The sequence below is a fragment of the Papaver somniferum genome, chromosome 8, assembly GCF_003573695.1.
Source record: "Papaver somniferum cultivar HN1 chromosome 8, ASM357369v1, whole genome shotgun sequence".
Classification (NCBI taxonomy): Eukaryota; Viridiplantae; Streptophyta; class Magnoliopsida; order Ranunculales; family Papaveraceae; genus Papaver; species Papaver somniferum.
Window position 1 is genome coordinate 34,608,130 of NC_039365.1, and position 144,179 is coordinate 34,752,308.

General features: G+C 36.4%; 1 protein-coding gene and 2 pseudogenes across 1 annotated transcript; 1 reads left to right on the forward strand and 2 right to left on the reverse strand.

Annotated features, from left to right (window-relative positions):
* Positions 1-24,652: 24,652 nt before the first annotated feature.
* LOC113305384 lies at positions 24,653-95,548 on the reverse strand (annotated as a pseudogene).
* Positions 65,351-65,450, reverse strand: LOC113307162 (annotated as a pseudogene).
* Positions 95,549-95,741: 193 nt separating the features above from the next.
* Positions 95,742-97,399, forward strand: LOC113305385 (cytochrome P450 76C1-like). The gene is made up of 2 exons (XM_026554432.1): positions 95,742-96,033; positions 97,191-97,399. Exons 1-2 carry the CDS (start codon positions 95,742-95,744, stop codon positions 97,397-97,399), a joined length of 501 nt encoding a protein of 166 aa, XP_026410217.1.
* The last annotated feature ends 46,780 nt before the right edge of the window (positions 97,400-144,179 follow it).

Below are 144,179 nucleotides of genomic sequence, written 5' to 3' on the forward strand. Positions count from 1 at the left end.
TCGGATCGAGTTACAAACAGAGTAGACATAACAGCGTGCGGATTGTTTGGCTAGGGTTGACAAAATTTTCGTATAAAGCCACTGCTTTTGGTAAACATCTGTTCTTTTCCCATCCTGTAGTCAGATAAAATATCATAGAAAAAAATAGAAAACTTTGCCTCATGAAGAACTTGCGGCGGTGCTCTGCATAGGAACACTTTGCCATATACATCTTAGATACATCGTGAGAAGAGAAAAACGTTAGTGGTGGATTTGCGAAGCTGGGGTCTCTTTGTATCGGCGATTTGGATCTGTTTTTATTTAGGATTATTTGCTAGCGTTTGAGGTAGGCGCAACACAATCAAAAACCTTCTTTTATTTAAGTTTCTTTTAATTAATTTTATTTTGTGAGTTTTGATTCATATATGAATGATAATCGATGTTGTGAGTATGATTATGTATGTTGGGCTGCGGTCCATAGATTGTGATTCTTAAAAACAACTATGATGGGATACGAGATATCCTTGGGAACGGTTTTGTTCCCTAAACCCACGTGGGGCTCCCTAGGGCGAGCGGATTTGATGTGATTGATTTGATTGTTCTTATGGATGTGGTGTTTCCATGTATTTGTGATGCTATTAACCATGCTAGTTGTTTTAAAAAGAATTGAAAATGTTTGATAAAATGTTTTGTTGCTTCTTTTCCTACTGGGTGTCACAACTCACGTCGTTTAATGACAAAAAATTCCATATTTAATGGCACCACAAGGAGTTAATGGCGGAAAAGCGTAGAGATCGGTTTTGGTGCTATTATTAGTAGTTTGCATAGGATTTATGATTGGGATTGTAATAAAATATCATCAACTCTTTTAGATGATTTAATTAGTTATTTAATTGGTTATTAAAGCTTTAAATATTATTGGATTAATGTATAACCAAAGAAAACAATGCTTTGCTTAGACTACTCTATTTGATTGAATAATGGAAATTTCTGGATCATGTCAGTTTGACTGTCTATCATAATTATTATATAATACTTTTTTGTCTCATTTTTTTTTTGTTACATGTAAAAATCTCTCAATATGTACATATAAAAATTTCATATTTTTCGGAGTTCCATAAGTATTTCTAAATCAATTTTTTTCACTGTACAAGGATCAGACGTTTTCTGTCAGATTCAATTTTACTGAAGTTGTCTATTTTTTTTAAATATTCTATATCATGATTTAGCCTTTAGAGTCTACTGAAAACTTAAAGATGGTTCTTTTATCTTTTCATAATGATCGACCAAAGAAAATTTGAAGTTGTGAGTGAATTGATATGATTTTTCTAAAACGAATCGTCACTGTTGTACGTTTCTGCAGTACTGGTCAACTACTCGTTTGACTATGGTCAAAAGGTATTTAAGATAAACTAAAAATCCTAGAAATTTTATTACTGGATAGGAGATAAGTTTGGATTCAGAATATATAATTATAATAATTTATGGAATCGTATTGGACTCAGTAAAATTATTTGAGTGACCTGGCGTCAGTTTCTGTTTTATGAATCTTTCTTAAAAACGTAATTATTTTGGATTTAATCTGGAACTTTTAACGGTGAAATTAATTTTTCTGATAAAGTATATTTCTTTAGGGTTCATGTAAATTAAAAATCACGTCAATTTAACGGTTAGATGTTCCGAAAAGAATTTTTATGTATCCGCTGCAACAGAATTTCTGAATTAAACATAATTAAAGATTAAACAAAGATTTAGTCGTTTGGACTTGGGCCAAGCATGGAAGTCAGGGCCTGATATTTAAGGTAGCATTTTGGATTTTTGGTTTTGGATTTGGGTTGAAATCCAGGCCCGAAATTTGGGTTGTTACAGTAGGTCTTGTAGGAGCACCAGTACCTATCTTTTTCTTCATCTGGGAGACATGAAACACATGATGGATCTTGGAAGAAGCAGGAAGGTATAGTTTATAGGCTACTGCATCTATCTTACTCACAATGCAAAAGGGACCATAATATCTTGCTGATAATCTGAAGTTTCTCCTTACTGCCAAGGATAATTGCCTGTAACGTTGGAGCTTTAAATAAACATGATCTCCCACATCAAAAGTCTTGTTAGTCCTCTTCATATCAGTAAGTTTATTTCTCCTTTCCTGAGCCTTGTGCAAAGATTCCTTAAAAATATCCACCATAGCTTTCCTGTTTTGCAGATATTCTTCAACCACTGCCACCGAAGTAGTAAATTCGGGTGGAATGGCCAGATATGGAGGTGCATAACCATACAGAGCTTGGAAGGGAGTCATTTTGATGCTGGTATGATAATTGGTGTTGTACCACCATTCTGCTAGAGGGAGCCAACTTGTCCACTGTTTTGGTTTGTGTCCTGTCATGCACCTAAGTAGCTCTCTACACATGCATCGACTCTCTCTGTCTATCCATCTGTTTGAGGATGATAAGTTGTGCTGAGATGAAGCTTAGTGCCTAAGGCTCTGAATAATTCTTGCCAGAAAGAATTTGTGAAGAATTTATCTCTGTCAGAGACAATTGAAGAAGGCAAGCCATGTAACTTAAAGATGTTTCTTAAGAACTCTTGAGCTATAGTGATGGAAGTGAAAGGGTAATTGAGCGAAATAAAATGGCCAAACCTAGTGAACCTATCCAGAACAACCAAGATGACATCTTTCTTGTTGGATTTGGGTAGGTCTTCAATGAAGTCCATAGTGATATGCTTCCATGCTTGTGTAGGAATAATAAGTGGTTGTAGAAGACCGGTTGGGTGTAAGTCTTGAAGATATGAAGAAGCAAGGAGCTACAACGACAACAATCATCCTTCCACTTGAGGTTAGTGATATTTGACTTGAACCGTTTCATTCCCTAACGTATCTTTCAAGTCATGCATATTGAAAACATAACTGCGAAACATATATGAACTCTAGATAGACATAGTATTAAGGAATACAATACGAGGTTTATTGCTTAACCATTAAACTTTGTAGATAAGACATCACCATAATCATTTGAATGCTATTGTGATTATGTATGGGTATGAGGTGAGGATTTCATCCTAGGGAACAATGTTTACATGTGTTCTAAGGAAGTAAGTTCATAAACTTGTTTGTGGACCAAAAAGGAAATTGCCAGGAGTTATTGGTTTTGTTATTCATTGCGTATCTTATGAACAACCAATATGTGTGATAGAGTATAACCGCTCACAAATTGTTGTGTTCTTGGTAGAACTATTTAAAAATTCCTGACTTTTGTATCGGTATAACTTTTATTAGTAAAACCAATCTTAAGTAATCACCTGTGCTATGATCGGATTATGTCTTCCTTGGGGAAAGGAAACCGATCCTAGTAAGGTAAAGGGAACAGATCCTTGTAAGGGAAAGGGAACCGATCCTAGTAATGAAAAGCGAACCGATCCTTGTAAGGGGTGCAGTACATCAAGGGGAACCGATCCTTGTATGGGATGTATCAAGGTTTATAGCAGAAAGGGGAAACGATTCTGTGGACATGTGCAACACATATAAGTTAGATACCATATATATGTGGGGAACCGATCCTAGTACCTAGTCAACTGAATCCTTGGGAAGCTAGTGTGACTATGCGTAGTACTCACATGGAAGTAGAACCGAAACTTGTTTTGATAGAACCGTAAACCCATGATTGTGATTGAATGTTGGTTTGATCAATCACATAGTTCTTGAAAGTCAGATGAACCAATTCTAAACTTGTTTGAAAGTGTGGAAAATCGGTTTCAAGGTTGTAAGTGTGAAATAGAACTTACAAAGTAAAGACGTCGATAAACTTTGAACACGTGTTGTGAATGTTTATTTCTATAATTGTTCAAAGATATTCCTTAATGGTTAAGGGAAGAGAATCCCAGGATCGAAACATAAGTAAGTTAAGAATCTTTTAATTAAGGTTATTAATTTCACTTTGTAGGGAAATTACAGAATTAGTAATGTGCATTTACTAATTAGATTTTCCGAGAGATTTCGATTGTTATTTTTTGACAGAGCGTTTCCAGGAATTATGGAAACCGAATTTGTGCTTTAATGAATGTCTTGAGAATATTTTCGTTTTTGGAAATTCCTTGGTGTCCAAACTTCCTTGTCTATAAATACACGAAGTTTGCCTTTCTAGCAAACTAATCCTTCGTAACAACAGACTTCCTCTTTTGTCTTTGTTACTGGTGTAGTGATGAGTGCCAAATAATGTATATATTTATCCCTTTTTGTTGGCATTTAACTCATCTTTTGTGCAGTAATTCTACATTTTATCCCATATTCTGTATTTTCATTGTTTTCAAGAATAAATATTTTTCTTACTTAATTTTGCATTTTTAGGTAATAAATAAAGTCTGGATGACTTGCGGAGCGGAAAAGAGTTGAAGAGTAGTGAAAAGCCGGAAGAAATTACGCAAGGAAGCCGCAAAGAATGGTGCGCACAAGTCCAAAAAGCTAGGAATGGGCTCAAGAAGGAAGAATTGTTCTTGAAGAAGATATGGGCTTGGCATACCCAAGGCCCAAAATCCTTACCCAAACCCATTTTCTATATCCATACCCGCCTCCATTCTCAGCCGTTAGATCGGATCCAACTCATCATCCTACGGTCGCTCATTCATAGAGCATCAAAATCTGAAGTCTCTATCAAACACCACAGCGCTTAAATTCCAAGCCTTCAGATTAAATTGTAGTTGAATCCAACGGTCGCTTCTTTGTCTGCGCATCAAATCTCGATACTTCCGCTTAACACTACAGTACCTAACATCATCTAACACCGTTGACTTCGTTGTGTTTCAAGATCCAACGGTTGCATCGATTCATCTCTCATCTCACCGTTAGATCTACCAACCATCTTCGCATCCCGCAGCTCAGAGTCACAGAACATCAAAATTTGATGAAGCCGCTTAACACCCGAGTACCCAATACCTATACCCCATCGCCAAACAGCCCCTTCTTCCCATTCTATCGACCTCCTCCTTCTTCTCCATCCCTCTGCAGAACCACCACCACCTTCTCCACCTGCTCTGACTCCATCACCAACTCCTCTACCACCACCACACCTCCACCATCATCACCCCTACCTTCCTACAACTATTACCCATCTTTATAGCCCCCTAATTCGTCAATTTCTCCCCTGCCGAAACCCTAGGTGAATGGTTGACGAATTAGTGAAGCTAGAAAGAGAAATTGAAGGCATGGGAAGGAGCAGAGAAGGGAGAAGAAGCATGGGTTGAAGACGGACTCGTCTTATCACGTTTGGTAAGCTCGAAAATCAAAACCCTAGTCTACTGTCAATTTGGGGATTTTTTGTGTAGAACCCTAATTGTGCTTGTAACTATAAATAGATACTTTGGGGTGTGAAATTGGCTTATGCCTGGAATATCCGGCGTCCAGGACTTTCATGTTCTGTGTAATTTCAGTTTTCTTTTACAATCTTTTTGTTCACTGTTTCTTCCATTTTTATGCCCTGTTCATGTTTATCTCACTGCTAAGTTAACTGTTAATGTTTATATTTGTTGTTTTCTTTAATTTCATGTCATGTTTATAGCTAGTTGTTTTGTTTAATCCATGTTGTTATAGTCTAATTCTAGGTTTATGTTAGTTTTAATCTCATGTGAATTTCATTTTCAATTTTCCTAGTGCATGTTCCTGTTGATGTTTGTGTTCCATGTAATGTTAATGTACCTGTCATGTGATACATGTGAAGTGATGGAATGTTAGGCTAGAAGCCTTGAAGCATTGTGTTGATTGAGCATTGGGGAGAAACTAGTGTTCACTAGTGACTGTGAGCAAACTAGTTCTCTTCCCACTCTAGTAGTATGCCTAGGCTCACCATTTCACCTTCACCATCTCCCCTGCCCTTGGCTTAGGCCTTGGTTTACTTCCATTGTTCTTGTAGTTTCATTGTACTTTCATATTTACTTCACTGTTACATTGTGTTTACTTTTCCTCATTCCTTCACTGCCACTGTTTTACTTTCACTTGTCCTTCATTTTGTTTGCTATTTTCTCCTGCTGCATTCACTGCCTTGTTGTGCTGCTGCTGTGCACTGCTTTTGCTGCTGCTGTGCACTGCTTCTGCTACTGCAGCTGTCTGCTTCCACTGCCCTGCAACCCTGCTGCTGTGCACTTGCCCTTTGCACTGCTGCATTGCTTTCCTTCCTCTTCCTACTGCTGCTGCAACTGAGCTTGGCTCACAGCAATCCAAAAGCCCAAGCTCAGTTCTCAGTTCAAGACCAAGCCCAGGTTTGAACCAAAAGTTGAAGCCCACTGTCCATTGTTTGTACAAAATGAAGCCCAGTTCATTAAGGCTCAAAGCCCAGTTCATTAAGGCCCAGCCACAGTTTAGGTTAAGGCTCAAAGCCCAATTCAGTCAACTGTGGGCTTAATCCAAAAGCCTGAACTCAATTAAAGGCCCAATCCAATTCAGGCTTAATCAAAAGCCTAATTCAGAGACCAAAGCCCAAGCTCAGTTCATTTCATTGTTAAAAACAAACCCATTAGGCCCAATAGCAATTTAGAAACCCAAAATAGCTACACACTCCAAAACACACCCAGTCTCTGTGGATCGACCCGTACTTGCACGAGCTACAACTGACGACCGTGCACTTGCGGTATTACTGTAGGCCCGTTTTTATTACGCTTAATTTTTCACGCTTCCCCTGGCCCACCAAGTTTTTGGCGCCGCTGCCGGGGATCATTTTGCATTTAAATATAACATCTTTGAGGCCTACCAAGTTTTTGGCGCCGCTGCCGGGGATTGGTGCTGTGTTTTTCTTGTTGTTTTATTAGCTATTTTTGCATTTCACTGCATAGCATTTGCATCTGCATCTGCTTCACTTCATTTGATGTTGGACCTGCTGTTCTGAACCTGTTTTTCCTCTGCTGGGACGCCACCAAGGAAAAGAACCAAAGCCCAACTGGGTTTTTGCAACAATATCAGAGCAGCTGGGCTGTGCTTAAAAGGTAACCCATTTAAGAGAACCCGAATTGTGGGCTTCCAATTTTTTTTATTGTGGGCTTGTAATATTAAAGCCAATTTTTGGGCTTCTCTTATTTTCTGTTGGGTTTGTAATAATTTATTTGTGGGCTTGTTTGTTTAATTTGTGGGCTTGTGTATTTAATTTTTGTGAGCTTGTTTAAATTGGACTTGTATCTTGTATTCTGGGTTTAAACCCAGCTGAGCTTGTGACCGATCACGCTAGTTAACTCGTTAGTGGGCCGAGTACCCAAATTCTAGGCCAAGATTTTGGACTCAGTTTCACCAAACGTTTTCAAACCAGCTGAGCCAAAGCAAACACAAAACCAAAGTGGGCTTGCTCCCATTCAAAAACCAAATTTTATTTTCTTTTAAAAAAAAAAAAAAAAAAAAAAAAAAAAAAAAAAATTCTTTTGCTCCCAATTTTAAAACCAAATTTCTACTTTGCTCCCATTTTTAAACCAAATTTTCTTTTTCAAATATATCCCATCAAAACCAAAATTTTCCCATAAAAAACCAAATTTTTGAAAACCCATTAAAACCAAATAGTGGGCTTTGTGTCTTTTCAATATGGGCCAACCTCGTGCTCTCCATGAATACATGTATCCGTCAATAAAAATTCCATTATCATGTATTGTATTACCTCAAACCAATAACCCTTTTAAAATAAATACAAGCATGATACAAATACTTCCTATATTTCGAGGGTTCGATTCTGAGAACCCCTATACTCATGTAAGAGAGTTTGAACAAATTTGTCGGACTATGCAACCTGATCGTATGTCCGAAGACTTTCTGAAATTGCGTTTGTTTACATTTTCTTTAAAGGAAAGGGCCAAAACATGGTTTTACGGTTTGAGACCACAATCAATCAACACTTGGGACCAACTCACAGATCTATTTTTCAAAAAATTCTTTCCACATCATAGGACCATCGCTATTCGTCAAAGTATCAATTGTTTTGTCCAATTGGATGAGGAAACTGTTTTTCACTATTTTGAACGTTTTAATGATTTGTTGAGCGAATGTCCGCACCATGGATTTGAGAAGTGGAGACTTGTCGTCATCCTCAATGAGGGACTAGACTTTAAATCTCGAACCATGGTTGAGTCTATGTGTAATGGTGAGTTTATTGATAAATCTGTGGATGATGCATGGAATTTTTTAGCCGAGATTGCAGAGAAAACCCATCAATGGGAATCCGTTAGGGAAACAGGAACAACACCACATGATATGAGTCACCCCCATGAATTAGAGTTTTATTCTTGTAATAGCTCCGACCTTAGGATTGAAAATTATCCTACATTGCAAAATCCCTATCATGATGATGATGATGATTATGATGTTATGTTAGAAGAACATGTCTATACTGAAAATGTTATGGAACCTTTGGGTTCAAATACATTAGGCTTCTCTGCCCCGACCTTAATGCATGATATTTCTTCTAGTATTCCATGTGATGTTTCCTCTGATGTGCCGATACACGAGAATAAATCTGTTGATGATGTTGATAATTCTGATTGTGATCTTGTCAATTTGATTGATGATTGTGAGCATGATGTGACATGTGTAGATGAGTTAGGAGATTTTGATTTGATTGATAATGATATGCCTATTCTTCTACCTAAGTCACAATCTGATGGCCTTCCACCCAACCTAGATTTGGTTTGTACCCATATTGTCAAACCGATTTTTCTGAAAATTCCTAATCTAGGATTGGAACTGTATGCTTCCCAAGTCCTTTTGGACTATTTTGCTTCTAAGTATAATATCTTTGAGGAACCACAGTTGGAAATTGCATGTTTTCCCGTCCCTAAAACAGTCCATTATGAGTTAGACCTTTTGAATCCTGAACCCCTAAAATTAAAAGATTTTGTGCTTAAAAGTAAACCTGTTGAACAATTTAGGTTTAGGGGTGATTCATTCGGTTTTTCACTCTCACTCTCATTTCAGTCCAATTTTAGTGTTTTGAAACTTTCTATGTCTCTACACTTTTTCTTTTGGGTTGATCCTCAACTCTTTAGACTTTTGGTGTATGGTGTGAATTTTTGTATATAATCCAGTAGATAAAATTTCTTAAAAACCCTTTTGTTCCTTTTGTATATATTTTGCTAATCCAATATGATCTCGGCTGAAATATGTTGGATTTTTTTTGCCTTGAATAACGGAGTTTTAATTCTGCTTTCGCCGAAATCGGGTATTCTCTCTCCTTTTACTCTACTCAGCATGTCCCTTTCCATATGTTGCATTTTAATTCTTTCCATATTTTGAAACATTGAGGACAATGTTTAGTTTAGGTTTGGGGGTATAGAGTAGATACCATGATAATTTGCCATAATTGAAAAACGAACTCCTTCTTCTTTTGAAAAAAAAATCGAAAAAATTCAAAAAAAAATTAAAAAATGAAAAATCATAAAAAATGGAGCTCATTTACCTTGAAATGTTGACTTTTGTGCAAATATGTAATTATTAGGAGTCTTAGTGTCTAGATATTTAGGCACCCTGATTCTAGCACAATTCACATAGTGATAAGAAATTTGCACGCGCACGATCTACCAATACATGTATGGACTCGATCTTCAAGGTGTTTGATAGGAAGTTACGATTGCCAATCACTTTAGAATACTGAACGAAACTTGACTAGCTTGTTCTTTGGTTGGGATAGAAGGTGGAGGTTACATTAAGAAAGACAACCATCGAATTTAACTGGGTGCATCAAAAAGGGCTACCTCTTGCAAAGTGTCATGTAATCTTTTGTTTCCTTTTGTATATGTATCAAAAGTGTTTCCTTGTTCTGAAAAAAAAAAAAAAAAAAAATCATAAAAATCATAAAAAAAAAAAAAAAATCAAGTATTTATCAATTCCATCATCTCTTGTTCCAAAAATAAAAAGAGAATAGTCAATGTAAATAAGAGTCATGTAAAGAGTCATTTTATTGTTTTTTGTAATAAGCAAGGAGGGTGTATGCCATTGATGTACAACGCGAGTAATTGTGAAATACCTCCAACTCATTCACAATTCTCGTAAAGTCCGGACAGCTAGCTAGATTTCGACCTTGGTTCTTAGCCTGAGAAACTATCTCTTGGTGATTAGTAGTCATAACTTCAGATCTTTCTTTACACATGTGTAGATACACTTTACACTCTTATCGCATGTCTTTTTTTTGTTATCAGTGCTAGGATTGTGCCTTCGATAGCTAGATTGACATCTCCATTTTGCTGTGAGCTTAACTGACTTGCACATGTCACATTTGATGGAATCTGAGCTTACATTTTGACCTAGAACTTTGTAGGTACGTTCTAAGCAAACCTTCACGAGACTTCAACTCGTCCACTAGGGACACTTAGTGGTTTAAAAGGCTTAGTGCATACGCTAAATGCATTCGAGAGACCAGCGACAGTGGTATAGTTAGGATTTCCTTAGTTTTGTTTTACTTGAGGACAAGTAAAATTCAGGTTTGGGGGTATTGATGAGTGCCAAATAATGTATATATTTATCCCTTTTTGTTGGCATTTAACTCATCTTTTGTGCAGTAATTCTACATTTTATCCCATATTCTATATTTTCATTGTTTTCAAGAATAAATATTTTTCTTACTTAATTTTGCATTTTTAGGTAATAAATAAAGTCTGGATGACTTGCGGAGCGGAAAAGAGTTGAAGAGTAGTGAAAAGCCGGAAGAAATTACGCAAGGAAGCCGCAAAGAATGGTGCGCACAAGTCCAAAAAGCTAGGAATGGGCTCAAGAAGGAAGAATTGTTCTTGAAGAAGATATGGGATTGGCATACCCAAGGCCCAAAATCCTTACCCAAACCCATTTTCTATATCCATACCCGCCTCCATTCTCAGCCGTTAGATCGGATCCAACTCATCATCCTACGGTCGCTCATTCATAGAGCATCAAAATCTGAAGTCTCTATCAAACACCACAGCGCTTAAATTCCAAGCCTTCAGATTAAATTGTAGTTGAATCCAACGGTCGCTTCTTTGTCTGCGCATCAAATCTCGATACTTCCGCTTAACACTACAGTACCTAACATCATCTAACACCGTTGACTTCGTTGTGTTTCAAGATCCAACGGTTGCATCGATTCATCTCTCATCTCACCGTTAGATCTACCAACCATCTTCGCATCCCGCAGCTCAGAGTCACAGAACATCAAAATTTGATGAAGCCGCTTAACACCCGAGTACCCAATACCTATACCCCATCGCCAAACAGCCCCTTCTTCCCATTCTATCGACCTCCTCCTTCTTCTCCATCCCTCTGCAGAACCACCACCACCTTCTCCACCTGCTCTGACTCCATCACCAACTCCTCTACCACCACCACACCTCCACCATCATCACCCCTACCTTCCTACAACTATTACCCATCTTTATAGCCCCCTAATTCGTCAATTTCTCCCCTGCCGAAACCCTAGGTGAATGGTTGACGAATTAGTGAAGCTAGAAAGAGAAATTGAAGGCATGGGAAGGAGCAGAGAAGGGAGAAGAAGCATGGGTTGAAGACGGACTCGTCTTATCACGTTTGGTAAGATCGAAAATCAAAACCCTAGTCTACTGTCAATTTGGGGATTTTTTGTGTAGAACCCTAATTGTGCTTGTAACTATAAATAGATACTTTGGGGTGTGAAATTGGCTTATGCCTGGAATAGCCGGCGTCCAGGACTTTCATGTTCTGTGTAATTTCAGTTTTCTTTTACAATCTTTTTGTTCACTGTTTCTTCCATTTTTATGCCCTGTTCATGTTTATCTCACTGCTAAGTTAACTGTTAATGTTTATATTTGCTGTTTTCTTTAATTTCATGTCATGTTTATAGCTAGTTGTTTTGTTTAATCCATGTTGTTATAGTCTAATTCTAGGTTTATGTTAGTTTTAATCTCATGTGAATTTCATTTTCAATTTTCCTAGTGCATGTTCCTGTTGATGTTTGTGTTCCATGTAATGTTAATGTACCTGTCATGTGATACATGTGAAGTGATGGAATGTTAGGCTAGAAGCCTTGAAGCATTGTGTTGATTGAGCATTGGGGAGAAACTAGTGTTCACTAGTGACTGTGAGCAAACTAGTTCTCTTCCCACTCTAGTAGTATGCCTAGGCTCACCATTTCACCTTCACCATCTCCCCTGCCCTTGGCTTAGGCCTTGGTTTACTTCCATTGTTCTTGTAGTTTCATTGTACTTTCATATTTACTTCACTGTTACATTGTGTTTACTTTTCCTCATTCCTTCACTGCCACTGCTTTACTTTCACTTGTCCTTCATTTTGTTTGCTATTTTCTCCTGCTGCATTCACTGCCTTGTTGTGCTGCTGCTGTGCACTGCTTTTGCTGCTGCTGTGCACTGCTTCTGCTACTGCAGCTGTCTGCTTCCACTGCCCTGCAACCCTGCTGCTGTGCACTGCTGCATTGCTTTCCTTCCTCTTCCTACTGCTGCTGCAACTGAGCTTGGCTCACAGCAATCCAAAAGCCCAAGCTCAGTTCTCAGTTCAAAACCAAGCCCAGGTTTGAACCAAAAGTTGAAGCCCACTGTCCATTGTTTGTACAAACTGAAGCCCAGTTCATTAAGGCTCAAAGCCCAGTTCATTAAGGCCCAGCCACAGTTTAGGTTAAGGCTCAAAGCCCAATTCAGTCAACTGTGGGCTTAATCCAAAAGCCTGAACTCAATTAAAGGCCCAATCCAATTCAGGCTTAATCAAAAGCCTAATTCAGAGACCAAAGCCCAAGCTCAGTTCATTTCATTGTTAAAAACAAACCCATTAGGCCCAATAGCAATTTAGAAACCCAAAATAGCTACACACTCCAAAACACACCCAGTCTCTGTGGATCGACCCGTACTTGCACGAGCTACAACTGACGACCGTGCACTTGCGGTATTACTGTAGGCCCGTTTTTATTACGCTTAATTTTTCACGCTTCCCCGGGCCCACCAAGTTTTTGGCGCCGCTGCCGGGGATCATTTTGCATTTAAATATAACATCTTTGAGGCCTACCATGTAACCTCCTATCGGATAGGAGAGTAATCTAGTTAGGTGAAATCTCTTACGGCCGCTCGTTTTAAAGTCTTCTTTGGGATTGAGAAGCTCTAGCGCGACCCGTTGGTGGGAAACTAGATAATTTCGGTTTATCTTTGTTTTCGATTGATTTAATTGACTAACGGTGGTTGAAATCTGATTGCTCCTATTTTGTTTATTCTTGAGAACCTTCTCTTCTGATATGATATTCACACAAACTAGTTCAGAGTTTCGACATGGATCTTAGACTGTTGTTACTTCTAAAGACGATCTTGTGATAATCCATTGTTAACAGACTCCGTTCTGTGCGTGATTGAGCACAAGAGATTCAAGTGATTGTGTGCAGGTTTTTATTGAAGATTTAAGAAGATTTGAGGACAAAGAAGATATTGAAGATCTGACTTGGGTTTTATAATCTTTGATGTGCACAATACTTGTTTGGGTAAAAGAGGATCCAATTAATAATCGGTCTATCCTTTTGGTAGATTGGATTGATTAAGTGAGTAGATCGGCATCAACACGGTTCTTCGGATTAATGGTGTTGTTGTCTTAATCTTAATCGATTACCTTTGGGTGATTGAACATAAGATAGATCTAAACCCGACGAAGGAGTTTATGTTAAGATAAACAAAAGAGCCTTTGTCCGACTCATATCACTTGGTTGAATAGAGTAGATACCAAACATTTCTTGTTCCTTTACTATTTGGAATACGAACCAAAGGGGTTGTTCCAAGTACGTGACTTATTCATAAGTCGGAGGCGTGGGAATACAAACGGAACTAGGTGAACTATAGGGTTAGTTACTTGGGTTTTGCTCGGTCGAACTCGCATGTGTTGCTATCTCAAGCATGTTTTTCAATGTTAGTGATCAAAACTATAAGTCTTGATTTCTAGTCTACTATATCTAAGTCTCGGACTAGGATAGAAAGTGTAGTTGAGCTCAAGGACTTCATGGCGATTCATCATACAAGAATAAGAACTACTCAAGGAACCGGTGGAACTTCTCGACAAAAAGGTATGTGAAGACTTGAACTTATCTGTCACTCAAAAGTCTATCTACTCTATCTCCTACTTCTTGAGACAAAAAGTCGTATGTTATATATAGACTTAGATTATATACATTTGGTATTTAGATACGAGTATACCTCGCCTATCTATATCTCGAAATATGTGTTGGTAAGTGTTTCGCTTCGACGATGTTTATCTTTACCTATTGACGAAAGTCATGATATGTTTCAATCACTTTAAAAATTTCTTTGACGAGAAATGGTGTAACAACTATATAATGTCCTCTAAGAATGTTTCGATGGTTGGAATGAGAGTTTAGATTACATAACCAATGATGGACATAAGTATTGTTGTGGAAACACATATGTGCATAAGTCCTATCCCTTGAACCAAAGTTTGTGAACTTTGTTGATCAAGAGAAACCGTAAGAATGGCTTGTTGCCAAGTCCGCGAACTTCCGAACTTCTCATCCCGAGAAATTCTGCTGGAGTTGAAAAACTTGTTGCGTGAGTACCAATCCGCGAACCGGCAGAAAGTCTTTGCCGAGATTTTCAGCTGGAGTTTGTAAACTCAGTCCGGTTGCTTAAGTCCGCAAACCTAGTGTTCGAACTTAAGAAGGTTATATATCTGAAGATGATTTCTGAACTTAAACTTATAAAGACTAAGGAATGCAATTTTCAAATCGTGGCTATAAAGTTCATGAACCGATTCGAGTGAATCAAATCATCTTTGCTTCAATTGTTTCTTGTGTAGTACATAAGATTTCCTTGCAATTGAACAACTCTCTAACTAGTTCATTTGAGTCATTTGAACTAGTTATGCTGAAGAAGAATATGGTTGGTATGAAATGCTCATATGGCTAACCTTTTGGTTAACTATTGTTGAACCAACAATGTACACGTTTGGGTACGGTTAAGAAACCTAGAAGCGTGCATTTCATTTGTGTATAACAAGCTAAGTTTTCGATTTAACGGTAGAGAAATATTAGCTTGAATCTAAATCAGGTTTTCATCTAACGGTGGATATTGTTTGTTTTGTGACCAAGGCGAAACCCTGATTTATAAGACTATATAAGAGGACATCTAGCAACTCTGCAAAACTAATCCCCACACCTCACGTGTGATACTAGTTTGCGTTCTAGAGTCGTTTCTCCTTTAACCTTTGGTTTTCTTCTTCTAAAACCAGGTTAACGACTTAAAGACTTCATTGGGATTGTGAATCCAGATCAATACTACTTTTATCGTAGTTGTATGATCTGATCTTGCATATTCTATTGTACGAGTAAAATCAGATTGATTGGCTTGAGATTAATATCTCTGATAGGCAAGATATAAAAAGTAGTCACAAACATCTTCGTCTCATTGTTTGTGATTCCGCAACATCTTGTTTCGCTACCATACGATTAAGATTGTTGTGAGGTGGTTGATTTATCTAGGCTGTTCTTCGGGAATATAAGACTGTATTATCAATTGGTTCATGTTCACCTTGATTATTATCAAAAGACGGAACAAAATTTTTAGGGTTTTTCTGTGGGAGACAGATTGATCCTTTGATAGACTTTTCTGTGTGAGACAGATTTGTTTACTGTCAAAGCCTGCGATTTTGGGTCGTACCAACTCTTAGTTGTGGGTGAGATCAGCTAAGGTAATCAAGTGCGCAGGTGTTCAACTACAGTCCAGTACGAAGTTAGCTTGGAGTAGGCTAGTATCTGTAGCGGCTTAATACAGTGTGTGTTCAATCTGGACTAGGTCCCGGGGTTTTTATGCATTTGCGGTTTCCTCGTTAACAAAATTTCTGGTGTCTGTGTTATTTCAGTTTCCGCATTATATTGTTTTATCTTTATAATTGAAATAATACAAGTTGTGCGTTAGATCATCAATTAGAGTAATCCAACCTTTGGTTGTTGATTGTCATTGATTGATCCTTGGATATTGGTCTTTGGTACCATCCAAGTTATTCCTTGTATTTTATTAGTACTCGCAGTTTCTGTTTGAGGAAATCAAATCAAGTATCAATATGATATGTTACTCTCCCTTAGTATATGCTTTACTATTTCATTAGATATGACGTTTAAGCACCATTGTCCTTTCCTTAGTGATACCAAATCACTTGTTTACTCCATATATTTCTCCCCCATTTTGTCACAAAATGACAAAGGTCCGAGCAAATAAAAGACAACCCGAAAGGATCTTACAAATCTGAAAATACTTGCAAAACCTATAAGAGTTAATCATGAGGGTTCCACACACCATTTTAGATAATAACCAATATCAAAACCGAAACTACAAGGTAATTTTGTTTTGATATGTTACCAAAGAAACAATTTTTCGAAGCAATTTTCCCTAATAGTTTAGCAAATCAAAAATTGACTAAGAACCTTAGTTATTTTGCTAATACAATCGCTTGTTCGATAAGACCAAAATAAAGATCGGAATTAATTCTGTTTCTCTCATCAGGTTCTAATTATTCATAGTAACTTATACCTTTCACTTTTAAACAAGACAAGTACTAGGTTAGTTAACTAGCATTTCTTGTTAAGCATTCGATTATACTTGAATAACCGAAACCTCCAATTTGATAAGTCTAACTAAGATCAGAATTAACTTAGTTTCTCTTATCCAAAATCGAATTGGACTAAACAATTGATCCCGAAAACCTTTTTGTTAAGCCATAAAAAATTCGTACAAACCAAATAAATCAACTTGCGTAATTATTTACCTCAATCGGAAGCAATTGAAACAAACATAGACATTATAGTACTGCAATTGCACCGAAGTTTTGTAAGCCTGAACAATTGATACCAAACCATAAAGAAAGATAACAATTATTTTTCTTAATCGGAAACAATTGAATCACACAGGCATCCATACACAAATAATGGAATAAACATCAATTGTACCGAAATTTTGTTAAGAAAAAGCAAAATATTATGCAATATAATCAGGCTTTTCTTAAACAGGAAAACGATTAACTAACAGATTCGTTACCTCAATCTCCGCATCCTCTTCACCCCAGAAAGATATATCACTAAGCACAAGTTCATATTAGAACTCTCCCCCGTTTTGTTGTCATCCTCTCGCCAAAACAAAAGAATAACAACAAGGACCAACCTTTACCAGAGAAAGGTTGAAAATCGGTTTTAACTAATGTGATGCAAAAGTTGAAACCTCGAAACACATATGCTTTTATGCTAAACCATATGATTCAACATATTGTTAATTTTTCACACATGAGTTTCAATCGGAACCCCTTATGATCCTTTGATAAAGCCTACCAACATGGGATAGAACTTAATCCTGCTAAACCAAAAAGTCACCCAAACCATAAGGGTTCACAACATATGAGATCAAATATTAAGGTTATGAAAATCAAAATCAAACATCCCATAAACATACATAACAATAATATAAAGCATTCAAGCACAGGCCATGCAATCGAAAAACTATCACAAGAAAAATTATAAAATAACAATTTTATTCATAAGATAGTTTTATTCGTAATAGACCTTATACAATTATTGAAAGAAATCAAAAACTGATGTATATTTTCTGGATTAAGTCTTGCAGTATATAACTTAATTTCTAGTGGTGCTCTTATTGTTTACTGAAGATTCATCATTACTCAAACTTTTGAAGCATGTCTTATACGACTTGTCCGCAACCACTTTCTGTTTTTCGAGTTCTTTAATTTGAAGTTTCAAGTTCACTTTTTGTCTCTTTTATTTCATATTTTAGTCCAACTCGATCTTTAACCAAAGTAAAGAGATTTCCTATGAGTTCTTCAAACTCATACATAATTTCACACATACCATCTGTGGGAAACTAGCGATTATCAACTCTTACTTCTGATTATTTTGAGTTGACTTTATAGGGTAGTGGTATATTCTGTCTTTTTACAGAGGAATGGTTTTTCAGTTTTTTAAGACTAAATTTCCTTCGATATTTTTACCACCGTATTTTGAAGAAGTATAAGTTTCCTGTCAAGTGACTGAAAGTTGTGTTCCTTAAGATCACTAACATGGAATAGGTTCAAAGTTTCCTTTGGACAAGATTTCGTCTGATCATCAGTAGATATAGAAGCTGGTTTCTCATCATCTTCTGACTTGATATAGTTAGGAATACTACCATCATCATGATCTGTTTCGGATGTGATCAAACAAATTTTGTTATCACAATCTCTCAAAGTCGAGCAAGGACCTTTGGTTTCTTCATCAGAAGAAATTACAACAGAATAATTAGTCAGAGTCATGTGTCTTTTTATCTTGAGTAAGAGATATACCAAGATCTTCTAATTTGACAGCGAGATCCATATTCTCTCTGGCTAGAATATTCAGTTGAATGTCTTTATCTTTGATCTCATTTTTAAGAAGATTTGACTCTGTCTTTAATATTAGCACTTTTGTAGACAGAGATTTTATAGGCTTTAGGAGTTTTACCAACTCTTCATCAGCATCTTCTTTTCCATCAGAGAACGACTCAGATGTATACTTGATTTTCATAACTCCTGGATCATGGGTCAACTAATTGGTAACATCTTAAACTTTTGAGTATTCATACTCTTGCATAAAGTTAACTGAACCATACATAGATTCAATCTTATAGGTTGGATCGCACCAAACATAGATTGTTAGATCTTTTCGTGTTTACCTACTCTGATACCAATTGAAAAGGCAATGGTACTCAAATATACCTCAATCTAAAAAAATTCCACCTATAAGTCTTTTCTCCGAAAGTGATTGTCTATGGGGTGAGTCGAGACAATAAAACTAATCGGTCCACACTTCGTGTGATCGTCTATGGATACGGATCGAGACAATATGACAACAAGATAACTTGTGTGATTGACTACGGATACAAGATCGAGACAATACAACAACGAATCATGATTACTTGATAATAAGTTCGGACTTAACCAAACACAATAGGATTGTTATCAAGTAATTAGGAATTAACGTTTGTGTATTTTACTTCTAATTATAATAAAAACAATTATAATTGCGGAAATAGAAAATTAAAAGACACATCAAGATTTTGTTAACGAGGAAACCGCAACTGCTGAAAAACCACGGGACCTTATCCAGAATTGAATACTCTCAGAATTAAGCCGCTATGCAAAATCTAAACCAACTTCGTATAGTTGAGACCAAGCAACTAAACCTATAGTTCACCTAGTTCCCTCAGTATTCCTGCGCCTCCAACTTGTAATAAGTTACGCACTTGGAACAATTCCTTTGGTTCATATTCCAAACAGTAAAGGAAAAACAAATTTGTTCGGTAACAACTCTTTTCAAACAACGTGATATGATTTTGACAAAAGGCTCTTCCGTTTATCTCAATAAACTCCTTTGTCAGGTTCTTAGATCTATCTATTCAACAACTACCAAAGTAATTTTTTATATTCTGCAATCAATATTATTAATCACAAGGAAATGTATTGATGTTGATCTACTCAACTAATCAATCAATGTTATCACAAAGATAAACCGATTATAGTTGGATCCCCAACAGATTAAGTTTTGTGCACACCAAAGATTATGAACTCAAATAAGAAATCTTCTTTGTCTTCAAATCTTCTTAGATCTTCAATAAACACCTGCACACAAACAACTTGAATCTCTTGTGACCAATCACACACAGAACGGAGTATGTTAACGATGGATTATCACAAGACGTCTTTAGATCTACAAACAGTTCTAAATATCCCCGTCGATAATTCGATCTAGTTTGAGTGAATCTTATATCAGAAGAGAATATTCTCAAGCATAAACAAACTAGGTGCAATCAAAGTTCAACAACCGTTAGTCAATCAAATCAATCGAAAAATAATAATAAACTACAATTATCTGGTTCCCACCAACAGTACTCGTAGAGCTTCCAAATCCCAAAGAAGTCTTTAAAACGAGCGGTCGTAAGATATTTCGCCTAATTAGGGTACTTTCCTCTCCGAATAGACGGATCCACCAGTAACAACACAACTAGGTAGTTCTGCTGGATCTGAGGATTAGTTTGCTTGAAATGCAAACTTCAATATTTATAGACCAAGGAAGATTGGACACCAAGGAATTTCCAATAAAAGCATATAAAACTAAAAACCTTAATTAAAAGATTCTCAATTTATTTCGATCCGTGATTCTCCTTTAGTTATTAAGGAATATTTTTGAACAATAAAAGGTAAGAATTACTGCACATGTTCAAAGTATGTCAACATTTTTCTTTGTAAATACTTTTTCATATTTACAATCTTGGAAACGATTTGCCACACTTCCAAACAAGTTTATAATTGGTTCATCTGAGTTCCAAGAACTATGGGATTAATTATCCTATAAAATCACCATTAATGGGTTTCACGGTTCTACCAAAACAAAGATTCGGTTCTAGCTCGATGTGAGTACTAGGATCGATTACACTAGCTTTCCAAAAATTGGTTGACTAGGTACTAGGATAGGTTACCACATACTTATGGTATTTTACTTGTGATCGGTTGCACAAGTCATAGGATCGGTTACCAATTACTAAGACTTGTTGCACCTCTTACAAGGATTGATTCCACATACTTGTGATCGATTGCACCTCTTACTAGGATTGGTTACCCAATGTATAGAGTTGGTCATACCAATTATAATATATCGATCATGCCATCTCAGGTGATTACTTAAGATCGGTTTCACTAATGAAAGTCATACCAATACAAAAGTCAAGCATTGTGAATAGTTTTACTAAGATACATAAACAAGTTTTGAGCGGTTATACTAAACACACGTATTAGTAATCCAAAGATATGCAATGAATAACAATACCAATAATCCTAGCGATTTCCCTTTCGATTCACAAAACAAGTTTATGAATTGTACTTCCTTTAAACAAATGTAAAAAAAATAATCCTAGGACGAAATATTCACCCATACACAATAGCATTCATACGATTATCTCGATGTCTTATATACTAAGTTCAAAAGTTAGACGTTATACTTATTATTGTAATTTCTTAATACTATGTCTAACTAGAGTATAATCATTCACAGCTTCGCAGTTATGTTTTTAATATGCACGACTTGAAAGATACGTTAGGAATGAAACAGTTCAAGTCAAATATTACTAACTTCAAGAGGAAGGATGATGTCGTCGATATAGCTCCTTACTTTTTCATATTCTTCAAGTCTTCACGTAATACTTGTAAGTTTCATATCCTAGTAACTTTCTGGCTCACCTATACGAAGTTGACTCTAGTAAATAATCAAGCGACTCTTTAAATGATTTTTGGTTCACTAAATTAATTATGACAACCAAACTTGACATACCAACGCTTGGTGGGTTCAACCGAGCTATGCTCTAACAAAAATAAGTTATTGTGGAATCACAAACGATGAAATGAAGATGTTTATGACTACTTTTTATCTTGCCTATCGGAGATTAAATCTCGAGAAAATATTAGAGAATATAGTACGCAATACGATAGAAACCGGCAAGATTAGAACACGCAACCACAAAGAAAATAGTTGGGTATGGATTCACAATCCCAATGAAGTTTTCAGTCGTTAACCTATAGGGTTTTAGAAAAAAACCTAAGGTTAAAGGAGAATTGACTCTAGTCGCAACTAGTATCACACATAAGGTGGGGGGATTAAGTTTCTCAGTTGCTAGATTTCTCCCTTATATAATTTTCAAATCAGGGTTTGCAATCAATGTTACCTTGGTAAAACCTGATTATACTCAAGCTAATATCTTTCAACCGTTAGATCAAACTTAGCTTGTTACACACAAATGAAATGTACCTTCATTTAGATATGAGTAAACCTAAACGTGTGCAACTTGTTAGCTCAATAATAGTTAACCGAAGTTATCCATATGAACGCTTTCATATCAACCTTATTCATCTTAACCACAACTAGTTCAAATGAAACTAGTTCTAGAGTTGTTCAATTGTTTATATTCTCATAGAAGTATACAAGATACAATTGAAGCAAAATAGGTTTGATTCACTCGAATCGATTCATGAACATTATAGCCACATTTTGCAAAAGATTGAATTCCTTATTTCATTAATGTATTGTTTCATGACATAATCGATTTTAGAACATAACTCACTCAAGTATGCAAACGGGTATGCATACCTAAGTAGCCGGACTTGGACTGTGTTCGACAGTACGCAAATGGGTACGCATACTGTCGCACATCCAAACTTCAGTTGGAATCAGTATGCGTACGGGTATGCATACCAAAGTTCCCTGACTTCAAATGAGTTCGCAAGTACACGTACGAGTACGCATACCAAGTCTCCCGTACTTCACCTGACCTCGCCAGTACGCATACGGGTATGCATACTACACCGGTCTTGGATCAACATATATATGCAAGTACGCATACTATGTCTATAATCCAATTAAGGTTAAATGTTCTAAACTCCACTTCAATCATTGATACATTCTTAGACGACAATAGTTGTCTCACACAAACTATTAGCTACAAATCAATTTTCAAGTGATCGAATGATCAATAAGAAACATTTCGAGTCTACATCAAATGATTGTTTGACACAAATCATATAAGATGTTACCAGGCTATTTTCACATGATCATCTTTTGACTTTCGTCAAGAATATAAGATGAACTTGGTTAAATCAAAAGCTTACCAGTACATATTTCGAGAAATATGTAAGCGAGTTAAACTCAACTCGAAATATCAAATGTGTATAAATCGAATACTATATAGCTATACAACTTTTTTCTGAAATAGGAGATAGAGTATAAATAGACTTTCCGAGTGATAGATGAGTTTCAGTCTCCACATACCTTTTGTTGACGAAGTTCCACAAGCTCTCCTTAGTAGTTCTTCGTCTTCAATTGATGAACGACGTGAAGTCTAAAGCTCAACTACACAATATATCCTAGTCTGATACATTGTTGTAAGTAGACTAGAAGCCAAGAATTATAGTTTTGATCACTAAACTTGACAAACAAGCTTGAGATAGCAACGCTTGCGAGTTCGACCGAGCAGTTCTCTAACAATTCTGGATCCATTGGCTACTGTGACCAGCATATGATATGTAGGTTATAGTTCACAGCCTAATCTTGAATCTAGGAAAGAGTCCAAGAAACTATGTGTACTTCATGTATCCACCAAAACAGTTATCGGTTGCTTCTTGAGTTTCCTTGGAATTCTAATAGTACAACACTTGCACAGTCAGTAAGAGCATTGAGTGAAATTTCCATATCGGATTCAACAAGAATTTCATATGGTTGTTCTTCAAGCGGTGGTGTTATTATTGTGTCTGCTTCTGCCTCAGCTACCATCATGAAAAGTTGTTGAGACTTGCATCTATGATCAGGTTGGTATTTCTCATCACAATTATAACAAAGTCCTCTACCCCTTCTGTTATTTTGTTGTTCTTGAGTTAATCTTATGATAGGTGGAACGTAGACTGATTTATTGGGTGGGTTATTTGTAGGAATGGTAGTTGATGTTGTAGGAGAGATGGTGGAAGGTGGTGGTGGTTTTGAAACAGGGGCATGGAATTTGGAAAAGTAAGAAGATGTGGTGGGTGTTTTGGGAGGAAAACTTTGGAGGGTATTGATTGTTGAGAAGAAAGGGCTTGTTCTTGTAGTCTGGCCAAAACAATGCCAGTGATAATGTGGGTGGGTTTGTGCATTTGCACTGAACTTATGTGGACCTCCTTAAGACCACTAATGAAACTCATGACAAAGTATTCTTCTATCATGTGAGGATTTTTGCTAAGCATCAAGGATTTTAATAATTCAAATTATTCAAAATTTTCATCTAAACTTGTAAGATGAGATAACTTATTGAAACACCCCACATAATTATCATTAGCAAGATCCTCAAATATATCAAAAAAAGATTCCCAAAAAGAAGGCCGATGAAGGTTAGTTTTACCAGTGTGATAGTCTAAAAACCAAGAATCTGCATTGCCATGTAGATGTAGAGAAGCAAACTCAGTTTTCTGATCTGCAGCCACTGGATAGATATGAAAGTAACAGTCAGATTTTCTTATCCATCTTCTAGGATTCTCACGATTGAATCTAGGAAAATTTAGTTTAGGAATTTTATTGTGTGGCTGGCTTATCAGAGGAGTGTGTGGTTGATTGAGAAAGTGAGATCCAGAAGGTGGGGTTTGAGACTGAGATGAAGACTGAGTTTGAGCTTGTGGTCTGGACAGGATTTTGATTAAAGTATCAAACTTAATACGATTTTCTTGAGCCAATAAAACTAAGGAAGACATCGTTACGTCATGTCTAGCTACAGCAGCACGATCTTCAGAGTCACGAGCATGAATATCTGTAAGATTCTTCATTAATTGACATAACTCCTTTGTAGTAGCGTCTACCTCTTTGATTTTTGGACCGTCGGTCATCGAGAAAACTGGTTAAGATCCACTGGATGATACCACTATGGTGTGTGAAGATCGAGTTAGGGATATAAGTAACCTCTACACAAATGTGCAACCTCAAATATTTCTTTTCAATCATTAACCTCCTTCATTACAACTGAGTTGTCTTAAATAGGGAAGAGAGAAGAGGAAACCCTAAACCCAACAACTGGAGGATTATCCTACACGTGGTTAGATCATTGCCGCTCAAACAAAATAGAAATAAAAGCAACAGAAATCAAATAAACCCTACTGAGTTTACTAGTACACTCGATAGTTGGATAAAGGCTACTCTTCTATTACAATATACAGAACAATGTATATAGTATATATTTTATAAACATATAGGCTTGGATCACACAATCTGGGCAATGGGATTGCATTTAGGGGTGTGCTTATCTTCAACACAATGCCAAATTTCTCTGAAAGATCGATCTCGACACCCTCTGGCATTTTCCAGTCAAATGAATGCAGCAGAGACGCTAGTGCATATGGTAATATCCTTTCTACTAAAGGAATACCTACACATCCCCTTCTGCCGGAACCAAATGGAATATACCGGAAATCATTTCCAATAAAATCTGATTTGTCGCTATTTTGCAAGAACATCTCTGGTTAGAATTCTAATGGACTAGCCCAATATTTAGGGTTTCTTTGAATTTCCCATGCATTGATAAGAACTTGAGCTCCTTTCGGGATTGCATAGCCTTCCACGTTACATGTCGAACTTGGACACCTAGAAACCAAGAGCGGTACTGAGGGATGTAAACGAAGTGTTTCTTTGATGACTGCACCCAAATACGGTAACTTGGATATATGACATTCTTCTACATTGTTGTTTGTGAAAAATACTAGAACCCCCAACTATATGGGTTCAAACATATAGAATCCCCACTAAATGGATCATCCACTGTCAACTACATACTTTAAGAAAATGATATTACTAGGCCCAAAAAATCAAATTTTCTTCAGATCTGGCCCGTAATTAATTATTACGAATTTTAATAATACCAAGGCTACCCTTTAATATTTATACAAGAGGAATAACAGAAGATACTTTCATTTTCTATTTCATTTTCTTTCTCCGTCTAAAACCAGAGTTTCTCTCATAGATTCATTTTCTAGGGTTTTATCTATTCGGTTGTACAAGATCTAATCTTCTGATTTGATTTCACATCAACAATTTGCAAGCAAATCGATCTGTGATTTAGAAAGAATCAATTATGTATAGAGATTTTTGTTCTACTCTATCTTCTGCTAAAAGAATTTAGTGGTTTTCGATCTATGTCATCTATGGATGCCGATGTACGACGAAGAGGAAAAAATGACATCAATCTCTACTTCTGTATCTGTATCTACTGATGATGTTTGTAGATCATCATTTGTTTGTGAATAAGTCGAAATCGAGATGCAGAGACAATGGAATTCATCATCAACTATTAGATCTGAAGATTCAACAACAAAAAGTGAGAAAGATAAGTTTCTCCCTTCTAATCCTGTTTAATTCAATTAAAATTCCTAGTTATGTGATCCGAAAATAAAATTGACTCTAATTTGTTGTTTCGAAGCTACTTCAGGTAAGGTTTTCTATTTAATTCAATAGGTTTTCCTGATTTAGTAGTTCTACTTTCTTAGTTTGATAAGGTTCTGATTTTTGTTTCGTTGACTTTATTCAAATCGGAGAAGAACATTATTTTTATTGAATCAACAGGTTTTGAATCTAGGTATGTTTGGTTTGTTGTTTGTTTCTGCCGATTTGTTGATAATACTAGTTAAATTCTCCATTTAATAAAAACGCTGATCTCTCATAATTCTAATGGAGATAGTTGTGGGCTCTTGTTGGTGTTTTTATGTTGCTTATCTTGACTATATATGTTGAGTTTGGTTAACGAATCTATGGTGGTGTTGATGGTGGAGATGCAGAATCTGGAGGAGTATGAGGAGGATGTGGTGGTAGAGGTGGTGGTATTGGAGCAGGTTTGAAGGAGGATTTTGAAGTCATTGGTGGTGTTTTTCAGAATTGATGAATTGAAGGAGATGATGATAAGATAAAGGATGAACTATTTTAAGTTTCTACTACTGGTGCTAGTGGTGACAGGTAATTAGCTGATTTCACAAGGTTCTCTTCTTTTTTAAATGTTTATGTTTTTTTTGTGATCAAGGTTAACTTGTTCTGATAAATTTACTACGGTAGCATCCATGTCAATGATTGGTTTTTACTGTTGACTTATGCATCCTTGTAAAGGTAGTATATGGATTTTGTAATGTATATCAAAGGGGTCAATGCTTTCCGTTGAATGAATGTATATCAAAAGGTAGTATATGGATATAGGTCTGCACATTACATCTGTTTAACTGCACATTAGACAAGCCATATGCATGACAGTTTGCACATTTAACTAGCATTGGCAGACTATATATGTGTAACTAGTAGTTACACATCTAATCAAATGTGTAACTTCTAGGTACACAAGCTAAATGAATGTGTATCTACTAGTTACACATGCAAATTAGATGTGTGACTTATAGTTACACATGTTAATTTGATGGTATATGCATATGTAACCTAATATGAAACTTCTATCTAACTGTAACATTTTTAATTTTACCTTCTTTTTGTAGAGTCTGTAACTCTGTAAGGGTGAACTATTAAGTTTTGTATACTTGCTCTAGTTTATTCAGTTATGAGATAGATTTGACTATTCTGTGTCCATTGGTTTTTGATTTTTGGATGTCCTGTTTTGTTCAATTGTATGAGAAGTGTTCTAGCTGCTATGGTACTGATATCATTTGCTTGTCATGTAGTTACTAAGAAGGCTGACCCCAAGGTGCTGGCTAACAAAGCTTCCAAGGCTGTCAAAGCTGGAGCATCAACCATTAAGAAGAAGGCTAAGAATATCTGCACATCAGTCATATTTCACAGGCCAAAGACATTGCAGAAGGCAAGGAATCCCAAGTACCAATATATTAGTGCACTACCAAGGAACAAGCTGGACCATTACCAGATCCTGAAATACCCACTCACCACCGAGTCCGCAATGAAGAAGATTGAAGACAACAAGAAGAAGAAAACAAGGATGCTTTCAAGAAGATGTACAACATCCAGACAGATAAAGTGAACACCGTTATCAAGTAAGCCTTCTTGATTACTTACGACTAGCTACTTCTCTTTCTTGAAAGGTAGTATATGGATATAGGTCTGGAATGGTTTCACTTAACTCATACATCTGTTTAACTGCACATCACACAAGCCATATGCATGACAATTTGCACGTTTAACTAGCATTGGCAGACTATGGATGTGTAACTAGTAGTTACACATGCTAATTAAATATGTAACTTCTAGGTACACAAGCCAAATAAATGTGTATCTACTAGTTACACATGCAAATTAGATGTGTAACTTATAGTTACACATGCTAATTTGACGGGATATGCATATGTAACTTATAGTTACACATGCTAATTTGATGGGATATGTTATAGTGGTTATATTTATGAAATTGAGAAAAGAACATCAAGTCCTAGTAGTAGGGAGTAGTAGTGGATGCAGATTAGACTAATTAGATGCAGGTTATACTTATAGTTACACATAATAATTAGATGTGTAATTTCTAGTTACACATGATGATTGTATGTGTAACTTATGCTAATATGCATGTGTAACTATTGTTTACATGTGTAACTACTGATTACACATGCATTTTGTTTTCCTGGGTTCATATCTATACCCTGCTGAATCAGTTGTGTGATCATTTTTTGCGATATTAATGTGCTAGCACAAGGTTCCCAGGTGTTTGTATTATTCTGCCAGTATAATTACTGTCTGAAGCTTTACTTTCTGTTGCTTAAAATGTCCTTCGTCATCGATAATATGAAAATGGCTTAGGTACATCTAGACTAGCGTTGTAAAACGTCTTTCTGTTAATACAGTGCTAACAACGTCTTTCTGCTGAAGCAGTGATATCTTAATTAAGAGCTTCTCATTCACTTGCAAGGTTAACTGTATTATTTTATGATTGGTAATTGCTTGATAGTCACCTCTCGTTTTTTCTAGTGTTATTCATTTAGAGATGGATTTTCTGATTTTATGTTGACATATCTAAGTCAGATGCATGTGTAACTCCTAGTTACATAATTCAGATACATGTGTATCTGCAAGTTACACATGTTAATTAGATGTGTAACTTTTACTTACACATACTGATTTTGGGTACACATATCAATATGTATGTGTAACTCCTAGTTACACTAGTCATATGCATGTGTAACTGCTAGCTACACTAGCCAGATGAATGTGTATCTCCTAGTTACACATGTTATATGCATGTGTAACTCTCAGTTACACAATTCAGATGCATGTGTAACCGCTAGCTACACTAGTCAGATGCTTGTGAAACTGAAATATACATTGTTTTATGTACTGTTCATTTTAATCGTATAAATACTGATTGCTTGTTGTTATATTTCAGGTTTTAGATAACTTCATAAAAGCTAATTGCTTAAACGTGGTAATGGTCTCGCTGGAACTGGAGTTGACGCTGAATACACAAGTCAGATGCATGTGTAACTCTCAGTTACACTAGATAGACACATATGTAACTCTCAATTACACTAAACAGATGCGTGTGTAACTTCTAGTTACACATGCTAAGAAATTATTGTAAATGAATATTAAAGTAATAACTTTTTTTTGTGTGTTTTTTTTTTGATGTCTATTTATTTGCATATATATACAAGTGTAACTTTGCATTACACATATCATAAGGATGTGTAACTTCTGGTTACACATGCCATATGCATGTGTAACTTCTGTTTACACCTTCGCACTGTATTGTAATAATTTCGGGCCTAGATTTAATAATTTTGGGCCTAGATTTAAATTTTATTTAATTATGGGCTTGACAATATGCATAAGGGTATCAAGGTCTTTTAAAAACTCGGGGCCTAGATTTAAACTTTTTTTAATTAAGGGCCTCATATTATGGGTTATCCATGGGTTGGGCCTGAGCCTAATTTCCCCTTGTTGTTTCTCCCTACAACAGTGTCTAACTCTTCTTGGGCTCTTTTCATTATACTTGGTTGTTTAATCAACTCGGCCATTGCCCATTCTACTGTCACTCCGGTTGAATCTGTCCCGCCAACCGCCAAGCTATGTCACAAAATTAACTCTATTAGTCGCTATACTGTAACCATAAGATAGATCATTAAAAAAACATCCAGCAATTGCTACAGGAAAAAAAAAATCAGATATGTGCCATAAATTTCTTAAAATAAATAAATATATATAATTATGTACCATAAACAAAGCCTTGAGGTTGGTTGTGGTAAAAGGAGTTTTAGGTCCTGTTTGGTATAGTTTTCAAAAACAGTTTTCTGTTTTTAAAAACAGAGAAAACAGAAAACAGGAGAAAACGCGTTTGGTAAGGACATTTTCAGAAAATGTTTTCTATCTGTTCTCTGTTTTTAAAAACAAAAAAATGAAAACAACAAATTATTGTTTTCTGTGTTTTCTCTTTTTTTTTTCTTTTTTTTTTTCTTTTCTTCTTTTCAGAACAAAGTAAGAGATGGGGAATGACTGCAAGTGAGTCATGGCTAATATCACTATCTCTTAGACGAATCTTTACATTTGATCCGATTTAGTTGGTTTTCCTTGTTTTGAAAAACAGTTTACCAAATAATTTTTAGAAAATGAAAACAAGGAAAAAAGGGTATGTTTTTAAAACAGTTGAAAACTATTTTTGAAAACTGTTTTTCAAAACTGTACCAAACAGGCCCTTAGATTTTCCTTGGTCTGGGAGCTGTAAAAAGACCTGTAGGAAATCCTTGAATTCCTTCTTCGTAGCATCTTGATCTTCATTTGGCTTTAACTCGCGATCCATCTCCACCCTTTTATTAATAATCGAGTCGAAGAATGGATCTAACCATGAAATAAGCTCTTTCATTCGCCGTTCTACTCCTTGTAAATCAAACTTTGCTAGAACAAGAAAGAAATCAGAAATATTAGAGCCTGTTTGGTATAATTTTTAAAAACAGTTTTCAAAAATAGTTTTCTACTATTTTGAAAACATACCCTTTTTTCCTTGTTTTCATTTTCTAATTTTTTTTTGGTAAGATAAAAACAGTTTTTGAAAATTAAGGAAAATTGACTAAATCAGATCAAATGTAAAGACTCGTCTAAGAGATAGTGATATTGGCCATGATTCACTGACATGTATTCCCCTGATTTCTTACTTTGTTCTGAAAAGAAGAAAAAGGAATAAAAATAAAAAAGAGAAAACACAGAAAACAATAATTTGTTGTTTTCATTTTTTTTGTTTTCAAAAACAGAAAACAAGTAGAAAACATTTTCTGAAAATGTCCCTACCAAACATATTTTCTCCTGTTTTCTGCTTTATCTGTTTTTAGAAACAGAAAACTGTTTTCAAAAACTATACCAAACAAGCTCTTAGTTCTCCCTAAATAATCGATCACTTCTCCTGCTACACGGCCATATTCGAGCCCAATTTTATTCCTTTCCTCGTCATCAAATGTACCACCCCACATCATGCTCATTATCACATTAAGCATGGTGAGAAACATTTCTTGCCTTATGTTGACTGTTGTGTTAACTTTTGAATACACACTTCTTAAGGTTCTTCGGATTTCCTGCCGTCGAAGAGTTGAGAATGAATCGAGAGTGTTTTTACTAAAAATCTCTCTAACACATAATGCACGTACATTTCGCCAGTGTGGACCATAATTCGTAAATGTCATGTCGGCACCACCGTAGCTGTATGACATCGCTGCTATCGAAGGATCACGGTTGGCAAACGTGGAGTCGAATTCTTTCATGACAACTTCAGCTAATTCTGGTGAGCCCAAAACGATGACAAGTTTACTACCTAACTTGAGCTTAAATATGGGTCCATATTTGTTGGTTAATTTAGCAAAGTAACTATGTAACTCCGGATCAATGAATGGGATGTTCCCTACTATAGGCAAACCCAGAGGACCCGGTGGCAACCTAGAATTCCGATCACTGGTTTCTTACGAACCCATAAGTACCACGAAATTGCAATTAAGTGTTGGGTTCAATAATCAAAAACAAGGAAAAATCAAATAAGCAAAAGTTATTGATATTTAGCTCCTTTATAATGGAAGTGATCGATTTGATGAAACGAATGAGCTCCCCATATCTCCGCAACAGCAACAAGGCAAAACTTTGGAAAAACAGAGTGAGTCACGTGTTCAACACGTTGCCCTTAAGACATTAGCGTCCGGCTACACTCAAGAGTGATGTTACGCCCTGACAGGACGGATATCTCCAAGATAAAATATCCTACTACACCTACTACTAGCATATGTAGTAGATGCTCAAATTGAGTTTGGCAACTCCGAAAAAACCATAAAGGAAAATCTCGAACACTTGAGAAAACAATATAAAATGTTTTTTCCCTTAGGGGTCCCTCTAAATATAGAGCAACCCCTTTCCCATCGATTTTACAAAAGTAGTGAATTTGTTTATATAATTGACAAATACAACTTAAGAAGAAAAACTCCCCGATGTGGGACTAAAAGGTTTATATAGTTTCTTAAAACTACTAAAAATTGGAAACTCCACAATGTGAGACTAATAAGTTTCACTCACAAAAGAAAACAATAAATTATAATTTTTATTAAAATTTTAAAAAATTATTTTTTATTAATCGTTTTCCAACAATCCCCAAATGAATGAAAACTCAATAAAACATGAAAACACAGATAGATCTTGGTAAATCAACATCCCAATCTGACGATCCAAACAGTGTTGAAATCATACTAGTCATTTCTACGTCCTCTCCATCACACAAAAGTGTGTTGACCCCAAGGTCATACTATGGATTGCACAAATCATAATAATATTGAGAGCTTTCATCTTTAGTTCTCACATGGTGAGGCTATAGGTATCTTTCACCAAAGTGAAAAAGCATGAACTAGTGAACGCTTAGTGACCTTTAGGTCCTAAGTTCCAGTAATACCAAAACCATCAAAACGAAAATCACATAAAAAGCGCAGGAAATACCATTTTAGGCAGAGGTGTCCATGAGGTCTTAAACTTTTGCTTAGTGAGATATTACCGGAATTACTTGCTAGAGACAGTGAACTATGTCTTGAACTGTTAGCATTTGATATAATTCGCGATAACAACTACAGGTGATATCTCCAAGGTTGCTGCCAAGCTCGTGCCGTTTTGTCCAATTTGGCCCTGGACATATTCTGTTTCTCAGAATGCTCTAGAGAATCAAAGCTCATATTCTCATAGGAAGCGACCCACTTCCTCATTCAGATAGGTGAGTTTCCATAAAGAGTGTTACTGCTACACCCCACTTCAATCTTAAATTGAAACTATAGAACTCATTAAGACTTCTTAAAAGTCATCCTTCACATGCAGTCACACTATCATGTCTACACCATAGGGAAGGGACAGAGAATAAAATTCTCTGGTAGTGTTTACCTTTACCCACCACAAATTAGTTGTATCATTCGAAACCTTGATCTTGGGATCTCCAGTCAGCAAGGTTGAGTATCCTTCATGGAAAGTTTAATTTATGAGCTTAAGCCCCTTACCCTCGATGCATTTCTAACTGTCTCTTGGGATAAACCTTTCGTCAAAGGTTGCGCGATATTCTCCTTGGACTTTATCCAATCAATAGAAATAACCGATTGAGATTAGTTATTTTCAGCTTTAGCTATTATAGCTTGGCTAACACAATGTATAGATATAGCTGGCACAGGCCTATGCCAGAGAGGAATGTCTTCTAAAAAGCATCTTAGGCACTCGGCACCCTCTCGTGCTTTATCTAACTCAATACTCTCAGATTCCATAATGAATTGAGCAATATATGTTTGTTTGTAAATCTTCCAAAAACAAACCCTCATGCTAGATTGAAACATATCCACTCGTAGACTTAGACTCCTCTGAGTCAACTATCCAGTTTACATCACAAAGTCCCTCAAGGACAGCAAGATACCTTTCATAAATCAAATAAAAGGTAATATAGTATTTTAGGTACCATAATACTCTACTCAGTGCATCTGAATGCTATTGCTCTGGACTACAATTATATCTACTTAATTTACTCACAATATAGGCAATGTCTGGACTCTTACAGTTCATTAAATTCATCAGACATTCTATAACTCTTGAGTATTCAAGTTAAGATACTTCGTTACCCTTTTTTTCTTGAGTCTACAAGAATAATCGTACGGGGTCAAGCAGGCTTACAATCATACTGATTGTATCTCTTAAGCACAAATTCAACATAATGAGAATGAATAAGATTACTAGGGCTGAACATGGTGTCGGTTAACCGTTGGAAACCGACCGAACCAGACCAATAAGCAAGAAACCGAACCAAACCATTTAGATTTGGATTGGTTTGGTAAAAAATGTTGAAAAACCGACGTTGCTGGTTTGGTTTTGGTTTGACCTGAAAACCGAACCAAAAACCATTGGGGAACCGATTAATTTTTAAACTTAATTTCTACCGTCGATTTAAAAGTATTAGATTCTACCCATTAATTTAGAGGATAAATAGAAACCCTAAATCTAATATTTCATTATGATACTCTCCCTCTTTCTCTTTCTCCTTCTCTCAGCCGTCTCCGTTCTCCACCCCCAACTACAGCTGCTGCTACTCGACTTTTTTCTTCCCGTCTTCCTTCTTTTTTATTTGTCAATATCTAAATTAAGATATATTATATATCTTCATTTGATCTCTAGAATTAGAGTAAGCTTTAACTATTCTTGATTTTTTTTTTGTCTGTATATTTGTGTAAACCAATACTATCGGCAACTACGATTTTTTTATCTGTAAATTTGTGTATTTTTTTTTTTGGTTTGACATAATTATTGGTTAACCAAAAACCACTGGGACAAACCGAAACCAACTGGAACCATTTGGAAACCGAACCAATGGTTAATGGATTGGTTTGATTTAGATTTTTAGAAACCAATAATATTGGTTTCGGTTTTGGTTAGGCTAGAAACCGAACCAAAACCGACCATGAACATCCCTAGACTACATATGTTAGATTATTTTCTAATCCTCATCCCTAAGATTATATCAACAGGGCCTAAGTCTTTCAAGTCAACGTTCTCATTCAGCGCATGTTTTTAGTGGAAGTAATCACATCTATGTTTGTATCAAGTATAAGCATATCATCAACATACAAGCATACAATCACATAGGCATCCTTAACAAGTTACTTGTAAATATACTTATCAGATTCATTAACTTAAATCCACTACACATTATCACATGATCAAATTTTCAATGTCTTTGTTAACGTGCTTATTTTATAAACCATACAAAATTTTGTTCAACTTACAAACTTTGTCATCATAACCTTTCACTACAAAGTCCTCAGGTTGGTCTATGTAAATTTCTTTATCTAATTCACAATTTTAGAAAATCTGTCTTAACATCCATCTGATGTATCTCTAATTTGTTTATGACAGCAATAACAATTAGCATCTCAACGGAAGTAAATCTCGTCGCATGTGAATAAAAATCAAGGAAATATACACCTTCTTTTAGTTAATAGCCTTTAGCTACCAACTTAGCCTAATATTTTTCCACAGTTCCATATACCTAATGTTTCCTCTTAAAGACTCATTTACATCTCATGGTCTTACTCTCTGGAGGTAAACTAGAAACCTCCCAAGTTAGGTTCCGACGGACTGAGTCCATTTCACTAAATGAAGCTTCTTGCCATATTGGGGTTTCAGTAGATATCAAGGCTTCTTTACAATTCCAGGGCTTAGACTAAGCTAGGCATGTTATGAAGTCGGCTTCATAAGAAGTCTCAAGTCTAATTTTTTTACTTTTCTTAGGCTCAACCTTAACTTCATCTTCCTTTAAGATAAGTTCTGACTATTTGAAAATAAATCTAGGGGATCAACAACACATCTCTAATGAGGTACGGGTTTAAGAATAAACATGTTCAAAGAACTTACCATCCCTGGATTATGTAATATTATTCACAACAAAGTCAGAAAAATCACACCAAAGTATGAAAAATCAGAACACACAACCAAAAATCTATATGTAGAAGTATACTCAGCATACCCTATATGAAGACGCAATCAACATTTTTGGTTTCTATCTAGTTCTTTTAGGAAGAGGAATGACAATCTTAGGAAGAGGAATGACAATCTTAGTCAAACACCCTCACACTTTGACGCATTCATAAGAAGGTCATCTACCTTTCCATAAATCATATGGAGTTTCATCTGATCCTTAAAGGTACTATATTCAGGATATACTAGTTAAGAAGACTACCTCCCCCCACAAGCCCGCAGGTAATCCTGAACTAATCAACATGGAAATTATCATCTTCTTAAGGATACAATTGTTATGTTCAAGGCTTATGATTGGTTTTGAACTTCAATTTTATACATCTTAAGGCTTCTAAGGCATCATCCTTACCCCTAAGAAAGTATACAAGATAGTACCTCGTACAATCATCCATGAAAGTTATAAATCATCTTTTACCATAGTGGTTTTGGGTTGAACTCATGTCAACTAGGCCTAACTGAATTAATTCTAAGGGCTTAGAATTACTCTGAACATTTGTGCTAAAAGATTTTATAGCATATTCATTTCACTTTTGTGTTCAAGATCCAAACTAAATTTGGGTACGTAGCCTATGCTAGGCAGTTTATGCATTGACTTATAATTTTACGGTTCCAAGTCTACCATGCAAAACATTCAAAGACACACAAAAGAAAGCATAAGAATCAACTACGTTCACTTCATCAGATTTTCCTTTAAACTTATATATAGACCCTAAGTCCTATAACTGTTGCCTAAAAAATCAATGCCCTTAGTTATAACAAGTTTTCCACATTTAATTAATATTTTCAATCTTTTACCATCTTCAAGAGAACAAGATACAAGATTCTTTCATATGCTCGGAACATGAAAACTTCATTCAGTGTGAGAATATTACAGATATGAGCTTATGCTCGACCTTTCCCTTTTATGCAACCTCTGTCGCAGATGAGTTACTCATATAGAGTTTCTCGACATCCATTATCCTCTGATAAGAGGTGAACAGGTCTCTGTTTCAACAAACATACTTAGTGGTTCCAGAGTCCACCCACCAGTCTCTCACATTGGTTATTAAAATAACTTCCGACATCATGTCAATGAACTCGTTCTAATTTGTTTCAACTAAATTAGCATTAATTTTCTACTTATTAAGGTTTTATGTTGTCTATACTTTACTGTCATATGGCCAGGAATTTTACAAACATAACAATCACCCTTAATTAAAGTAATGTCGGATTCAGTATTACGAAACATACCTTTCTTATGAAGACTACGCTTAGAGTTGTGTTTGATGTTCTCTCCTTTGTCAGCTTTGGAAGACTTGTGTTCATCCACATGCGCCTGGTAGCCATGTTCCTTTTCAATTTCATGTCACAAAATTCGTTTATACTCTGACCACGGACACGGTAATATCCCAATCACCTCATAAAAACTACTTTAGTTAACAACAAAATTATGCCTGTCAGAATTTTTCAGGAACGTTTCTCTGTTTTGTAAAATATCAAAAAAATACTTTTACAACTTCAAAAATTTTGAAATTTTACGTGGGTAACTATCAGAATGTTTACTACGTTGTGTCAAAAGGGTTCATAGAAATTCCTTCTAGGTTAAGAGATAAACTAGAAACTCTACAGCTGACCAAAAATTCGTTTTTGTTTTTCACTCCACAAGTAACATCCATGATTCACAAACCAACCAACCATTTTCGATTATTACAAATTCTAATGTCTTAAGATTGTTGGGTGCAATAATCAAAAACAAGGAAAAATCAAATAAGCAAAAGTTATTGATACTTAGCTCCTTTATAATGGAAGTGATCGATTTGATGAAACGAATGACCTCCCCATATCTCCGCAACAGCAACAAGGCAAAACTTTGGAAAAACAGAGTGAGTCACGTGTTCAACACGTTGCCCTTAAGACATTAGCGCCCGGCTACACTCAAGAGTGATGCTATAGCCCTCACAGGACGGATATCTCCAGGATAAAATACCCTACTACACCTACTACTAGCATATGTAGTAGATGCTCAACTTGAGCTTGACAACTCCGAAAAAACCATAAAGGAAAATCTCGAACACTTGAGAAAACAATATAAAATGTTTTTTCCCTTAGGAGTCCCTCGAAATATAAAGCAACCCCATTCCCATCGATTTTACACAAGTAGTGAATTTGTTTATATAATTGAAAAATACAACTTAAGAAGAAAAACTCCCCGATGTGGGACTAAAAGGTTTATATAGTTTCTTAAAACTATTAAAAATTGGAAACTACACAATGTGGGACTAATAAGTTTCACTCGCAAAAGAAAACAATAAATTATAATTTTTATTAAAATTTTAAAAAATTATTTTTTATTAATCGTTTTCCAACATTAAAATGATGGAAATGGTAAAACATGCTCGAGTGAGTTCATCGATGTAATTCTTGGCTTCCAATAACCATAACCATGCCTCCATTTCTAGATGAACTAATTCAGTTTTTTAATTGGGACACAAAAACACCCCCTGACAAGTATCTGTCCAGCTAACTAGTAAAGCAAATATCTATACCCTTCCATTAATTACTAATTATCCTTCAAAGGGTACTAGATAATGAACAATTAAAATCAACCCCATAATGTTTACTACGACTACTATCACAGATTTATTTTTATTAAAGAGAGACGTCGACTGATGGGGAATTCGAAGAAAACAAAATTCTAGTTTGAGTGGTCAATAAAAGATGGCAGTCTGCTGATATACATCACAGTTCCCAAACAAAAATATCAATTTTGAAGGATTCCTCGAAGTGATGAGGTTTGATCACTAACAAATATCTCAATATTAGTGGCGGATAATGGACCGTGCTGTGCTCAAAGAAATGTAACATACACCACAGTTTGAACCATAGTTTGCCGTACTCGGCAATATATATCTGTATCGGTTGGCACTTAGTTTGTAGGATAGTTACATTACATAAGATCCTTAGGTTGTATGCATAGATGATACACACACTCAAGATGTGTACGACGATATGCACCGCAAACAAATCCAAAAATTGTTAGATTAGTTCTGGGGTAATTTACAGGGGTGGGGTCAAAGGTGCCGTCCTTTCTTTTTTCCTTTCTCATACGGTGCATCCGCGAGATTTCCTCCACGGTACACCAATCATTTTCGAAAAAGATTTATGGGTCGGTAACACTTTGATACATGTTGATATGGAGGAGAAAAGACATGAATGTTAGGTCTTGAAAAAGTTTCCACCACGATTCAAAATTCTACTCCCAACATTCCTGGAAAAATATTATTGTTTAAGAAGGAAAAAGTTAGCTTAGTTGTAGGCTAACCGAAAAAATAATAGTACGGGAGTAGCATCAAACAAATTATCAATATCTTTATTTGATTCAATAGACAATAGACAAAGAAAATTACTATTTGTTGTGTAATTAAGCAGCCAAAAGTTACTGACAAATGAAAACCGTGTAATTAAGCATCCAAAAGTTATTGACAAATGAAAAGTCTGCGATAAAAAACTACTTCAATATCTAGCATCTAGAAGATCGCTATTTATTGGTGAGCGGATGATAAAATTGTAGAAATGCGCAATGATCCTATACTAGATAATTAATGTATAATCTAAAACCAACCACATAATCTTTACTACAAGTTCACGCTCAAAAAAAATAACTTTGAAGGTAACTTTGGTGACAAATTAATCACCACATAACTAAATTTGGTGACAAATAAATCACCAAATCTCCTTTTGTGGTATTTTTCGGTTAGTTTTGGGAGTTTGAAGTTATTCAAGACAAAATACTAGCTTCAAGTAGAGGGTAAAAGATGTCGCTCAATTCAATATTTTTAACAAGTATTTTGAACCTACATTTTTTTTCCGCTCAAAGATAAATAAACAACCGAGTGATCCCTAAGACATAAAATAATTTGTAAATGAAAACGAATGACGAGTTGTAAAAATGATCAATATTAAGTTGTATTTGATCCAGATAAAAGAGACAAATACATGATCATCTTTTCTATTCTTTATAAGGAGGGACTGAGTCCAACTAAGACTAACAGTAAAACAAGAATAACTAAAACAAAAGATTTTGTTACAACACCGTTGAAAACTAAGACATGCAACTGGCATAATAGCCAAACTAAAAAATTATGCATAAGATGGTCTAACACATATATTGTATGAGTATGCCTTGATGTTTGAAAAACATATGCTTAGTAAGGCGCTCAGTAAAAAAATCATCAACTTTGTCTATAGAGAGAAGAAACTCAACCTTCAATAAACCATTAGCCACAAGACCCATAATTGTATGAAAGATCACTTGCATACGTGTTTGGTACGAGCAGGATAGACTTTCTAACCCCTAAATCGTCACAGAAAATAGTGCAAGGAGTTATCAAATAGACATGCAAATCAGTAAAAAGATGTGAGATTCGTTGAATTTCAGAATAAGCAACTGCTAAAGCTTTGTATTCAGTTTCAACGGATGAACGAAAAACAGTCGTCAACTTCTTGGAGGACTAAGATACAAGATTACCCCCCAAAACACACAATACCCAGATGTTAACTTACAATAATCTGGAAAACCAAATCACTAACAAGTAATCTCTAATAATATTGCAAGAACAAGCACCAATTACAATCCTAGACCCAAGAGAACCCTTCAAATATCTGAGCATACGCTTAGACAACGACACATGTACATCAGTGAGAGGGTGCATGAATTTTGAGACATAGTTTATAAAAAAAAAACTCTTGTAATATGTAATAGGTAGAATTATATCATCAAGAAAAAAAAAATCCTTTTCCCTTGAGCTACTGGTGTTCTACAAGGCTTAAAGTCAGTCATATCATGGTTTTTGAGCAGCTCCAGATAATACTTGTTTTCGGCGTAGATGTGCTTGTCATAACTTGAACTAAAAACTTCATATATCTATAGAAAATAATTCCACTGACCCAAGTCTTTCATTGAAAATTCAATGCTCATAGTGAAAATAAAGGAGTCAAGCTGTAACACCCGCATTTTTCACATGGCTCATGCTCAAGGTGCGTCATGGCACGAGAAGAAGCTTTATCTCGAGTTTATGTTGCATGCTAAGAGCAATATTGTCATTTCGACAATGTTGCACCATCTCGGTGCATTACGTGGGTTACACTATCCTGGAGCCAATATCACGCCATTATGGCGCATTATGTAGGCTATATTCGCCAGGGTTCAATATCGCACCACGATGGTGCATCACGCCAGTTGGGTAGCTGGCCTAGAGAAAAGTGGCGTCGCTATGGCGCATTATGCGGGATATATTATCCATAGGTCAATATCGCACCACTATGGTGCATCAGGGTAGAGCAAGCTGGTCGAGACAATATAACACCATCATGGCACAAAATTCAAGTTGGCCTATGGGATAGGTTTTGGTAATGCTTCACCATGGCACATCACGAGGCTTGTCCTTGGCAACGATCATGAATTGTGAAGTAAGCATGTCAAAGTTCTCCTCAACTTTAAGTTATATAAATGTGAATAATACATAAATAGGGAGGGGTAGTTATTTGAAGGTGCAAATAGTGGGGATATGCCTTAAGCTTCATAGCTTATCCAGTAAAGCCTATATGATACTAAAACATCATTGATTTCGTGTTTCGAACTAGTGATGCACCACCGAGGTGAAACATAAAGGAAACTACTTAATGGCCTATACGAAATAGGCATATTTCTTGGATTTAACCTTGCAAATGAGATGGCTTTAGTTGTTTGTCCCGACATGGATGAACTACGGTATGTGCTTGATCCCTTCTCCATAGGGTATGTAGGAAGACACAATGAGTTGCAACATTGATGGTCCACCATGTTGTCGCTCACATCATCTAATTACGAGGTGATTGCGGCATATTGACATCTGATACTATACTTGATGAGGCAGTTTACATCCCACTCCTTGGATGCTCATACTTCCTATCGAGAAGTTTGATCAAGGTATGTACCAATAAACGTATTGGGAATTGCCAGAAACGTAAGATATATCAGTATCCAAGTTAGGGGATCTTGCCCAAGCCATTGGCATTACAAGGATGATGCAAGGAACGATCCTGATTGATGCACCCTTGCACGAGAAAGATCAGTGCATGCTTTTAGCAATGCCTCAGGTAGGTAAGGCAGAGGAAATAAATGCATATTTTGTATATTTTTAGCGTCCATTCCATACTAGTATTTTTTATTTTCTTGTAAATTATTTGCATATTACGTTTGTTTTGTTTTATTTATGTTTTAGTAGGTGAATCATCCAAAACAAGTGAATCGGCACTTAATTGTGCAATAAAAGAAGTTAGCTATAAGCGGAGAAGGTACAAAAACCAAGTGAAACTCGCTTGAATCTAGTATTCCTTGATATCATCTCGAAGAGGACGAAAATACGATGCCAACCGAGAAAAAATGGAGTCATTCCGACGTTGTATGAAAAAGTTACGATCCTTGGAAGCGAGTCAAAGTTGTTGAATTTGTGAATATACATGATAAAATTCTACAGGCTTTCATCATCTTCTCAGTTCACATCAGTTATGGTTTTGGTTTAAAATTCTCAGGTGAGGATCAATCTATAATTCACAAAAGATAAAGCATTTAACCAAATTACACCTTGAGTGAGCTACTATTAGGTAGTTTGACGAATAAAATCTGGTATTGGAGAGCTTCCATACTCCGTGATATAAGGAATTTAGAGGATAGCACTGAGCTAGCTGCTATTCCATGGTTGGTATTAATCTGTGATTAATTGTGTTAATGGATGAATATAATAACTTGATGACGGTTTAGTAACGAAGAAGGATTCCCTGGTCATATTTCTCTTCATTTCCTGCAATCTTAATTACTTTTCATTGCTTTATTATTTATTTAGCTTTAAAATCTAAAACAAAAAACCCCAATGTGACACTTTTTGACAACTAAAAATCCCTTCTCTTTGTGGGAACGACCTTGACTTCCATTATATTACTAGTTGATTTACTGGATTTAAGATCACTAATTTGATTGCACCTACGACATGTATCAGCATCCTACTTTTGAGTTGAAACCCGGAAGATCGTTGGAAACTAGCCGATGGTAGATTGTAGCAGACTGCTCTGGCAATAGAATTTGATCCTCACAGTATTACGTTAAGTTTTTGCTTGTCATTCCAATAAAACTTTCCAAACTGTAAACCCTAGGGATTCCTGAGTGTGTGGTATGGGATGCTCACTTAGGATACCATGTTGAGATATCTTTTTGGATATATAAGTGGATATTCTCAGTAGCTTTGTGGATTATTTTTATATTCCTGGGCATGTGGTTTGAGTCAAATTCTTAAAAGGTCTTAATTTTTGTTCACAACAAACTGGAGAAAGCTTGCTTTCTCAGCGTATGACATGGGACTTATGCTTAGTAAATTTAAGTGATTGTCCACAATGGTTTTTATTTTGAATTTCGACGACGAAATTCTTTAAAGGGGTGAATAATGCAGCACCCGTATTTTTTGCATGGAGCATGCTCAAAGGTGTGACATGGAACGAGATAAAGCTTTATCTCGAGTTTATGTTGCATGCTAAGAAAAATATTGGCCTAGGGAGAATATTGCACCATCACGGTGCATTATGTGGCTAACATCGGACTAGAAAAATTTCGCGCCATAATTGCGTATCATGCTAGTTGGTTGGCTGACTGATGCACCCTTGGCACGAGCAAGATTACTGCATGCTTTCAGCAGTGCCTTAGCTAGGATAGGTAGCGCAAGTCCTGGGAATGAATTATGCTTGAATAAGACTTGAAGACAGATATGCATCGGAATTAGCCTTTATGGATTTATACCCTTCGCATAACAAGGGTAAGTTGGAACAGTGTGAGAGTCGCATTATGTTTGTATAAGCATGCTTGCAAAGAAAAATGGACGTGCATTCGGCTGGCATGAAGTGAAGTTTTAAGGCCCGATTATTAGCACCAAAATGGAGCATCAGTGAGTTATAACCTGCGCGTCCTGGAGAGTTAAGTGTGATTTTCCGGTCCATCACACAAGCAAAGAATTATTAGAAACAACTAGTAGAATATCATCAACATAAACCAATAAAATCATCTTCAAATCAGAACTAACATAATGAAACATTGAGTTACCACCTTCAGACATAGTTAACCCATAAACTACCACAAAACTATTGAACCTATTAAACCAAGCTTTGGTGCTTGCTTTAGCATATAAAAGGACTTTTTCAGCTGACAAACGTAAAATGGATTTTTCAGAAGACACAAACCCATGTGGTTTTTCTATGTACACATTCACAGCCAAAAACCATGCAAGAATGCATTAGATACATCAAGATGTCTCATTTCCCATTAGTTGCTCATATCTAAGCTCAACACACACTTAATAATGGTCTCCTTCATAACATGGCTTAAAGTTGCATCTTAGTCAATGTCATCTATTTGATGAAACCCCTAGGCCACAAACCTAGCTTTAAATCTTTCTACATTTATCTGACTTTAATTTTGTAATGTAGACCCATTTATAGCCCAATATATTCATGCCAGGAGAATAAGGTATCTCTACCAAAGCCTTATTCTCATATAAGGAAAGTATATTCATTTATCATGGATTATATCTATTTTGGGTCTTTAACAGCTTATAAGTTTTGTAACTATAATGGAATCAGACACAATAGTAAAGGCCATTGGAATATGATGTTTTGTTTGTTCTATCAAGAGGGAGAGTTGATCGTATCTTAATTTATAGTCCAATTATTAATCGCGACATATTCAGAACCCAATGGTTTTTTCTAAATTAACAACATACGGCTTAGACATAATATATATGAACAATAGGACCAAATGTAGCAGGATTAAAAGAAATATGAGAGATTGGAATTATCTTCCCAGCTGCAATAGAATTTTCAAAAAAAGTAGAATGTAGTGGTTGAAAAGTTAAGTTAGGACTTGTAGAAATTATAAAAGAAAGTCCCAAAGTACTTGGAGATGGATCTGTGGAAACTTTCGGAGCAGTTGAATAAAGAAATAATATTCATTAAACTCCACATTAACATCCGTGCATACCTTTACAGTAGCAGGATCATATCACCTGTAACCCTTGTGATTGGAAACATAAGAAAAAAATTAATATGCTGATGATAAAAATACAAGGGAGTTTAGGCTCAAGTTTTATTGTCTATCATAAGTAGTGAAAACGCGAGGGTATAACAACCACACCCAACATTTCGTTCGGCAATCTATATGGACCAAACTCTAATATAATTCCGAGAGCACCAACTTAAAAGTGAGACTCAATCAAGAAAGATATCAAAGATCTGTATCTCTTTCTCAATACAATCATTAAATCAACTATATAGAAATCCGTGAGACTGATTGATATGAGAATAACTCGGATGGTACCAAAGACCAATGGTCGAGTGTCAATCAAGTTCTATCCAACAAACAAGGTCGGATTTATCAACTGATTGAATTAAACACAACCTGTGATATTTAAATTATATAAACAAATATAATGCGGAAAACAAATAGCACGGATACCAGAAATTTTGTTAACGAGGAAACCGCAAATGCAGAAAAACCTCGGTACCTAGTCCAGATTTGAACACCACATTGTATTAAGACGTTATAGACTCTAGCCTACTACAAGTTAACTTTAGACTGGAATGTAGTTTATCCCTAACCAAGTCTCACACCGATTAAGGTACATTCTCGTTCCTTACGCCACTTGAATCCTAGCAAGACTCTACGCACGTGATTCCCTTAGATGATCTCATCCACAACTAACAGTTGCTACGACCCAAAGTCGAAGACTTATAAACAAATTTATCTCCCACAGATATGTCTATTATGGTTTTGTTTCTGTGTTTAGATAAATCAAGGTGAACAGAAAACTCAACTAATACTCCAGTCTTATACTCCCGAAGAGCAGCCTAGAAATATTATGTTAGAATGCTCGGTCGAACTCGCATGCGTTGCTATCCCAAGCATGTTTGTCAATGTTAGTGATCAAAACTATAAGTCTTGATTTCTAGTCTATTATTATAGCTAAGTCTCGGACTAGGATAGAAAGTGTAGTTGAGCTCAAGGACTTCATGGAGATTCATCATACAAGTAGAAGAACTACTCAAGGAACCGATGGAACTTCTCGACAAAAAGGTATGTGAAGACTTGAACTTATCTATCACTCAACATTCTATCTACTCTATCTCCTACTCTTTGAGACAAGAAGTAGTATGCTACATATATAGACTTTTATTATACACATTTGGTATTTCGAGCCGAGTATACCTCGCCTATATATATCTCGAAATATGAGTTGGTAAGATTTTCGCTTTAACCAAGTTTATCTTTACCATGTGACAAAAGTCATGATATGTTTCAATCATCTTGAAAATTTCTTTGACGAGAAATGGTGTAAAAACTGTATAACGTCTTCTAAGAATGTTTGAATGATTGAAATGAGAGTTTAGATTTGGTGGACATAAGAATTGTTGTGGAAACACATTTATGTATAAGTCTTATTCTTTGAACCAAAGTTTGCGAACTTTGTTAATCAAGAGAACCGGAAGAATGGCGTGAGCCAAGTCCGTGAACTTCCGAAGTTCTCAAACCCGAGAATTTCTGCTGGAGTTGACAAACTACTTGCGTGAAACTAAGCCCGCGAACCGGCGAATTTCTCATACCCGAGAATTTCTGCTGGAGTTTGTAAACTATGCCCGGTAACTTAAGTCCGCGAACCTAGTCTGCGAACTTGAGAAGGTTATATATCTGAAGATGATTTCTGAACTTAAACTTAAAAAGACTAAGGAATGCAGTTTGCAAACCATGGATATAAAATTTCATGAACCGATTCAAGTGAATCAAATCATCTTTGTTTCAATTGTGTCTTGTGTAGTACATGAGATTTCCTTGCAATTGAACAACTCTCTAACTAGTTCATTTGAAGTCATTTGAACTAGTTATGCTGAAGAAGAACGTGGTTGATATGAAATGCTCATATGGCTAACCATTTGGTTAACTATTGTTGAACCAACAAGTGCATACGTTTGGGTACGTTAACAAGCCTAGAAGCGTGCATTGTCAAGTGTGTATAACAAGCTAACTTTTCGATCTAACAGTTGAGAAATATTATCTTGAATCTAAATCAGGTTTTCATCTAATGGTGGATATTGATTTCTTTGTTACCAAGGTAACTTAATTGCAAACCCTGATTTGAACGACTATATAAGGGAAACTCTAGTATCTGTGCAAAACTAATCCCCACACCTCATGTGTGATACTAGTTTTCGTGCTAGAGTCGGTTCTCCTTTAACCTTTGGTTTTCTTCTTCTAAAACCAGGTTAACGACTTAAAGACTTCATTGGGATTGTGAAGCCAGACCGATACTACTTTTCTCGTAGTTGTGTGATCTGATCTTGCATCTTCTATCGTACAAGTACAATCAGATTGATTGGCTTGAGATTGATATCTCCGATAGGCAATATATAAAAAGTAATCACAAACATCTTCGTCTCATTGTGATTCCGCAACATCTTGTTTCGCTACCATACAATTAAGATTGTTGTGAGGTGATTGATAACTCTAGGCCGTTCTTCGGGAATATAAGACCGGATTATCTATTGATTCCTGTTCACCTTGGTTATTATCAAAAGACGGAACAAAACCTTTTAGGGTTTATCTGTGGGAGACAGATTGATCCTTTGATAGACTTTTCTGTGTGGGACAGATTTGTTTAGTGTCAATGCCTGCGATTTTGGGTCGTAGCTGGCAGGCTCGGAGGTTTGTATGAAAATTAAGCGCAATAAAAACGCGGGCCTACAGTAATACCGCAAGTGCACGGTCGTCGGTTGTAGCTCGTGCAAGTACGGGTCGATCCACAGAGATCGGGAGTGTTTTGTAGTGTTTAGCTATTTGGGCTCTAAATTGTTGTTGGGCTTTGGGTACCAATGGACTTATGGGCTTAGTGGGTTTTGTACCTTTGAGCTTTGGGCTTTGATTGAGCTTTGGGCTCAATTTCACCCTAACAGTGAAGTGGTCTTTCACAGTAATTGGGCTTTGGGCTTCTGGAATGAAATGTACTGGGCTTGGTTATTGAACTGGGCTATGGGCTTGAGTGCACAGCAGAGCAGATGCAAGCAGTAGCAGCTGCAGGGGAAGGGGAGCAGCAGCAGCAACAGGGTTGCAGCAGCAGCAGTACAAGGCAAAGAAGAAGGAAAGCAGCAGTACTGCAGCAGCAACTGCACAAGGCACAGAGGGCAGGCAACAACAGGGCAAAAGCAACAGCACAAGGGCTTCTGGCTTAGCAGCAAAAGAGGAGTGTAAACAGTGGCTCTAGGCCAAATTGGAAGCAAACCAGAGAACAAAAGAATGGCAAAAACAGCAAAGATTAAACAGACTAAAAACTAAACAACAACAAAACAGTGAACAAAAACAAAACAAAATGGAACAAAGTGAAAGTGACACAAAGGCAATTAGCCTAAGGCAGGGAAGATGGTGAAACTAACAGTGATAACAATGCAAGTAGTAGCAGTGGCTCTAGGCATACCAATGGAATGGGAGGAGAATTAGCTTGCTATGAGCACTAATTCCTCCCATTGCTCAATCACAACAATGCAAGAGAGTTAAGCATACAAATGGAGTGGGAAGAAAACTAGCTTGCTCATTGTCACTAGTGAGCACTAGTTTCTCCCCACTGCTCAATCAAAACAGTGTACTGAAAGCTCTAACCTAGCATACCATCACTTCTTGACAATGAATTGAAACACAGTTGAACAATGAAGGAACAAACATCACAAGAACATGAAACAACTGAAATTAAACCTTAACAGACATCACAAGGAACAAACATCACAACTGAAATTAAACCTTAACAGAACAAACATCACAACTGAAATGAAGGAACAAACATGATATTAAGAGTAAAACAACTGAAATTGAAAATTAACAGAAAATTGAACTAAAAAACAACATTAACAGAACATGAAAAGTGCATGAAACAACACAAAACTGAAGAGAAAAAAAACACATTAACAGGACATGAAAGTCCTGGACGCCGGCTAATCCAAGCATACCTTTAACACTAATCCCACACCCATATTTATACCCAATACCCAATTAGGGTTTACAATCAAAATCCCCAAATTTCTCCAATCGACAGTACAATTAGGGTTTGGTAAATTCTTACCTAATTTGATGTAGCAACATCAAATTAAACTCGACCCATTACTCTCCTTGGTCTGCTGCACCTTTCCCATGCTTCAATTACGTCTTATAGCCTCACCTAGTTTATTGATTTATCACCTAGGGTTTCAGTGGTGAAAAATCAATAAGTTAGATGGCTATAGAGGTAGGGGAGGTAGCTACGGCGTGTAGGTGGTGTTTGGTGGTGATTTGGTGGAGGTTAGGTGGTAGAGATGGTGGTGACAGAGGGTTGGTGGCGGAGCAGGTGGTGGTCGTGGTGTCTCTGCAGAGGGAGGTGATGGAGGAGAGGGGCTCGACTGTTTTGGGAAGAAGGGGGGTGTTTGGCGATGGGTATAGGGTTAGGTCGCTAGGGTGTGAGGCGGGTTCAGCGATTTTTGATGTTTAGCGAGACTAAGCCGTGAGATGTGGAGCTTGTAGGTAGATCAGACGGTGATGCGGAGGCAAGCGAGGAGCGACCGTCCGATGAAGGGATACAACGAAACGAACGGTGCTAGATTAGGTTAGGTGCTGTAGTGTAAGGCGGAGATATCAAACTTTGATGAACAGCAAGGGAGCATCCGTTGGATTCAACTACCATCTAATCTGAAGGCTTGGAATTTCAGCGCTGTGGTGCTTGGCAGAGACTTCAGATTTTGATGCTCTATGAAGGAGCGACCGTCGGATGCTTCTGAGAACTGATCTGATGGCTGAGAACGGAGGCGTTTTTGTGTGTGGAAAATGAGGTTGTGCGCACCATTCTTCGCGGCTTCCTTGCGTGATTTCTCCCGGCTTTTCACTACTTTTCTGCTCTTTTTGCTCCGCAAGTCATCCAGACTTTATTTATTACCTAAAAATGCAAAATTAATTAATAAAAATATTTATTCTTGAAAACAATGAAAATACAGAATATGGGATAAAATGTGGAATTAATGCACAAAAGATGAGTTAAATGCCAACAAAAAGGGATAAATATATACAATATTTGGCACTCATCAAATACCCCCAAACCTGAATTTTACTTGTCCTCAAGTAAAACAAAACTAAGGAAATCCTAACTATACCACTGTCGCTGGTCTCTCGAATGCATTTAGCGTATGCACTAAGACTTTTAAACCACTAAGTGTCCCTAGTGGACGAGTTGAAGTCTCGTGAAGGTTTGCTTAGAACGTACCTACAAAGTTCTAGGTCAAAATATAAGCTCAGATTCCATCAAATGTGACATGTGCAAAACAGTTTAAGCTCACAGCAAAATGGAGATGTCAATCTAGCTATCGAAGGCACAATCCTAGCACTGATAACAAAAAAAGACATGTGATAAGAGTGTAAAGTGTATCTACACATGTGTAAAGAAAGATTTGAAGTTATGACTACTAATCACCAAGAGATAGTTTCTCAGGCTAAGAACTGAGGTCGAAATCTAGCTAGCTGTCCGGACTTTACGAGAATTGTGAATGAGTTGGAGGTATTTCACAATTACTCGCGTTGTACATCAATGGCATACACCCTCCTTGCTTATTACAATGAAACAACAAAAGATGACTCTTTACATGACTCTTATTTACATTGACTACTCTCTTTTATTTTTGGAACAAGAGAGAATGGAATTGATAAATACTTGATTTTTTGTATTTTTCTGATATTTTTTTTTTCTTTTTTTTTTTTTCTTTTTCTGAATATATACATCGTTTTTTTTTTTTTTTTTTTTTTTTTTTGAAAAATGTAACAAGGAAACACTTTTGATACATAAACAAAAGGAAACAAAAGATTACATGACACTTTGCAAGAGGTAGCCCTTTTTGATGCACCCAGTTAAATTCGATGGTTGTCTTTCTTAATGTAACCTCCACCTTCTATCCCAACCAACCAAAGAACAAGCTAGTCAAGTTTCGTTCAGTATTCTAAAGTGATTGGCAATCGTAACTTCCTATCAAACACCTTGAAGATCGAGGCCATACATGTATTGGTAGATCGTGCGCGTGCAAATTTCTTATCACTATGTGAATTGTGCTAGAATCAGGGTGCCTAAATATCTAGACTAAGACTCCTAATAAAAATACATATTTGCACAAGAGTCAACATTTCAAGGTAAATGAGCTCCATTTTTATGATTTTTTTCAATTTTTTAAATTTTTTTTTTTTTTGAAATTTTTCAATTTTTTCAAAAAGAAGAAGGAGTTCGTTTTCAATTATAGCATATTATCGTGGTATCTACTCTATACCCCCAAACCTAAACTAAACATTGTCCTCAATGTTTCAAAATATGGAAAGGATTAAAATGCAACATATGGAAAGGGACATGCTGAGTAGAGTAAAAGGAGAGAGAATACCCGATTTCGGCAAAAGCAGAATTAAAACTCCGTTATTCAAGGCAAAAAAAATCCAACATATTTCAGCCGAGATCATATTGGATTAGCAAAATATATACAAAAGGAAAAAAAGGTTGTTTTTTAAAAAAAATTTATCTACTGGATTATATACAAAAATTCACCATACACTAACAATCTAAAGAGTTGAGGATCAACCCAAAAGACAAAGTGTAGAGGTTTCAACAGCTTCACACAATAATAGGAAAGAAACGCAAGTGAAACTGTGAAACAAAATGAGCTACCCCCAAACCTGGATTTTACAGAAGATATAATTTTGAAAACAAAATCGCGCAGTTTCGGGGGTTCATCATGCAAAAGGTCTAGCTCGAAGTGAACTGTGCTAGGGACGGGCAAACATGCTAATTCCAACTGTGGTTCCTCAGATGTATTATACTTAGAAGCAAAATAGTCCAAGAGGACTTGGGAAGCACACAGTTCCAAACCTAGATTAGGAATTTTCAGAAAAATTGGTTTTACAATATTGGTACAAACCAAATCTAGGTTGGGTGGAAGGCCAACAGATTGTGACTCATGTAGGAGAATAGGTGCGTCATTATTAATCAAATCAAAATCTCCTAAATCATCTACACATGTCACATCATGCTCACAATCATCAATCAGTTTAGCAAGTTCACACTCAGAATCATCAACATCATCAACAAATTTATTCTCATGCATTGGCAAATCAGGAGAAATATCACAATGTGACCTAGGTAGAGAATCAGACACATCAAATATATTTTCATGCATATTAGTGTCTACAGAAGATTCAACTATTCCTATGTCATGCTCATCTTCACAGAATAATTGTACGAATCCCATGTCAATATCAAAATCATATGAATTACAATGAGTATTAGAAAAAACAACATTCATGAAGGTCGAGGGCGAGAAGCCATATGTTTTTGAACCAACAGGTTCCACAATATTGTCATGTTCTTCTAACATATCATCATAATCATCATCATGGTAGCATGCATATTGGTCCTCATTAAAAGTGGTGGTGTCGTTAGTCGATTCATGTTCCTCTAAATTAGGTTCATATTCAACATCATTTACATGAATGGGACTAGACACTTCATTAGGGACAACATACATTTCCTCATGAATTTCCTCCTTTTGTAGGTGAAGCAAAATCTGATCTAAATATGCCTGAATTCGTGATGTAGATCTATCGAAGTTTTGCTCACTGAGTCTGAAAGCTTCTGTGGTGGAGTCTAAATTCATGGGAGTACAAAATTCTTCATGTTCAAATTGTGGTGATTGGTACATGTGTGCATGGTCATTAGGGTTTATAAAAGATTGATCGCAACCCTCAAAGGATTGATTATGGTCCCAATGACTACCATTCTCACAATTTATGGGCATTTCATACCTTGGATTTTCTCTAGATTGCCTAAAATTATGCAAAATATGACAATTCTCAACAGGGTGGTCTAAACTACCACATGCGGGACATGCATAGATTTCAGGTTGCCTAAGAAAATTAGATGTGACAGATTCCTCATGTGATTGCATTTCTAAAGCTGCGATTCGAGCTTCTAATTGATCGATCAGAGATGATTGTGTGGGTGAGGCTCTAGAAAAATGTTCATTTTCACGTTATGGCGAATGATGCATGTGTGAATAGTCATTAGGGTTCAAGTATTGAGGCTCGGGACTTTGAAAATGTCCATAATAATTCCTATGAATATTGACATCATGGTCTATGGGAGGTTCATAACGTGAAGTATGTCCACACGCAAGTTCTCTAAGGGATTTGTTGTATTCCCCAACTGTAGACCAAGATCTAGACATGATTGGGCTCAAAAGCTAAGTAACTATATTACAAAGCCCAAAATTTGGTTTTTATGGGAATGAAAAACATTTGGTTTTTGATGGGAAACATTTGGTTTTTATGGGGATAAGCCCACTGTTTTGGTTGTGCTTTGGTGAGGCAATGGGTTTGGAGAACTGTTGTGAAACAGAGCCCAACTTTCGGCCTAGAGTTTGGGTACACGGCCCACTAACGACTTTAGTAAGCCCAGAAACTAATGAAGCCCAGCTGAGTTGGTAGGTTCAGTTAACCTTGTTTAGGTTGTTTGTTGGGTTTTTGAAACCCAAAATTTTGATAGGGACAATCCCACAGTTAAGCTCAAATACAAACCCAAAAGTTAACTTAAATTACAAGCCCAACAAAAAAAATGGAAAAAATTATTACAAGCCCACAAATTAAAAATGGAAGCCCACAGGTTGGGTTCTCTTAATGGGTTTAGGCTTACCTTTGAAGCACAGCCCAGCTGCTCAGTTTGGTTGCAAAAGCCCAGTTGGGCTTTAGATCATCCTAAGCTTTGGCTTTTCTGAGGCCCAGTTGGGTATTTCAGTTGCAAAGCCCAGTTGGGCTTTGTTCTTTTTCAGCTGCTTGGAATCAGCCCAGTTGGGCTTTGGATCATAGCAACAGCAGGACCAGCAGGGGGTAGCAGCAGCTTGCCTTTGCACAGCAGCAACAGCTGAGGCACATCAGCAGGATCAGGAGCAACAGCAGGAGAAGCAGCTCAGCTCTATTTGGGCTTCACAGCAGCACATCAGCACCAGAGGTTTGTTCTCAGCCTCACAGCAAGGTCACAGCAACAACAGCAGGGGCAACAGCTTCAGCAACAGGAGCAATTCAGCAGCAACAGGCTGCAACAGCAGCACCACAAGCACCTGGCAACTCAGAGAAGAGGTTCAGTTCCCAGAATGATGCAGTTGAAGCAAAGGAGAAGAGATTATGCAAATGATGCAGATGCACTAGAGGTGGTACTAAGTTACAGCTACAGATGCAATATGCAAGATGAGTACACTAAGATGCTTATCAGAACTACACAGCAGGTATGAGCATGCAAAGAATAGCAAGAAAAACTTCAAAAACACGGCAGCCAAGTCCCCGGCAGCGGCGCCAAAAACTTGGCAGGCTCGGAGGTTTGTATGAAAATTAAGCGCAATAAAAACGCGGGCCTACAGTAATACCGCAAGTGCACGGTCGTCGGTTGTAGCTCGTGCAAGTACGGGTCGATCCACAGAGATCGGGAGTGTTTTGTAGTGTTTAGCTATTTGGGCTCTAAATTGTTGTTGGGCTTTGGGTACCAATGGACTTATGGGCTTAGTGGGTTTTGTACCTTTGAGCTTTGGGCTTTGATTGAGCTTTGGGCTCAATTTCACCCTAACAGTGAAGTGGTCTTTCACAGTAATTGGGCTTTGGGCTTCTGGAATGAAATGTACTGGGCTTGGTTATTGAACTGGGCTATGGGCTTGAGTGCACAGCAGAGCAGATGCAAGCAGTAGCAGCTGCAGGGGAAGGGGAGCAGCATCAGCAACAGGGTTGCAGCAGCAGCAGCACAAGGCAAAGAAGAAGGAAAGCAGCAGTACTGCAGCAGCAACTGCACAAGGCACAGAGGGCAGGCAACAACAGGTCAAAAGCAACAGCACAAGGGCTTCTGGCTTAGCAGCAAAAGAGGAGTGTAAACAGTGGCTCTAGGCCAAATTGGAAGCAAACCAGAGAACAAAAGAATGGCAAAAACAGCAAAGATTAAACAGACTAAAAACTAAACAACAACAAAACAGTGAACAAAAACAAAACAAAATGGAACAAAGTGAAAGTGACACAAAGGCAATTAGCCTAAGGCAGGGAAGATGGTGAAACTAACAGTGATAACAATGCAAGTAGTAGCAGTGGCTCTAGGCATACCAATGGAATGGGAGGAGAATTAGCTTGCTATGAGCACTAATTCCTCCCATTGCTCAATCACAACAATGCAAGAGAGTTAAGCATACAAATGGAGTGGGAAGAAAACTAGCTTGCTCATTGTCACTAGTGAGCACTAGTTTCTCCCCACTGCTCAATCAAAACAGTGTACTGAAAGCTCTAACCTAGCATACCATCACTTCTTGACAATGAATTGAAACACAGTTGAACAATGAAGGAACAAACATCACAAGAACATGAAACAACTGAAATTAAACCTTAACAGACATCACAAGGAACAAACATCACAACTGAAATTAAACCTTAACAGAACAAACATCACAACTGAAATGAAGGAACAAACAGGATATTAAGAGTAAAACAACTGAAATTGAAAATTAACAGAAAATTGAACTAAAAAACAACATTAACAGAACATGAAAAGTGCATGAAACAGCACAAAACTGAAGAGAAAAAAAACACATTAACATGACATGAAAGTCCTGGACGCCGGCTAATCCAAGCATACCTTTAACACTAATCCCACACCCATATTTATACCCAATACCCAATTAGGGTTTACAATCAAAATCCCCAAATTTCTCCAATCGAGAGTACAATTAGGGTTTGGTAAATTCTTACCTAATTTGATGTAGCAACATCAAATTAAACTCGACCCATTACTCTCCTTGGTCTGCTGCACCTTTCCCATGCTTCAATTACGTCTTATAGCCTCACCTAGTTTATTGATTTATCACCTAGGGTTTCAGTGGTGAAAAATCAATAAGTTAGATGGCTATAGAGGTAGGGGAGGTAGCTACGGCGTGTAGGTGGTGTTTGGTGGTGATTTGGTGGAGGTTAGGTGGTAGAGATGGTGGTGACATAGGGTTGGTGGCGGAGCAGGTGGTGGTCGTGGTGTCTCTGCAGAGGGAGGTGATGGAGGAGAGGGGCTCGACTGTTTTGGGAAGAAGGGGGGTGTTTGGCGATGGGTATAGGGTTAGGTCGCTAGGGTGTGAGGCGGGTTCAGCGATTTTTGATGTTTAGCGAGACTAAGCCGTGAGATGTGGAGCTTGTAGGTAGATCAGACGGTGATGCGGAGGCAAGCGAGGAGCGACCGTCCGATGAAGGGATACAACGAAACGAACGGTGCTAGATTAGGTTAGGTGCTGTAGTGTAAGGCGGAGATATCAAACTTTGATGAACAGCAAGGGAGCATCCGTTGGATTCAACTACCATCTAATCTGAAGGCTTGGAATTTCAGCGCTGTGGTGCTTGGCAGAGACTTCAGATTTTGATGCTCTATGAAGGAGCGACCGTCGGATGCTTCTGAGAACTGATCTGATGGCTGAGAACGGAGGCGTTTTTGTGTGTGGAAAATGAGGTTGTGCGCACCATTCTTCGCGGCTTCCTTGCGTGATTTCTCCCGGCTTTTCACTACTTTTCTGCTCTTTTTGCTCCGCAAGTCATCCAGACTTTATTTATTACCTAAAAATGCAAAATTAATTAATAAAAATATTTATTCTTGAAAACAATGAAAATACAGAATATGGGATAAAATGTGGAATTAATGCACAAAAGATGAGTTAAATGCCAACAAAAAGGGATAAATATATACAATATTTGGCACTCATCAAATACCCCCAAACCTGAATTTTACTTGTCCTCAAGTAAAACAAAACTAAGGAAATCCTAACTATACCACTGTCGCTGGTTTCTCGAATGCATTTAGCGTATGCACTAAGCCTTTTAAACCACTAAGTGTCCCTAGTGGACGAGTTAAGTCTCGTGAAGGTTTGCTTAGAACGTACCTACAAAGTTCTAGGTCAAAATATAAGCTCATATTCCATCAAATGTGACATGTGCAAGTCAGTTTAAGCTCACAGCAAAATGGAGATGTCAATCTAGCTATCAAAGGAACAATCCTAGCACTGATAACAAAAAAAGACATGTGATAAGAGTGTAAAGTGTATCTACACATGTGTAAAGAAAGATCTGAAGTTATGACTATTAATCACCAAGAGATAGTTTCTCAGGCTAAGAACCAAGGTCGAAATCTAGCTAGCTGTCCGGACTTTACGAGAATTGTGAATGAGTTGGAGGTATTTCACAATTACTCGCGTTGTACATCAATGGCATACACCCTTCCTTGCTTATTACAATAAAACACAAAAGATGACTCTTTACATGACTCTTATTTACATTGACTATTCTCTTTTATTTTTGGAACAAGAGAGAATGGAATTGATAAATACTTGATTTTTTTTTTTTTTTTTTTGAATAAGGAAACACTTTTGATACATATACAAAAGGAAACAAAAGATTACATGACACTTTGCAAGAGGTAGCCCTTTTTGATGCACCCAGTTAAATTCGATGGTTGTCTTTCTTAATGTAACCTCCACCTTCTATCCCAACCAACCAAAGAACAAGCTTGTCAAGTTTCGTTCAGTATTCTAAAGTGATTGGCAATCGTAACTTCCTATCAAACACCTTGAAGATCGAGGCCATACATGTATTGGTAGATCGTGCGCGTGCAAATTTCTTATCACTATGTGAATTGTGCTAGAATCAGGGTGCCTAAATATCTAGACTAAGACTCCTAATAAAAATACATATTTGCACAAGAGTCAACATTTCAAGGTAAATGAGCTCCATTTTTATGATTTTTTTCAATTTTTTAATTTTTTTTTTTTTGAAATTTTTCAATTTTTTCAAAAAGAAGAAGGAGTTTGTTTTCAATTATAGCATATTATCGTGGTATCTACTCTATACCCCCAAACCTAAACTAAACATTGTCCTCAATGTTTCAAAATATGGAAAGGATTAAAATGCAACATATGGAAAGGGACATGCTGAGTAGAGTAAAAGGAGAGAGAATACCCGATTTCGGCGAAAGCAGAATTAAAACTCCGTTATTCAAGGCAAAAAAAATCCAACATATTTCAGCCGAGATCATATTGGATTAGCAAAATATATACAAAAGGAAAAAAAGGTTGTTTTTTTAAAAAATTTTATCTACTGGATTATATACAAAAATTCACCATACACTAACAATCTAAAGAGTTGAGGATCAACCCAAAAGACAAAGTGTAGAGGTTTCAACAGCTTCACACAATAATAGGAAAGAAACGCAAGTGAAACTGTGAAACAAAATGAGCTACCCCCAAACCTGGATTTTACAGAAGATATAATTTTGAAAACAAAATCGCGCAGTTTCGGGGGTTCATCATGCAAAAGGTCTAGCTCGAAATGAACTGTGCTAGGGACGGGCAAACATGCTAATTCCAACTGTGGTTCCTCAGATGTATTATACTTAGAAGAAAAATAGTCCAAGAGGACTTGGGAAGCACACAGTTCCAAACCTAGATTAGGAATTTTCAGAAAAATTGGTTTTACAATATTGGTACAAACCAAATCTAGGTTGGGTGGAAGGCCAACAGATTGTGACTCATGTAGGAGAATAGGTGCGTCATTATTAATCAAATCAAAATCTCCTAAATCATCTACACATGTCACATCATGCTCACAATCATCAATCAGTTTAGCAAGTTCACACTCAATACAGAATATGGGATAAAATGTAGAATTAATGCATAAAAGATGAGTTAAATGCCAACAAAAAGGGATAAATATATACAATATTTGGCACTCATCAGTAGCAACTCTTAGTTGTGGGTGAGATCAGCTAAGGGACTCAAGTGCGCAGTATCCTGCTGGGATCAGGGGCGTAGGGAGTACAACTGTACCTTGGATCAGTGGGAGACTGATTGGGGTTCAACTACAGTCCAGTCCGAAGTTAGCTTGGAGTAGGCTAGTGTCTGTAGCGGCTTAATACAGTGTGTGTTCAATCTGGACTAGGTCCAAGGGTTTTTCTGCATTTGCGGTTTCCTCGTTAAAAAAATTTATGGTGTCTGTGTTATTTCTATTTCCGCATTATATTTGTTTATATAATTGAAATAATACAGGTTGTGCGTTTGAATCAATCAATTGGAAATCCGATCTTCGGTTGTTGATTGATATTGATTGATCCTTGGATATTGGTCTTTGGTACCATCCAAGTTATTCCTTGTGTTTTATTAAAGACTCGCTGATTTCTATTAACTCGAGTAAATCAAAACAAGAGAGAGATATTAACTCCTATAGATACTTTTACCTATGTTGAATCTGACTGTCTAGTTGATTCTCTAGAAATTATTTCGGAGTTAGTCCATACAGATTGCTAAGCGAAATATTTGGTGTTGTTGTTAGACCCCTGCTTTTTCAATTGGTACCAGAGCAGGAAAACACGTTCAAGACCTTACAAGTCTGTATTTGTAGCAATCTGAATTTGAGGACAGAATCTATTACACATACCAAGATGCCTCCTAAAGCTGTCAACTATGTCAGTTGTCTCGGGAATACCTCAAAGGATTGCTCCTTAGTTGATTCTTACGAATCCCGAGGTAGGAAGATTGTCTCATCTTGTTTTTATCACTCTTCCTCCAATGAGACATTGGAAACAATGTCAAAAGCTGAAATGGAGCTCACCAGAATCTCAAAAAAATTTACTGAGTTTGTTGATCTTCAGAATCATGATCAGCTCATCGATGAATTTGGAAAGTCCATTGATCGAGAACGTGTACTTTATAACATCATTGAGTCCTTCTCTAAACATATTGAGAAACTTCTTCAAGAAAATAATCTACAGCGTGAAAAGATTTGTGATCTTGAAAAGATTGTCAAAAAAGGCACAATTAGAGAAAACGTTTGATCAAGAAGAATTCATCTGATCTTGACAGTTTTCGTGTTGAAAAAGAGAAGCTAGAAGCATCACTTTCACTAGCCCATGAACAGTGTATGACCTTGGAAAAGGAAAACTCTGTCTTAAGGAAAAATTCTTCTGTGCCAACTGTTCCTCTTGACATACAGTACATGAAGAAATATCCTCCAGAAGAAGATTGTGTCAAGAAAAGTTTATATAACTTACAATCTTCTCACAGGGCTGTAAAGTTAAAATAGATGCCGTCTGTTGCGTCTTCTCCACGAACCTGTACTTTCTGTGGAAAAGGAAATCATTATGTTATCCGTTGCTTTCCCAAGAAGAAACAAATTTCTAAACTTCGTAATTTGCTTCTTTCCACTGTCAATGTAGTAAATAGTCAGTCGACTACTGCAGTGAACCTCATGCTCACAGGAAACCAGGCATCTTATAAAAATGATCTCTTTCCTAGAAATCATTACAGGACTTTGGTGCATTATAGTGGTATAAATTCTTGTGGTGCTAATAAAAGCATGTACCGTGCTTATAAGAACGACTCTGGTAAATCTGAGTCTAGAGTATGGAGACCCAATCCGGAAAATCCTCTAGAACCGATCTCTAGAGGTCCTAGACTCAGTAATCAGAAAGCCTCTTTTCTTGAACCTTCGGGAAGGGATGTGAGAAATTTTCCTATATTTGGAAACTGCCAAGGGAAAACAAGAAATGTTGAGGTCAGATATCCTGGTGGATATCACAACTACTCTCTCAAAACCTATGGTGAGACTATGTCTCCCTCTTCTACTAGTAGCAGAAAGTTATGTTCTTGTATCTAACTTGAGAGATACAAGGATGATGTTTGAGAGATGCTCAAGTGATTAGCTGATTCTCATTAGTCTGTATGTTTGATATCTCACAATGTGAGTTTTTAGTATTTCTTTCTTTCATTACTGTGACCTTTCTTTTTAGGGCTGGAGAAATTTTGAAAGCGACTCAGTATGCACTTTTCCTGGTTGGGTCCATTTTCTTTGGCGTATGGATTAGTCCACTAACACCCATATCTCCTCAAGGAACTCTAGGGTTTCTATCTAAGGTGTACACTTGAACATATATATATATATCTCATATATGCGTTCATTAATCTTCAAGAAAGGAACTCGATGGAAACTGTTCCCAAAGAAGAAGTTAACCCTACTGTAGAGGATGATCTCAAAGGAAGTGATCCTGCTCAAGAGTTTATTCTGAATAAGATGCTTGAAAGGAAAGAGTATAACTCTTGGATTTGAGAATCTGTCAAGTATTTAATTCTCGTTCACAATGAAGTAAAGAACGAACTTGCTAACCTTCAACTGCAGATAAACCAGCTTATTGATGGACAGGCAAAAATCCTTGGTACTCAGAACATCTTGATTAGGAATCAGAAGAAATTTATTCTTGACTGCGCTAAGGCTCGACATTTTGCTCGCATTATTGATCGAAAAACTAATGTTATCACTCATGAACATGGGGTCTCTACGGTCAATAAGATCAAGGATATCATTGATTCCTATTTCGATGGACAATTCCAGAGGTATGAAATCATCAAGGAAAACTGATTTTTGTTTATGTTTCCTAGTATGTCTTCTTTTTGGTTTAGTTGGAAGAATAACTAGTGCTTTAAATAGCAATTATTGTGACTACACATAGCTATTATTTTTCATCTTTTTTTTTAGGTTTATTGGTTTAAATTCTAAAACTATTTGGAAGATGATGTTTTTGCAGTATCAATCTTTATGATTTGTTATATTGTAATGTGTTATGGGATATTGGTGTTTATGTCCGTGAACTATGTTTGTCCCATACTTTGTCAAAAGTAAAATCGTTCGTGATTGGTATTCACGTACTGGTAAAAGAATGAATGGACTTTTGACAAATACAAAAGTTAAGCCTATATTGTCAAATATTTGATGGAAGATAGGTTAAAATATTTTTTTTTCAAGGATTCTATTAACATCGTTATGCAAATAGTGGTGGAAAATAGAATGAATCCTTGTGTATTCCGCAGTATTGATCATCACTGATCCATATTTTATGTATTACTGTGAGGCTCCGTAACGTATCTTATGTTGAGCACTATACATCCAAGTTGAGATATGTTATGTCGAGCATATTGAACTAAATTAATCATCTTGTTTGGTTATTTAGTTATTGCTCCGTAAGTTTTCTTATGTCGAGCAAAATATTGACAATTAAATTGATTACTTTTGTGATTAGTTTGGTTGTGTATTCCGATTAGATTAATTATGGATTCTCTTGTAATTAATCTAGTTGAGTATCTTCGTGTCTCCATAAGTTCTCTTATGTTGAGCATAATCAATTGAATTGATCACTTTTTGTGTTTAATTTGATTGCGCATTCCGATTAAATTAATCATGGGTTTACTTGTGGTTAATTTGATTGAGTTTTTGGATATATAAAGTCACTCTCATGGTTTTTTTGTGTCTAATAAAAATCCTTCTTTTCTTTCGAAATTAAGGTCGCTCTTGTTGTTCCTTCGGGAATGACATCAAATGGGGGAGAATTCTTTTGAACTTGTGCTTAACAGTCTTATCTTGCGGGGTTGGCGGCTGTGGAATTTTATAGGGGTTATCTTGTATCTTTAAACTCCTTGATGAATGCATTTAGCTTTGGCTTTATGATTGCATCTAAATTAGTTGGTATGTATTTTTTTCCTTTTGTCATGAAATATCTCTCTCGGAAATTTCATTATGATCCTGTTCTTGTACTGATAGACACATTTTTGTGTCCGATTTGTCTCGATTCTATATACTGTTAGGGCTCATTTTTGTACTTATTATGGTGTTTTATTTATTTGTAGGTATTTTTGGCCAATAAACATTTTTGAAAAAAATTGGCTCGAAAAGTTGTCGGAAAGCACCCGGAGACATTTGCTATTCGGACTCTCACTTTGGATAAGGGGTAACCTAATTACTAAGGGGCATCCCATTTCCAGGCAGTTGCTAATCGCACCCCTACCCTGGATAAGGGGCAACCATCTACAACATTTCAAAAACCAGGTTTTGGCGGGAAAATAGGTGCAGTGAAGAACAGATTCTGGCAATCGTGATTTGGAGGAGTTTGAGGTCGATTAAACCTCTGATTTTCATAGGATAGACTCCTTATGGGTCTAGGAATCTGATATGGGTGTTTAAATCGATTAGACTGGGCTCAATTGACGGATTTTTATCACAACAGAAAATATGGAAAGTCACGTGTGTGACCTGTTTTAGGGAATTTTAGAGAGATTAAAGTGTGTAAACCTTCCCAAAGATTTGTATCTATCTAAGGAAGAGTTTAGAATAAAAAGGAAAGCTCAGAAACGCGTAGAAATTCTAAAACAAGAAATTGCCGCAACTTGGCCGTGAAGAGAAGGAAAGAGATTTTGGAAGATTTGGGAGAGATTTAATCGGTATTTTTGATATAAATAGATGTCTTGGGTCATATAGAAGAGGTGTCGAGAGTTTGGGAACCTAAGGAGAGCCAGAGAAGAAGAAATCAGAGCTTTACCAAACTATGTTTCTGCTGCTGCTGCTGCTGAAGAGAAGAACGCGAAGAACATTGACGCACAGGAAACAGTCGCAGAACAGTGTCGTTGTTTAACAGCTGAAGAACATTAAGCTGTGCAGGGCAGTCGTATTCTAGGGTCTTAAAATCAGCGACAAAGCAACAGTTTTTCTGTAACAGTTCCATTGTAACAGCTGTTTTGCAACACCAATACACTGTTGCAAACAGTCTGTGTTATTACTTTTCACTCTTTTAATCATCTTTTGAGCAACAAACACATATTTTGAGATCATGATTAATATGAGGAGCTAAACCCCATTGCTGAGGCGATAGAGGAAGCTATTTTTCCAACAAAAAGTGGTATATTCTATTTTATCTTTTTATTTGCAATAATTATATGATTATTTGCCTTGAACTATTATTGAATATGATTTTTATTTGAGTGATTGTGATCTATTTTGATGGAGTATGCTTAGTTTTAAGACTTTTGATGCTTCATACTTGGTATTTACAATTATTACTTTTGAAAATCTACTTGTTGCAATATTTTAGAATCAAATTAAACAAGAAAATTGCATAAATATAAGTATTGGTTTAATCACTTTGAACTTGGAAAATAGTGGAATCTTAGCCTCAGTGTTTCTTTTAGTATTGATATCATCTTTGATTGAGTTTGCTATAATTTTTAGTGAGTTTTCTATTTTAATATTAGAATTTAAGTCTAATTAATATCCTTCACAAGTCTGAGAATCGAACCACTTTTACCACTATCTACAAATCACATCAATTTTTGGCGCCGCGCGGACTTGTTTTTAGGGTTTTAGATTTTTTTTTATTATTTTATTTTTTGTCCTTTTTTATGTTTTTGGGTATTTATCTTGTGTCTACAGGTTCTGGATCATAAAGAAAATTGAGCCAAGGAGTTTGGTGATTTCATAAAGACTTGGAGCTAAAGATTAAAGCAAAAAGAACAGAAAAGAAGACAATTTTAGTTTAGGGTTTGTTTATTTTATTTTATTTAAAAAAAAAACTGTATTAGGGTTTATTATTTTTGTAATTTTTCTTTATTTTTTTGGACTTTTGGACTTTGGGACATTATTTTTTTTATTACCCTACGGAAGGGTACTTTAAATATAAACTGTTTGCAGAGAAGGAGGACAATTACGATATTGTCTCTGCACCTTGGGTTCGTACACTAGACATCGGAGTCAGTGGCCCGAGTCGACTACAACCGATTCATCCCCCGTCTGGAACGGGAGGTAAGATTCTAAACACTCGCGAATCCCCTGTCAGCGAGTTACTGGACTCCTTCGTATGCATATATGTTGAGGACTGAATACGGACATTTATTTTTCTAGTAAAGGGCAAGGCCTGGCCATACAAGATAAGGGTTCGGATTTCATCACCGTTCTCTTCTTGCCCGCTTTAGGAACACGTAACCTACGCGAACCTAAGCCTAAAATTTTGACTAGAACGAGACCGATAGGGTAACGAGCTTAACAGGAAAGTCATTCGAAAAATATTGGTTACTCTTTTAAGCATACTTCGAAGTTCTTGACGGTTTCTGTAAGTTGAATGCGTGACTGCGCCGCCTTGTAATACCGGTGAGGCCTTGGGTATCAAAGCTCCACCGAGCTTCCCTCGCCTCTATTCAACTTACGTTAACTCGGATTGATTCCAGAGGGGTTTGCTTAAATTGTAACGAATTCCCGTTCGAAGGATTAGAAGCTGGTCTAGAAACAATCTAAGTGGAGCCATCATGCTTTTTGTTTGCTAGAAATCAATAGGTTTGATTTGGTTGAGTCGGCCTTGATCTGTGTTTGCTTACCCTTCCAATTTAGAAAATTCTATTGTATGCCTGAACGTAAAAGAGACGCACTAGGTAGATTTGTTAAAGAGAAACCTAGTAGTTCGAAGCGTCTCGATTACCTTAATCTAGAAAGTCCGACTTTTGAAGAGTCTGTTTTTGAACGTCCTTTGACTGAGGAGAGAATCCTGTTGCTCCGATAGCGCCAAATGGCAACTTTGAAAGCTTTGTTGAATCCAACTAGGACTACCGTCCTTCGTGTATTAAGTTAGCTGAAACGGAGGCACCCTATGAACTGAAACCTGGGACCTTACAGATGCTCCCAATCTTTTTAGGGAAAGAAAATGAAAACCCTTATTACCATGTTAGGGATTTTGAGGAAATTTGTAGTACTCTAAGAATTAGAGGCTTAGATGATGATGCTTTGAAACTTAGGTTATTCCCATTTTCCCTGAAAGATAAGGCCAAGTCGTGGCTGTATAGTTTGGACTCCGAGTCAATTGAGACATATGAACAACTTACATCTGCCTTTTTCAATAAGTTTTTCCCTAGGCACAAAACATCGTCTATTAGGACGCAAATATGCACATTTTCACAACAAGAGGGAGAATCTTTATATAGGTATTTGGAAAGGTTCAATGATTTATTATCCCAGTGTCCTCATCATGGTTTAGAAAAGGTTAGGCTAGTTCAGATCCTTTATGAGGGTTTAGATTATTCCACAACGACCATGGTTGAGTCTCTATGCACTGGTGGATTTGAAAACCAAACTGTTGAGGCGATGGAATTTTTTAATGAAATCGCCGAAAAAACCCAGCAATGGGAAAATAGTAGGGCACCCCAGAAAACAATTCTTTTAAGTAGAGGAAACGTTAATAGGGTAGAAGGAGGCTATGAATCAGATGCCAAAATTGCTGCTATAGCAAAAAGGTTAGAAGCCTTAGAAGTGGGCCAGACTAGTGGTAGAGTGGAGCCTTTTTGGGAAGGCCAGAATATTGAAGAGCAGGCCAATGCTCTTTATAATAACACTAGATTTGATAACCGTCAAAAGATTGACCCATATTCAGAAACCTATAATCCTGGTTGGAGAAACCATCCGAACCTTTCGTGGTCTAAGGGCCAAAGTCAAGGTCAGTTTAGTAATTCTAATGCTCCCCCAGGTTTTGGCTATACTAAGAATCCTTCAGGACTAGCTCAGTTTCAGAATCAGTCAGATAAGAAAATCCTAAGTTTAGAGGAATCTCTCGCCTTGTTAACTCAGCAAACTGCAAAATTCCAGTTATCCGTAGAACAGAGTCTACAAGCTAGTAACAGGATAGGACAAGAAAATAGTCAGGCTATTTCCGAGTTAAAAACCCAGGTTGGTCTGATAAGTGATTCTTTGAGAGAAAAAGGTAAGTTTCCTAGTCAAACACAACCCAACCCTAGAGGAGTTCATGAATTAGGTGCAAAACCATCGAATCAATTGAATGTTGTTAGAACCCTTAGAAGTGGTAGAGTTGTAGACAATAAGGTAACCATGCCCGATAGTGAACATACTGTAGTTCACCCCTCAGGATCTCACCTCTCAGGACCAGTAGCTGAAGAGACTGATAAAGTTTCTGATGATGTGAATTCGGTTCCTGAAAGGTCTGATTTTAGGCCTAGAGCCCCATTTCCTCAGCTATTAGTACCAACAAAGAAGGAATCGAACTTTAATGACATAGTGGAGGTTTTTAAGCAAGTTACCATAAACCTTCCCTTATTAGATGCAATTAGGCAAATTCCTGCTTATGCCAAGTTCCTTAAGGATATGTGTACGCGAAAGCGAAAACTTAGCGTCCATAAGAAAGCCTTTTTAGCTAGTCACGTAAGTTCAATCATTCAGAACACCACAACTCCAAAGTACAAAGACCCAGGTTCTCCTACCATTGCTTGCACAATAGGTAACTTCCGGGTAGAAAAAGCTTTACTTGACTTAGGAGCCAGTGTGAACTTACTGCCATTCCATGTATACTTACAGCTAGGACTTGGTGAAATGAAACCTACTCAGATGACACTGCAGTTAGCTGATAGGTCTGTTAAAATCCCTCGAGGTGTTATCGAGGATGTTCTTATTGAGGTCGACAAGTTTATTTATCCAGTGGATTTCGTGGTCCTAGATACCCAACCTGTCCCTGACCCAGAGAACCAGATACCTGTGATTTTAGGTCGCCCATTTTTAGCTACGTCTAATGCGATCATTAACTGTCGAAATGGTGTGATGAGTTTATCTTTTGGTAATATGACTATGGAGATGAACATTTTTAATGTCAGTAAGCAACCTCATGAGCTAGATGACACATGTGTTGAGGAGGTGAACATGATAGAAGCCTTAGTTCAGGAGTCATTACCAAACATCTTGTCTGAAGACCCATTAGAAAGTTGTCTATCCCATTTTGGTTTAGATTTTGACGACGATAGCACTATTGAACAGGTGAATGCTCTATTAGATTCTACCCCTGTGTTAGACACTGATAGATGGAAAGCTAGGTTCGAACCGTTACCAGTTTCTGAGACTACCCTAATTCCTTCTTTAGAAGAGCCCCCAAAGTTGGACCTTAAACCACTACCCGATACTCTAAAGTATGTGTTTTTAGGCCCATCTGAGACTTTACCTGTGATTGTAGCTTCCAATTTGGATAGTGATCAGGAAAGTAGGCTAGTAAATGTACTTCAAGACAATAAGGAAGCTTTAGGGTGGACTATAGCAGACATTAAGGGTATAAGTCCTACTGTGTGTATGCATCAGATTCATTTAGAGGAAGACTCCAAACCTTCTAGGGAGATGCAACGTCGACTGAACCCTAACATGAAAGAGGTAGTTCGAAAAGAGGTGCTTAAGTTGTTAGATGCGGGTATTATTTACCCAATTTCAGACAGTAAGTGGGTCAGCCCTGTTCAGGTTGTCCCCAAGAAATCAGGTATCACTGTAGTCCAGAATGATAATAATGAATTAATCCCAACCCGAGTGACCACGGGATGGCGTGTGTGTATTGACTATAGGAAATTGAACAAGGTCACAAGGAAGGATCACTTTCCCCTTCCTTTTATCGACCAAATGCTAGAGCGATTAGCTGGACATAGTCACTATTGCTTCTTAGATGGCTACTCCGGTTATAATCAGATCGTTATTGCCCCAGAAGACCAAGAGAAAACCACTTTTACCTGTCCCTTTGGTACCTTTGCGTATAGACGCATGCCTTTCGGGCTATGTAATGCCCCTGCAACTTTTCAGCGTTGTATGATGAGCATTTTCTGATATGGTAGAACGGTTCTTAGAGGTCTTTATGGATGATTTTTCAGTGTTTGGTTCATCTTTCGATGAGTGCTTGCATCATTTGACATTAGTGTTGACTAGGTGTAAGGAAAAAAATTTAGTGCTTAATTGGGAAAAATGCCATTTCATGGTTAAATCAGGAATTGTTAGGGCACATCGTCTCTTCAAAGGGTATAGAGGTAGACAAAGCCAAAGTTGACCTTATTAAGACTTTACAGGTCCCAAAAACCGTAAAAGATATTAGGTCATTCCTAGGGCATGCAGGTTTTTACCGTCGATTCATTAAGGATTTTAGCTTGATTTCTAGACCTCTTTGCAATTTGCTTGCAAAAGATGTTAAGTTTGTCTTTGATGATGCTTGTTTAGAGGCTTTTGAGAAGCTTAAAACTTTACTCACTACTGCCCCGATAGTCCAGGCACCTAACTGGAACCTACCCTTTGAGATTATGTGTGATTCTTCAGATTATGCTATAGGCGTCGTTTTAGGACAACGAGAAAACAAATTACTTCATGTGATTTATTATGCTAGCAAAACTCTGAATGATGCCCAAATGAACTACACAACTACCGAGAAGGAACTTTTAGCCATCGTGTTTGCCTTGGATAAGTTTAGGTCCTACCTATTAGGTTCTAAGATCATAATCTATACAGATCATGCTGCTTTGAAATACCTTTTATCTAAGAAGGATACCAAACCTAGATTGATTAGATGGATCCTATTGTTACAGGAATTTTCCCCAGACATTAGAGACAAAAAGGGTGCAGAAAATGTAGTAGCAGACCACTTGTCTAGGAGTTGTTAGTTCCCCTAGTGATTCCCTCCTATAAGGGAACTTTCCTGATGAAAATTGTTCTCTGTTTCCCAATCACCTTGGTATGCAAATATAGTGAATTATCTTGTTACTGGTCGAACCCCTCAACATTGGGGTAAGCAAGATCGTTCTAGGTTTTTAGCCGAGGTTAAGCATTTCTTTTGGGACGATCCTTATCTGTTTAAGTATTGTCCGGACCAGATTATTAGGAGATGTGTATCTGAGAGTGACCAGTCTAGTATTATCTCCTTTTGTCATGAACATGCATGTGGGGGTCATTTTAGTGCTAAGAAGACTGCTGCTAAGATTTTGCAGTGTGGATTTTACTGGCCTTCGTTGTTTAAAGATTCCCATAGTCATTGTGTTTCTTGTGAGCGTTGCCAGAAGTTAGGAACCATTTCCCGTAGAAATATGATGCCTTTGAACCCTATTTTAGTGATTGAGGTTTGATGTGTGGGCATTGATTTTATGGGTCCATTTCCTATTTCGTTTGGTTATCTTTACATACTTGTCGCTGTAGACTATGTGTCTAAGTGGGTTGAGGCGGTTCCGTGTAAAACGAATGACCACAGGGTCGTAGTCCAGTTTTTGAAAGAGAATATACTTACACGTTTTGGTACGCCGCGAGCTATAATTAGTGATGGAGGTTCACACTTTTGTAATAGACCTTTTCTCTTTTAATGAAACAATACGGTATTACCCATAAAGTAGCAACCCCATATCACCCTCAGACTAGTGGTCAGGTAGAGGTTTCCAATAGGGAAATTAAACGTATTCTAGAGAAAACAGTTAATCCAAATAGGAAAGACTGGTCGTCGAGGCTTACTGATGCCTTATGGGCTTACCGTACTGCGTTTAAGACACCCATTGGAATGTCACCTTATCGTTTAGTGTTTGGAAAGGCATGTCACCTGCCTGTTGAGTTAGAGCATCGAGCCTATTGGGCTATTAAGAACTTAAACTTTTCACTTGACAAGGCAGGAGCTCAAAGAAAGCTCCAGCTCAATGAGTTGGACGAGATTCGTAGAGATGCATACGATAGTGCTAAGGAGTATAAGAACAAAATGAAACTTGTGCATGATAGGAATATTTTACGAAAGTCATTTTCTCCAGGTCAAAAAGTTCTTCTGTATGACACTCGTTTGCATCTATTCCCCGGGAAGTTGCGCTCTCGGTGGACCGGTCCTTTTGTGGTCCGTACTTTTCCTCATGGCGCTGTTGAGATTGAGACACCAGATGGTAGTAGTTCTTCGAAGGTTAACGGTCAGCGATTGAAGCCCTTTTTAGAGCCTTTTCCTACAGGTGATGTTGAGGAGGTCCCTCTGGAGGACCCTGTTTACCTTGATTGACCATCGAGGCGATTTTGTATGTTGTATAATATTTTTGTAGGTTTTTGGTTACACTTCACCCAGGTACTATCTTTCCGACTTCTCTCTTTACTATTTCCTCATGTTACTTATTTTTTGGTACTGTTCTTTGATTAGAAACATTGAGGACAATGTTAGATTTAAGTTTGGGGGTGGGGTAGAACTTTTTGTTACCTTTTCGTTGCAATAAATAAACTCCAGAGCCTAGAAATTTATCCCTATTAAGGATGGCACTAACCAATCTAAGTGGATGGAAGCATTTTGGTTGTAGGAGTTGAGGAACCAATCTGACTAGATGGCAACATCTAAAGAGTCTATTCATAAAAGCAGAGCTCAGGTGTTAGAAATAACATGATAGTTTCACCATATCTCGTTGAGTCCTTTTCACTTCTGTTTTTTTTTTTTTTTTAAACTATGTTTCTCTAAGTGATTAGGTGGGGCTCACGATTCAAGTTGTTACCAATGCTAGGGTGAATTAGAGTGATTGAGATACAAAAAAAAAAAAAAAAAGAAAAAAGAGAAGTAAAAAAAAAAAAAAGACCAGAACCATATGCCATGGATAAGTTAATATCGACCACTGGTACCCTTGTATATGCCATTGTGTTGATATTAGTCAGACCGGTATCTCAATCCATTAGGATAGGTTCATTTTGGCGGAGGCCTTCAGACAGATATGAGAAACACCGTTCACCTAGTAAACATCAAAACCATCTATGTTTTTATATATCCATCTTCTTGATATATCCATGTGATTAGTTTTGACTCCGCATATTGATGTCCATAGTGCGACTATATGAGTAGAGTTCTGTCACTTCATATGAATTTTAGTATGCTTGAGTGCGAACTCGTGTACATCAATTGGAATTTCGCATTAGGGTACTTCCTCCTGTAGTCAATAAGTATGCCAACCAAGGAGATTCTTTAGTGCCTTCCAAGGTTCTGTGTAGATAGCTAGGGTCTGGAGTATAAAGGTTTTTTGGGTATACCTCTGGTAAGCCCTCCGGAGACAACACTCCGCCACTAAGGACACCTAGGGGTTTAAAGGCTTATTGCATACGCTAAATGCAATCGACGATGCCTGCGACAGTGAGTTAGGATTTTATTTCTATTTTATTTTTGCTCGAGGACTAGCAAATAATAGGTTTGGGGGTATTTGATAGACACATTTTTGTGTCCGATTTGTCTCGATTCTATATATTATTAGGGATCATTTTTGTACTTATTATGGTGTTTTATTTATTTGTAGGCATTTTTGGCCAATAAACATTTTTGAAAAAAATTGGCTCGAAAAGTTGTCGGAAAGCATCCGGAGGACATTTGCTATTCGGACCCTCACTTTGGATAAGGGGTAAACTAATTACTAAGGGGCATCCCATTTACAGGCAGTTGCTAATCGCACCCCTACCCTGGATAAGGGGGAACCATCTTCAACATTTCAAAAACCAGGTTTTGGCAGGGAAATAGGTGCAGTGAAGAACAAATTTTGGCAATCGTGATTTGGAGGAGTTTGAGGTCGATTAAACCTCTGATTTTCATAGGATAGACTCCTTATGGGTCTAGGAATCTGATATGGGTGTTTCAATCGATTAGACTGGGCTCAATTGACAGATTTTTATCACAACAGAAAATATGGAAAGTCACGTGTGTGACCTGTTTTAGGGAATTTTAGAGAGATTAAGAGCCTGTTTGGTATAGTTTTCAAAAACAGTTTTTTGTTTTTAAAAACAGAGAAAACAAAAAACAGGAGAAAACGCGTTTGGTAGGGACATTTTCAGAAAATGTTTTCTATCTGTTTTCTGTTTCTGAAAACAAAAAAGTGAAAACAACAAATTATTGTTTTTTGTGTTTTCTCTTTTTTTTTCTTGGTTTTTTTTTCTATTCAAAACAAAGTAAGAGATCGGGGGAATGACTGCAAGTGAGTCATGGATAATATCACTATCTCTTAGACGAATCTTTACATTTGATACAATTTAGTTGATTTTCCTTGTTTTGAAAAACAGTTTACCAAACAATTTTTAGAAAATGAAAACAAGGAAAAAATAGTATGTTTTTAAAACAGTGGAAAACTATTTTTGGAAACTGTTTTTGAAACTGTACCAAACAGGCTCTAAAGTGTTGTAAACTTTCCCAAAGATTTGTATCTATCTAAGGAAGAGTTTAGAATAAAAAGGAAAGCTCAGAAACGCGTAGAAATTCTAAAACAAGAAATTGTCGCAACTTGGCCGTGAAGAGAAGGAAAGAGATTTTGGAAGATTTGGGAGAGATTTAATCAGTAGTTTTGATATAGATAGATGGCTTAGGTCATATAGAAGAGGTGTCGAGAGTTTGGGAACCTAAGGAGAGCCAGAGAACAAGAAATCAGAGCTTTACCAAACTCTGTTTCTGCTGCTGCTGCTGAAGAGGAAGAACGCGAAGAACATTGACGCACGGGAAACAGTCGCAGAAAAGTGTCGTTGTTGAACAGCTGAAGAACATTAAGCTGTGCAGGACAGTCATATTCTAGGGTCTTAAAATCAGCGACAAAGCAACAGTACTTACAACAGTTTTCTGTAACATTTCCATTGTAACAGCTGTTTTGCAACACCAATACACTGTTGCAAACAGTCTGTATTATTACTTTTCACTCTTTTAATCATCTTTTGAGCAACAAACACATATTTTGGGATCATGATTAATATGAGGAGCTAAACCCCATTGCTGAGGCGATAGAGGAAGCTATTTTTCCCACAAAAAGTGGTATATTCTATTTTATCTTTTTATTTGCAATAATTATATGATTATTTGCCTTGAACTATTATTGAATATGATTTGGATTTGAGTGATTGTGATTTAGTTTGATGGAGTATGCTTAGTTTTAAGACTTTTGACGCTTCATACTTGGTATTTACAATTATTACTTTTGAAAATCTACTTGTTGCAATATTTTTTAGAATCAAATTAAACGAGAAAATTGCATAAATATAAGTATTGGTTTAATCACTTTGAACTTGGAAAATAGTGGAATCTTAGCCTCTGTGTTTCTTTTAATACTGATATCATCTTTGATTGAGTTTGCTAAAATTTTTAGTGAGTTATCTATTTTAATATTAGAATTTAAGTCTAATTAATATCCTTCAGAAGTCTGAGAATCGAACCACTTTTACCACTATCTACAAATCACATCATGTACCTTTGCCAATTTTATTGACAAAAAGGGGGAGAATTAATATGTAGTTCATACTACAAATACATATGGTTTTCGGATCATTGTGTAAGGGGGAGTGGTTTCCATGTGAGATGGAGTATTTACTAAGGGGGAGTGAGACATATCACCATATTATTATTGTAAAAGTTGTGAAACAATTGAACTTTGACATTGTGTAATAATACTATGACACTGTATAACAATGATCGAGAACTATGTTTTCTCATTGTTATAGCTAGGATCTTCAACAGCGGTGATGCTAAACTTACAACCTTTGGGATCATTGGAGTACTTGGAAGTGACGAATATTTCGAGGAATGTTGAGGATTAGACATGTGAAATATGAGCTACTAAAGTTTCTTTATCTTTTTTGTATTCCATATGTATTGATAGTTCTGTCACAAAAATTGACAAAGAGGGAGAAAGTTAGAGCATTGCTCGGTCGAACTCGCATGCGTTGCCATCTCAAGCATGTTTGTCAATGTTAGTGATCAAAACTATAAGTCTTTATTTCTAGTCTATTATAGCTAAGTCTCGGACTAAGATAGAAAGTGTAGTTGAGCTCAAGGACTTCATGGCGATTCATCATACAAGTAGAAGAACTACTAAAGGAACCAGTGGAACTTCTCGACAAAAAGGTATGTGAATACTTGAACTTATCTGTCACTCAAAAGTCTATCTACTCCATCTCCTACTCTTTGATACAAGAAGTCGTATGCTATATATATAGACTTTGATTATACACATTTGGTATTTCGAGCCGAGTATACCTCGCACATCTATATATCGAAATATGAGTTGGTAATATTTTCGCTTTAACCAAGTTTATCTTTACCATGTGACGAAATTCATGATATGTTTCAATCATCTTGAAAATTGCTTAGACGAGAATTGATGTAACAACTATATAACGTCCTCTAAGAATGTTTCAATGATTTAAATGAGAGTTTAGATTACATAACCACTGGTGGACATAAGCATTGTTGTGGAAACACATTTATGTATAAGTCTTATTCCTTGAACCAAAGTTTGCGAACTTTGTTGATCAAGAGAACCGGAAGAATAGCGTGAGCGAAGTCCGCGAACTCAGTCCACGAACTCCCGAAGTTCTCAAACTCGAGAATTTATGCTGGAGTTGACAAACTATTTTCCTGAAACTAAGTCCGCGAACTCAGTCCGCGAACCCATTTCGCGAACCGGTGAAGTTCTCATACCCGAGAATTTTTGGTGGATTTTGTAAACTCTGCCCAGTAACTTAAGTCCGCGAACCTAGTCTGCGAACTTGAGAAGGTTATATATCTGAAGATGATTTCTGAACTTAAACTTAAAAAGACTAAGGAATGCAGTTTGCAAACCGTGGCTATAAAAGTTCATGAACCGATATAAGTGAATCAAATCATCTTTTCTTCAATTATGTCTTGTGTAGTACATGAGATTTCCTTGCAATTGAACAACTCTATAACTAGTTCATTTAAAGTCATTTGAACTAGTTATGGTGAACAAGAACGTGGTTTATATGAAATGCTCATATGGCTAACCATTTGGTTAACTATTGTTGAACTAACAAGTGCATACGTTTGGGTATGGTAACAAACCTAGAAGCGTGCATTTTCAAGTGTGTATAGCAATCTAAGTTTTCAATCTAACAGTTGAGAAATATTAGTTGAATCTAAATCAGGTTTTCATCTAAAGGTGGATATTGATTGCTTTGTTACTAAGTTAACTTAATTGCAAACCCTGATTTGAAAGACTATATAAGGCGAACTCTAGTATCTGTGCAAAACTAATCCCCACACCTCATGTGTGATACTAGTTTGCGTGCTAGAGTCGGTTCTCCTTTAACCTTTGGTATTCTTATTCTAACACTTAAAGACTTCATTGGGATTTTGAAGCCAGACCGATACTACTTTTATCATAGTTGTGTGATCTGATCTTGCATCTTCTATCGTACGAGTACAATCATATTGATTAGCTTTAGATTGATATCTCCGATAGGCAAGATATAAAAAGTAATCACAAACATCTTCGTCTCATTGTTTGTGATTCCGCAACATCTTGTTTCACTACCATACAATTAAGATTGTTGTGAGGTGATTGATAACTCTAGGCTGTTCTTCGGGAATATAAGACCGGATTATCAATTGGTTCCTACTCACCATGATTATTATCAAAAGACGGAACAAAACCTATTAGGGTTTATCTGTGGGAGACAGATTGATCCTTTGATAGACTTGTCTGTGTGAGACAGATTTGTTTATTGTTAAAGCCTGTGATTTTAGGTCGTAGCAATTCTTAGTTGTGGGTGAGATCAGCTAAGGGAATCAAGTGCACAGTATCCTGCTGGGATCAGAGGTGTAGGGAGTACAGCTGTAAATTGGATCAGTGGGAGACTGATTGGGGTTCAACTGCAGTCCAGTCCAAAGTTAGGTTGGAGTAGGCTAGTGTCTGTAGCGGCTTAATACAGTGTGTGTTCAATCTGGACTAGGTCCCAGGGTTTTTCTGCATTTGCGGTTTCCTCGTTAACAAAATTTATGGTGTCTGTGTTATTTCTATTTCTGCATTATATTTGTTTATATAATTGAAATAATACAGGTTGTGCGTTTGAATCAATCAATTGGAAATCCGACCTTCGGTTGTTGATTGATGTTGATTGATCCTTGGATATTGGTCTTTGGCACCATCCAAGTTATTCCTTGTGTTTGATTAAAGACTCGATGATTTCTATTAGCTCGAGTAAATCAAAACAAGAGAGAGATATTAACTCCTTGAGATACTTTTACCTAGATTGAGTCTGAATGTCTAGTTGATTCTCTAGAAATTATTTCGGAGTTAGTCCATACAAATTGCTAAGCGAAATATTGGGTGGTATTGTTAGACCCCCGCTTTTTCATATTATTCACCTCACAATAACCTAACTGATTAGCCGAATAAGTTATTGGAATCACAAGAGTCTGAGACGATGAACTGTTGTGATTACTTTTTATATCTTACCTATCGAAGATAAATCTCGAGTAAATCTTAAAGAAGATAAAACTCAATACGATAGAACAAGTAAGATCAGAATATGCAACTACAGAAAAAAATAGTTGGATCAGGCTTCACGAATCCCAAATGAAGTCTTCAAATTGTTAACCTAATAATGGTTTTGTAAAAACCTAGGTTAAAGGAGAATTGACTCTAGTTTACAACTAGGACACACGAGCATATCGGGATTAGGTTTCCCATCTACCAGAGTTCTCCCTTATATAGTCTTTCAAATCAGGATTACTTATAATCAAGCTAAGAAAGCTTAGTAACAAAGAAATTGATATTCATTGTTAGATGAACTCTAGATTTAAGATTCCAGCTAGTCTGCTTAGAAACTAAGCAATCAATCTTCATTGTTAAATGGTATTAGCTTGATACACGCAAATGAAATATACCTATATTTAGATATGGATGAACCGTACCCAAACGTGTATACCTTGTTGGCTCAATAATAGTTAACCGAAGTTAGCCATATTACACTTATAACTTAGCTATATTCTTCTAACACTTCTAGATCAATTATGATGACCAATCAATCATGATAGATAATAAAATGAATCTAAATGTGTTTCAAGAGAATTGTTCAAACGTTCATCATCTCATAGAAATATATATGAACCATTTGAAACAAAATTGGTTTGGTTTGTAATTGTATAAGAGCCAATTCATGAACATAATGCCATAGTTTGTAAAACTAGTTCAAATACCTTATTCCATTAAAGTTTCAGGGACTTTAGTTCGCAAAATGAGTTCGCAAACGAATCCGATTTCATGAGTATGAAAATCCATACTTACCTATTTTAGAACCTAACCACTGTGTTCGCAAACTGAGTACGCGAACAACAGTTCTGGACTTTGGCTTTGTCCAGCCGTTCGCAAACAGGGTACACGAACAAGAGTTTCGGATTTGGTCTTGTATAGTCGTTCGCAAACAGGGTACGCGAACAACAGCTTCATACCTTTTCATAGTTAAACCCATTCGCAAACAAGAGTTCTGGACCTGAACTAGACTTCCATAGTGCACATACAAAGTATACATACTGTGATATATCCAGGCATTGGTAGTCGTTCTAAAACTCACATTTAATCATTGAAACATCCTTAGAAGACGACAACGGTAATCTTACACATGCCAATAGCTTCAAGTAATTTTCAAGTGATTAATTGATCAATATGAAACTCCCCAAGTTAACATTAAATGGTTGTCTCACACAAATCATGTAAGATATTCAAGGTAATCTTCACATGATCATCTTTGACTTAATATTGTTTCCAACAAATGAATTGTCTACAACTAAACTCGTCAAGTATACGGTGAACTTAGCTAAAGATAAAAGCTTCCAACACATATTTCGAGAAATATATAAACGAGATAAAATTGGATCGAACTATCAAATGTGTATAATGTAAAAGTATATATAGCTATACAACTTAGTATCTTTAGATTATAGAATAAAATAGACTTCTGAGTGATACATAAGTTTTAGTCTCCATATACCTTTTGTTGATGAAGTTTCTCCATGCTCTTCAGTAGATCTTCTGTTAGAGCATTGCTCGGTTGAACACGCATGCGTTGCTATCTCAAGCATGTTTGTCAATGTTAGTGATCAAAACTATAAGTCTTGATTCCTAGTCTACTATAGCTAAGTCTCGGACCAGGATATAAAGTGTATTTGAGCTCAAGGACTTCATGGCGATTCATCATACAAGAAGAAGAACTACTCAAGGAACCGGTGGAACTTCTCGACAAAAAGGTATGTGAAGACTTGAACTTATCTCTCACTCAAAAGTCTACTCTATCTCCTACTTCTTGAGACAAAAATTCGTATGCTATATATAGACTTAGATTATACACATTTGGTATTTCGAGCCGAGTACCTCGCCTATCAATATCTCGAAATATGTGTTGGTAAGCGTTTCACTTCGACCATGTTTATATCTACCTAGTGACGAAAGTCATGATATGTTTCAATCACTTTGAAAATTGCTTTGACGAGAAATGGTGTAACAACTATATAACGTCCTCTAAGAATGTTTCAATGGTTGGAATGAGAGTTTAGATTATATAACCAATGATGAACATAAGTATTGTTGTGGAAACATATATGTGCATAAGTACTATTCCTTGAACCAAAGTTTGCGAACTTTGTTGATCAAGAGAAACCGGAAGAATGGCTTGTTGCCAAGTCCGCGAACTGCCGAACTTCTCATCCCGAGAAATTCTGCTGGAGTTGACAAACTTTTTACATGAGTACCAGTCCGCGAACCGGCGTAAAGTATTTGCAGAGATTTTCTGCTGGAGTTTGTAAACTCTGCATGGTTGCTTAAGTCTGCGAACCTAGTGTGCGAACTTAAGAAAGTTATATATCTGAAAATGATTTCTGAACTTAAACTTATAAAGACTAAGGAATGCAAATTTCAAACCGTGGCTATAAATTTCATGAACCGATTCAAGTGAATCAAAACATCTTTTCTTCAATTGTGTCTTGTGTAGTACATAAGATTTCGTTGCAATTGAATAACTCTTTAACTAGTTCATTTGAGTCACTTGAACTAGTTATGGTGAAGAAGAATGTGGTTGGTATGAAATGCTCATATGGCTAACCTTTTGGTTAACTATTGTTGAACCAACAATGTACACGTTTGGGTACGGTTAACAAACCTAGAAGCGTACATTTCATTTGTGTATAACAAGCTAAGTTTTCGATCTAACGGTAGAGAATTATTAGTTTGAATCTAAATCAGGTTTTCATCTAACGGTGGATATTGTTTTCTTTGTGACCAAGGCGAAACCCTGATTTGAAAGACTATATAAGAGGACATCTAGCAACTCTGCAAAACTAATCCCCACACCTCACGTGTGATACTAGTTTGCGTGTTAGAGTCGTTTCTCCTTTAACCATTGGTTTTCTTCTTCTAAAACCAGGTTAAAAGACTTAAAGACTTCATTGGGATTGTGAAGCCAGGACGATACTACTTTTATCGTAGTTGTGTGATCTGATCTTGCATATTTTATCGTACGAGTACAATCAGATTGATTGGCTTGAGAATAATACCTCCGATAGGCAAGATATAAAAAGTAGTCACAAACATCTTCGTCTCATTTTTTGTGATTCCGCAACATCTTGTTTCGCTACCATACGATTAAGATTGTTGTGAGGTGATTGATTTATCTCGGTTGTTCTTCGGGAATATAAGACCGGATTATCAATTGGTTCCTGCTCACCTTGATTATTATCAAAAGACGGAACAAAAACTTTAGAGTTTCCGTGGTAGACAGATTGATCCTTTGATAGACTTGTCTGTGTGAGACATATTTGTTTATTGTTAAAGCCTACGATTTTGGGTCATAGCAACTCTTAGTTGTGGGTGATATCAGCTAAGGGAATCAAGTGCGCAGTATCCCGCTGGGATCAAAGGCGTAGAATGTACCTTGCGTCAGTGGGACTGATTGGGGTTCAACTACAGTCCAGTCCGAAGTTAGCTTGGAGTAGGCTAATGTCTGTAGCGGCTTAATACAGTGTGTGTTCAATCTGGACTAGGTCCCGGGGTTTTTCTGCATTTGCGGTTTCCTCGTTAACAAAATTTCTGGTGTCTGTGTTATTTCTATTTTCGCATTATTTTGTTTTATCTTTATAATTGAAGTAATACAGGTTGTGCGTTTAGATCATCAATTAGAATAATCCAAGCTTTGGTTGTTGGTTTTCATTGATTGATCCTTGGATATTGGTCTTTAGTACCATCCAATTTATTCCTTGTATTTGATTAGAACTCGCAGTTCCTGCTTGAGTAAATCAAATCAAGAGAGAGATATAAAATCGTTGATATATTTTTAATTGATTGAGTCTTGTTGATTCTCTTAAAAGTATATTCGAGTTTGTCCATACAGATTTCTAAGAGAAATATTGGATGGTGTTGTTAGACCCCCGCTTTTTCAATCGGTATCAGAGCAGGTAAACACGTTAAAGACCTTGTTTTTGGCGATCTGATTATGGACGAGTCTATCTCTAGTAACGTACCAGTTCAGAAATTACCAGATGATTCTAAAATCTTGGATTCACTTGAGAGAACTGTCACATCTAAGTCAATATCTAAACATTCTCTTGATGTAAAAACTGTTGATTGGGAAACTCTCCTAGAAGAACAGTTGGATGAACTTTCTGATGAAGGTGATTCATATATTGATAGAGATGTTGATGAGGAAGTCTCAGATATGTAAAGTTTTTGGATTCATTAAAAATGAAGAAGATTACAACTTCTCATGTCACACCTCTTCTGACTCCTCTCTGTCGAGAAAACAAGAAATTGAGAAGATGTTACGCAGGTGTTTATTTTTCGAATCGTTCTAACGAATCGATCCTCATGGATTCTGAAGAAAACCTACGTATGAAGTCACTTGAATGTGATAATCTTTATCAAAAGTACTTTTTGTTGGAAGAGAAACTTGCAGAATCTTAAGCAAGGTTTAACTCTCAACAAATTAGTTTTGATGACAGAGAAAGTGCTTGTCTCACTCGAGAAAAACGCCTTGAGGCTGATTTAGCTGTTTCTCTTGATAATCGACTTGAAAAAGTTCAATACTAGTTCAAGCAAATTAACCACTATGCTATGAGCAAGTAAAAATCATCGTGATACACGAGGATTGGGCTATAAGGGAATACATGCTCCAAGTATTAGCAAAGAGGTAAAATTTGTTAAGGCTAGTGATTCTTCTCAACAAAAGGTTTCCACTGATGGAAAAAGTGAAATACCTTCACCAGAAGTTAAATTTCGAAAGAGCAAAGTATATCAACCTCCCAAGTCAGCACACACGGATCGAGGTAAGAACATTCCTTATGTTTGCCACTATTGCGGAAATAAAGGTCACCTGGAAAGGAGATGTCGTTTCCGTATAAGGAATGATAAACTTTATGATGTTCTTGTTTGGGCATCACAAGAAGTTGTGAAACCAAGATCATATGTTAAGACTAATCCCATTAACATTACAGGTTGTAACTGTCCAACCTTTAGGCAAAGGAATCAATGCTGTGATAATCCTAGTTTTTCCTATAAACGTCATACGAATCCTTTTAACAATCGTAATGGTTATCAAAAGGATAACTTCGTAAAGATGAAGACAAGATCCGATGCTCCAAATTGGAGAAAGACTAACTTGCAAAAGAATAGTCAATCCAATTCTCTTCCGAGAACTCTAGAAGAGAGTAATGGGAAGAAGGTTCCGGTTGTTCCTAAATGCACTCAGAAGTGGGTACCAAATAAAGCCAATGATGCTTTGAGTGTGAAAAGGAATGATCTTCCAGAAAATTCCATGACTATGGAGAAGGCAGTATCCATGATGTTGGAACTTAACAAGTTTTTTGGAAAAATGGAATTGGATGTGAAAGGTTCTAAAAGCGATCTCTTTTATGATAATCCAAAGGTCACTTGTGGTGAGAAAGACGTTGTTCACCCCAACACAACTTGATTGTGTTGTAAGTGCATCCTCACCAAGGAATGCCCTGTTATGTATACGGTGAGGGAAGCACGAGAATTGGGGCACACAGATTATGTTCGGTAAGGCTGTAGAATTCAAATGGATTCTTCTAAAAAGGTATGTCTATAAACCTGAGCAAGATTGGTGTTTTTTATAATGATCCATGTACCTTGCTTATTGTTCATTTCTACCTAACTTAATATGTGTTTAAGGTTCTTAAACGTTTAGGTTTGAAAATAATAGTTCGGGATGTTTGGACTTCGTGGTACACCTACCAGATATGCATAACATATTTTAAAAACAAAATATAGGGGTTTAAGTTCGTGGACTTGAAAATTCGTTTGCAAACCCGTTATGCATATTTTCCTGTAGGCGTCAATATTCGGTCGACTTGTTTTGGCCATAAATTCTTCGTCCGAACTCGGAATGAACTCATTATTTTTGCATTCTCTTCCTATTTGAATTCTTTTCAAAAAGAAGATGAGAATTATTGATTTTGGATGAGTTAAGATTGGTATTTGTCCTGTCTCTTGTTTTTGAGTGTTTTGCTCTGTTTCGTTGCACTTGTTCCACTTCTCTTGGACTTGGGCACTTGGATTCATGGATGATGATATTTTTAATTGTTGTTGTAGTAATATAAGATTCGAACTCTAAGATTTGTGAAGACTAAATTTAAAGGTTTAGCGAAAATAATAAAAAAGAGAGCTACTGGGACTAGGATTCCACCGAATTCATATTATAAGGCTCAATTCATTCTCAAAAATTATCGCTCAATAAAAATAACATCGAATCTTATTTTGCCAAAGTAGATTCTCAAAATATTAGTTATAAATCGTAAGCATGGGACATCAAACATTTAAGCAAGCATGACCCATCAAATAAAATAATAACTAATTAATTCAAATCATAATTCTATTTTAATTAGTGCAAAAGTCATATAGAAAATAAAATAAATTTACCCATGTATGAAATTCGGATTCCTCCGTCGACCCATTGCAGGGGTCTAGCTCATCATGTTGTAGACACTCTTAAAATATTATTTTATTGCTCGAAAAGTGTTTACAATGGTGAAAATGAAGAAAAATTAAACGTAACTATTTTGCTCTTCCAAAACTCCCCCCTCTCCGGATGCCTGTTTGGTCCTATTAGCACCCTATTTATACACAACAACCCATTACTCAAACTTCTTTTCAAAATATTCTTCCATAACTCCACCAGATCTTCTCTTTAATTAAAGATATCTCAGGAATAATTTCTTTCTCCATTTATCACACATCTTCCTCTATTTGCTAGAATAAAATCATGAGGATATTATTTCTTTTATTTATAAATAAAACCACAGATTTTCTTTTTTCTTTTCAATAAAAACAAACTCATCAATATATTATCTCTTTTAATTTCAAGATATGAAAACTTCCTGTATAATAGGCAAGAATATATCTTTTCCTTAAATCTTTGAGATCTCCGATAAATTATGTGAATCTGTTTCAAATGAAGAAGAAGAGGGTGCCTCTATCCATTTGTTGGGTGCTCGTATCTGAAATGATGGGTGCCTTTATCAGTTCCTCCGGTTGCCTTTAAAACTTTTTCGAGCTATTTTTCCAAGAGAGATTATTTCCTTGAAAATACTTAAAACAAGATTATTAGTGATTAAATTAGTCATACCGAATGTAGTTATGGGTGAAAATGCGTCACACTTGCCTGCTCATCAATGGAGTAGTACTCTTCTAAGCTCATTTGTAGATTTTACAAGAATGTTTTTGGTGAATCACAATGAAGGAATTTCAAGAATGGGCAGTAGTACGCATTATTATGGGATTCTTGAATGTTCACAATCATTTTATGTGAACTATGGTGCATGGTCGTTAATGAGTTTGTATGTTCTTCTTTGAAAATATTTTTATACGCCTTTGGTAGCTATTCTTGGTATAAATACGGGCGAAAAAGATTGATTCTACTCTCTAAGGACAAATCATCTTATATATGCATTACGAGTTTGTCTTGATACCTAGGAAACTTCTTATAAGAATTTATTCTTGTTTTTGAGAAGGATTACTAGAATTTGGAATAGAAATTATTATGACTACACATGGCTATGTCCAACGTTTTTATCTTCATGTTTTTAGATTTATTTGTTTAAATTCTAAAAATTATTTTTTTGCAGTATTAATCTTTTTGATTTGTTATATTGCAATTTGTTATAGGACATTGGTGTTTACGTCCGTGAACTATGTTTATCCCATACTTTGTTAAAAGTAAAGTTGTTCGTGATCGGGTATTCATGTATTGATTAAAGAATGAATGGAATTTTGACAAATACAAAAGTTAAGACTATATTGTCAATCTTTGATGGAAGATAGGTTAAAATCTTTTGTGACAAGGATGATGTCTATTGATTGTTGTTATGCTAAAAATGATTGAAGATAGAATGAATCCTTGTATATTCCGCAGTATTGATCATCCCCGATCCATATTTTATGTGTATACTGCATTACTCCATAAGATTTTCTTGTGTTGAGTATATGAACGGTTAAGCTAATGATTTTCTATGGTTAACTTAGTTGTAGCTCCGTAAGTTCTCTTATGTTGAGCATACTTAATTAAGTTGATCACTTTTTGAGTTTAATTTGGTTGTGTATTCTGATTAAATTAATCATGGGCTTACTTGTGATTAATTTGATTGAGTTTTTGGATATAGAAAATCATTCTCATGGTTTTTGGTGTCCAATAAAATCCTTTTTTCTTTTGAAATTAAGGTCGCTCTTGTTGTTCTTACGAGAATGACATCAAATGGGGAAGAGTTCTTTTGAACTTGTGCTTAATGGTCATATCTTGAGGGGTGTGCGGATATGGAATTTTAAAGGGGTTATCTTGTATCTTTTTAACTCCTTGATGAATGCTATTAGCTTCGGCTATATGATTGCATCTAAATTAGATGGTATGTATTTTTTCTTTTAGTCATGAAATGTCTCTTACGGAAATTTCATTATGATCCCGTTCTTGTACCTTTGCCAATTTTATTGACAAAAATGGGGAGAATTAATATGTAGTTCACACTACAAATACATATTGTTTTCGGATCATTGTGTAAGGGGGAGTGGTTTCCATGTGAGATGGAGTATTGACTAAGGGGGAGTGATGTATATCACCATAGTATTATTGTTGAAGTTGTGATATAATTAGACTTTGACACTATGTAATAATACTATGACACTGTATAACAATGATCGAGACCGATGCTTTCTCATTGTTATAGTTACGGATCTTCAACAACGGTGATGCTAAACTTACAAACTTTGGGATCATTGGAATACTTGGAAGTGACGAAGATTTTGAGGAATGTTAGAGATTAGACATGTGGAATAGGATTTACTAAAGTTTTTTTTTATCTTTTTTGTATTCCATATGTATTGATAGTTTTGTCACTAAAATTGACAAAGGGGGAGATTGTTAGAGAATTGCTCGGTCGAACTTGCATGCGTTGCTAACTCAAGCATGTTTGTCAATGTTAGTGATCAAAACTATAAGTCTTGATTTCTAATCTACTATAGCTAAGTCTCGGATTAGGATAGAAAGTGTAGTTGAGCTCAAAGACTTCATGGATTTATCATACAAGAAGAAGAACTACTCAAGGAACCGGTGGAACTTCTCCACAAAAAGGTATGTGAAGACTTGAACTTATCTGTCACTCAAAAGTATATCTACTCTATATCCTACTTATTGAGACAAAAAGTCGTATGTTATATATAGACTTAGATTATACACATTTGGTATTTCGAGCCGAGTATACCTCGCCTATCTATATCTCGAAATATGTGTTGGTAAGCGTTTCGCTTCGACCATGTTTATCTTTACCTAGTGACGAAAGTCATGATATGTTTCAATCACTTTAAAAATTGCTTTGACGAGAAATGGTGTAACAACTATATAACGTCCTCTAAGAATGTTTCAATGGTTGGAATGGGAGTTTAGATTACATAACCAATGATGGACATAAGTATTATTGTGGAAACACATATGTGCATAAGTCCTATTCCTTGAACCAAAGTTTGCGAACTTTGTTGATCAAGAGAAACCGGAAGAATGACTTGTTTCCAAGTCCGCGAATTCAGTCCGCGAACTTCCGAACTTTTCATCCCGAGAAATCCTGCTGGAGTTGACAAACTTGTTACGTGAGTACCAGTCTGCGAACCGGCGGAAAGTATTTGCCGAGATTTTCTGCTGGAGTTTGTAAACTCTGCCCGGTTGCTTAAGTCCGCGAACCTAGTATGCGAACTCAATAAGGTTATATATCTGAAGATGATTTCTGAACTTAAACTTATAAAGATTAAGGAATGCAAATTTCAAACCGTGGCTATAAATTTCATGAACTGATTCAAGTGAATCAAATCATCTTTGCTTCAATTGTGTCTTGTGTAGTACATAAGATTTCCTTGCAATTGAACAACTCTCTAACTAGTTCATTTGAGTCACTTGAACTAGTTATGGTGAAGAAGAATATGGTTGGTATGAAATGCTCATATGGATATACTTTTGGTTAACTATTGTTGAACCAACAATGTACACGTTTGGGTACGGTTAACAAACCTAGAAGCGTACATTTCATTTTTGTATAACAAGCTAAGTTTTCGATCTAACGGTTGAGAAATATTAGCTTGAATCTAAATCAGGTTTTCATCTAACGGTGGATATATTTTGCACTGTGACCAAGGAGAAACTCTGATTTGAAAAGCTATATAAGGGGACATCTATCAACTCTGCAAAACTAATCCCCACACCTCACATGTGATACTAGTTTGCGTGCTAGAGTCGTTTCTCCTTTAACCTTTGGTTTTCTTCTTCTAAAACCAGGTTAACGACTTAGAGCATTTCCAATAGAGGGTGAAGTTATTTATTTTTCATGATATGTAGTATTTTACACCCCCATTTTCCATAAATCCATCTCCAATAGTAGGTCCTACGAATAAGGAAGGGTGTCAAAATAAATAAGAAGGTCTTGTAGAAAGTCTTATTTAGACCTTGAGAATGACCTCCATGTCATCAATTTAACAACTTTTTTAATTATTATTTTCAAATAAATTTTCTAAACCATAGGAAAAAAGAAATAACTTTTATTCTTTATCCAAAAAACTAATCATAAAAATAAGACCCTGCACCATTGGAGATAGTACACCAGCAAAACATTATTATTTTTCCCACATATATAAAACCCCATAAATAAGGACCTAAATAAAAACTCCACGTAGGATTTTTAGCACCCACTATTGGAGATGCTCTTAAAGACTTCATTGGGATTGTGAAGCCAGACCGATACTACTTTTATCGTAGTTGTGTGATCTGATCTTGCATCTTCTATCGTACGAGTACAATCAGATTGATTGGCTTGAGATTAATATCTCCGATAGGCAAGATATAAAAAGTAGTCACAAACATCTTCGTATCGTTGTTTGTGATTCCGCAACATCTTGTTTCGCTACCATACGATTAAGATTGTTGTGAGGTGATTGATTTATCTATGTTATTCTTCGGGAATATAAAACCGGATTATCAATTGGTTCTTGTTCACCTTGATTATTATCAAAAGACGGAACAAAAACTTTAGGTTTTTCTGTGGGAGATAGATTGATCCTTTGATAGACTTGTCTGTGTGAGACAGATTTTTTTATTGTTAAAGCCTGCGATTTTGGGTCGTAGCAACTCTTAGTTGTGTGTGAGATCATCTAAAGGAATCAAGTGCTCAATATCCTACTGGGATCAGAGGCGTAGGGAGTACAACTGTACCTTGGATCAGTGGGAGACTGATTGGGGTTCAACTACAGTCCAGTTCGAAGTTAGATTGGAGTAGGCTAGTGTTTGCAGTGGCTTAATACAGTGTGTGTTCAATCTGGACTAGGTTCCAAGGTTTTTTTGCATTTGCGGTTTCCTCGTTAACAAAATTTCTGGTGTCTGTGTTATTTCTATTTCCGCATTATAATGTTTTATCTTTATAATTGAAATAATACAGGTTGTGCGTTTAGATCATCAATTAGAATAATCCAACCTTTGCTTGTTGATTTTCATTGATTGATCCTTGGATATTGGTCTTTAGTACCATCCAAATTATTCCTTGTATTTGATTAGAACTCGTAGTTCCTGCTTGAGTAAATCAAATCAAGAGAGAGATATAAACACGTTGATATATTTTTAATTGATTGAGTCTTGTTGATTCTCTTAAAAGTATATTCGAGTTTGTTCATACAGATTGCTAAGCGAAATACTGGGTGGTGTTATTAGACCCCCGATTTTTGATATTCTTCTACAATTAGTGAACGCCGTGAATTCTAAAGCTCAACTACACACTTCTATCCTAATCCGAGACATAGCTATAAGTAGCCTAGAAATCAAGTATATAGTTTTGATAAACTAAACTTTACAAACAAGATTGATATAACAACGCTTGAGAGTTTGACCGAGCAGTGCTCTAACAAGTAAGATTAGGAAAACTTAGAAACAAAAACACTTCAAAAGAAAATAGTTGGATCTGGCTTCACGAATCCCAAATGAAGTCTTCAAGTCGTTAACCTAATAGGGTTTTGGAAAAACCTAGGTTAAAGGAGAATCAACTCTAGTTTGCAACTAGGACACAGGAAAGTGCCGAGATTAGGTTTTCCAGTTGCTAGAGTTCTCCCTTATATAGTCTTTAAAATCATGGTTTGCTTATAATCAAAGCTAAGATAGCTTAGTAACAAAGCATTCAATATTCACTGTTAGATGAACTCCTGATTTAAGATTCAAGCTAAGTCTGCTTTAAAAAAAAGCAATCAATCTCCACCGTTAGGTGGTCTTATCTTATTACACACAAATGAAATATACCTTCATTTAGATATGGGTAACCGTACCTAAACGTGTATATTGAGTTGGCTCAATAACAGTTAACCAAAGTTAGCCATATGAACAATTTTTTCTTAACTGTATTCATCTAACACTTCTACATCAAATATGATGATCAATCATTCATAAAAAATAATCAAATAAATGCAATTGTGTTCCAAATAGAGTTGTTCAATTGTTCATTATCTCATAGAAATATATATAGACCAATTGAAACAAAATCGGATTGATTCGTGATTGTACAAAGTACTTATACATGAATCAATTCATGAATATTAAGCCACGGTTTGCAAAGATTGCATTACTTAATTCATAAATGTTTAGTTCATGAGTATGAGAATCATACTTAACCGATTTTAAAACTTAAACCACTATGTTCGCAAACTAGGTATGCAAACAACAGCTCCGGACCTTTTCCTTGTCCAGCCGTTCGCAAACCAGGTGTGCAAACAGCTTTCCCTGATCCAACTCAGGTAGATTCATTCGCATAGTAGGTACGCAAACAAGGTTCTCGTACCTGAATCATAAAAATATAGTTCGCGTACTAGGTATGCATACCGTGTTGTATCCAGACATGGTTAATTGTTCTAAACTCCCATTTCAATCATTGAAACATCCTTAGAAGACGACAATAGATGTCTCACACAGACTATTAGCTTCAACTAATTTTCAAGTGATCGAATGATCAATACGAAACTTTCCAAGTCGATATCAAATGATTGTTTCACACAAATCATATAAGATCTTTCAAGGAAATTTTCGCATGATCATCTTTTGACTTAAAATTTAGTTTCCAACAAATAAATTGTTTCCAACTAAACTAGTCAAGAATAATGATGAACGTAGTTAAATCAAAAAGCTTCCAACACATATTTCGAGAAATAGATAACCGAGATAAACTCATCCCGAAATATCAAATGTGTATAATTTAAAAGTCTATATATCTATACGACTTAATATCATTAGAAATAGAATAGACTTATGAGTGATAGATAGGTTTTAGTTTTCGCATACATTTTGTTGATGAAGTTCCTTCAATCTCTCCTCAGTAGATCTCCGTCTTCAATCGATGAACATCGTGAAGTCTAAAGATCAACTACACATTCTATCCTAATCCAAGACATAGCTATAAGTAGACTAGAAAACAAGACTATAGTTTTGATCAACTAAACTTGATAAACCAGCTTGAGATAGCGACGCTTCCGAGTTCGACCGAGCAGTTCTCTAACACTAATTTTCTTAATCATACTAACGTTTATCTTATACCTAAAACCCTCGTACCCGAGGTTGTATCCCAATATGGTTTGTCTTAACTTTTTTATAAAATCCTATTTATAACCCTTTTCAATAGACTTAAACCCCTAATGGATGACCTGATTTCTCAAAATCAAAGTGCCTTTGCGCTCAATAAAAGTATCGTTGATAACATTCTTCTTGCCAATGAGGTGGTTTACACAGTGGACCATTATCATGGGAAGGAAGATCTAGTAGCCGTAAAACTTGACATGTCCAAAGCGTATGATAAGCTTGAATGGAATTTCCTTGATAACGTTCTCAGGAAATTGGGTTTATGTGAACACTGGATATCTTTAGTTATCAAATGCATTGTCACTCCATCCTATTTTGTCCTGCTTAATGGTGTTCCTACTGGTCTTATTAAACGTGTCAGAGGACGTAGAAACGGACACTCCTTATCCCCTTACCTTTACAATATTTTTTCCGAAGCTTTGTTTGAATATATTTCGAAACTTACTAGGCTTGAACTGGTTCAAGATATTAAAATTTTCATAAATTTTTTTTATAAGTCACTTGTTATTTGCTGATGATTGCTACTATTTTCTAAGGATAATGTTCGGCCTTTAATACTATTACATATTATCTTCCTAAGTACTATTGTGCTTCTGGTCAGGAAATTAATTTTTGATAAGTTTGGTATTCTTCTCGATCAGTGTAGACTTGTCTCCCCCATCTAATTCAAAAACTTTCGTCTATCCTTAGCATTAGTTCCCTTAACGTAAGAGAAAAATATTTGAGCAACCCATTGGTTTTCAAAAGTCTAAAATCCAGACCCATATGAGTATTTTACGATCTGTTGGTGTTAGAACCTCATGGTTGCATAAAATTATGTCCCAAGATGCTAGAACTTCTCTTATTAAACATGTTGGTCAAGCCATCCCTATCCATCAAATGGTTGCCTTCCTCATCCCAAAAGCTCTTTGTAGGAAAATAAACTCTCATCTTTGTAAATTTTGATAGGGGTGAAATTATGGACTACAAAAATAGAAAACTTCACCTACTATGATGGGACATTCTTTGCTCCCCTAAAAGTGAAGGTGGTCTAGGGTTTATGAAGGCTGAATTAAAAAATCTCGTAATGTTAGCTAGGAATGTTTAGAATTTGTTGAAAAACCTAATTAGCTCTCTGTTAGGTATTGTTCTTAAAGCTAAATACTTCCCTAATATTGATTTCTTGAATGTCAAATGTGTTTCCTCTTTCTCCTGGACTTAGAGATGTCTCCATACCATTAAGAAACTTATGAAACCTTTTATATCTTGGATTGTGGGTGATGTTCAATTCATTGACCTTTGGTGTGACAACTGGATTCCTACTTTAGATACTGCTAAACCTAATCGCCTTGTTTCTCAATCCCCTAGTCTGAAAGTATCTTATTTGTTTTGATTCGGATACTAGATCCTGGAATATCTTTAGGTTAAATACTGATTTTGACAATGCTTCTTTAGAAAAGATTGTTAATACTCCCTTATGCCAGTAATGCACTCCTGATAGAAGGGATTGGGAGATTTCAAGTAGATTTAGTCATAAGTCTGCCTACTTGGGTCTCAGAGGTCTTATACCTCCCTAATCAACGCTTTTTTGGAAGTGCATATGGAAACTCAGAGTCCCATATTGCATCCTGATTTTCATCTGGAAATATGCTAGAAATGCTTTAGAATGTCTATTGACACTTGGATATCTGTCTTCCAATAAATCTGTTATGCATGCTTTGGTTTTATGTCGTTTTGATGCATTTGTTTGGATTTCTTATTCTCTTTGCTTGCCTGTTCATAACTTTCTCAACTTTACCTTGCTTGATTGGCTTCTTAATGCTATTACTTATTTGTCTGATGATTCTAAAAAAATCTTTGTTGCTATTATGTAGTCAATCTTGAATAGTAGGGACTACCTAATCTTCAAAAAAATTACACAATTGTTATTTCAGAGCCAGATCTATGATTTTCCTTAGGAATCCCTCTATATCCCTTTTCCCTTTATTTAATGTCATTGGTGCTGCTACATATGCCTCCTCCACCTGATTGGATTATATATAATATTGATGGTGCATTTGACAATATTTCTTTGGTTAATGGTGCAAGCAACATAATGCGAGATTCGCGTAGTACCATCACTTTATTATGCTATCACTTTTAAAATATACTCTGCAGAAGAAGCAGAAACTAGAGCCATCTGGGAAGTTTTGAAGAAATCAGTGAATCAATAGCTCACTTACATCATAGTTGAAAGAAATGCTAAAACTCTGATTGACCAATTCTCTTTGGGAAATTCTGAAGGCAATCAACGAACGAATACACTCTTTGAATACATTTCAATTCTAGTTTTATATCTTGTATTTTTTTTCTTTTCAACCTAGAGCCCATGACAATATTGCTTACTCTCTGGTTGCTTGCGCTAAAGATAACTCTGAAACTTGTTTCTGGTCCAGATCTAAAATTTGGCTTATGCCAACAGTTGAGGAGTACATTTACCCTCTTCAGGCTGTTGCTTATTAAAAGAAAATAGCTTTGCTATGTTTCCAAGATTTTGCAACCATTTTCTTCTTCTTAAGCATATATTTTGCAACCCGGTAATGTGTGTGTTTTTATTGCTGGGCTAATGTGATTGTGTTTACCCACTTTTTGGCGAATGTCTGATATGGCAGTTCCTCTCAATGGCCAATGTGAGCGAACTTTTTTTGCTGTAAAACAAATCTTAAAATTTTCAAATAATAACAAAATTATAGATAACATGAAATTTTTACTGAATTATCACCTAATGGGCGGAAAATGAAATATAACAAAGATACCATAGAAAATCCATTAACTAATACTCGATTTTCAGAGGATACCTCCACACTCTTAGATTCACACTATTTAACGATTTGAAAGATATTTTTCTCAATAAAACTTAAATGGTAGAGTATTTGAAGTTAATATTCTTGAAATATCTTTATCTAACAAATCCCTGTATGCCTGGAAAAAATGAACACATTCCGAGATACTAAACCTCACCATTTATCGATCTTAATTTTAACTGTCGAAAATTCATTGGTTTTCGATGGTTGATTTTCAAAGTAGTAGATTGTGGAGTTATACGTTTCGGAATGTGCATCTTTTTTGTGAGTATGTAGAGATTTATAAGACGAACATATCCCCAAAATATTAGCTTCAAATACAATACCGTTTGGTTTTTGTAAAAACAATATGATCAAAAGTGTGACATAGTGTAAGGGGATCCTCCATCATTTAATAAACTCTCTTAAATAATATTTTTAGCTGGTCCCGATTCCTGGGCAATGTGCCAAATTAATAGTTCGCTAATGTCATAAAATAATACATTTTTGATTACTTATTTAGACCCCATGTCAAAATTCCTCGTTAATGAATAACGATGAATTTTTTGAAAAATGATTCAATTGTCTTATGTTTTTTGCTAAAACCAATATCACACTGAGTTTCATCTCTAATTTTTCTTATCATCGTAAGAATTTCTGTTGTTATTTTCTCACAGCTATATAAAAGATTATTCTATGTAACACTGAAATGGGATATTGAAAGGCTTTATAAATTTAGGTACCTAGTTGATAAGACATTGAACAATGAAACAAAGTGGGAAATTCAATGATACTTTGAAAATCTGAATATTATGCGATATTTAGAAAATAATTACTCCCTCCGTCCCTAATTAAATGAGCTATTTGGTTTTTAGTTTTGTCCAACAATAGATGAGCTATGTCACTAATCAAGGGAGTATTTCTAAAACTATCATTTTAATTGATTATTGTTACTATATGAAATATGTATAATTTGATAGTCATGTTTATATTCGTTGCGCAGGTGTTTTAAAATGCTTTTGAACGGTATAAAGTTTATAAAAACCGTGGTATAGTTTAAGAGATAAGTCGTTTCTAAATTTTACTAATTATTGCTCATAAGTGTATAATTGTAAAAAATATTTAAATATACTCCACTTTCCTCCTTGCCTTTTAATTTGTACAAACTACAAATAGCTAATCTAATTAGGGATGGAGAAAGTATTTGATAATAGATTTGTCTATAAATTAGTAAGATATTGATTAATACATAAGTTTATCGAAAATGATATTTCCGCCGAAACAAAACACACCGAGTGTGCACCTGTGAGAAGGTAATGGGCCCACTCATGTTCCACCCATATGCCAATGCATAGCGCGTAAAATAGAGTTTGTGTGATTCCCTCACGGTACACATCACGGTGGAAACCTTCCGTGCATGTAGAATTACCCTAAATTTATAGAGTTTCTACCGTAATCAAGTACCTCTGGAGTATGCGTTGTGCAATGGGCCAAATATGGGCCGAATTTGTACGTTCCTCCAGAGATGTTTCGGGCTCGACACGGTCATGCCCCACACTCGGCGCTACACCAATCCAGGTGAATGCAGTACATGGCTTTACCTTTTAGAAAATTTATTACCTGTTTCAAATAAGCTGTGTTACTTTAGATAACTAGATGGCCACTTAGACTAGTTACAGTGACATGGCCTTAGCACTTCTACGTATTCTTGCTTTTTAACGAATTTTTTGTTAACCAAGTAAAAAATAAAAAAGTACACGGCTTTACAGCCTTAATTATATACGGTACTCATATACAAGACAATAATGCTTGTATCACCCCACCCGTCCTCAATGTCTGTGTCGTATGATCTCATCCGAATTGGCTATCGAGAACTCACAACCTCTTCATTTCTTTTGTTTTTCTTCTAATTAACAGTCAACAACTGTGTTTTTTTTTTCTCTTTAGTAACTTTTTTTTCTTAAAAAATATGATTCATTTGTTTTCCATACTGAAAATAAACGATTAGACATGTGTGGTGTGTAATATCCTTGCAAACACTTCATCTAAAAACTCAATTCCTTGGGTTCTTCTTTTTCTCTGGCAGCAGGAGCAACATTATATATTTGGAAATTTGTAGTGCAGTAATCAATTATTTCCATTCCTGGTAAAAGCAGTAATTTCCTGGTAAACTAGGGAAGTAAAAATATCATTCTCAGAATCTCAGGGGACTTGTTCGTTTTTCATTCAAAAGTACCATGTGTTATTAATAGTCTGGAAATGGAGTCATTGTTATGGTTGTGGGAAGCCAAGATTCAACACAGCCAACTCATTCGAGCAGTTCTTATATCTTCAGTCATCGTAGTCGGAATTTAGTGGTACGTTTGGGTTTGCATGAAACAAGTTCATTTGAATTCTAAGTTACCACCGGGTCCTCCGGGGTTGCATATAGTCGGAAACATCCCATTCATTGATCCATAGTTACACAAGTACTTTTCCAAATTAACCAACAAGCATGGACCCATATTTAAGCTCAAATTAGGCAGCAAGCTTCTCATTGTTTTGGGTTCACCAGAATTAGCTGAAGTTGTCATGAAAGAATTCGACTCCACATTTGCAAGCCGGTCTCCTACAGTAGAAGGAATGATCATCGGCTATAATGGTTCAGACATGGTATTCACTAAGTACGGTCCACACTTGCGAAACGTATGTGCCTTGTGCGTTCGAGAGATTCTAAGTAAAAGCGCTCTCGATTCATTCTCAACACTTCGCCAGTAAGAAGTTAGAAGATGCTTAAGAAGTTTGTACGTGAATGTTAACACTCCAGTTGACATAAGAGACGAGATGTTTCTGATAATGCTTAATGTGGTTATGAACATGATGTGGGGCGGTACATTTAATGATGAAGATAAGACTAGAATCGACTTAGAATTTCGGAAACGAGCTGAAGAAGTGCTGGACTATTTAGGGAGAACTAATATTTCTGATTTTCTTCCTGTTCTAGCGAGGTTCGATTTACAAGGTGTAGAACAGGGAATGAAAAAGCAAATTTCGTGGTTAGACCCGTTTTTCGAATCCATGATTGACAAGAGGATGGAACTTGATCAGGAGATGAAACTAAATGGAGATCAAGATGGTAAGGAGAACAAAGTCAAGGATTTCTTACAAGTATTTCAACAACTTCAAGACCAAGGAGAATCCAAAGTTCCTTTCACCTTTACTAACCTCAAGGCCTTCTTCATGGTAATTACTTATTTTATTTTCTTACTTTCATGTGTTTCGTCCTCGGTTCTTGTTGTTGGAAACAATTCACAAAATCAAAGCGGATCTCAAACAGCTGAGTCGCGGACTAGGTCGCTATCTTTAAGGTGTTTCGCGACTCTACCTCTTGATTGTGTGCCAGCAGTCGATTCTTGTCGAAAACCCTATGGGATAAAACATCTGATAACTCTCTTGTTCGATTTCTCTGCACTGTGAGAAATCGAACCAACAACAACTCTTTCTACACTTGCTCAGAACTCGAAATAGATGAAAAAAAATTTCATCTTCTCCAGAAACTGTTCTTTTATAACTCAAAAGAAATTAATACGGTTTTAATGAAAATCAATTTTGCAATTAGAATTAATAGAAATAATTGGAGAATATTAAGTTGAAAAAAACCATTTTTGGAAATCAAGAGTTAAATATGCAAAAAATCAGTTTCTGAATCATCAGACCTCCCACGACCCCCAAGGCCGCGCTCTCCCGGATTACCCAAAATAATACCACCACACTATTTCCCTAAGTTTGATATAAATTAAAAAACTATGTTTTTAAATATATATATATCTCCCAACACTTGTGACTAAGAGAAATGTAATTTTTGGACAGAATTTGGTGGTCGGGGGAACAGATACAGCAGGAAACACAGTGGAATAGGCAATGGCCGAGTTGATAAAAGAACCAAAGATTATGAAAAGAGCCTTAGAGGAGTTGGACAATGTTGTAGGAGAAGGAACTATGTTGAAGAATCTCACATATCCAATTTACCTTATTTGTGCGGGATCCTAAAAGAGACATATCGCTTGCACCCCGGAGTCCCTCTCTTGGTTTCCAGGTGTTCAAGTTCGACCTGTAACGTGGGAGGTTATGTGATCCCTAAAGGAGCTCAAGTTCTTATCAATGCGTGGGGAATCCAAAGAGACCCCAAATACTGGGATAATCCATTAGAATTCAAATCAGAGAGGTTCTTGCAGACCACAAGCAAGTTCGATCTAATTGGAACTGATTTCTGATTTATTCCATTTGGTTCAGGCAGGAGGAGATGTATAGGTATTCCTTTAGTGGAAAGGATCATACTTTATGCATTAGCTTCTCTTTTGCACTCATTTGAATGGAGAATGCCAGAAGGTGTGGAGGTTGATCTTTCAGAGAAATTTGGTATTGTTTTGAAGACAGGTACCCCACTAACTGCAATCCCAGTGCCAAGATTATCTGATTCAAACCTCTATGCTCTATGCTAAAAAAGATTACTAGATTCATTCAAGTTTCATAAGTTCCGGTTAGGGATGAGCACCTTGGGTCGAATAACTGATCCGAATCGGCCCATATGTTTTTTTACGAGTGACTGTTCGGTGATACGGAGTTAAAAAACCGCCAGACATCACACATCCCCTAAGTTAATAATTTTATTTTCCGGTATGCATTAATGTTCACGCGATGAGTTTCTTTACTAGTGTTTGGAACATCGATAAAGCTTATGCGTTTTTGAGTTAATATTAGAAATTATGGTGATGATAATGAGATCTTAAGTAATCTTATCTTGTATATTTCATATACTCCCTTCGTCCTAGTTTACTTTCCAAAATTGAGTTCTTTTAGCAAAAGTGTACCAAAAAATTACTATATTTTCCACTAAAATTTTCTAATTATTAAGAAAGAAATAAAAACTAGGATATAAAAACTAATATAATAAACAAGTAATTTGGAAGAATGATGGCGTACGTGGAAGTAATTTGAATTTGTTTCAAGTTTTTGCAAAATGCTATTTTGGAAAGTAAACAAGGACGGAGGGAGTATTAATTATAAAAGAAATCTATCGTATCATTTGCATCAATCCGTATGATGTTGGGAATTGGGATCAGATGCGAATGTCAAAATTAAAATCCCCAAAAATGACTAGGATGCGGCTGAAACGAAAACCGGATCGTTACAAACTTTGCTCACCCATAAATTTCAGGTTGTAAAAGCTTATTTTCTCTTGAAGCCCATTCATATGGGGTTAATAAGTGAAAACTACATGGATACCCATTCTTTGGATCTTTCCCACTGTGAAACCCATACTCAGAAAAGTTCAGGCGCGCATCCATTTTCTGGGTTAAAATTTCTCCCACACCCTGAATTTCTAAAATTGTTTCTTCGCTTATTCTTCCTCGTTTTTCTTTTATTCTTCTTTTCCTAAATTGATTCGGAGATGAAGAAACTGTTTAGAAGCAGAAATCGAAATAGAGCTACATCAACAATCGATCCTAAAAGATAAATCCTCCTATTGTTTCTTCATTCTACTCATACAATTTTTAGATCTGGTTATTTTTAAACAAAGTTTTGGAAAGAGTTTACAAAACTCATGAATTGATTTCCTCTTCAACGCAAGTTTTAAAACGAGTTTTGAATGCAGATTTGATTTCAGTGAATCGTATTTCACAAACCCATTGGATAAAGTTTGAAAACATTGGATATCAAAGTTTCGATACTGATTTAGGGATTTCTTCCCACGAACAAAATCTGATGGTTTCACTCTTCGTATGGCAGATATTATCAAAAGTTCTGACTTAATTGATTGCTTGCAGCGAAGAAACAAGACAACTTCGTCAAGAAATCTTTGTTGTCGATAGATGAAAGCTTGGAATAGATTACCAAAATCTGTCAAAGTAAAAGAAGAAACCAATTAGGCCAGGCGAAGTGACATCTCCAACCCATCATGTGAAGCAATAGCAGCTTCAAGCGAAGAGTTCTCAATTCAGCGAAGTCTCATCATCAATGAACAACCAGTATACAGCGAAGTCCAGCAACTCATCTCGTCAACCAACCATTCCAGCAAAGACAAAAGAAGATCAGAGAACACCCATCTTACTTCAGGGATAATTGACGAAGTAAATTTAATCGAAGTTGAATTCGCCCGAACATCATCAATAACATCACCAAAGTTACTTCGTAGCAGATATTTCGTGAAAGGGAGGAGATTCAACATAAAGTTTACACAGTGAACAAAGAAATACTTCGTGAAAGAAGAAAGTTAGGAGAAAAGATACTTCGTAAACTGTAGTATGAGTAGTACTTGTTTGTTGAATTTGGTGTTAAATTTGCAGGGACTGTAAATGCTCGCCACGCACTTTTAAGGATGACTTCTTACAAACTATTAAAAGAGTAGAGATGAGTGGTTTGATGAAGGAAATAATATCTACGTTATGCATATACTTTTTTCTTAGTATTGAAACCAACAAAAAACAAGGTTGCGTAACTTGTTATGCATCCGAAATTATGACTGCATAATGCATTATGCATCGAGAAAATTGTTGCATAATCTTTTATTCATCGAGAAAATTGATGCATAACCTGATATGCGTCATTTAAATATGGTTGCATAACGCATTATGCATCAATTTTTTCTTTACGAACTAAAATCAACCAAAACAATGGCTACATAACTTGTTATAGATGCATAACTTTGTTATGCAGATACATAACTTGTTATACAGTCGAAAAAATGGTTATATAATTCGTTATGCATCTGCATAATGTGTTATGCATCTTTTTTGGAGGCTGCATAATGAATATGCAGTCAGTTTTCGAAAAATTTCCCTAAAACGATGATCACCTCCGATTTTTTCGCGATTTTTTTTTGATATTGTTGCTTGTACTCGTTGCGTAGCTCTCTTTAAAAGATTTTCAACGATATAAAATTTTTAAAATTCTAAGGCGCGGATTTTTAGATATGTTATATCCAAGTTGTGTTGCTAATTATACCCTTGAAATATTAGGATGCATAACGAGTTATCCCTGAACAACAATATGCATAACACGTAATGCGGATGCATAAATCGTCATGCAGACAGGTTTTAATAATTTCGGATAATTATGGGTGTCACAGAAATATTTATGGGTGTCACGGTATCCAAAATTAATTGTGGACCTGACAGTGAGAATTTTTTTTTTTTAGTCTCCCCCTAATTTTCCCATCTAATAACTTATTCATTTTGTGAAATCTTATTCATTTTGTGAAATCATTTGGTGCAGATATATGATTAATTGATGTTATTGTTAGACTATCTTATTGAACATTTGTTTGTTTGACTATTATGTCAGTCGTGTGTCTTAGCTATTAACGACGTTGTAACAAAACCTTATGTTTTTTCTAATCCTGTTTCACCCCTAGTGTCGGTTGGACTCGGTCCTTTCTTGTAACCATCTACATAAGATGGTGGTAAGAGGAGAGAGCTCTGTCAATCAGGCGATATTGAGTCAACCCAATTTTTCGCCGATTCGTAATTTTCGTTAATATGAGAATTTGCATGGTTTTGTTTCCCTTCTAATCTCATAAATCAATTCCTTTCCTTTTCATAAAACAATTTTTTTTCCTGATATCTCTTTCTCCATGAGCGGACAATCTGAGAGCATATAGTACATAGAATCAACTTTTTCTCTGTTTATTTTGAGATTTGGTATCGATGAAATCGAACCTGGGTTTTTTTATTGGAAGATTTGCTTTTGAGGATCCACAGATAAAAGGGTTTTGGGGTATCGATGATTTTTTCGGCGGAATCAGAAAAAAGGGATTAGATTATGAATCGTTTGGCATCCCAAGAATTTCTAATAGAGGTTGTTTCTGTTCTCTTCCATCCTCAATCAGGTAATGTTTCTACATCGTTTTTCAAGATTGGGTTTTTTAATTTAGGTGTGCAAAAGTCTGTTTAAGCTATTAGCTAGGATTTGCAGAAGATCGATTAATTTATGAGATAATGGAGTCTTAACTTAATCCTTATTGACATTTGATATGCCGGTAGAATTCATGATCCTGGTGATTTCCTTCCCTAATTCCAAGTTGCTTTTTCTAATTAGCCTCTGTTATATGCGGGTAGAACTCATAATTCTTTTCACAACTTTTGATTATCCTCTGTTATACGCTGGTGATTCATGTTTTCTTTCTCACCTTTCAATCTCACTTTCTCTGATTATTTTTTTTCAAATCAATCCCATATCAAGCCCTATAAATACCTTGAAGATGAATTTCTTGCTCATCCTTGTGTTATGCTTGCTCATATCAGTAATAAAACATTTCTTTCAAACCTCAACCCCAATTTTTCAATAACTGGTAGCATATCTGCTGTTTTTGTGTATCACCATGTATGCAGTTTGGCATGGTGATGTTTCTCAGTTAACCCAACAACTTCAACAATCCCTGAATCTGAGTAATGGGAGGCAGTTTAATCTTAATGAAGTTATCCCAAATAGATTCCAAAACACCCATCTGTTATGGACAAGCTGTCTGATAGGAATTTTCACAGAACCAATTGAGAAAAATTGTTGGGATGTGAATAATGCATTGTTATTCCAGTGGAAGATTCAAGGAGAATTTCAGTTAGGAAAGCTAGTGAGTGGGTTTATATTATAAGGTTTCAACATGATCATGAGATGCAAAGGGTCTTAAGTTTAGGTACTAGAAGAGTATTTGGGGATCTCTTTAGCATCAAAAAATGGGATTCTGCTGATAATCTAGGAACTTGGTATCCTACAGAAGAGTTGTTCTTTATAACCGTAAATAACCTGATACCAAGTCAAGTTTCTAGTGATAATCTTGGAATGTATATTGCATGCATGGGAGAAATAATTCCTATTGATGTTGTTTTAATTGTGATAGTGGTAAATAGAGTTGTCGTTCACTCGGACTTGTGAATATTGGTTTTAAGACTTAAAAATAAAAACAAAGAAACATATACAAAAAGATTGTCACGAATCGAGAGATACTGAGACTCGGGATTCCACCATTAATTACAATCAATTGGTTCATATATTGATTCTTAACAATTATAGCTCTTTTATGGACACTATTTCTTTGCCAAGATAGATTTCTAAAATATTAAATGTAAATCACAAGCATGGTATATCAAAAGCTCTTACGTCTAATCATACACCATCAAACGAAATCACAACTAATTAGTGAAAAATCATAAATCAATTAAAAACATGCAAAAAGTCAAAAGAACCAAATATAGTTACCAAACAATTGTGAACTAAGGCGTCCTCTGTCATCCCAGTGTTGGGGTTTAGCTCATTATGTTGGAGACACACTCAAAATATTTTTCCATTTCTCAAAGGTGTTTGAAGTGAGTGAAATACAAGAAAAAGATTAAAACAGATCAACTGCAACGTCTATAATAGTTGCAGACAGTCTGTTACAAAAAACTACAGAGAATATAAGACTGTAGCCTAAACGATACTTCTCTGCTGCAGTAACTAAACCACAGTTCTCTGCGACTGACTTAGGACGTCAGTTTTTCTTCTTCCTCCTCTTCCCTGAGAATGCAGAATTCCAATGCAATTTCTGATTTTTTCTCTGCAGCTCCTCCAAACCCTCCGTTCGGTCCCCAAACTCCCGATTACCTCTCTGGGACTCGTACCACCTCTATTTATACATAATAGATCAAAAATATCGCTAGTTAATCCTCTCCCCAAGTCACATATCTTTCCAAATATTTCTTTTCGAATTTTTCTGCCAAGCCACGATTAAATGCTTCCAATCATTTTACGCGTCTCTAGCATAGTCCATAATCCTTCCAAAGATAGAGCACAATCTAATTAGAGAAGATATTTCCATTGTTCTTCACTTAGTTCTCAGAATATTTCTCGTACCCTGTTTTATCGTACATGACCATAACTTTCTTCTTTATCGAACTGAAACACTTTACCTACCCTTTTTAGCGTAACAAGTCATTCCCACTGAAACTGCGACAAAAAAATCCGATAGAATCTCGTCCAATTCTTTCAGTGTTTCAAACAAAAAACCCGAGACCTTGTTTTGTCGATAATTGATTATCCAACCCAACTCGATCCAATCCAACGATTATATATTACCTGTTTAGGATTAGCAGGCACATCTAAAGAAAATCCAGCAATGGAATCTCCTTCTAAAGCGCCCCAAAGTCAAACCCTAACTCTGCCAGTCGGTGCTCCAAATTTCCCGCCAAAACTCAAAATTCAAAAGGTGGAATAAGATGCTCCTTATCCAGACCAGGGGTGCGAATAGCAGGCGGTCATCTCTTAGCAATTGAAGTGCCCCTTATTCAAACTGGGGATCCGAATAATAATTTTTTCCCACGAGCACAAATACCACTTTTGGAGTCAATTTTCCCGCAAAAGCTTATTTCACCACAAGCACCTACAAAAACATAAAATAATCAAATAAATATAAAATCGAGCACTAACAATATACATAATTGAGATCAAAATAGACACACAAATACGTCTATCAAATACCCCCAAACTTATTATTTGCTAGTCCTCGAGCAAATCTAATCTAAAAAAATAAAATCCTAACTCACTGTCGCAGGCATCACGATAGCATTTAGCATATGCAACAAGTCTTTGAACCCCTAGGTGGCCCTAGTTGCCGTGTTATAGTCTCGGGAGGGCTTACAAGAGATATACCCACAAAACCTTTACCCCAGACCCTAGCTATCTACGCAGAACCTTGAAAAAGAACTAAAGAACCTCCCTGGTTGGAATACTCTCATTGACTACAGGAGGAAGTACCCTAATGCGAAATTCAATTGGTGTACACGAGTTTGCACTCAAGCATACTAAAATTCATATATAAGTGACGGAGCTCTACTCAGATAGTCGCACTATGGACATCAATATCCGGAGTCAACAAATCACATGGATAGATTAAGAGATGGATATAGAGAAAAACATAGATGGTTTTGATGTTTACTAGGTGAACGGTGTTTCTCATATTTGTCTGAAGGCCACTGCCAAAATGAACCTATCTTATTGGACTGAGATACTAGTCTGACTAATATCAACCCAATTGGCATATACAAGGGACACAGTGATCGATAATCTTAACTCTAGGTCAATACAACTGGCATATACAAGGGTACCAGTGGTCGACTTTATTGAATTTATTCCGGTTGGTCTGGTCTCAATTTTTTTTTTTGGTATCTCAATCACTCTATTACACCCTAGAAGTGGTAACAACTTGATTCGTGAGCCTACCATGCTATTTCTAACGAGATATGGCGAAACTACCATGCTATTTCTAACACCTCAGCTATGTGCTTTTATGAATAGACTCTTTAGATGTTGCCATCTAATCAGATTGGTTCCTCAACTCCTACAACCAAGATGCTTCCATACACTTAGATTGGTTAGTGCCATCCTTAATAGGCATAGATTTCCAAGCTCTGGAGTTTATTTATTGCAACTAAAAGTTTCTCCCATACCCCCAAACTTAAATCTAACATTGTCCTCAATGTTCTAAAGATAAAATTAAAAATATGAACAAGGGGAAACAGTTACCATTTGAAGCAAAAGAGTTAAGGAAAGATATTACCGTGTTGCATGTGATTGGGTTTGTTAGATCATTGCTCGGTTGAACTCGCATGCATTGCTATCTCAAGCATGTTTGTCAATGTTAGTGATCAAAACTATAAGTCTTGATTTCTAGTCTATTATAGCTAAGTCTCGGACTAGGATAAAAAGTGTAGTTGAGCTCAAGGACTTCATGGCGATTCATCATACAAGTAGAAGAACTACTCAAGGAACCGGTGGAACTTCTCGACAAAAAGGTATGTGAAGACTTGAACTTATCTATCACTCAAAAGTCTATTTACTCTATCTCTTACATTTTGAGACAAGAAGTTGTATGCTATATATATAGACTTGGATTATACACATTTGGTATTTCGAGCCGAGTATACCTCGCCTATCTATATCTCAAAATATGTGTTGGTAAGCTTTTCGCTTCAATCAAGTTTATCTTTACCATGTGACGAAAGTCATGATATGTTTCAATCATCTTGAAAATTCCTTTGACAAGAAATGGTGTAACAACTATATAACGTCCTCTAAGAATGTTTCAATGATTGAAATGAGAGTTTAGATTACATAATCAATGGTGGACATAAGCATTGTTGTTGAAACACATTTATGTATAAGTCTTATTCCTTGAACCAAAGTTTGCGAACTTTGTTGATCAAGAGAACCAGAAGAATGGCGTGAGCCATGTCCGTGAACTGCCGAAGTTCTCAAACCCGAGAATTTCTGCTGGAGTTGACAAACTACTTGCGTGAAGCTAAGTCCGCGAACCGGCGAAGTTCTCATACTCGAGAATTTCTGCTGGAGTTTGTAAACTCTGCCCGGTAACATAAGTCCGCGAACCTAGTCTGCGAACTTGAGAAGGTTATATATCTGAAGATGATTTCTGAACTTAAACTTAAAAAGACTAAGGAATGTAGTTTGCAAACCTTGGATATAAAAGTTCATGAACCGACTCAAGTGAATCAAATCATCTTTGCTTCAATTATGTCTTGTGTAGTACATAAGATTTCCTTGTAATTGAACAACTCTCTAACTAGTTCACTTGAAGTCATTTGAACTAGTTATGGTGAAGAAGAACATGGTTGATATGAAATTATCATATGGATAACCTTTTGGTTAACTATTGTTGAAACAACAAGTGCATACGTTTGGCTACGGTCAACAAACCTAGAAGCGTGCATTGTCAAGTGTGTGTAACAAGCTAAGTTTTCGATCTAACGGTTGAGAAATATTAGCTTGAATCTAAATAAGGTTTTCATCCAACGGTGAATATTGAATGCTTTGTTACTAAAGCTAACATTGATTGCAAACCCTGATTTGAAAGACTATGTAAAGGAGACATCTAGTATTGTGCAAAACTAATCCCCATACCTTACGTGTGATACTAGTTTGCGTGCTAGAGTCGATTCTCCTTTAACCTTTGGTTTTCTTCTTCTAAAACCAGATTAACGACTTAAAGACTTCATTGGGATTGTGAAGCCAGACCGATACTACTTTTATCGTAGTTGTGTGATCTGATCTTGCATCTTCTATCGTACGAGTATAATCAGATTGATTGGCTTGAGATTGATATCTCTGATAGGCAAGATATAAAAAGTAATCACAAACATTTTCGTCTCATTGTTTTTGATTCCGCAACATCTTGTTTCGCTACCATACGATTAAGATTGTTGTAAGGCGATTGATAACTCTAAGCTGTTCTTCGGGAATATAAGACCGGATTATCAATTGGTTCATGTTCACCTTGATTATTATCAAAATAAGGAACAAAACCTTTTAGGGTTTATCTGTGGGAGACAGATTGATCCTTTGATAGACTTGTTTGTGTGAGACAGATTTTTTTATTATCAAGTCTTCGACTTTGGGTCGTAGCAACTCTTAGTTGTGGGTGAGATCAGCTGAGGGAATCAAGTGCGCAGTATCTTGCTGGGATCAGAGGCGTAGGGAGTACAACTGTACCTTGGATCAGTGGGAGACTGATTTGGGTTCAATTACAGTCCAGTCCGTAGTTAGCTTGTAGTAGGCTGGTGTCTGTAGCGGCTTAATACAGCGTGTGTTCGATCTGGACTAGGTCCCGGGGTTTTTCTGCATTTGCGGTTTTCTCGTTGACAAAATTCTGGTGTCTGTGTTATTTCTATTTCCGCATTATATAATTTATCTTTATAATTGAAATAATACAGGTTGTGCATTGTAGATCATCAATTAGAATATCCAACCTTTGGTTGTTGATTTAAATTGATTGAACCTTGGGTATTGGTCTTTGGTACCAACCAAGTTATTCATTGTGTTTGATTAAAGACTCGTTGATTTCTATTAACTCGAGTAAATCAAAACAAGAGAGAGATATTAACTCCTTGAGATACTTTTACTTAGATTGAGTCTGACTTTCTAGTTTATTCTCTATAAAGTATTTCGGAGTTATTCCATACAGATTGGTAAGCAAAATATTGGGTGGTGTTGTTAGACCCCCGCTTTTTCAATTGGTATCAGAGCAGGAAAACACGTTTAAGACCTTACAAGTCTGTGTTTGTAGCGATCTGACTCTATGGACAGTAGTGTTATCTCAATAAATGCACCACAAGATCCAGGGATTTCAGAATTCTCTTCCATGACTGATTTAATGAAATCTGTAGAAGAAATTCTATCTAAACCTTAAAATCCCTTGAAGTGTTTTCAGGGATTGAAAAGAAGCTTGAGATCTTATCTCTTGATGTTGAGTTATACCTCCAGAAAGAGCAAGAATCTCTTGACAGGCTAAATGAAGTTATGATGAATAATATTCATGTTGAGGTTGATATTAATTTACTAATCAGTGAGAGCAATGCTCCTCCTCTGCGTAATCCAATTAGTTATGATAAACTAAACGAATTAAAAGAGAAGTTTAAATCTCAGTCATATGAGTGTATCACCTCAAAGCATGAATTGATTCATTGCTCAATTCCTGATACTTCCTATCAAAATAGTAGTATTGTCTTCTTTTATGAAGAATCTAGGACGTTTTTTTTTATCAAAAGAGTTTCCCTTCGCAATACTAAAAACTATCTGCAGAAACTGTTTTTTATAAGTTGGAACTCAAGAAATCAGAAACACAAATCTTTTTGGGTTCTCTCGAAATTTTTTGATAGACTTATAAAAACAGTTCCTTGGGTGTTTCTCAACACTACAAGATTTAAGAGTTGTTGAAAAGAAACTCTTTCTTGGTGCCATAGTGAGCAATACATTGTTCACCTCAACACAACTTTTTGGTGTTGAAAGTGCATCCTCACAAAGAAATGCCCTGCTATGTATACGGTGAGGGAAGCACAACAACTGGGGCGCACAGATTATATTCGGTAAGGCTGTAGAATTCAATTGGACTTTTCTAAAAAGGCATGTCTATAAACTTGAGCAAGTTTTATGTTTTTATTACTTGTTTGAGTACTTATAATGATCCATGTACCTTGATTATCGTTCATTTCTACCTAACTTGATCTGTATTTAAGGTTCTTAAATGTTTAGGTTTGGAAACATTAGTTTGGGATGTTTGGACTTCATGGTACACATACCAAGTATGCATAACATCTTTTAAAACCAAAATCCAGGGGTTTAAGTTTGAAAACCCCGTCTGCATACTACTCCAGGATACGAAAATTCATTTGCAAACCCGTATGCATGTTGACGTCGATATTCAGTAAATTTATTTTGGCCATAACTTCTTCGCGCCGAACTTGTATTGACCTAATTATATTTGAACTCTCTTCCTCTTTGAATTCTCTTCAAAATGGAGATGAGAAATCTTGAATTTGGATGAGTTAAGATTGGTATTTGTCCTGACTCTTGTTTTTGAGTATTTTGCTCCGTTTCGTTGCACTTGTTCCACTTCTCTTGAACTTGGTCACTTGGATTCTTGGAGTAATACTCTTATAAGCTCATTTGTAGCTTTTACAAGAATGTTGGTGGTGAATCACAAAGAAGGAAGTTCAAGAATGGGCAGTAGTACGCATTACTATGGGATTCTTGAATGTTCACAATCATTTTATGAGAACTATGGTGCATGGTCGTTAATGACTTTGTATGTTCTTCTTTGAAAATATTTTTATACGCCTTTGATAGCTATTCCTAGTATAAATCCGGGCGAAAAAGATTGATTCTACTCTCTAAGGACAAATCATCTTATATGTGCATTACGAGTTTGTCTTTATGCCTAGGAAACTTCTTATGAAAATTTATTCTTGTTTTTGAGAAGGATTACTAGAGTTTGGAATAATAGTTATTTTGATTACACATAGCTGTGTCCAACGTTTTCATCTTCATGTTTTTAGATTTATTGGTTTAAATTATAAAAACTATTTGGAAGATGATGTTTTTGCAGTTAATCTTTATGATTTGTTATATTGCAATTTGTTATGGGATATTGGGTTTACGACCGTGAACCATGTTTGTCATATACTTTGTCAAAAGTAAAGTCGTTCGTGATCGGTATTCGTGTATTGATAAAAGAATGAATGGACTTCTGACAAATAAAAAATTAAGCCTATATTGTCAAATATTTGATGGAGATAGGGTAAAATCTTTAGTTTTCAAGGATTATGTCTATTAAATATCGTTATGCAAATAGTGATGGAAAATAGAATGCATCCTTGTGTATTCTGCGGTATTGATCATCCCTGATCCATATTTATGTAATACTGTGAGGCTCCGTCATGCATCTTATTTTGAGCACTATACAACCAAGTTTATTTATTAGCTTATTTGGTGTTCCGTGAGATATGTTATGTCGAGCATATTGAACTAAATTAATCATCTTGTTTGGTTATTTAGTTATTGCTCCGAAATTTTTCGTATGTCGAGCAAAACAAATGACAATTAAATTGATTATTTTGTAATTAGTTTGGTTATGTTCTCCAAGTAGATTAATTATGTGTTCTCTTGTAATTAATCTAGTTGAGTTTTTTAGTGTCTCCATAAGTTCTCTTATGTTGAGCATAATCAATTGAATTGATCACCTCCTGTGTTTAATTTGATTGTGTATTCCGATTAAATTAATCATGGGTTTACTTGTGATTAATTTGATTGAGTTTTTTGGATATAGAAAATCGTTCTCATGATTTTTGGTGTCCAATAAAATCCTTCTTTTCTTTTGAAATTAAGGTCGCTCTTGTTGTTCTTTCGGGAATGACATCAAATGGGGGAGAGTTCTTTTGAACTTGTGCTTAATGGTCATATCTTGAGGGGTGTGCGGCTGTGGAATTTTAGAGGGGTTATCTTGTATCCTTAAACTCCTTGATGAATGCATTTATCTTCGGCTTTTTGATTGCATCTAAATTAGTTGGTATGTATTTTTTTCCTTTTTTCATGAAATGTCTCTCTCGGAAATTTCATTATGATCCCGTTCTTGTACCTTTTTATTGACAAAAAGGAGGAGAATTAATATGTAGTTTATACTACAAATACATATGGTTTTCGGATCATTACGTAAGGGGGAGCGGTTTCCATGTGAGATGGAGTATTGACTAAGAAGGAGTGATACATATCACCGCAGTATTATTGTTGAAGTTGTGATACAATTGAACTTTGACGTTGTGTAATAATACTATGACACTGTATAACAATGATCGAGAACTATTTTTCTCATTGTTATAGCTACGGATCTTCAACAGTGGTGATGCTAAACTTACAACCTTTGGGATCATTGGAGTACCTGGAAGTGACGAAGATTTCGAGGAATGTTGAAGATTAGACATGTGGAATAAGATCTACTAAAGTTTATTTATCTTTTTTGTATTCCATATGTATCGATATTTTTGTCACTAAAATTGACAAAGGGGGAGATTGTTAGAGCATTGCTCGGTCGAACTCGCATACGTTGCTATCTCAAGCATGTTTCTCAATGTTAGTGATCAAAACTATAAGTCTTGATTTCTAGTCTAGTATAGCTAAGTCTCGGACCAGGATAGAAAGTGTAGTTGAGCTCAAATACTTCATGGCGATTCATCATACAAGTAGAAGAACTACTCAAGGAATCGGTGGAACTTCTCGACAAAAAGGTATGTGAAGACTTGAACTTATCTATCACTCAAAAGTTTATCTACTCTATCTCCTACTCCTTGAGACAAGAAGTCGTATGCTATATATATTGACTTGGATTATACACATTTTGTATTTCAAGCCGAGTATACCTCGCCTATCTATATCTCGAAATATGTGTTGGTAAGCTTTTCGCTTCGATTAAGTTTATATTTACCATGTGACGAAATTCATGATATGTTTAAATCATCTTGAAAATTGCTTTGACGAGAAATGGTGTAACAACTATATAACATCCTCTAAGAATGTTTCAATGATTGAAATAAGAGTTTAGATTACATAATCAATGGTGGACATAAGCATTGTTGTGGAAACACATTTATGTATAAGTCCTATTCCTTGAACCAAAGTTTGCGAACTTTGTTGATCAAGAGAACCAGAAGAATGGAGTGAGCCAAGTCCGCGAACTGCCGAAGTTCTCAAACCCGAGAATTTCTGCTAGAGTTGACAAACTACTTGCGTGAAGCTAAGTCCGTGAACTCAGTCAGCGAACCGGCGAAGTTCCCATACCCGAGAATTTTTTGCTGGAGTTTGTAAACTCTGCCTGGTAACTTAAGTCTGCGAACCTAGTCTATGAACTTGAGAAGGTTATATATCTGAAGATCATTTCTGAACTTAAACTTAAAAAGACTAAGGATTGCAGTTTGCAAACCATGGATATAAAAGTTCATGAAACAATTCAAGTGAATCAAATCATCTTTGCTTCACTTGTGTCTTGTGTAGTACATAAGATTTACTTGCAATTGAAAAACTCTCTAACTAGTTCATTTGAAGTCATTTGAACTAGTTATGGTGAAAAAGGACGTGGTTGATATGAAATGCTCATATGGATAACCTTTTGGTTAACTATTGTTGAACCAACAAGTGCATACGTTTAGGTACAGTTAACAAACCTAGATGTGTGCATTGTCAAGTGTGTGTAACAATCTAAGTTTTGGATCTAACGGTTGAGAAAAATTAGCTTGAATCTAAACCAGGTTTTCATTTAACGGTGAATATTGAATGCTTTGTTAATAAGCTAACATTGATTGCAAACCCTGATTTGAAAGACTATATAAAGGAAACATCTAGTATTGTGCAAAACTAATCCCCACACCTTACGTGTGATACCAGTTTGCGTGCTAGAGTCGATTCTCCTTTAACCTTTGGTTTTCTTCTTCTAAAACCAGGTTAATGACTTAAAGATTTCACTTGGATTGTGAAGCCATACCGATACTACTTTTATCATAGTTGTGTGATCTGATCTCGCATCTTCTATCATACGAGTACAATCAGATTGATTGGATTGAGATTGATATCTCCGATAGGCAAGATATAAAAAGTAATCACAAACATCGTCGTCTCATTGTTTGTGATTCTGCAACATCTTGTTTCGCTACCATAAGATTAAGATTGTTGTGAGGTGATTAATAACTCTAGGTTGTTCTTCGGGAATATAAGACCGAATTATCAATTGGTTCCTGTTCACCTTGATTATTATCAGAAGACGGAACAAAACCTTTTAGGGTTTATCTGTGGGAGACAGATTGATCCTTTGATAGACTTGTTTGTGTGAGATAGATTTGTTTATTATCAATTTTCGACTTTGGGTCGTAGCAACTCTTAGTTGTGGGTGAGATCAGCTGAGGGAATCAAGTGCGCAGTATCCTGCTGAGATCAGAGGCGTATGGAGTACAACTGCACCTTGGTGTGGATGGGGAAAAACGATTTGCTGGTTTTTAGGGAAGCAAAGAGCCAAGCGTGAGTCGAGACTCCTCAACCGAGAAAAATGTTTATCCTCACTCAGATGCACCGCTGCAAAGGGGGTGCTTAGATTCGGGAAATCAATCTGTATGACTCCTGCCTAAACCAAGACAATGGCCGTTCCAGAGTCAATTCGGTCGCAAAGAGGGAAATGGTTTTATCTGTAGGAGGGAAGATGAGAATTGTGTGGGATCAATGATGATCAAGGATTGTGAGTGTGTTGGTAAGTTCGAATAAGTTCTGATGGATTGATGAATTCTTGAGAGTACTTACTCGAGAAATTTTGTGTTGACAATTGCTGATAGCTGATGAACATTCATTGTTTTTTCTCCTCAATCATGGATTCAGAGACTTATTTTTATTGTCAGAGTTGTGAACACCTTGATCCCTGTAAGTGTGATGGTTTCTTGAGTGAAAGAGTGCGAAACTGGGAGATCGTGGTACAACCAGTTCCAGGTCGTGCAGAGACTGGGTTGATCATTTACCCACTACTTTGCTAACTCCTCCAACAGTTGACACGACTTACTCACATTTCTCATTGTGGATGAATCCACGTGTTGTAGGCCGCCAGACCAAAACCCTAGTTGTTATCCCCCAATTTGACGTGATTGATGTCTCACGAATCTTGGAGTCTGAGTGGCAGGCGTGTATTTAGTTAGTCAAATGTTGACTGATTAGACAGTGAGTCTATGTTTTGTTAAATCGAGCATACGTGATAAATGCTCAGCGATTCAAGGATCGAACATGTAGTTCTCTGAAATGGTGTCAATATTGTAAGTTCAGTGATGAATTACTGACCCGTTGAACGACTGACCAAGTATTGCTCAATTCGACGAATTGTTGAATATTGGGAATTTGACAAGCAACTGAGCAAGTATTGCTCAATTCAACAAATTGATAATTTTGACGTGCAACTGAGCAAGTATTGCTGAATTCGACAAAATACTGAATGTTGATAATTTGACGTGCAATTGAGCAAGTGTTACTCAATTCGACAAATTACTGATAAATTATTAAATATTGAAAACTGAACAATATTTTAGCAACTGAGCAAGTATTGCTCGATTCGACGAAATATTTATTGGTGGCGTGACCCAATAAAATATTACAATATTGGTAGAATACCGAATATTATATGATTAATTCATATGTTAGTTGCTGAATTAATACAAATCCATTAGTTCTTGAATCTTGCTCAGAATGATGATTCGTAGAACATTTATTTGAAACCCTAATTTCATATCACAGTTGATGAATCGCTGAAAATAGGTTACCAGTGATAGAGGGAACGACCACATGAGATGATGGGCGTCCATGTGGTGCCCGGTGCTCGAGTGAGCACGCACAGGTTCTCAGTTTGAGAGTTGGTGAAAGAATGATAAAATGCCGGTTTCATCATTTTACTGAAAAATTGCTAGGTTCATCATTAGGTGATGAAACCTAGGTATGAGAGATGGGGACTGACCAAGAGGCCATGGTACCGTCTCTTGGTGGTCACGTGACCAATTGTTGGCCGTTTGAGCAATTCCCAGGTTGGTTGGAGAGAGTTTGGGCCTAATATGAGCAATTAAGCAAATTAGGTCAGAATTATGAAAACGTGTGGGACCGGCTTTGTGCAAGCCCTAGGGATGACTCTGGTCGGCCATGAAGGCATGCACGTGTTGTCGTGGTGTCCGTGTCTCCGTACTGAGAGTTTCAGTATTTTCTGATGTGCGTTCGAGCAACATTGTGAATTTTCAGAAGAGTTTCATCTTGACTGAAATTATTGATTTTTGTTAGAATGAGCATGTATGCTCAATTCATCAATATTTTGAAAATATTAAAATAAAAGTGTTTTAATATTAAAAATTGTCGTGAAAGGCTAGCCAGTCATGTGACCATATTGGCTTTTGGTTTTCGTGATTTGAGCAATATATGAGAAAATATGAAGAAATCATGAAATTTGCTCAAACTCAGGAGTTTCATGAATTGAGGAAAATAATAATTATGAAAAGTTAGGGTTTGCAAGTTGTGGGATCGGACACGGCCTGGGCATGGCCGTCCGGTCCCACACACCTTTCCGTATTTTATAATATTATTCTTCATGAATCCTTGAAGTTATGGAGAATCCATGAGTTTTTGTTGAAACAAGGGAGTTTCATGAGTTGAGGGAAATAATAATTATGAAAAGTTAGGGTTTGCAAGGTATGGGACCGGCCACGGCTTGGGCATGGCCAGCCGACTGTGTTGCCCGGTCCCGCACACCTTTCCCTAATTTTATATTATTTTCCATGAGTTCATCAAAATATGGAGAAACCGTGAGTTTTGATCAAACAAGGAAAGTTGCTTGGATGAGGGAGTTTCCATGAGTTCATGAAAATGATAAAATAAGAAAAATAATGGGAGAGGCATGGGACCGGCCACGGCCGGCCGTCCAGTGGGCTCGGCCCATGGGGCCCTCTCCATTATTTTATTTTTATTATTTGTTTATCTCTCCTGTTTTGTGTAGGATTCCTCGTTTTCCATATTTTTGAATACTCGTTTGTGCATCCGGGTGCTCAGTCATGCATCATTGTCGAGTACACTTGCACCATTTTATGGGGCTTACTCAGTGGTGGTCCAGATGCCCGATTGTTGAGTATTTATCACTAATTTATGAAATTCAATGGAGAATGATTCATGAAACTGAGTAATAAAAGTGAGTAGTTTTTTATTATCAATCCATAGGATCACCCGTGGATTTGACCCTGAATTCGGAATAAAAAAATAGGTATTACCATTCCATGGGATCGTGGATTCTACCATGAAATCGGAGTAATAAAATAAGTGGTGATATTACCATTTCATGAGACCAGCCGTGGGTTCGACCATGAAATCGGAGTAATATCTATTACCATTTCATGAGTTCATCCGCGGATTCGATCATGAAATCGGAGTAATACATTTATTTATTACCATTTCGATCATGAAATAGGAGTAATGAGATAAGATAGATTATCTTCTAGAAATTCAGTGGTGAATATGACATAGAATTTAATCTCTTGCGTATAGTCAGTGAATCAGCGAGTATTGCCAATGTCCCGAAGACGTTTTTCCCTCTCAACATTTCATGTATGGAGGACCGCCTGAGCCTATACACGGACACTCTACATAGTCAAGGAACAGTGAGTGTCACCGGCCTCCTGAAGGCGTTATTGCTCGTAATATTACGGATAACCGCCCAATCGTTCTTCTATGTAGAGGCGAATTCCTCTATTTATTCAGGGAGCAGTGAGTGTCACCGACATCCTGAAGGCGTTAAGCTCTCAATCTTACGGAGAACCGCCCAATTACGTTATTCTACATAGATGCTATGATGACATGCCCGGTGTCGAACGCTCCGGAGAGGCCTTTCGAGCGACATATGCATCATACTTCGTAAAACATGAATCGTCACATGGATTCCTAAAGCCATGTCAGAAACATGCAGTATCATGATTTTACGGTTTTGACCTTTGTTGAAAATCCACCATCAACACTTGGATCAGTGGGACACTGATTGGGGTTCAACTACAGTCCAGTGCGAAGTTAGCTTGGAGTAGGCTAGTGTCTGTAGCGGCTTACTACAGTGTGTGTTCAATCTGGACTAGGTCCCGAGGTTTTTCTGCATTTGCGGTTTCCTCGTTAACAAAATTATGGTGTCTATGTTATTTATATTTCCGCATTATATTGCTTATCTTTATAATTGAAATAATACAGGTTGTGCGTTGTATATCATCAATTAGAATATCCAACCTTTGCTTATCTTTTTCTGCATTTGCGGTTTCCTCGTTAACAAAATTCTAGTGTCTGTGTTATTTCTATTTCCGCATTATATTGCTTATCTTTATAATTTAAATAATACAGGTTGTGCGTTTCAGATCATCAATTAGAATATCCAACCTTTGGTTGTTGATTTAAATTGATTGATCCTTGGATATTGGTCTTTGGTACCATCCAAGTTATCCTTGTCTTTGATTAAAGACTCGCTGATTTCTATTAGCTCGAGTAAATCAAAACAAGAGAGAGATATTAGCCCCTAGAGATACTTTTACCTAGATTGAGTATGAATTTCTAGTTGATGCTCTAGAAAGTATTTCGGAGTTATTCCATACAGATTGCTAAGCGAAATATTGGGTGGTGTTGTTAGACCCACACTTTTTCAATTGGTATCAGAGCAGGAAAACACGTTTAAGACCTTACAAGTATGTGTTTGTAGCGATCTAACTCTATGGACAGTAGTGTTATCTCAATAAATGCACCACCAGATCCAGGGATTTCAGAATTCTCTCCCATGACTGATTTAATAAAATCTGTAGAAGATATTCTATTTAAACCTCCACCAGGTTTAAAATCCCTTGAATTGTTTACAGGGCTTGAAAAGAAGCTTGAGAGCTTATCTCTTGATGTTGAGTTATACCTCCAGAAAGATCAAGAATCTCTTGATAGGCTAAATCAAGTTATGATGAATAATATTCATGTTGAGGTTGATATTGATTTACTAATCAATGAGAGCAATGCTCCTCCTCTACATAATCCAATTAGTTGTGATAAACTAAACGAATTACAAGAGGAGTTTAAATCTCAGTCGTCTGAGTGTATCACCTCAAAGCATGAATTGATTCATTGCTCAATTCCTGATACTTCCTATCAAGATAGTAGTGTTATCTTCTTTTATGATGAATCTAGGACGTCTCTTTTTATCAAAAGAGTTTCCCTTCTCGGTACTAAAAACTATCTGCAGAAACTGTTTTTTATGAGTTGGAAATCAAGAAATCAGAAACACAAATCTTTTTGGGTTCTCTCGAAGTTCTTTGATAGACCTATAAAAACAGTTCCTTGGGTGATTCTCAACACTACAAGATTTAAGAGTTGTTGGAAATAAACTCTTTCTTGGTGCCATGGTGAGCAAGACATTGTTCACCTCAACACAACTTTTTGGTGTTGAAAGTGCATCCTCACCAAGAAATGCCCTGCTATGTATACGGTGAGGGAAGCACAACAACTGGGTCACACAGATTATATTCGGTAAGGCTGTAGAATTCAATTGGACTTTTGTAAAAAGGTATGTCTATAAACTTGAGCAAGTTTTATGTTTTTATTACTTGTTTGAGTATAATGATCCATGTACCTTGATTATCGTTCATTTCTACCTAACTTGATCTGTGTTTAAGGTTCTTAAATGTTTAGGTTTGGAAACATTAGTTCGGGAGTTTGGACTTCATGGTACACATACAAAGTATGCATAACATCATTTAAAACCAAAATCCATGGGTTTAACTTCGCAAACCCCGTTTGCATACTTCTTCAGGATACGAAAATTCGTTTGCAAACCCGTATGCATACTTGACGTCGATATCGGTAAAAAGTTTTTGGCCGTAACTTCTTCGTCCGAACTCTTATTGACCTAATTCTATTTGAACTCTCTTCCTATTTGAATTCTCTTCAAAATGGAGATGAGAAACCTTGAATTTGGATGAGTTAAGATTGGTATTTGTCCTGACTCTTGTTTTTGAGTATTTTGCTCCGTTTCGTTGCACTTGTTCCACTTCTCTTGAACTTGGTCACCTGGATTCTTGGAGTACTACTCTTCTAAGCTCATTTGTAGTTTTTACAAGAATGTTGTTAGTGAATCACAAAGAAGGAAGTTCAAGAATGGGCAGTAGTACGCATTACTATGGGATTCTTAAATGTTCACAATCATTTTATGATAACTATGGTGCATGGTCGTTAATGACTTTGTACGTTCTTCTTTGAAAATATTTTTATACGCCTTTGCTAGCTATTCTTAGTATAAATCCGGGCGAAAAAGATTGATTCTACTCTCTAAGGACAAATCATCTTATATGTGCATTACGAGTTTGTCTTGATTCCTAGAAAACTTCTTATGAGAATTTATTCTTGTTTTTAAGAAGGATTACTTAGAGTTTGGAATAGCAATTATTGTGATTACACATAGCTATGTCCAACGTTTTCATCTTCATGTTTTTAGATTTATTGGTTCAAATTCTAAAAACTATTTGGAAGATGATGTTTTTGCAGTATTAATCTTTATGATTTGTTATATTGCAAGTTGTTATGGGATATTGGGATTTACGACCGTGAACTATGTTTGTCCCATACTTTGTCAAAAGTAAAGTCGTTCGTGAGCGACATTCACGTATTGATAAAAGAATGAATGTACTTTTGAAAAAATACAAAAGTTAAGCCTATATTTCAAATATTTGATGGAACATAGGTTAAAATCTTTTGTTTTCAAGGATTATGTCTATTAAATATTGTTATGCAAATAGTGATGGAAAATAGAATGAATCCTTGTGTATTCCGCAGTATTGATCATCCCTGATCCATATTTTATGTGTTACTCTGAGGATCCATAATGCATCTTATGTTGATCATTGTACAACTGATGTGATTTGTAGATAGTGGTAAAAGTGGTTCGATTCTCAAACTTGCGAAGGATATTAATTAGACTTAAATTCTAATATTAAAATAGAAAACTCACTAAAAATTATAGTAAACTCAATCAAATTTGATATCAATATTAAAAGAACACTGAGGCTAAGATTCCACTATTTTCCAAGTTCAAACTTATTTAATCCAATATTTATATTCATGCAATTTTTTCGTTCAATTTGATTCTAAACTATTGCAAAATGTAGATTCTCAAAATAACAAGTGTAAATCCGAAGCATAGAACATCAAAAACCTAGGTCCAAGCATGCTCTATCAAAAGAAATAACAATTGCTTAACAAGAATCATTCAAACAGTTTTCACTCAAGGAAAAACAATCATAAAAATAATTGCGATAAATAAATAAATAAATAAGAATATACCACTTTTTGTTGGAAAAATAGCTTCCTCTATCGCCTCAGAAATGGGGTTTAGCTCCTCATATTAACCACTTGCTCAAAATACATGTGTGTTACTCAAAAGTTGATTAAAAATAAGAGAAGGTATAAAACAACGTGTTTGTAACGGATATTATTGTTACGAACCACTGTTACAAGGCGCCCTAACACAGAAAAGGCGTGTTCGTAACAAGGCGCCTTGTTACGAACCACTGTTACAAGGCGCCCTAACACAGAAGGTATAAAACAACGTGTTGCGAACTCTGAATAATTGTTACAGAAATTGTGACAAAGTGATTGAATTTGAAAGAAAAGGCCACGGATTCTGCGACTGTCTCTTATTGTTGTTCTTCTTCTTCCTCTCACCTGTATCTCTGCAACTTGGTGTTTTTATGCTCTGCTATGTTCTAAACTTCCCCAAAGTGTACGTAGGTCTTCTATGAGCTATCCCAACTCCTTTTATAGCCCACAGGTCGATTGAACTTCAAGAAATCTTCGGCTATTCTTAACTTTCCTCCACCTCAAGTCTCGAGATTTCTTTCCCTGCCAAACTTCTCTACGAGGTTCTGTGAGTTGTAAACTTCTCAAATAAGGTAAGATAGAGTCCCAAATATAGTTAACCTCTACAGAATCTCGCCAACTCCCATATATATAACCAGAAAGTCCGATAATAATTTCACTTCCCTGTTTCGCTCAAACCGAAGATTTGTCACTGTTTTATCGAATCTAAAGCTCATACCAATCCTGTTTTGACTCATCAACTAAATTCCAATCCATCTCCACGTCAAACTCCGACTAAATCTCCTCCTAGTCATCAACAAAACTTCGATAAACATCCATCTCCTCTGTTTCGCTCCAACATGGTTTTTCAGCCCAAAATACTTGATCCAAACATACACACCAACCCTGTTATGATTTAAGAAGTCCAGCCCAACAAAAATATGCAGCTGAATCACTCCAAATCCGATTCACGAAATCTCAACAGTCCCGTGAAACTCCACACCTCTGATTTCTTCTTCCGGCTTATCTAGCCCAACTTATTCGATCCAATCTCACCTACCAGCCCTGTTTAGTCATAACAGGATATATCCAATCCAAAGAGCCCATTGAATCCGGCCAAAACTCCAGCAAAATCTCGCCTGAAAATTCCGCTGCAAAACTGAATTTGAATTCAGTTTTTCCTGCCAAAATTCTGGTGAAGATAAAGGGTGCCCCATATCCAGAGTAGGGGTGTAGATAGCATCTCTCTTGGGGGTGCCATGGGGTGCCCCTTATCCAATCTGTGGGTGCCAATATCATTTCCTCTAGGTGCTTTAGACAAATTTTTGAACCGATTTTTCCAAAAATGTTTATTGGCCAAAAATACCTACACACACATAAAACACCATAATAAGTACAAAAATGAGCTCTAACAATATATAGAATCGAGACAAATTAGACACAAAAATGTGTTTATCAAATACCCCCAAACCTATTATTTGCTAGTCTTCGAGCAAAAATAAAATAAAATCCTAACTCACTGTCGCAGGCATCATCGATTGCATTTAGCGTATGCAATAATCCTTTGAACCCCTAGGTGTCCCTAGTGGCCGAGTTATAGTCTCGGGAGGGCTTACCAGAGGTATACCCACAAAACCTTTACTCCAGACCCTAGCTATCTACACAGAACCTTGGAAGGCACTAAAGAATCTCCTTGGTTGGCATACTTATTGACTACAGGAGGAAGTACCCTGATGCGAAATTCCAATTGTTGTACACGAGTTTGCACTCAAGCATACTAAAATTCATATATAAGTGACAGAGCTCTACTCAGATAGTCGCACTATGGACATCAATATCCGGAGTCAAAACTAATCACATGGATAGATCAAGAAGATGGATATAGAGAAAACATAGATGGTTTTGATGTTTACTAGGTGAACGGTGTTTCTCATATCTGTCTGAAGGCCTCCGCCAAAATGAACCTATCCTAATGGACTGAGATACTAGTCTGACTAATATCAACACACTGGCATATACAAGGGAACCAGTGATTGATAATCCTAACTCTAGGTCAACACATGGCATATACAAGGGTTCCAGTGGTCGACTTTATTGAATTTATTCCGTTGGTCTTGGTCTCTTTTTTTTTTTTGTATCTCAATCACTCTAATTCACCCTAGCATTGGTAACAACTTGAATCGTGAGCCCCACCTAATCACTTAGAGAAACATAGTTTAAAAACAAAATAAAATAAAAACAGAAGTGAAAAGGACTCAACGAGATATGGTGAAACTATCATGTTATTTCTAACACCTGAGCTCTGTGCTTTTATGAATAGACTCTTTAGATGTTGCCATCTAGTCAGATTGGTTCCTCAACTCCTACAACCAAAATGCTTCCATCCACTTAGATTGGTTAGTGCCATCCTTAATAGGGATAAATTTCTAGGCTCTGGAGTTTATTTATTGCAACGAAAAGGTAACAAAAAGTTCTACCCCACCCCCAAACTTAAATCTAACATTGTCCTCAATGTTTCTAATAAAGAACATACCAAAATATAAGTAACATGAGGAAATAGTAAAGAGAGAAGTCGGAAAGATAGTACCTGGGTGAAGTGTAACCAAAAACCTACAAAAATATACAACATACAAAACGCCTCGATGGTCAATCAAGGTAAACAGGGTCCTCCAGAGGGACCTCCTCAACATCACCTGTAGGAAAAGGCTCTAAAAAGGGCTTCAATCGCTGACCGTTAACCTTCGAAGAACTACTACCATCTGGTGTCTCAATCTCAACAGCGCCATGAGGAAAAACAGTACGGACCACAAAAGGACCGGTCCACCGAGAGCGCAACTTCCCGGGGAATAGATGCAAACGAGTGTCATACAGAAGAACTTTTTGACCTGGAGAAAATGACTTTCGTAAAATATTCCTATCATGCACAAGTTTCATTTTGTTCTTATACTCCTTAGCACTATCGTATGCATCTCTACGAATCTCGTCCAACTCATTGAGCTGGAGTTTTTTGTGAGCTCCTGCCTTGTCAAGTGAAAAGTTTAAGTTCTTAATAGCCCAATAGGCTCGATGCTCTAACTCAACAGGCAGGTGACATGCCTTTCCAAACACTAAACGATAAGGTGACATTCCAATGGGTGTCTTAAACGCAGTACGGTAAGCCCATAAGGCATCAGTAAGCCTCGACGACCAGTCTTTCCTATTTGGATTAACTGTTTTCTCTAAATACGTTAATTTCCCTATTGGAAACCTCTACCTGACCACTAGTCTGAGGGTGATATGGGGTTGCTACTTTGTGGGTAATACCGTATTGTTTCATTAAAAGAGCAAACGGTCTATTACAAAAGTGTGAACCTCCATCACTAATTATAGCTCGCGGTACCAAACGTGTAAGTATATTCTCTTTCAAAAACTGGACTACGACCCTGTGGTCATTCGTTTACACGGAACCGCCTCAACCCACTTAGACACATAGTCTACAGCGACAAGTATGTAAAGATAACCAAACGAAATAGGAAATGGACCCATAAAATCAATGCCCCACACATCAAAGACCTCAATCACTAAAATAGGGTTCAAAGGCATCATATTTCTACGGGAAATGGTTCCTAACTTCTGGCAACGCTCACAAGAAACACAATGACTATGGAATCTTTAAACAACGAAGGCCAGTAAAATCCACACTGCAAAATCTTAGCAGCAGTCTTCTTAGCACTAAAATGACCCCCACATGCATGTTCATGACAAAAGGAGATAATACTAGACTGGTCACTCTCAGATACACATCTCCTAATAATCTGGTCCGGACAATACTTAAACATAAGGATCGTCCCAAAAGAAATGCTTAACCTCGGCTAAAAACCTAGAACGATCTTGCTTACCCCAATGTTGAGGGTTCGACCAGTAACAAGATAATTCACTATATTTGCATACCAAGGTGATTGGGAAACAGAGAACAATTGTTCATCAGGAAAACTATCCCTTATAGGAAGGGAATCATAGGGGAACTAACAACTAGCCTAGACAAGTGGTCTGCTACTACATTTCTGCACCCTTTTTGTCTCTAATGTCTGGAAAAATTCTGTAACAAAGGATCCATCTAATCAATCTAGGTTTGGTATCCTTCTTAGATAAAAGGTATTTCAAAGCAGCATGATCAGTATAGATTATGATCTTAGAACCTAATAGGTAGGACCTAAACTTATCCAAGGCAAACACGATGGCTAAAAGTTCCTTCTCGGTAGTTGTGTAGTTCATTTGGGCATCATTCAGAGTTTTGCTAGCATAATAAATCACATGAAGTAATTTGTTTTCTCGTTGTCCTAAAACGACGCCTATAGCATAATCTGAAGATCACACATAATCTCAAAGGGTAGGTTCCAGTTAGGTGCCTGGACTATCGGGGCGTAGTGAGTAAAGTTTTAAGCTTCTCAAAAGCCTCTAAACAAGCATCATCAAAGACAAACTTAACATCTTTTGCAAGCAAATTGCAAAGAGGTCTAGAAATCAAGCTAAAATCCTTAATGAATCGACGGTAAAAACCTGCATGCCCTAGGAATGACCTAATATCTTTTACGGTTTTTGGGACCTGTAAAGTCTTAATAAGGTCAACTTTGGCTTTGTCTACCTCTATACCCTTTGAAGAGATGACGTGCCCTAACACAATTCCTGATTTAACCATGAAATGGCATTTTTCCCAATTAAGCACTAATTTTTTTCCTTACACCTAGTCAACACTAATGTCAAATGATGCAAGCACTCATCGAAAGATGAACCAAACTGAAAAATCATCCATAAAGACCTCTAAGAACCGTTCTACCATATCAGAAAATATGCTCATCATACAACGCTGAAAAGTTGCAGGGGCATTACATAGCCCGAAAGGCATGCGTCTATACGCAAAGGTACCAAAGGGACAGGTAAAAGTGGTTTTCTCTTGGTCTTCTGGGGCAATAACGATCTGATTATAACCGGAGTAGCCATCTAAGAAGCAATAGTGACTATGTCCAGCTAATCGCTCTAGCATTTGGTCGATAAAAGGAAGGGGAAAGTGATCCTTCCTTGTGACCTTGTTCAATTTCCTATAGTCAATACAACACGCCATCCCGTGGTCACTCGGGTTGGGATTAATTCATTATTATCATTCTGGACTACAGTGATACCTGATTTCTTGGGGACAACCTGAACAGGGCTACCCACTTACTGTCTGAAATTGGGTAAATAATACCCGCATCTAACAACTTAAGCACCTCTTTTCGAACTACCTCTTTCATGTTAGGGTTCAGTCGACGTTGCATCTCCCTAGAAGGTTTGGAGTCTTCCTCTAAATGAATCTGATGCATACACACAGTAGGACTTATACCCTTAATGTCTGCTATAGTCCACCCTAAAGCTTCCTTATTGTCTTGAAGTACATTTACTAGCCTACTTTCCTGATCACTATCCAAATCGGAAGCTACAATCACAGGTAAAGTCTCAGATGGGCCTAAAAACACATACTTTAGAGTATCGGGTAGTGGTTTAAGGTCCAACTTTGGGGGCTCTTCTAAAGAAGGAATTAGGGTAGTCTCAGAAACTGGTAACGGTTCGAACCTAGCTTTCCATCTATCAGTGTCTAACACAGGGGTAGAATCTAATAGAGCATTCACCTGTTCAATAGTGCTATCGTCGTCAAAATCTAAACCAAAATGGGATAGACAACTTTCTAATGGGTCTTCAGACAAAATGTTTGGTAATGACTCCTGAACTAAGGCTTCTATCATGTTCACCTCTTCAACACATGTGTCATCTAGCTCATGAGGTTTCTTACTGACATTAAAAATGTTCATCTCCATAGTCATATTACCAAAAGATAAACTCATCACACCATTTCGACAGTTAATGATCGCATTAGACGTAGCTAAAAATGGGCGACCTAAAATCACAGGTATCTGGTTCTCTGGGTCAGGGACAGGTTGGGTATCTAGGACCACGAAATCCACTGGATAAATAAACTTGTCGACCTCAATAAGAACATCCTCGATAACACCTCGAGGGATTTTAACAGACCTATCAGCTAACTGCAGTGTCATCTGAGTAGGTTTCATTTCACCAAGTCCTAGCTGTAAGTATACATGGAATGGCAGTAAGTTCACACTGGCTCCTAAGTCAAGTAAAGCTTTTTTACCCGGAAGTTACCTATTGTGCAAGCAATGGTAGGAGAACCTGGGTCTTTGTACTTTGGAGTTGTGGTGTTCTGAATGATTGAACTTACGTGACTAGCTAAAAAGGCTTTCTTATGGACGCTAAGTTTTCGCTTTCGCGTACACATATCCTTAAGGAACTTGGCATAAGCAGGAATTTGCCTAATTGCATCTAATAAGGAAGGTTTATGGTAACTTGCTTAAAAACCTCCACTATGTCATTAAAGTTCGATCCTTTTTGTTGGTATAATAGTGGGAAATGGGGCTCTAGGCATAAAATCAGACCTTTCAGGAACCGAATTCACATCATCAGAAACTTTATCAGTCTCTCTCTACTGGTCCTGAGAGGTGAGATCTGAGGGGTGAACTACAGTATGTTCACTATCGGGCATGGTTACCTTATTGTCTACAACTCTACCACTCTAAGGGTTCTAACAGCATTCAATTGATTCGATGGTTTTGCACCTAATTCATGAACTCCTCTAGGGTTGGGTTGTGTTTGACTAGGAAACTTACCTTTTTCTCCCAAAGAATCACTTATCAGACCAACCTGGGTTTTTAACTCGGAAATAGCCTAACTATTTTCTTGTCCTATCCTGTTAATAGCTTGTAGACTCTGTTTTACGCATAACTGAAATTTTGCAGTTTGCTGAGTTAACAAGGCGAGAGATTCCTCTAAACTTAGGATTTTCTTATCTGACTGATTCTGAAACTGAGCTAGTCCTGAAGGATTCTTAGTATATCCAAAACCTGAGGGAGCATTAGAATTACTAAACTGACCTTGACTCTGGCCCTTAGACCACGAAAGGTTCAGATGGTTTCTCCAACCAAGATTATAGGTTTCTGAATATGGGTCAATCTTTTGTCGGTTATCAAATCTAGTGTTATTATAAAGAGCATTGTCTTGCTCTTCAATATTCTGGCCTTCCCAAAAAGGCTACACTCCACCACTAGTCTGGCCCACTTCTAAAGCTTCTAACCTTTTTGCTATAGCAATTTTGGCATTCATAGCCTCCTTCTACCCTATTAACGTTTCCTATACTTAAAAGAATTATTTTCTGGGGTGCCCTACTGTTTTCCCATTGCTGGGTTTTTTTGGCCATTTCATTAAAAAATTCCATCGCCGCATCAACATTTTGGTTTTCAAATCCACTAGTGCATAGAGACTCAACCATGGTCGTTGTGGAATAATCTAAACCCTCATAAAGGATCTGAACTAGCCTAACCTTTTCTAAACCATGATGAGGACACTGGGATAATAAATCATTGAACCTTTCCAAATACCTATATAAAGATTCTCCCTCTTATTTTGAAAATGTGCATATTTGCGTCCTAATAGACGATGTTTTGTGCCTAGGGAAAAACTTATTGAAAAAGGCATATGTAAGTTGTTCATATGTCTCAATTGACTCGGAGTCCAAACTACATAGCCACGACTTCGCCTTATCTTTCAGGGAAAATGGGAATAACCTAAGTTTCAAAGCATCATCATCTAAGCCTCTAATTCTTAGAGTACTACAAATTTCCTTAAAATCCCTGACATGATAATAGGGGTTTTCATTTTCTTTACCTAAAAATATTGGGAGCATCTGTAAGGTCCCAGGTTTCAGTTCATAGGGTGCCTCCGTTTCAGCTAACTTAATACACGAAAGACGAGTAGTCCTAGTCGGATTCAACAAAGCTTTTAAAGTTGCCATTTCTGGCACTATCGGAATATTAGGGATTGTCTCCTCAAGCGGACTTTCAAAAATAGACTCTTCAAAAGTCGGACTCTCTAGATTAAGGTAATCGAGACGCTTCGAACTACTAGGGTTCTCTTTAACAAATCTACCTAGTGCGTCTCTTTTACGTTCAGGCATACAATAGAATTTTCTAAATTGGAAGGGTAAGCAAACAAAAATCAAGGCCGACTCAACCAAATCAAACCTATTGATTTATAGTAAACAAAAAGCATGATGGCTCCACTTAGATTGTTTCTAGACCAGCTTCTAATCCTTCGAAAGGGAATTCGTTACAATTTAAGAAAACCCCTCTGGAATCAATCCTTCGAAAGTAAGTTGAATAGAGGCGAGGGAAGATCAGTGGAGCTTTGATACCCAAGGCCTCACCGGTATTACAAGGAGGCGCAGTCACGCATTCAACTTACAGAAACCGTCAAGAACTTCGAAGTATGCTTAAAAGAGTAACCAATATTTTTCGAATGACTTTCCTGTTAAGTTCGTTACCCTGTCGGTCTCGTTCTATTCAAAATTTTAGGCTTAGGTTCGCGTAAGTTACGTGTTCCTAAAGCGGGCAAGAAGAGAACGATGATGAAATCCGAACCCTTATCTTGTATGGCCAGTCCTTGACCTTTACTAGAAAAATAAATGTCCGTATTCAGTCCTCAACATATATGTATACGAAGGAGTCCAGTAACTCGCTGACAGGGGATTTGCGAGTGTTTAGAATCTTACCTCCCGTTCCAGACGGGGGATGAATCGGTTGTAGTCGACTCGGGCCACTGACTACGATGTCAAGTGTACGAACCCAAGGTGCAGAGACAATATCGTAATTGTCCTCCTTCTTTGCAAACAGTTTATATTTAAAGTACCCTTCCGTAGGGTAATAAAAAAATAATGTCCCAAAGTCCAAAAGTCCAAAAAGTAAAGAAAAATTACAAAAATAATAAACCCTAATACAGTTTTTTGTTTTGTTTTTTTTTTCTTTTTTTTTTAAAAGAAAATGAACAAACCTTAAACTAAAATTGTCTAAAATAAAATTGTCTTCTTTTCTGTTATTTTTGCTTTAATCTTTAGCTCCAAGTCTTTATGAAATCATCAAACTCTTTGGCTCAATTTTCTTTATGATCCAGAACCTGTAGAGACACAAGATAAATACCCAAAAACATAAAAAAGAACAAAAAAATAAAAAAATAAAAATAAATAATAAATAAATCTAAAACCCTAAAAACAAGTCCCCGGCAGCGGCGCCAAAAATTGATGTGATTTATAGATAGTGGTAAAAGTGGTTCGATTCTCAGACTTGCGAAGGATATTAATTAGACTTAAATTCTAATATTAAAATAGAAAACTCACTAAAAATTATAGCAAACTCAATCAAAGTTGATATCAATATTAAAAGAACACTGAGGCTAAGATTCCACTATTTTCCAAGTTCAAAGTGATTTAATCCAATATTTATATTCATGCAATTTTTTCGTTCAATTTGATTCTAAACTATTGCAACAAATAGATTCTCAAAATAACAAGTGTAAATCCGAAGCATAGAACATCAAAAACCTAGGTCCAAGCACGCTCTATCAAAAGAAATAACAATTCCTTAACAAGAATCATTCAAATAATTTTCACTCAAGGCAAAACAATCATAAAAATAATTGCGATAAATAAATAAATAAGAATATACCACTTTTTGTTGGGAAAATAGCTTCCTCTATCGCCTCATAAATGGGGTTTAGCTCCTCATATTAACCACTTGCTCAAAATACATGTTTGTTGCTCAAAAGTTGATCAAAAAGAAGAGAAGGTATAAAACAACGTGTTTGTAACGGATATAATTGTTACGAACCACTGTTACAAAGTACCCTAACACAGAACTGTTGCGAACTCTGAATAATTGTTACAGAAATTGTGACAAAGTGATTGAATTTGAAAGAAAAGGCCACGGATTCTGCGACTGTCTCTTACTGTTGTTCTTCTTCTTCCTCTCACCTGTATCTCTGCAACTTGGTGTTTTTATGCTCTGCTATGTTCTAAACTTCCCCAAAGTGTACGTAGGTCTTCTATGAGCTATCCCAACTCCTTTTATAGCCCACAGGTCGATTGAACTTCAAGAAATCTTCGGCTATTCTTAACTTTCCTCCACCTCAAGTCTCGAGATTTCTTTCCCTGCCAAACTTCTCTACGAGGTTCTGTGAGTTGTAAACTTCTCAAATAAGGTAAGATAGAGTCCCAAATATAGTTAACCTCTACAGAATCTCGCCAACTCCCATATATATAACCAGAAAGTCCGATAATAATTTCACTTCCCTGTTTCGCTCAAACCGAAGATTTTTCACTGTTTTATCGAATCTAAAGATCATACCAATCCTGTTTTGACTCATCAACTAAATTCCAATCCATCTCCACGCCAAACTCCGACTAAATCTCCTCCTACTCATCAACAGAACTTCGATAAACATTCAGCTCCTCTGTTTAGCTCCAACATGGTTTTTCAGCCGAAAATACTTGATCCAAACATACACACCAACCCTGTTACGATTTAAGAAGTCCATCCCAACAAAAATATGCAGCTGAATCACTCCAAATCCGATTCATGAAATCTCAACAGTCCCGTGAAACTCCACACCTCTGATTTCTTCTTCCGGCTTATCTAGCCCAACTCATTCGATCCAATCACACCTACCATCCCTGTTTAGTCATAACAGGATATATCCAATCCAAAGAGCCCATTGAATCCGGCCAAAAATCCAGCAAAATCTCGCCTGAAAATTCTGCTGCAAAACTGAATTTGAATTCAGTTATTCCCGCCAAAATTCTGGTGAAGATAAAGGGTGCCTCCTATCAAGAGTAGGGGTGTAGATATCAACTCTCTTGGGGGTGCCAGGGGTGCCCCTTATCCAATCTGTGGGTGCCAATATCATTTCCTCCAGGTGCTTTAGACAACTTTTCGAGACGATTTTTCCAAAAATGTTTATTGACAAAAATACCTACACACACATAAAACACCATAATAAGTACAAAAATAAGTCTAACAATATATAGAATCGAGACAAATTAGACACAAAAATGTGTCTATCAACAACCAAGTTTATTTACTAGCTTAGTTGGTGTTCCGTGAGATATGTTATGTCGAGTATATTGAACTAAATTAATCATCTTGTTTGGTTATTTAGTTATTGCTCCGTAATTCTTCTTATGTCAAGCAAAACAAATGACAATTAAATTGATTACTTTTGTGATTAGTTTGGTTGTGGATTCCAATTAGATTAATTATGGGTTCTCTTGTAATTAATCTAGTTGAGTTTTTTCGTGTCTCCATAAGTTCTCTTATTTTGAGCATAATCAATTGAATTGATCACCTCTTGTGTTTAATTTGATTGTATATTCCGATTAAATTAATCATGGGTTTACTTGTGATTAATTTGATTGAGTTTTTTGGATATAGAAAATCGTTCTCATGATTTTTGGTGTCCAATAAAATCCTTCTATTCTTTTGAAATTAAGGTCGCTCTTGTTGTTCTTTCGGGAATGACATCAAATGGGGGAGACTTCTTTTGAACTTGTGCTTAATGGTCATATCTTTAGGGGTGTGCGGCTATGAAATTTTAGAGGGGTTATCTTGTATCTTTAAACTCCTTTATGAATGTATTTAGCTTCGGCTTTATGATTGCATCTAAATTAGTTGGTATGTATTTTTTTCCTTTTGCATGAAATGTCTCTCTCGGAAATTTCATTATGATCCCGTTCTTGTACCTTTGCCAATTTTATTGACAAAAAGGGGGGGAATTAATATGTAGTTCATACTACAAATACATATGGTTTTCGGATCATTATGTAAGGGGGAGTGGTTTCCATGTGAGATGGAGTATTAACTAAGGAGGAGTGATACATATCACCGCAGTATTATTGTTGAAGTTGTGATACAATTGAACTTTGACGCTCTGTAATAATAATACTATGACACTGTATAACAATGATTGAGAAATGTTTTCTCACTATTATAGCTACGGATCTTCAACAACGGCGGTGCTAAACTTACAACCTTTGGGATCATTGGAGTATTTGTAAGTGACGAAGATTTCGAGGAATGTTGAAGATTAGACATGTGGAATAGGAGCTACTAAAGTTTCTTTATCTCTTTTGTATTCCATATGTATTGATAGTTTTGTCACTAAAATTGAAAAAGGGGGAAGTTGTTAGAGCATTGCTCGGTCGAACTCGCATGCGTTGCTATCTCAAGCATGTTTCTCAATGTTAGTGATCAAAACTATAAGTCTTGATTTCTAGTCTATTATAGCTAAGTCTCGGACTAGGATAGAAAGTGTAGTTGAGCTGAAGGACTTCATGGCGATTCATCATACAAGTAGAAGAACTACTCAAGGAACCGGTGGAACTTTTCGACAAAAAGGTATGTGAAGACTTGAACTTATCTATCACTCAAAAGTCTATTTACTCTATCTCCTACTTTTTGAGACAAGAAGTCGTATGCTATATATATATATATATATACTTGGATTATACACATTTGGTATTTCGAGCCGAGTATACCTCGCCTATCTATATCTTGAAATATGTGTTGGTAAGGTTTTATCTTCGATCAAGTTTATCTTTACCATGTGACGAAAGTCATGATATGTTTCAATCATCTTGAAAATTGCTTTGACGAGAAATGGTGTAACAACTATATAACGTTCTCTAAGAATGTTTCAATGATTGAAATGAGAGTTTAGATTACATAACCAATGGTGGACATAAGCATTGTTGTGGAAACACATTTATGTATAAGTCCTATTGATCAAGAGAACCAGAAGAATGGCGTGAGCCAAGTCTGCGAGCTCCGTCCGTGAACTGCCGAAATTCTCAAACCCGAGAATTTCTGCTCGAGTTGACAAACTACTTGCGTGAAGATAAGTCCGCGAACTCAGTCCGCGAACCGGCGAAGTTCCCATACCCGAGAATTTCTGCCGGAGTTTGTAAACTCTGCATGGTAACTTAAGTCCGCGAACCTAGTCTGCGAACTTGAGAAGGTTATATATCTGAAGATGATTTCTGAACTTAAACTTAAAAAGACTAAGGAATGCAGTTTGAAAACCGTGTCTATAAAAGTCCATGAACCGATTCAAGTGAATCAAATCATCTTTTCTTCAATTGTGTCTTGTGTAGTACATAAGATTTCCTTGCAATTGAACAACTCTCTAACTAGTTCATTTGAAGTCATTTGAACTAGTTATGGTGAAGAAGAACATGGTTGATATGAAATGCTCATATGGATAACCTTTTGGTTAACTATTGTTGAACCAACAAGTGCATACATTTAACAAACCTAGAAGCGTGCATTGTCAAGTGTGTGTAACAAGCTAATTTTTCGATCTAACGGTTCAGAAATATTATTTTGAATCTAAATCAGGTTTTCATCTAACGGTGAATATTGAATGCTTTATTACTAATCTAACATTGATTCCAAACCCTGATTTGAAAGATTATATAAAAGAGACATCTAGTATTGTGAAAAACTAATCCCCACACCTTACGTGTGATACTAGTTTGCGTGCTAGAGTCGATTCTCCTTTAACTTTTGGTTTTATTCTTATAAAACCAGGTTGACGACTTAAATACTTCATTGGGATTGTGAAGCCAGACCGATACTAATTTTATCGAAGTTGTGTGATCTGATCTTGCATCTTCTATCGTACGAGTACAATCAGATTGATTGGCTTGAGATTGATATCTCTGATAGGCAAGATATAAAAAGTAATCACAAACGTCTTCGTCTCATTGTTTGTGATTCTGCAACATCTTGTTTCGCTACCATACGATTAAGATTGTTGTGAGGTGATTGATAAGTCTAGGCTGTTCTTCGGGAATATAAGACCGGATTATCAATTGGTTCATGTTCACCTTGATTTTATCTGTGGGACACAGATTGATCCTTTTATAGACTTGTCTATGTGAGACATATTTGTTTATTATCAAGTCTTCGACTTTGGGTCGTAGCAACTCTTAGTTGTGGGTGAGATCAGCTGAGGGAATCAAGTGCGCAGTATCCTGCTAGGATCAGAGGCGTAGGGCGTACAACTGTACCTTGGATCAGTGGGAGACTGATTGGGGTTCAACTACAGTCCAGTCCGAAGTTATCTTGGAGTAGGATAGTGTCTGTAGCGGCTTAATACAGCGTGTGTTCAATCTGGACTAGGTTCCGGGGTTTTTCTGCATTTGCGGTTTCCTCGTTAACAAAATTCTGGTGTCTGAGTTATTTCTATTTCCGCATTATATTGTTTATCTTTATAATTTAAATAATATAGGTAGTGCGTTGTAGATCATCAATTAGAATATCCAACCTTTGGTTTTTGATTTAAATTGATTGATCCTTGGATATTGGTCTTTGGTACCATCCAAGTTATTCCTTGTGTTTGATTAAAGACTCGCTGATTTCTATTAGCTCGAGTAATTCAAAACAAGAGAGAGATATTAACTCCTTGAGATACTTTTACCTAGATTGAGTCTGACTGTCTAGTTGATTCTCTAGAAAGTATTTCAGAGTTAGTCCATACAGATTGCTAAGTGAAATATTGGGTGGTGTTGTTAGACCCCCGTTTTTTCAGGGTTACCTCCCAAGATGTGTTAAGTTTAACGTCTTCATACAGATATAAAAAAGAATTAATCACCTCGAATGATATGGCAATAACCGGAACAACTCTGGGTCGTCTGCATCAAAAAGTGTTATCACAGACAAAAGGAAACAACAATAACCCAAGAATAGATATAGCACACCTTTTCCTAGTTTCTTGTTTAAGACAACTACATCTAGTTGTGGTTCAGGTTCTGGTTCAATAAAGGGGTCTAAATAAAATATTTTAATGGGTTGCACCTCCTCATAAGTAAGATCCAAATTATCAGGTTGTAGAGTATAGAAAAACTCAAATAATAATTTAGAAGCACATAATAATAACCTGAATAATTGAGGATACTCATAGTCAATCATCTTTGACTCAAACAGTTGATTGCAATGAAAGTGGTGGTCATTCTTAAGCAAATATTTAGGTTTAGTCTCAGAACTTAATAACTGACACATTTGAAACTCATATGTTCCCACATTTGGAATAAAAATATTTGGGGGGAAAACTAAATCAATCTGGATATCACAGCCTGGGTAAACCACATCAACCAGAGTATGGGTTTCTAACAAATGAACTTCCTTATGGACATCACTAGGTTCAGGAAAACGTGTCCGAAGATGATCTTATAAAATGGAAGAGGTACCCAAGTGAGGGATCTCTGTAATATCTAAAGGTAAGGAACATGGAGAATGATAATCACCCCCAAAATTAGAGTTTTGGGTGTCTCTAGATAGACTAGCTACAATATCCTTAATTTATAGATCGTCAGAATCTTGAAAATAGTCAATTGCTTCATCTAGGTTATACTCAGGTGACGCATCCTCAAAAATCTCTACGAGTTCATCTTCTTCGTCTAAGACTATTGTTTCTAAATCGCTAGACTCTGAAATAATATTCTTAGAATAAACTCGTTCCTCTAAAACATTATCGGCTTCGTAAAAAGGAAATACTACATCGTCTAAAACGGGAGTATCTCTAGTCAAATCCTCGTCCTTTTGAATAGGTGAATAATTATTAAAATTATTTGGATTTGAACTAGATACACTATAATTATAAAGCTCAATTGGACTAACAAATTCCTGATCACTATGCCTACTTATTTCAAATTCTTCATCAACACTATCCTCATCATAATCATCATTATAATAACATGAAAATGGTTGAACCTCTAAACAAGTAGTGTTACTAATTTTATCCTCGTCATGCAAATAAATATTCTCATTTTCAAGGGTACTATTGGAAACACTTTTGGAAATTAAGATTATTTCGAGCAATTCTTTCATTAGTCTCAGCTATCTGCTTGAGGGATTCCTCTATAGAAAGTTTACTCATTGGTGTAGTTTTTTTACTCACTTCCGACACAAACCTATTTGTCTGTTCAGTTAACTGCTTGAGAGACTCTTCTAGAGAAACGGAAGGATCATAAATAGCACTAGGGTATAACTTTTTGATAAAATCATTCAACGGGGAACTAGTACTATAATATTCCTTTATTTTTTTGCTCGTATGACCGGTGCGCGTGCGAATAGTAATTGGACTCATCATGGTATGGGCCATAACCTTGAAAAGGTTGATGTTCCCAATCAATATTCACACTATGATCAAAGTTGTAACGTCCATTTTGAAACTCAGTCGAATATTCATTGAATTGGCTATTGTAATACCAGTTCGACATACTTTTATGTACGTGCAAATGCAGGGTCGACTAAAATTGGTAAGCTCAGGTTACCATAGAAAAATATACCTACAGTCAAAGACTGGTCAAAGGTACAAGTCTAAGGCTTGTGGTGTTTCGGATGATAACACCCAGAAGGTTCACCGTACTAAACCACGTGTTTTCCTAAAAATCGGCGTCTGACGATGTAATATGGTGGTGTGCACGTGTCTGTATCACAAAATAAAACCCACTGACAGGGGATTCGTGGGTGGATAGAGTCTTACCTCCCGTACCATACGGGCGATGAACCGTTGAAGTCGACTCAAGCCACCGAGTCCAATGTCAGTGTACGAACCGAGGGGCCGAGACAGTATCGTAACTGTCGTCCTTCCCTGCAAACAATTGATATTTAATTTTAACCCTTCCTTGGGGTTTAAAAATAATAATATCCAAAAGAATGTCCCAAAAATAAAGTCAAAAAAGTGTCCAAAATGAAAAGAAAAATTACAGAAAATACAACAAACCCTAACATTTTTCTAAAAATAAAAATATAAAAAAATAAAAATATTTTCCACTCCTTTTGGACTCCTCGTTTCTTTCCTTCTTTGACGATGCTTTCCTTTTATAACACTTTTTCTTTCCTTTTAGCTTCGCTCCAAATATGAAAAAGAATCAAAAAATACCAAAGGCGTAAAAGAGAACAAAAAACAAATCTAAAAAAAATAAATCTAAAGCCTAAACACAATTCTGCGTCGGCGGCGCCAAAAATTGATGTTGTTTTAATTGTGATAGTGGTAAATAGAGTTGTCGTTCACTCTGACTTGTGAAGATTGGGTTTAAGACTTAAAAATAAAAACAAAGAAACATATACAAAAAGATTGTCACGAATCGAGAGATACTGAGACTTGGGATTCCATCATTAATCACAATCAATTGGTTCATATATTGATTCTTAACAATTATAGCTCTTTTATGGACTCTATTTCTTTGCCAAGATAAATTTCTAAAATATTAGATGTAAATCACAAGCATGGTATATCAAAAGCTCTTACGTCTAAGCATACACCATCAAACGAAATCACAACTAATTAGCGAAAAATCATAAATCGATTAAAAACAATGCAAAAAGTCAAAAGAACTAAATATAGTTACCAAACAATTGTGAACTAAGGCGTCCTCCGTCATCCCAGTGTTGGGGTTTAACTCATTATGTCGGAGACACGCTCAAAATATTTTTCCATTGCTCAAAGGTGTTTGAAGTGAGTGAAATACAAGAAAATTAAAACAGATCAAATGCAACGTTATAATAGTTGCAGACATACTGTTACAAAAAAACTACAAAGAGTATAAGACTGCAGCCAAAACGATACTTCCCTGCTGCAGTAACTAAACCACAGTTCTCTGTGAATGACTTAGGACGTCAGTTCTTCTTTTTCCTCCTCTTCCCTGAGAATGCAGAACTCCACTGCAACTTCTGATTTTTTCTCTGCAGCTCCTCCAAACCCTCTGTTCGGTCCCCAAACTCCCGATTCCCCCTCTGGGACTCGTACCACCTCTATTTATACATAATATATCAAAAATCTCGCTAGTTGATCCTCTCCCCAAGTCACGTATCTTCCCAAATATTTCTTTTCTATTTTTACTGCCAAGCCACGATTAAATGTTGCCAATCATTTTACGCGTCTCTAGCATAGTCCATAATCCCTCCAAAGATAGAGCACAATCTAATTAGAGAAGATATTTCCCTTGTTCTTCACGTAATTCCTAGAATATTTCTCATCCCCTGTTTTATCGTACACGACCATAACTTCCTTCTTTGTCGAACTGAAACACTTTACCTACCCTGATTTAGCGTAACAAGTCATTCCCACTGAAACTGCGACAAAAAAATCCGATAGAATCTCGTCCAATTCTTTCCGTGTTTCAAACTAAAAACCCGAGACCTTGTTTTTTCGATAATTGATTATCCAGCCCAACTCGATCCAATCCAATGACTATATATTCCCTGTTTAGGATTAGCAGGCTCATCTAAAGAAAATCCAGCGATTGAATCTCCCTCTAAAGCGCCCAAAAGTCAAACCCTAACTCTGCCAGTCGCTGCTCCAAATTTTCCGCCAAAACTCAAAATTTAAAAAGTGGAAGAAGATGCCTCTTATCCAGACCAGGGGTGCGAATAACAGGCGGTCACCCCTTAGCAATTGAAGTGCCCCTTATTCAAACCGAGGATCCGAATAGTAATTTTTTTCCCTCGAGCACAGATACCACTTTTCGAGTCAATTTTCCCGCAAAAGCTTATTTCTCCACAAACACCTACAAAAACATAAAATAATCAAAAAGTATAAAATCGAGCACTAACAATACACATAATTAATATCAAAATAGATACATAAATGCGTCTATCACCTATCCAGTTAGACATGATAATGGAAGTGTTTCTATCACAGTGAGGGCCAACATTAGATTTCGACAAAGGATTAAGTTCAGTGTCAAGGCAGAAAATGAAATGGGTTTTTTTGATACTGTATTCTTTGAATTTCATAACATTCCTTTCAATTTCCGTGATTTTTGTGAACTGATTGGCCATAAGACCCAAGACTGCATGCACTACCACATGGCTCAACACCAAGCTGAGGTTCAACAAACTCTAGCTAATGCAGCTCTGATAGCTACGCAACAAGAAGTAGTCATCCAGCAAGAACAGATGTAACCAATGATGGTGCAGGAGGCATGGAGTTTTCTGAAGACAGCCTTCCAGACACGACAGCAGATCAAGTGGCATCTAAGGTAACATGCAATGACTATCTTACCCAACTTGATAAGGAAAATGATTAACCACCTGATTACATGCACCAACATCTTTTTGATACTCCACGGAAACAATTGATACTCCACGGATTAATAGGTCTGGAAAGCATAATTTGGGTCTTAATAATGTCCAAAGGGACACTTATATGTGGAAGACGATACAAAAAAGAGATAGACCCGATAACGCTTTTGTTTGTGCTAATGGCCTGAGGGATGAAGCTTCAACATCTCAACAGGATAACAATTTGAACAAATCTGCATATGTTCAAAACTGGGCTTTGATGCAGAATTTTTTCCATTGGGATAATCCTTTACCAGCGCCTAAAAAACCAAGGCTTGAAGAAATTGACTTGAACATTGATGTGAATTTATCTCTATGTATTGGCAGTCAAGCAGATATTAGGGAAATGGAGGTTATTGAACCCATTAGGTCAGTCAAGGAATTCCCTCATCAATGTTTCAATGGTGATTCCTCTTCCAACATGGTTGCTGGTCCATTTGAAGATCAGCAAGGTGGAAACAACGAAGACATTTCAAACTGATCCAAATCTCAATGATAGCAGCTGAACTGAGCATCAATCTTTTACATGTACAAAGCCATCAGAGCCTGTGAGCTCCATTATCTTGTATTTTTTTCTGTTTTTTGCTAGCTGGCCTGTTTGTTCTTTGCTTTCAGTAGTTAAGTTAGGTTTAACTCCAGTGTTTTAGTTCCGTTAGTAGCCTAGTTGTATCTACTGTTCTTCCCTTTTGTAGTTAAATATCTCTGCTCCTAGTTTGTAATTCCGTTGCTTAATGCTATTGTTATTTAGTTATCCTGGGATTTGGTCTTGTTTCCTTTTGTTCATTTCTACTATTGCCTTAGATCTTTATTCCTGTGATAGATAATCTCTTTCTTCTTTTACATCTCTTATCATAGACAATTTAATCCTTTCTCCTTATTTCTGCTTGTTCCCAGTATTCTTTGTCACCAGGTTCAGTCCTTTAGTATCAATCTCTTCATACTGTTTAGCCTGCATTTATTTTAGTGATTATGGATCCTCAGGGCTTTCCTGTAATCCCAGGCTTACAAATTATACCATTTGTATGTGAGTTCTGTTTTCACTAGTTTCTGCGCTCCTTTGTCTCATTGCCAAGATTTTAACCGTCTTTTAAGTGATTCCTTTACTCAGTTGCTCTTCTTAACTAGTGTCTCAAACCTGGTTACTTTCGGTGCTTTTAGACAACAGATCTTTCTTTTAGGCTATTCATGTCTGCTCTTTCCTCTCTGTTTTCTTCCTATTTACAATCTCGAGGCTCCTCTCATGGAACGTACAGGGTATTAGAACTCCAATAACTAGAGATCATTTAGACCATTTATGCAATTTATATAAAGAAGATATTATTTTTCTGAGGCTCCTCTGTGCAGGGTATTGGAACTCTAATAACTAGAGATCATTTAGACCGTTTATGCAATTTGTATAAAGCAGATATTATTTTTCTCTCTGAAACAAAAGCCCATTCGATAGAATGGATTTATGAAAAAATCTAAATTCCATGATTGATTCATAATCTCGTCGGTGGGAATAGCTAAGGGATTAGAAATTGTTTGGCATAATAATATGGATCTAAAAATAGTTCAGGCTCAACTTAATGTCTATCATTTTGAAGCAATAACCGGTGATAAAGAATTAGAAGTTACATGTGTATATGGTGCAATCGAAGCAGGTGAAAAAATAGCCCAATGGTTTCATATTCAGAATTTAGCGAGACAAGTATTAAAACCATGGGTCCTTATTGGAGACTTGAATATAATACTGGATCCAGGAGAAAAGAAGGGTGGCAACAATACGAGCTCAAGCAGTAAATATTACATCACACAGATAATAGACTCTCTGGGCCACCAAGATGCGGGTTACGAAGGCGCTTGGTCAAGTAACATAAGTGGAGATGCTAATATTTGTGAAAGGATAGATCCAACTCTAATTTCCTATCAATGGATACAATTATTCCCAAACACAAAGGTAAGTCACCTAACCACAGTTGGCTCTGACCGTACTCCTTTCCTTTTAAGTTCCAATCTGGAAACAAAAAAAACTCCATAAGCTTTTTAGATGCCTTAGGTCATGGCTCTCCCATCCATCTTTATCAACTATTGTTCAAGCGTCTTGGAATCTTCACTCATCCAATTCTTCAGGCAAAAACTTCACTTCAAATTTCAAATCACTTTCCTCGGATCTAGCCCAGTTCGGAAATATCCATAAAAATATAAAAAACCTTAATAGCAAAATAGATAACATCCATAAATCTGGAAATATCTATTCCAAGATAGATACACTAAAAAATATCCAAGCTGAGCTAGAAAAATGGTACGAAATTAGAAACGACTACTACCATCAACTCTCAAGAGATAAATTTTTCAAAGAATATGATCAAAATACTGAGTACTTTCATGACCCAGCTTTGAGTAGAAAGAAGATCAATGCAATTCATTCTTTCAGAGAACCATCAGGACTCTGGATTTATGATTGGGACCAAATCAACTCCCTCTTAATCAATCACTTCACCTAAATCGGAACTTCCCAAATGCAGAACTATAATGTAGACCTAGCGGAAATCATACAACCTTGTATTTCCGACTTGGAAAACATAGATTTAATCCAAATTCCATCTATTGAAGAAATCTAGACAATTCTTTCTAACATGAATCCTTGGGGTGTTCCGGACCCTGAAGGTTTCCAACCGGGTTTTTTCAAAGCTAATTGGGACACCTTAGGTTCGAATATAATAATTTCTACGCAAGAACTCTTTATAACATGGATTATGGAAAAGGATTTTAACCACTCCTTCATTACTATCATACCAAAAATATCAAATCCTCAGACCCCAGCGGATTTTAGACCTATCAGCCTCAACAATACTATTTATAAATCTAATCTCAAAAATCTTAGCAAATATATTAAAACCCATTTTAAATAGGTTAATATCCCAAAATCAATCTGCCTTTCTTCCAGGGAGACAAATTACGGATAATATTATCATACCCCATGAACTGCTTCACTCGATTAAAACTTCCAAGAAAAGAAAAGGTTTTTAGCTCTCAAGATTGATTTTTACAAGGATTTCGATAGAGTCGAGTGGCCTTTTATTATAAAAGCCTTATCTTCCTTTGGTTTTAGCGAGTTCTGGGTAAACCTCATATCTCAATGCATATCCATGACCTCTTATTCTATTCTTCTAAATGGCTCATCGGGCCCTAATTTCTCTACCTCTAGGGGTTTAATGCAGAGGGACCCTTTATCTTCATATATTTTTCTAATTTTCATGGAGGTCCTCTCTAGATTCCTCGAAAAAGCCACAAAAGAAATAAGATATCGGGTATTCAAATAAACAAACATGCTCCTACTATATCCCAAATATTCTTCGATGATGACTGCTTTCTTTTCACCAAAGCGGATCTAGGAGAAGCAAAAAATTTATTAGATATATTATCTAATTTTGGGGAAATCACGGGACAAATGGTAAATTTGCAAAAATCTGGAATTTATTTCAGCCCTAAAATCCACCCAAAACATGGAAAGATAATTGCAAAAATCCTAAAAGTCCCCCTAATGACAAAAAAGGACAGGTATCTCGGAACCCCTCTTTTTTTTCGATAAAAACAAAAAAGAGAATTTTGAACAACTTCTTCAAAGATACTACAATACTCTTCAAGGTTGGAAAGCAAAGTTGTTATCGCAAGCGGGCAGGAGAGTTTTAATCCAATCAATTCTCTAAGCTTACCCAATGTACCAGATGCAGATGCTAGCCCTTCCAAAATAAACTCTAGATATGCTTGACAAAATTCAAAGAGATTTTAGGTGAAAGAAAGATAAGCCAAAAGGAAAAGGTTGTTATATAAAAGCGTGGAAGGGAATGTGTAAACCAAAATCACAAGGAGGATTAGGAATTAAGAATCTTCACAATTTCAATATAGCCCTACTAACGAAGCTTGCAAGCAGAGTAATGTCAGAAAAAGATCAATTGTGGGTAAAAATTTTAGAAGCGAAATACTATCATGATTCAAACCTATTTGAACCAACCAGAAACTATGATCTCTCTTGAATCTGGACAAGCATCCAAAAAGGTCTCAATATTATAAATTTTGTATGACAAGTGAAAGATGGTGCTAATACGAAGATTTGAGAAGACAGTTGAATCCCAAATATGGATATAATAAATAAACCAAGCGATGGAACCGATCCTATGCCTCAAAAAGTTCAAGAGTTAATAAATTTAGGCGATTCCTGGGATATTGGAAAACTAAACAAGTACTTTATTCCAGATATTAAGGAAATTGTTTTAGCAATTACCCCTTTATAAAGATAAAAATAATCGTACTAGATGGAAGCACCATATTTCTGGGAATTTCACGACAAAAAATATTTACAACTACCTTATCAATAGAAATAGTAATAATGAGGAGGATATTGTTTTTCCATGGAAAAATATTTGGAAACTGAAGGCAATCCCTCGGATAAGACTATTTATTTGGAAATTGGTTCAAAAAGGTCTTCCGACCAATAGAAGATTAGCAACTCACAACTCGGAAATCTCTCTCGAGTGTCCTTTATGTGATAACCAAATATCGGAAATAGAAGACCATCTTTTTAGAAAATTTCATTTCGAGATCGATTTGGTTTGGCTATGATTTGAACATGGTTAACTCACAAATTAACACTGATTCAATTGTTAAGTGGGTAGAAATTTGGATATTCGATCATAAATTTGCCAAATTATGTGAACAAATCGCAACAATCATCTGGTTTCTATGTAAATATAGATGTGAAGTAATTTTTAGAAAGGCCAATCCAGATCCATATTCATAAGTTCAACTGAAAGAATTTCACGCAGTCTCAACCGTACAATAAAGAGATAATCAACAAAGATATTCAGAAAAAGAAAGCAACTCAACTTGCTTGGAACACTTTCAAAGAGGATTGGATAATTTTTACAGATGCGTATTTTAATAAGGAGAACTTATCCATGGGTTACGCATTCATCCTATATTCGGTCGAACAAGAAGCCTTTATGCACCTTTCTACAGGTTTAGATTGGGCGTCCTCGGCTTTACATGTAGAAGCAAAATCCCTCTTAAATGCCTTAAAATGGCTAGAAGACAATATTCTCTCTAATGTCGAAATTTTTACTGATTGTAAAGTTCTGGCGGATAGTATTATAAAAAAAGGAACTGATACTCCTTGGGAGCAGAGGATACTACAGAAGAAACTATTTCTGTTCTAGGAAGACTACCACAAGCTAAGGTAAAATTTGTAAACAGAGATCACAATGCAGCAGCGAACTCAGTGGTAAAAGAAGCAAGGATCAGAAGACTACAACACATGTCAAAACATTTGCATCAGAAAGTGCCAAAAGAAAGTATTCTTTCTAATATTTTCGAGAAAATGAAATTGCAGACCTTCTGTATTGTATTGCTTAATTAATATATTCTCGTTTTCTATAAAAAAAAAAATCTATATAAAGTGGTCCTATATATCCTAACATTTTTAGGTGCCACTCAAAAGGAATTAGGGGCCAACAATAAAAACACAAAAGGTCACCCAAACCTAAGTTGAGTTCACCCCTTATCTTTTTTTTCTTCGTAATGGCCAAATTACCCTTCAATAATCGGAGGTTAAATAGGAATTCGGTAGTTAGTGTATAGTATTTAGTTAGTGTTACGAGAATTATTTGATTTTTTTTTTTTTTTGCTTACATTTTCGAATTTTGGAGCTAACATAATCGGTAGTAAATTGTGTTAATTTAACTTCCGAATGTATATCGGCCCCAAAATCCTATAATTTTCGAACTTTGATACTACCATAATCGGTAGTAAATGGTGTTATTTTAACCTCTGAATATATTCAGTTTTCGAATTTTAGTACTACCATAATCGGTAGTTAATTGTGTTAATTTAACATCCGAATGTGTGTTGTCCCCGAAATGAGATTTTTCCAAAATCCTTCAGTTTTTGAATTTTGGTACTGCCATAATCGGTAGTCAATTATGTTCAATTTGAAGCAGTAGCAGAAACACAATCGGTAGATAACAGTTAA

Excerpts from the sequence above, each read along its gene's own strand:
- LOC113305385 (XM_026554432.1), top strand. The coding sequence starts at position 95,742 with ATGTTTCTGATAATGCTTAATGTGGTTATGAACATGATGTGGGGCGGT. Across the intron at positions 96,034-97,190 it reads ACTAAATGGAGATCAAGATG|GCAGGAGGAGATGTATAGGT; the intron begins GTAAGGAGAACA and ends CATTTGGTTCAG.